Source organism: Bos mutus, chromosome 10 (genome assembly GCF_027580195.1).
Source record: "Bos mutus isolate GX-2022 chromosome 10, NWIPB_WYAK_1.1, whole genome shotgun sequence".
Classification (NCBI taxonomy): domain Eukaryota; kingdom Metazoa; phylum Chordata; class Mammalia; order Artiodactyla; family Bovidae; genus Bos; species Bos mutus.
Window position 1 is genome coordinate 97745102 of NC_091626.1, and position 142385 is coordinate 97887486.

Sequence of the window (142385 nt, forward strand, 5' to 3'; positions counted from 1 at the left end):
AGTCAATCCACAGAGTGGGGCAAGAGAGACAGTCTTTGGGGAGAGGGAACTGTAATTTTGATCGAAAACGAGTCAACAAGAAAGCCACCCAGAGCAAGGTATGGCCAAATACTAAGGGAAGGACTATTCTCTTCTTTATTGCCAATATTCATGTTACGATCTATTCGTTAGTGGGGATCATGGCGGAGGGACCCTTTACTATCCTATAACCATTTATACCACCCTTATAAATACTGGTAATGTTCTACGGTCCTTATATGTGTTTCAATTTTTCACTCAGTTGTGTCCGACTCTTTGTGACCCCATGAACTATACAGTCCATGGAATTCTCCAGGCCAGAATACTGGAGTGGGTAGCCTTTCCCTTCTCCAGGGGATCTTCCCAACCCAGGGATTGAACCCAGGTCTCCCACATTGCAGGCGGATTCTTTACCAGCTGAGCTATGAGGGAAGTCCCCTTACATGTACAAACACATTCAAATTCTCTAACAGCTATTATAAGATGCTATTTTTATTCCCATTTTATAGATGAGGAAACAGCACAGAGAGGTTAAGTTACTGGCTCAAGGTCACACAGCTAGAGCTGGGATATAAGTGAATTCAGTCTGGCTGCTGCCTCTCTACACTGACCCTCTTGCCGTTCCTTGAACAAGACAAGGTTGTCCCCCACTCAAGGCAGCTGCTGTTCATGGTTCAGAGGAGGGTCTGTGCTCAGGTTATGTATTTCAAGAGTTGGCAAATTAAAGTCTGAGGACCCAGTCTGGTCCATTGCTTGTTTTTGTAATAAAGTTCTGTTGAACACAGCTGTGATCACTCGCTTAGGTATTTCTGTGCCTGTTTTCATGCTACAATGGTGAAGTCATGCAGTTACTACAGAGATCCACGGCCGGCAAAACCAAAAACATTTTCTATCTGGTCCTTTAGGAAAAAGTTTGCTGTTGTGTTTGATGACCGTTAGTATGGGATAACTACCGAAGGTCCTAATATTCCGTAGGAAGGAGTGGAGAGCCAAGGGTCAAGGATAGCAGGCAGAAATCATGTAAGGAGGCGGGAGGAGGAAGCAGAAGCACAGAAAGAAACAGAGCCTTCATTATTAGGTGTAATAATATCCAGTTTTATGTAAGGGCTGGTTTTCTTTAAATGGCAACTGCAAATCAAATTGGATTTCAAGTATGTGGGAGACTCTGAAAGAAAGGCACTTTCAGAGTTATTTTTTAAAGCAAATAAACTTTTGCAAAATACATAGAAGTTCCCCATTATGTGTCTACTTCTGCAAGTTTGGGTTTTATTATGCTTGATTTCCTTAAGAACTGGAGCTCTTCAGAAAGAAGGATTTCTTATTAATTAATTATTAATGAATGAATGTGTTGAATATCTTGGTACTGAATATCTGTCTGTCTTCTTTGGAGAAATGTCTGTTTAGGTCTTTTTCCCATTTTTGGATTGGGTTGTCTGTTTTTCTCGTATTGAGTTGTGTAAGCTGCTCGTATATTTTGGAAATTAATCCTTTGTCAGCTGTTTCACTTGCTATTATTTTCTCCCATGCTGAGGGTTGTCTTTTTACCTTGTTTATGGTTTCCTTTGCTCTGCAGTCTTTTTGTTTGTTTTTACCATGTTATACTTTTAAAAAAAATTATTTCTTTTTAATTGAAGGATAATCGCTGGGCGATGGGGATAGAGTGGGGAACCTTGTGAAGGATACAGTATACTGAGAGGTACTGATGAGTGAGCAGACAGTGACAGTCTGGAACCCAGAGTAAGCGAGGATGTTTCAGAAACAAATAAGGAGGGCTGCAGTCCAGATGTGGGCAGTCATGAGTCTGTAGGCAGGTGGGTGTTAGAGACCTGGAAATGCTTTCTTGAGGAAGGAAGGTCTAGGCTGAAACTTGAAGGTCTGTTAGGCAGTAATTAGGTGAAGGCAGAGGGCAGGGTAGGCCCGGTAGGGAAGGAGAGGTATATATGGCTGAGAAAAAAGCATGTAAAAGTCTCTACAGCAAGTTACAGTCTCCAGCAAGGCTGGAGTGTGATTCTCCCTGCAGATGAATTGTGGTGGGAAGGAAGAGCTAAGAGGAGATGGGAGGTGAGTGGAGGGCAGTAATGAAGTGTCTTTAGTGCTATGCTATGGAGTTTGACTGTATTTTGAGGACAGTGAGGGTTTGCAAACAATTTTTGGTTTTGGCCGTGCTGGGTGGCATGTGACATCTTAGTTCCCAGACCAGGGGTTGAACTTGCACCCCCTGCACTGGAAGCACAGAGCCTTCACCACTGGATCACCAGAGAGATCCTCCAAAGAGGGTTTTTTAATTTATTTATTTGGCTGCGTCGGGTCTTAGCTGCAGCCATGAGACGTTTGCTGCTGCGCTCAGGTCCTTTCACTGCAGCGCACAGACTCCCTAGTTGTGGCCTGAGTGGTCCAGAGGGCACGGGTTCAGTAACTGCAGCACGTGGACTTCGTAGCTCCACGGCAGGTGGGATCCTAGCTCCCCAACCAGAGATCAAACCCAAGTCCCCAGTATTGGAATTGCGGAGTCTTTTTGTTTGTTTGTTTGTTTGACCATGTTAGACTTAAAAAAACTTATTTTTTAATTGAAGGATCATTGCTTTATAGAATTTTGTTGTTTTCTGTCAAACATCAGGATGAATCAGCCATAGGTATACATATGTCCCCTCCCTCTTGAACCTGCCTCCCATGTCCCTCCTCATTCCACCCCTCTAGGTTGATACAGAGACCCTGTTTAAGTTCCCTGAGACATACAGCAAATTCCCATTGGCTATCTATCTTACATATGGTAATGTACATTTCCATGTTACTCTTTCCATACATCTCTCCCGCTTCTCTCCTGTCCCTGTGTCCGTAAGTTTGTTCTCTATGTCTGTTTCTCCATTCAATTCAGTCAATCAGTCGTGTCCAACTCTTTGCGACCCCATGGACTGCAGCACACCAGGCTTCCCTGTCCTCACCAACTTCCAGAGCCTGCTCAAACTCAAGTCCATCGAGTCAGTGATGCCATCCCACCATCTCATCCTCTGTCATCCCCTTCTCCTCCTGGCTTCAATCTTTCCCAGCATCAGTGTCTTTTCCAGTGAGTCAATTCTTCACATCAAGTGGCCAAAGTATTGGAGCTACAGCTTCAGCATCAGTCCTTCCAATGAATATTCAGGACTGATTTTCTTTAGGATGGACTGGTTGGATCTCCTTGCAGTCCAAGGGATTCTCATGAGTCTTCTCCAACACCACAGTTCATCTGTTGATGGACATTAATCTGTCGATGGACATTAGGTTGCTTCCATGTTCTAGCTATTGTAAATAGTGCTGCAATGAACATTGGGGTGCATGTGTCTTTTTCAATTTTGGTTTCCTCAGGGTATATGCCTAGGAATGGGATTGCTGGGTCATAGGGTGGTTTTATTCCTAGTTTTTTAAGGAATCTCCATGTCATCTTCCACAGTGGCTGTATCAATTTACATTGCCACCAACAGGGCAAGAGAGTTCCCTTTTCTCCACACCCTCTCCAGGATTTATTATTTGTAGACTTTTTGATGATGGCCATTTTGACCAGTGTGAGGTGATATCTCATTGTAGTTTTGATTTGCATTTCTCTAACAATGAGTGATGTTGAGTATCTTTTCATGTGTTTGTTACCCATCTGTATGTCTTTTTTTTTTTTTGACTTTTTAAAAAATTTATTTTATTTTTTAACTTTACAATATTGTATTGGTTTTGCCATATATCAACATGAATCCACCACAAGTATACACGCATTCCCCATCCTGAACCCTCCTCCCCCATCTGTATGTCTTCTTTGGAGAAATGTCCGTTTAGGTCTTTTCCCCACTTTTTGATTGGGCTGTTTGTTTTTCAGGTATTGGGTTGTATGAGCTGCTTGTATATTTTGGAAATTAATCCTTTGTCAGCTGTTGCATTTGCTATTATTTTCTCCCATTCTGAGGGCTGTCTTTTCACCTTGTTTATAGTTTCCTTTGCTGCGCAGAAACTTTTAAGTTTAATCAGGTCCCACTTGTTTACTTTTGTTTTTATTTCCATTACTCTAGGATGTGGGTCATAGAGGATCTTTGCTTTGTGTCATTGAGTGTTCTGCCTATGTTTTCCTCTAAGAGTTTTATAGTTTCTGGTCTTACATTTAGATCTTTAATCCATTTTGAGTTTCTCTTTGTGTATGGTGTTAGGAAGTGTTCTAATTTCTTCTTTTACACGCAGCTGTCCAGTTTTCCCAGCACCACTTATTGAAGAGGCTATCTTTGCCTCCCTGTATATTCTTGCCTTCTTTGTCAAAAATACAGTACCCATAGGTGTGTGGGCTTATTTCTGGGTTTTCTATCTTGTTCCATTGGTCTATATTTCTGTTTTTGTGCCAGTACCATACTGTCTTGATGACTGTAGCTTTGTAGCATAATTTGAAGTCAGGAAGGTTGATTCCTCCAGCTCAATTCTTCTTTTTCAAGACTCCTTTGGGGAAGCTTGGAGTCTTACTCACCGGACTGCCAGGGAAGTCCTGCAAAGAGTTTTTTTTTTTTTTAATCAATTTATTTTTAAATTGAAGGATAACTGCTTTACAGAATTTTGCTGTTTCCTGTCAAACCTAGCAGGGTGACCTGACAAGATTTGCATGGGGAGAAAGATTGTTCCAGTCACAGTGTGGAAAGTGGACGGAGGGTAGGAGAAGGGCCCACAGCAGTTAGAAGTGACTGCAGGGACAGAGAAGACTAACTAAATAAATATAAAGAAGGCCAAACCACCTGGGCTTGGGGACAGAACAGATACAAGAGTAAAAGAGGGGAAGAAAAAGCAGGAGGCCAGGATAACTTGATAAATGTGCAGAGGACGGAAGAGGTAGGGCGGCAGAGCTGGGGGGTGGTGGGGAAGGCAGTGAGCGCAACTTTGCGTGCGGTGGGTCTTTGAGGTGCATCTGGGACTTCCATTGGAGGGGTCTACAGGAGAAGGATTTAGGAGTCTGTGGCCCAAGAAAAGGGTTACAATGTAGATATGTGGGTTATGTGATGCCATCTGAAGCTGCTGCAGTGATGAAAATTGCACAGAGGCATTTTAAAGAAGGAGAGGCCAAGGATAAAATCCTAGAAACACCCTCATTGAAAGGTGGGTGTTCAGAGGAACAGAAGGAAGAGGTGCTAGGACAAAACGCCCACAGAGTTGGAAGGAAAGTAAGAATGTTACAGAAACCCGAGGAAAGAGACTCTTGTAAGTAGGGGGAGTTATGCAAATTTATAGAGTTTTCAAGAAATAATGACGCACGAAGAGTGTCCTTTGAATTTATCCATGAGGAACGTATCGGGGACTTTGGTGGGGAGTCAGCAGAGTGCTGAGGGTGGAAGCTACAGCTCAGTGAAACCAAGATGAATGAGGGCTGAGGAAGGAGACTGGAGCAGGCAAGTTCTTTCAAGAAGCTTGGCTGTGACGGAGATGTGGGGAGATGGGGGAATGGCTGGAGGGACATGGGCTGAGGGAATGTCTCATAATACAGGAGTTATCTGAGCATGATTACATGTTGATGGGGCTTCCCTGGTGGCTCAGATGGTAACAAGTCTGCCTGCAGTGCGGGAGACCCAGGTTCGATCCCTAGGTCAGGAAGATCCCCTGAAGAAGGAAATGGCAACCCACTCCAGTATTCTTGCCTGGAAAATCCCATGGTTGGAGGAGCCTGGCAGGCTAGAGTCCATGGGGTCACAAAGAGTCGGACACAACTGAGCGACTTGACTTCACGTGTTGATGGGCAAGAGTTGGGGAAGGAAAGGAGAGGGATGAGCAGAAGGAGCACAGTCTCTGAGGAAGCAAGAGTTGGGGGGTGGGTGGGAGCCCAAGACGGTGGAGCGGTCAGCACTGTGCTAGGAGGGAAAGAGGAAAAGTTGGTGATTGATGCTGGCCGGCGTGTTGGTGCGGCAACCAGGAACAGAGTGTTCACTGAGTGGTTCTGTTTTTTCCTCTCAAGTTGGTAGGGAGATGATCTTCAAAGCAGGAAGGGAAGCAACAGAACAGCAAGTCTGAAAAGAATGGCCATTGTGGAAATAGGAGGGAGAGCCCTAGGGAAGAACACAGGATGGCTGCGGGGAGGTTACAGGCTAAAATGAGGCTGCAGACCAGCGCACCAACAGCTCTGCTTTGTGCCGTTGGTAATTATATTCCCTGGCACTCGGCAGCCCAGGTGTAAGAGCCAAGAAGGAGAATATGGTTTAACTTACCTAGGCAGGTGTTGTCAAAGAACAGAGGGTAAGACTGTGGATAGCAGGAAGTGACTTAAAATGGCTCACGGGTTCGATGGAGTTAAAGAACAGATGTTGCAGGGGTGAAAGTGAGAGAGGCAGAAAGCCGTGAGGTGATCCATGAAAGCGGGGGGTGTGAATTTATGATTTCAGAGGTGGAGCGGTATCCGATGATGGTACATCAAGGGTGTTTGGAGTATGGTGGAAATGAGGTCACCAGGAGGTGGTGACAGTGAGCTTTTCAGATTTGGGGTGGTTTACCCACATTGATGATAGGAGGACTTTGAGGTAGGGCAGACTGTGAGTCCGGGGCTAGAGTTTTTGGTGAAAGAGAAGTGGGCCTCCTGAGGTCAAGAAAAGACTGGGGTGAAGCTTTGATGAGTGCTTGGTACATTGCTGATGAATATATTGAGTGCACAAATCAGGGAAAGCATGAATGAATGAATGCATCAACTCAGACCAATCTGGCACATTCTTCCAGAACAATGTTACTAGGAGTATACGGTTACTAGGGACTTCGGTATCCTTGAACTATTCAGTGGGTGAGACAGATGTCTATCATTGCCTGCACTATAATCACAGTTGGGAATGAATTGTGGTCCCTTGTTCAGAATATTTCTGACATGAGGCTGCAAATGGTGTAGATGATACTTGTAATTTACCTTTGACTGGGGAGGTCTGAGGCTGCACTTTTCCCGATCAAGTCTCCTTGGATCTGCAATTATGGCTTGCTTAGCAATGCTACATTATAGTTTGGAAGACCCTCATTTCTGCCCAGAATTGTGGAAGATGACACTAACGTTAGCAGTAGCCATAGCTGTTTTTGGCCTAAGTTCAAAAGGATATATTTAATAATAAACACTGAGAACTTACCCTGTGTTGGGCAATGTGAGGAAACTGAGGCTTCAAGAAGTTAGGTAATTCCTCAAACAGAGTCAGAGCCATGATCTGAATTGAGGTGGTTGCACTCCGAAGCTTGTGATGCTTTCCAACACAGCTGACTATGGATCAGGAAAAAAATGAAGCCAGCCTCACTTAATTGACTTAAGGAAAAGTCTCTGAAAGAACCTGGCATCAGTTGGCCTGACACATTTTGCCCACATGTACATTGAATAGCCCAGCTGAGGGTAGGTCCTGTAGCAGAGAACATGTATTAGGATAACTTGGTGAGTGTTTAAGGGCCCTGTATCTGACCTGTTAAGTCACAGCCCTGGGATAAGAGCTTTAGGAAGTTGTATTTTAAAAATATTTGCAAGGGCTAAGGGAACCATAACTTAGTCTCCAGATATGGCTTCCCAGGTGGCTCAGTGGTAAAGAAACTGCCTGCAATGCAGGAGACCCAGGTTCCATCCGTGGGTCGGGAAGATCCCCTGGAGAAGAGAATGGCAACCCACTTCAGTATTCTTGCCTGGAGAATTCCATGGAGAGAGGAGCCTGGTGGGCTCTAGTCCATGGGGTTGCAAAAAGTTGGACACGGCTGAGCCACTAAATACACGCACACACACACAGAGTCTCCAGATAAGTGCCTTGATTTAGGATCTGATTTGGAACTTATTGGGACAAAATGGAAGGACATGCAAGGAAGGTTTATTTAAGCACATATTAAGGAAGTCAATCTGATTTGGGGGGCTCCTTAGGTAGTTATGTGCTAGTTCCTAAGAGGCTTCCCAATCTTCAGGTTACCCCAGTGGCCTCTGCTTCATCCCTGGAGAAGGTAAGAGTAGGATTGCAGGAAGGCACACGCCGCCTCTAGAGCTAAGGGGCCAGGGTGGGAAGGCCACTGGTACTGACTCCTCCTTCCTCCTTCCAGCCTTGCAGTGTTATGATGTACCCAGCTGGTCCTGGATCTGGTGACTCTCCAGAGGGCTTCCCGGAACAACCAAGGCGCCAGTCCCAAACCGGAAATCGCACGGCTCAGACACTGGGTACTGAAACTGGGGATACCGAAAGGTCGCTCCTTCTTTACAGTGTGGTCAGGCAGGCGATGGATGGAGAGTGGGAAAGGGGAAGACAGGATTAAAGAGGTCTGGGTAGCACAGAGCTGGTGGAAGAACTGGCCTTATTTTAGTGACACATATTTTGTTCTGTCAACAAGGTTTCGGGACTAGATAAACTATCTAGTCCCTACTATGTGCCTGGCATTGTCACAGACACCCGGAGGAAAATGAACCAACCAACCAGATTGGTCCGGTTGCCTTTGTGGAGGGTTCACCACCTCCCTTTTTGGCTCCCTTAACAGTGGGACACTCCCTTTCTTCCAAATTACGGGGGAAAGGGCCCCTTTGGAACAGGATGAGGCAGGAGACAAAATCGTATGTGCTGAAGCAAGGAATGGACTCCATGTGTGACCTAAATCTGAGCTGAGGAAGAGAGTTAAGAAGAGGAGAAAAATGAGCAAGAGTTTTCTGTCTCCAATGTAAGCAGAGAAGGGCAAGATCACAAAAGTCATGCTGGGTGAGACCTTAAAGAGACAAAGTCTAGCCCCTCATTTTACAGACGTGGTAACCGATGGAAGGAATGGTTAGGTGGCGCACCCAAGGTGGACACTCAGTCAGGTGGCAGAAGTGGAAATAAAACCGTGGACTAGTAATAACACTACGGGGGCTGCAAGGAGGGGTTTAATGTCAACTGCCGGAGCACCAGCTGCCGCCGCCTCCGGGAGCCAGGCCCTGCCGGCTCCGCTCGGTTGCCTTGGGAACTGGCTCCCAATCTTGGCCCTGCACGCCCAATAAAGTTGTTGTTGAGGCGCAGCGGGGTCACGTGAGCAAGGCCGGGGAGGCGGGGCGCGGAGCCGGAGAGGCGGGGTGGGCCCGGGGGCGGGGCGGATCCGGGGGCGGGGCTAGTGAAGGGAGACTGGCTCGCCGCGGCGGAAAGAAGGGGCGGCGGGCGCGGGCGGCCGGCCATGATTGCGTCGTGTCTGTGTTACCTGCTGCTGCCGGCCGCGCGCCTTTTCCGCGCCCTCTCAGGTACCGGCCCCGCGTCCTGAAGGGCGGGTGCCAAGCCTCCAGGCCTGCCTTGGCAGGGCCTCCGCGGGGTCTTGGGCGGCGTGCGTTGCGCGGCCGGCCTCACGACCGGCTTATCCTGGACTCCGTGAGGCCCAGGCCTGGCCGGCGACCCTCGTGGGCCGCACCCCCCACCGACCTTCTCACGCCGGTGGCCTGGAGGCGTCGGGCCACAGTTACAACGTGGAGGCGGCTGGGGGAGGGGCGGGAGCCCCCCTCTCCCCCACTTCTGGCCCCGCGGGCGCGGAGAGGCGCCGGGGCCCGCTGAGTCACTTCTCGGGGGGTCAGGGAGGGTTGGCCCCCTTGGGGGCCCAGGCGAGTGCCCGAATTCTCCGTGGACAGGCGCCCTTCGGCCTTTTAAGGGTCTGTGTACTGAAGACCTGGACTTGCCTTGCCTTCCCCTGGGTCGACTCCACAGTCGCCTTTCCCAGCTGCCTCTCTGCGGAGTCGTTGGTTGCAAAACAACAGAATCCAGAGACACGTTGAAACCTCATCTTTGAAGCCATTGTTCCGTGCGCTTAGACATGTCGTGGGTGGAGGCAGTGCTCAGCGGCGGCCTGGAGAAGAGTTACTGTTTAACTTTGCCAGGGTTTGCCCGCGCACCCCATCCCTGGCCTTTGACTTTTCCGAGGTTCTTAAGAGACCATCCGTTCCTCTCGGAGATCGCACAGAACTCCTGGACTTCTCTTTGGCATTTTAGGGGACAGGACAGACTAAGAAGGAGTTTTAGAATAGAGTAATTTCTATTTCTTAGAAATAGGTCCAGCTTTGTGCATTCTGTGCTTTTGTGTGTGTGTGTGATTTCTGTTCATATTTCATATAAAACACTTAAAGTATGTACATGCATGTTTGTATCTGCCCACTAGAATGCAAGCTCCAGGAAGGCAGGGCTGTCTGTTCTGCTCACTGTTATCTACTGCTAACATACTACCCAGACTATAGTAGGCACTCAATTCAGGAATCCGAGAATGTCTTGTGTACGCATACATACTCCTTAGAAATGAGGAACTCCACAGAAGCCATTGCTTTCAGAGGACCATCTCATATTCCTCTAACCATGTTGCTGCTGTTTCTTGAGCTTTGCTAGCGTTCATAATGGCAGCCTCAGTGACCTATACTTAGTGAGCTCTAGTCCAGAGGTTTCTTGACCAATAGCCAGAGTTTTGGCCCCCCTCCCACCCATAGGTGTGGGCCTCCCCCCATTCATAGGTACACACCTGTTAAAGTAGTCCCATTTGTATTTGTGCATTTGGCTTCTACAGATTTTCTATTTTTAATAAAAGAATTCTGCTGAAAGACACAAACCACCACCAATCAAAACCTGCTAAATTTGAAAACTAGTAACCTCACACATATAAATCAAAGAACTTCTGCCATTTGGTGTAAATAGAGGATGTTTCAAAGGGCAGTGAATTAGCGAGTCCCTGAGACTAAAGCCAGCAACCAGGCACGTGGGTGTAAAGCGGGGTCTCCCACTCTGAGTACTGTTGACATTTGATGGTTCCTGGGGAGCTGCCTCTCTCACTGCAGGATGCTCACAGTCTCTCTGTCCTATAACCACTAGATGCCAGCAGCGTCCCCACAGCTGGGGCGACCGCTGTTTCTCCAGACAACGTGGAAATGTTCTCTGAGGGCAGAATCACCCTCGGTTGAAAACCACTTTGAGGTTTGAGGGACCTATATCCACACAGGCCATAAATAAGAGTGTCTTTCAACATTTGAACCATTTTGAAGTTTTTCTTGCCTTAAAAAAAGGAACTTATGAAATGTGTCTCCAGTGATGGAGGGACATCATCCATGTCACTTGGATGATATAAACAAGTCACCTAGTGTGTGTTGGTTGGGGGACGTTTTGTTTGCACCACAGCACTGTGCTTGGATTTTTGGGGCTTCTAATTTTAGAGTTTTTCCCACCTACTTTCTTTTGCCTGTTGACTGTCATTGTGGCTGCTGTAGCAGAGAGGTGGCAGCTGTCTCTTGCTGTGAGTTGTTGGCACCTTCTGATTGCAGCCTCTAGAGCGCTATGGAATGGGAAAGCTGATAATGATATTTGTGAAGATTTATGAGTAGAGTAAATAGCTTTGGGAAGAGGACCCCAGGCCTTTGCTAAAAGGTAGATTGTCCAGATTTTGAGACACCCTTTTTGTCTACTTCCTATTGGAATGCATTCATAGACGGGGAAATTTATAGAACTAGAAATACTCTTGGGAATTATCCAATTCACAGTTCCCTCGTCCTCATTTTGCAGTCAAGAGTAAGTCCATCTCACTAGGGGCATTGTCTAAGGTCACACAGCTTTGTTCATTTCAGTGCTGGGCCACAACCCACAGTTATGATTATGGTCAAGTGCTGGTTCCAGGGAGAAGGCAATGGCAACCCACTCTAGTACTCTTGCCTGGAAAATCCCATGGACAGAGGAGCCTGGTAGGCTGCAGTCCATGGGGTTGCGAAGAGTCGGACATGACTTAGTGACTTCACTTTCACTTTTCTGCATTGGAGAAGGAAATGGCAACCCACTCCAGTGTTCTTGCCTGGAGAATCCCAGGGACGGGGGAGCCTGGTGGGCTGCCGTCTATGGGGTTGCACAGAGTCGGACACGACTGAAGCGACTTAGCAGCAGCAGTAGCAGCAGCTGCTTCCAGTGTCATGTGGCTCTTAGAACCAGAGAGTTGAAGTTAATAGGATTCTTAACCTCCAGACAAAAGGAGTGTGGTTATATGTGATCATCTCTGTTCTCGAGTATATGGGATAGCCATTCTTATCATTCACGCACAGAGTATTTATCAGATCCCTACCATGTAAATTACTTTTAAAGTACTTTTAAAATACTTTTAAAGTACTTAGAACAGTGCCTGACACATAGTAAGCACTTGGCTCTGGTGATGATTATGTTCCAGACCCTAAAACGGGCAGGTTCAGTGATGATACAACAATGAGCACGGTGGATATAATTCTTGTTTATATGGGACTTATTGGCTTTCCCGTGGCTCAGTGGTAAAGAATCTGCCCGCAGTGCAGGAGACCAAGGTTCAAGCCCTGGGTCGGGAAGATCCCCTGGAGGAGGGCGTGGCAACCCACCCCAGTATTCTGCCTGGAGAATCCCATGGACAGAGGAGCCTGGCAGGCTACGGTCCATAGGGTCACAAAGAGTCGGACACGACTGAAGCGACTGAGCACGCACGCACGTGAGACTTACGTCAGAAGTTGAGAGAGGAGTGTGAGTTGAATGATGCCATCATCTTGTAACATGGTATTTTGGCTTTCTTTTTAGATGCTTTCTTCACATGTCGGAAAAATGTCCTCCTGGCGAAGAGCTCGTCCTCCCAGGTAGAAGGCAACTTTGCCATGGCCCCTCGGGGCCCCGACCAGGAGGAGTGTGAGGGCCTGCTGCAGCAGTGGAGGGAAGAAGGGTCGAGCCAGGTGCTGTCAACTGTGAGTGACGGTCCCCTTGTAGATAAGGGACTCGCCGAGAGCAGCCTGGCCCTCCTGATGGATAATCCCGGAGAACAGGATGCTACTCCGGAGGACACGTGGTCCAGCAGGCAGCTGAGTGACCTGCGGGCAGCGGAGAACCTGGAGGAGCCTTTTCCCGAGGTGCTAGGAGAGGAGGAGCCGCTGCCGGAGGTCGAGGGCCCAATGTGGGCAGCAGTGCCTGTGCAGACCGGCCGCCAGTACACAGATTGTGCCGTCCTCCCTGTGGGTGCGCTGGCCACAGAGCAGTGGGACGAGGACCCCGCGGTGGTGGCCTGGAGCATCGCACCGGAGCCTGTGCCCCAGGAAGAGGCTCCCGTCTGGCCCTTTGAGGGTCTGGGGCAGCTGCAGCCTCCCCCAGTGGAAATCCCGTATCATGGTGAGTCTTGACAGCCGGTTGAGTGAGCTGGGGCAGCGGTCGTCTCGGAGGTGGGCAAAGCCGTTGCTAAAGAGAAGGCCCTTTTTTGTGGAGCTCTGCTGCCACATTTTGGTTTTCTGAGACTTGCAGCGGCAAATCCAGAGGGGCCTTAGAGGTCATTTCATCTAGCCCTGTGGCCTTTTGAGATGAAGTCATCAAGGCTCGGAGAGGTGGCAGGACATGCTGAAAGTCATGTAGCTAGGTAGTGGTAGAACTGAAAGCAGACCCCAGTTCTCATTCTCTGTGTTATTGATTCTCTGGAGGAACCTGGGGTAGGGGTGGAGAGCTCTCAGGGACTCCGCTCTGTGCCCCAAACAGGATAACTCCATTTTTATCTGTGTTACATATTGGGCTTCAGTTAAAATTTGGAGAATGAGGGCTGTGCCTCACATAGGTTTGCAATCCACTCTACAGCTAGCTCCCTGCTCCAGAGGATATAGGGGACACATTACAGTTTCTGGTTTTATAGGCCCTTCTAGGTGTAGAGGTCAGAAAACAGCCAAGGCTGAGATTACTCTAGAAATGTCTTTAATCTCAGATGACTGTTAAGCGCATTCATCTGAGTGATTCCCCGGAGACCCATGGCTTTATCAAAAGTGAGGAATTGCTGGCCATGTTTAGTGAACTTTCAGTTCAGTTCAGTTCAGTCGCTCAGTTGTATCCGACTCTTTGCAACCCCATGAATTGCAGCACACCAGGCCTCACTGTCCATCACCAACTCCCGGAGTTCATTCAGACTCACGTCCATCAAGTCAGTGATGCCATCCAGCCATCTCATTCTCTGTCGTCCCCTTCTCCTCCTGCCCCCAATCCCTCCCAGCATCAGAGTCTTTTCCAATGAGTCAACTCTTCGCATGAGGTGGCCAAAGTACTGGAGTTTCAGCTTTAGCATCATTCCTTCCAATGAACACCCAGTGCTGATCTTCAGAATGGACTGGTTGGATCTCCTTGTAGTCCAAGGGACTCTCAAGAGGCTTCTCCAACACCACAGTGCAAAAGCATCAATTCTTTGGCTCTCAGCTTTCTTCACAGTCCAACTCTCATATCCATACATGACCACTGGAAAAACCATAGCCTTGACTTTAGTGTACTAAATACCAGGTATTATGCCAGGTACTAGGGATACAGTGGTGAACAAGCCAAGATCATCTCTGGCTTTGTGGAGCTTACTCTGGTCTGAGGCTGTCCTTAGAGTGTTGTTCAGATCACCACAGAAAGGGATGGATTACAGGGAAAATGAGAAAGGGAACTTTGTCACAGTATCAGAGCGCCAGGAGTAGAGATGGTAGGCCCTGTGGATAGCATGGACTCAACCACGGACCTCTTCTTCCCAACCCCTTTGCAGAAATCTTGTGGCGAGACTGGGAGGATTTCTCCACTCAGCCAGATGTTCAGGGCCTGGAGGCAGGGGATGGCCCTCAGTTCCAGTTCACTCTGATGTCCTATAATATCCTGGCCCAGGACCTAATGCAGCAGAGCTCCGAGCTCTATCTGCATTGCCACCCAGACATCCTGAACTGGAGCTATCGCTTTGCGAATCTCATGCAGGAATTCCAGCACTGGGACCCGGACGTAAGCGAAGGCGGGCGGGGAGGGTGGGGTGGATGGGGGTGTGCCATCTTGCATTTGCTCCGGACCCTGGCTGTTTCCCTGTGCCCTTAGAAAAATGAGTTCACCCACAGTTGTTCATGTGATTGGAGCCCGGCTTAGGATGGGAGCTTGCTGCCCGGTGTAAATGAGTTTTGGACAGATACTAAGACGCCTCTCCATAGGTACACCCTCGCTAGTGCCTTTGTGCAGGGAGGAAGACTTGAGGGATTCAAGGAGCAGGAAAATCCACCTTCACTTGGGGCCTGTTCTTTGCTGCAGTGGCAATCGGGGAAGAGTCAGCCCCCAGAGGAAGTGTCAGTGTGGCCCAGCCTGAGACCCACGGCAGCTTCCCACGTGGCTTCAGCATCTGCTCATGGGGAGGGAGTCGCACTGCGGTGCCCTCCGTTACCGTGGAGTGACTGGTCTCTGTGTCGTTTCCCCAGATCTTGTGTCTCCAGGAAGTCCAGGAAGATCATTACTGGGAGCAGCTGGAGCCCTCTCTGAGAATGATGGGTAATGCCGCTCCCTGGCGCGTGTGCCAGTCTCTTTTCCTCCCACCCTGTCTGCCCTCTCTTGAATGCACCATCTCTTCTTTCTTCTCAGTAAACCCTCTCACCTGTGAGCTAGCTCCCTCGTGTGGAGTTAGAAGAAAAACAAGAGTCCTGAAGTTTTAAAGTAGTTCTGACGTCCATTGCCATTTATTTACATCTATTTACCAACTCTCTGAGGCTGAAATTATTATACCCATTTTATAGGGAGGAGACTGAGGTTCAGAAAATTTGAGTGGCTAGCTCAAAGGTCACAAAGCTATAAATAAAAAAGCTCACAGCTTGTGGAGCCTGGACTCCAACTTGTCTCACCCTGGAGTCCATGCGTTTCCTATCACACCCTTCTGTCCCTCCTTCGCCTTCTAGCTGCACAGCCATCTGGTTACCGCTGTAAGGGAACCTCTGCAGAACCCAGGGATGTGTCAGGGCACGGACTCCCCCGTGTTGAGCAGCAGGAGCGGTCACTGGGTGCACACACCTGGGCTACTGCCATCGGGTCAAGGGCCCTGACCCATCTCCTTGGCGGGGTGTTCCTTGCAGGCTTTACCTGTTTCTACAAGAGGAGGACCGGGTGTAAGACAGATGGCTGTGCTGTCTGCTACAAGCCCACGAGATTCCGTCTGCTCTGCGCCAGCCCCGTGGAGTACTTTCGGCCTGGCTTGGAGCTCCTCAATCGGGACAACGTGGGCTTAGTGTTGCTGCTGCAGCCACTGGTCCCAGAAGGCCTGGGGCAAGTCTCGGTGGCCCCCTTATGTGTGGCAAATACCCATGTCCTGTACAACCCACGGCGGGGCGACGTCAAGCTGGCCCAGATGGCCATTCTCCTGGCTGAAGTGGACAAGGTGGCCAGGCTGTCAGATGGCAGCCACTGCCCCATCGTCCTGTGTGGGGACCTGAACTCTGTCCCCGACTCGCCTCTCTACAACTTCATCAGGGACGGGGAGCTCCAGTACCACGGGATGCCAGCCTGGAAGGTGAGATGGGAGCAGCCACTGTGGGGTTGGCTTAGAGGGGGATTGGGTTGCAGCATGCAGGGCTGCTTGTGGGGCAGGGACCCAAGGGACACCTGTGCTGCCTCCCTCCGGCTTTCTCTTGTCCTGTTGTTAGCTCTGGTACCCACACCTGGAAGTTAGGAGCTCTTGAGTGCCTTTGGTATACTGGAATCCTTTCAGTTTTTATCATTAATTTATGTTTAGTTTACAAGTACATAAGTAAATGCACAGATGTACACAAGTACCTCTCTATAAGGATTCAAGGATTATTACATGACTCTAAGGGGAGACGTGGGAAAGGCTGGTAATAAAGCAGGCTTAAGACCAAAGCCTGCTTTATTACCGGCCTTTCCCACCTCTCCCCTTAGAGTCATGTAATAACTGTTCAGAGTTTGGTGGTGTTCTTCCAGGTCATTTTCTGTGCTTTTGCAGTGCTACCTAAACTGCTGTGGTGATGTAACTGTCATAGTCTCTATTTGTTAATCACTTACTCTGCCAGATGCTATTTTAAGCACTTTACCTACGTTAACTCATCAGTTTCCACAAGTTCTATCATTGCTTCTATTTTAGAAGTGAGAAACCTAAGGCAGAGAGAAAGTTAGGTCATTTACTCTCTCTAGTTTGTGCAGGTTGTTAGTGGTGGAGCTAGGATTTGTAATCAGGCGGTCTGGCCTCAGGGCTCTTGCCCTCCAATACTATGCTGAGACTGCTTCTAACAGCTGATATCTAATCTATTGTATGTGTTTATAAACGTGACATATTACTGTATATTTCATTTTCTAGCTTTTATTTTTTTTACTCAACAATGTACATACGTATCTATCTCATTCCTATTGACTGCTGAATCTTTGTAACATAGCTGTATTACAGTTTTATTGTGGTTCATTTAGCCCTGCTGAGGAGCATTCAGCTTGTGCTGATTCCTTTATATGTCACTTAATCTCCTTGTTTCTCTCTTTTGCCCCTGCTGATCCAATTTGTTCCTTAACTTTTGGCAAGGCGCAGTGGAGAAAGGACGTAAGATGACTGAATTATTGTCGAGTCCTTTGGGCTTTTATTTTAATGAGGTTACTTAAGTGCCAGCGATGTCCTGGTTGCCACATGCAAAGAGGAAGGCATTATCCTGCCAGGAGGCTGCTGCTGTTACCAAGGGGCTCAGGGAATGAGAAGTAGACTTGAAAAGGGCCTCCCACATGACAGCTGCCATTAAACAAAGTGATTCAGAGCACTCATTTGGAAGCCAGACAGTCCTGCATTCAGATCCCTGCTCTGCCACCTTGGGCAAGTTACTTCCCTTCCGTGAGCCCCATTGGCCTCATCAGACCCTGGGGAATATGATGAGACCTACTTCTGAGGGTCTTCTTTGGTGGATTCATTAAAATAATGCACATAGAGTGTTTTCCAGTTCCTGCTTCAAAGGGAGCAGTCAATAATTGGTAGTGGTTATTGTTGTCGAGATTCTTGGTTGTCTGTGGTATTATTATCCCATTCAATAGGAGAGGATATTGAACCCAAGAGGTGTTAACTGACTTGCCCAAAGTGACACGGCTAGTAAATGGCCGTTCAGTTGAAGGTGTGTTTTCTTCTGATGGCATACTGAAAATGTTTGTCCTTTGCGGGCAGAGAGATTATCTCCCCAGCACATGGCTAGTGTCTTGCACATAGTTGGCATTCAAATATTTGTTGTTTGTAAATGAAATAAAGGGGATTTTGCTACACGCATTGGAGATGTGCAGATGACTGATGCTGCCGAATGTTTCCCCTACTACGTTCGGTCCGCTCCCAGGCTGCTCATGGGCTTTGACCGAGGACGGTGGCGTAGATACGGTAAAGTGCTTTGGTGCATTTCCCGTTTGGTTTGACCCTGTGATTTCCCAGTAATGGGCTTTAGATGCTAGACTTCGATCCAGAAGATCCAAAGATCCAAATAAACCTTTTCCCATGGCAAATTAAAGCCCTTGAAAGCGGATACTCCCTGGCAGAGTAGTGTAAATTTTTCCAAGGTGAAATTCAGGGGACCCTGTGTTCACATGGTTCTCTTCTCTTTGTTTCACATTATTCTCTTTCCCCTTATCCCTGTCTCGTGGACATTGCAGTGTTTCTAATTAACAAAAAATAGCTTTAATTAGTTCCTTATGTTTAACTTTCCCCTGAGACTGACGTGTTTTGTATGTAGTGTGTGACTGTGTGTGTGTATGTCCGCATGTCCCCAAACACGGGCTTCTCTCTTTCTCCATCTCGGATTCCTCATTGCCGTCTGCTCTTTGCTCATAGGTATCTGGACAGGAAGACTTCTCCCATCAGCTTTATCAGAGGAAGCTGCAGGCCCCACTGTGGCCCAGCTCCCTGGGTATCACTGACTACTGTCAGTATGTCACCTCCTGTCACCCCACGAGCTCAGGTGAGCACGTGCCATCGTCTCGCTTGGTTGTCCCTCCCTGCCCATTCTGGGAGAAAGCTGGCACCTCATTGACAAGAGAAGGCGTAATTCCCTCAGTTTTCTGAGCACATTCCTTTATATTTTTCATCGTCCTCCTCGTGGTCCCCCAGTGAAATGGACAACTGTCCGTCATAGCTTTTGGAAAATCTCCTCGTCTTCAGGGCCAGACTCCCTCTGTGTCCCTGCACTGGAAGCTTCTTGGGATTGAGGAAGTCCCAGCACGTGACTCCTCTTCCTTTCTTTCACTGTATGGCTTTCCCTGGTCTACAGAGAGACGCAAGTATAGCCGAGACTTCCTGCTGCGTTTCCGCTTCTGCAGCATGGCCTGCCGGCGACCTGTGGGACTGGTTCTTCTGGAAGGAGTGACAGACACTAAGCCAGGTAACGGGGGCTCAGCTTGCTCCCTGACTTGTCCAACTAAGTGAGCTTGGTCTTCTTTCCTCTTCACTTCTGATGTTTGTCAGTTATGTGGGTTTTTAGTCTTCTATAGGTATAATTCTTAGATATCAGCTTCTGGTAAAAAATACACTTAAGGGGAAGGTCAGTGAGGTTCACTGGCCATGTGCAACGTGTTGAGAACATGGACTAGGAATCAAGAGACTTGGGTTCTAACCAGGTTTGAGTATGCCAGAAGCTTTGTAAGCTAAAGTTGCTAATACATACCTAGCATGTGTACAGCATACATGAGAGAGAAAACAGACGTGAAAATCGTAAGGTGACAGTACTCCTGGTTGGAATAAAAAGTTACTCCTACTGGGAACTTTCAGATGGTACATAGCAGAGTATATACTTGACATTGTCCACTTCTTGTCTTTGAAACTACTACTGCAAAGCAACAAGGAGAATGGAAAAGAAAAAAAATCAAACTCCATCTTTGAGAACGCCAGGAGACCTGAAGATATCTGAAATTGGGAAGCACAGCACAGGTGGAATGGCTGCAAGAAGCACTGGCAATCCAGCTGGAGGAGGTGTGGAGAGACTTGTCTGTGGGACTGTGTATGAATCTCAAAAAGGACCAGCAGGGTTCATTTCTCATGGTGAGGCGTGAACCTTGAGGCACAAAATCAGAATCCCTTGTTTCATCAACAGGAATAGGATCGCACAGGTTGTGAAATGAAATTGCATGAACCCTTTTGGTCCAGAGAGGCATTGGAGGAAAGACTGATCAAGGAATCAAGCCATCTTTGCATGAAACAGTCTGTTTAAGTGGCAGGGGGGAGATGAAATGCTTACGGAGCTGCACATTTCTTTTGGCTGGGAGACGTAAAGGTTAAAAGGACTCACACAACCCTGTGTCATAAGGAAAATGCCCATTACTTGGAATGCAGATCCAGAGGATGAAATGTAAGCTGCTGAGCTCAGGAAAGAAGTGGAATAAAAAGTGAAAAAAAATCACTTAAAATTAAGCCAAAATTAGATGCAGCACAAGAGAGAAGAGGCATTGTTGAAAACAAGAGGCAGAGGCCAGGAAAGATAGAAAGTGCTGGGGAGAATATGACGGGAGTGGGAGTTACAGAGATTGAACATATACATAATAGGCATTTACAAGGAAGAAAGCCAATAATATCATGGCACAAAAGGAACATTTGAAGGTAGGACATAAGGAAGATTTTCCCCAGATGAAGAGATCTGAATCTTTGGATTGAGACGGATGTACCACATCTCAGGGAAAACTGACATAGGAGAATTGACAGTAAGACCTCCTAATGAAGTTAACAGAAGTCAAAGATGAAAGAATCTTTTGGACAACTGAACCAAAAAGAGTGGGATACCTTTTTTTTTTTTTTTAAATCGGGCTACCTTTAAAGGTAAAAATAATTAGGTAGGTTTCAGATTTCTTAAAATTAACATTCGACTTTAGAACACTGGAGAGCAAAGTTTCCAGGAAAGAAGGTATGTCTCAAGAATTTTATACTCAACCCAAACTCATTCTTTTTTTTTTTCCAAACTCATTCTTGAAGAAAATGCTAGAAGAATAACTTAAGATGACCAAGCAGTGACTGAAAAAACTGTAGTATTAATAAAAGGACTGGTGGTAAGCAATGAACTCATTGTTTTCTTGAAGGAATTTAACTTGCACTGGCATTTTACACAAAGAAGTGAGCATTTCAATGGCTTGGGTTTTTTTTGTTTTTTTTTTTTAATTGCAAAGCTCTAATGTATTATTACAGCTGTGGTGGTAACAATAAAATTGTTCACAGAGCGACTGGCATGTGCCAGGAACTGGGGTAAGTGCTTGTATCAGTTGGACTTAGGCAGGGAAGCTGTGGATGAGTGTTTTAAGAATTCAGAATCCTCAAGTTAAACAGTAGTAGGATCCCACATAGGTAATTCCATGTTAAGAAGAGATTGTTTTTAAAAAATCAGTACTGTACTTGAAACATAAAATAAGCATTTTGATTTAATAACAAAATAAGAACTTTAAATACATACTGACAATCACTTTGTAAGTAGAATCATTATGTAGGGGGAAAATATCCAGTTCACTAACAGTGCCCAATAATAGCAGTATTTTCAAAATTGAGATTAAACACACCCATCCTCCACAAACTGTGAACATGCCTTTCTGTTTGTTCAGTAGCCCCATCCAGGGCTGAACAGGCTCCTGATGAATCTTTTTTGAAGACCCCAAGTCTAAAAAGCTACCATCAGTTTTAGACCATGGGTAGAAAGACGAGTTCAGTACGAGGACATCATAGTGAGTCATCTTTTTTTCTGGAGGATTTGTTTAGATGTGCTATCAAATAATATTTCCAATCTGCTGCCAGAGTCATCCAGCCCAACTGTGCACAGTAAAACTTGCCAACTTGACTGTGATACTGACTTTAATGGGAAGCATCTGAGTTGCAAGAGGAGCTCAGTGGTAGGTAGTGATGGTCTGACTTTCCCACAAGTTGACATTGGATGTGCTAGTGTGTTTTACATCACACAAATGAAAAAAAAGAAACACTGTGATTCTCACGCTCCCTCATTCTCTTTTTGAGGGAATACTTCATAAGATGGGAATCTAAATTTTAAGTCCCCCTGTTATAAATATTTTTAACTATTAGTGGTTTCTTCTTTCCAGTATGGTTCTTAAAGACACCGAAAGGGGTTACTGTGTTTTCTTTTTCGTGAGCACTTGCATATTTCCATTTATTTACAGAGCTTTGGGTCTTTTAACATGAAAGAATAAACCGTGAGCCTAGTTAAGTGCATTCTAGGAAAAAAAAACAGTTGCCAATAGATGACTTTTGTAAGACAGTGGACTAACTACTATTTACAGGAGAAGGCAGTGGCAGCCTACTCTAGTACTCTTGTCTGGAAAACCCCATGAACAGAGGAGGCTGGGAGGCTGCAGTCCATAGGGTCGCTAAGAGTCGGACATGACTGAACGACTTCACTTTCACCTTTCACTTTGATGCATTAGAGAAGGAAATGGCAACCCACTCAATGTTCTTGCCTGGAAAATCCCAGGGACGGGGGAGCCTGGTGGGCTGCCGTCTGTGGGGTCGCACAGAGTCAGACACGACTGAAGTGACTTAGCAGCAGCAACTACTATTTACAAACTGGCCAGATGGCCACAGAGCAAAGGCGACCTGATCAGGTTTTGAACCTGGAAAATTCAAAGTACAGTTTTCGCACTGGCCTATTTCTGCACAACTTACTATCCTTTTCCCAAGTATTTGCAGACCTTACTTTCTCTGCTGCTACCAGTGCTGAATGGTTCAGGAAGCTGTCTTAGCTCAGATGGGGGCAGCTGGGGCCAGTGTGCTCATGAGGCCTGGTGGGGCAGGCAGAGGCGTGGGTCCCTTGTAACTGCCAGAGAGGTGCTGTTCGTACACAGAGCTGCAGGAGGAGAACTTGCTGCTGAGGGAATCCGTTTTCTTTCTCTTTGGTTTTTCTTTTCATGTGCTAACAAAAACAAAAACACTTGATTTTTTTTTTTTTCTGTTTTTTGTTCTCACACTTGTATGAGGTTTTGGTAAGGGTAAAGGTCTAGTTTGGAAAGTAATTTAGTCCATTGTCTTGCAGGCTCCAACAGAGGATGAGATGGTTAGATAACATCGCTCACTCAATGGACATGAGTTTGAGCAAACTCTGGGAGAAGTCTGCTTCTATTTTGATTCTTGATCCTTTCTTTGTATGTCACATATTTTGCCTCCCTGAGACTGGTCATTCTCTCTAATCCCTTGATTTCTGAAATTTCATGATGGTTTGCTGGTAATATTTTTTCAATAATTTTCTACTTTCTGCTTCCTGTTTTTGGAATTCCTTTTAATTGGATATGGGCTTCCCTTGTGGCTGAGCTGGTAAAGAATCCTCCTGCATTGTGGGAGACCTGGGTTCGATCCCTGGATTGAGATGATTCCCTGGAGAAGGGAAAGGCTACCACTCCAGTATTCTGGCCTGGACACAACTGAGCAACTTTCACTTAATTGGATATGGTGGTTGTTTAGTCGCTAAGTTGTATCCAACTCTGCAACCCCATGGACTGCAGGATGCCAGGCTTTCCTGTCCTTTGTTATCTCCCAGAGTTTGCTCAAACTCATGTCCATTGAGTGAGTGATGTTATCTAACCATCTCATCCTCTGTTGGCCTCTTCTCCTCCTGCCCTAAGTCTTTTCCAGCATTAGGCTCTTTTCCAGCATTAGGCTCTTTTCCAGTGAGTCTACTCTTTGCATCAGATGGCCAAAATGTTGGAGCTTCAGATTCAGCATCTGTCCTTCCAATGAATATTCATGGTTGATTTCCTTTAGGATTGACTGGTTTGGTCTCCTTGCAGTCCAAAGGACTCTCAAGAGTCTTTTCTAGCACCACAATTCAAAAGCATAAATTCTTCAGTGCTCAGCCTTCTTTATGGTCCAACTTCACATCCATACATGGCTACTGGAAAAACCATAGCCTTGACTATAGGGACCTTTGTCGGTAAAGTGATGTCTCTGCTTTTTAATACAGTGTCTAGGTTTGTCATAGCTTTCCTTCCAAAGAGCAAGTGTCTTTTAAATTTCATTACTGCACTTAATGTCCACAGTGATTTTGGAGCCTAAGAAAATAAAATCTGTCACCGCTTCCATTTTTTCCTCTTCTATTTGTTATGAAACAGATGCCATGATTTTAGTTTTTTGAATGTTGAGTTTTAAATCAGTTTTTCGCTCTCCTCCTTTACCCTCATCAAGAGGCTTTTTAGTTGCTCTTTACTTTCTGCCATTAGAGTGGTATCATCTGCATATCTAAGGCTGTTGATATTTCTCCTGGCAGTCTTGATTCCAGCTTGTGATTCATCCAGCCTGGCATTTCACATGATGTACTCTGCATAGAAGTTAAATAAGCAGGGTGACAGTATACAGCCTTGTTGTACTCCTTTCCCAATTTTGAACCAGTCCATTGTTCCATGTCTGGTTCTAACTGTTGCTTTTTCACCCACATACAGGTTTCTCAGGAGGCAAGTAAGGTGGTCTGGCATTCCCATCTCTTTAAGAATTTTCCAGTTTGTTGTTATCCACACAGTCAAAGGTTTTCATGTAATCAGTGAAACAGGAGTAGATGTTTTTCTGGGATTCTGTAGCTTTTTCTATGATCCAACGAATGTTGGCAATTTGATGTCTGGTTCCTCTGCTTTTTCTAAATCAAACTTGTACATCTGGAAGTTCTCGCTTCACGTACTGTTGAAGCCTAACTTGGAGGATTTTGAGCATTACCTTGCTAGCATGTGAAATGAGTGCAGAAGCAGAAGATATTAAGAACAGGTGGCAAGAATACACAGAAGAACTATACAAAAAAAATCTTCATGACCCAGATAAACTGATGGTGTGATCACTCACCTGGAACCAGACATCCTGGAATGCGAAGTCAAGTGGGCCTTAGGAAGCATCGCTCTTGGCACAGGTTTCATTCCAATCCCAAGGAAAGGCAATGCCAAAGAACGCTCAAACTACCACACAGTTGCACTCATCTCACACGTTATTAGTGTAATGCTCAAAATTCTCCAAGCCAGGCTTCAGCAATACATGAACCGTGAACTTCCAGATGTTCAAGCTGGATTTAGAAAAAGGCAGAGGAACCAGAGATCAAATTGCCAACATCCGTTAAATAATTGAAAAAGCAAGAGTTCTCAAAAAACATCTGCTTTATAGACTACGCCAAAGCCTTTGACTGTGTGGATCACAGCAAACTGTAGAAAATTCTTCAAGAGATAGGACTACCAGACCACCTGACCTGCCTCCTGAGAAATCTGAATGCAGGTCAAGAAGCAACAGTTAGAACTGGACATGGAACAACAGACTGGTTCTAAATCCGGAAGGGAGTACGTCAAGGCTGTATATGTCACCCTGCTTATTTAACTTCTATGCAGAGTACATCATGTGAAATGCTGAGCTGGAAGAAGCACAAGCTGGAATCAAGATTGCTGGGAGAAATATCAATAACCTCAGATATACATATGACTCTTGCCTTATGGCAGAAAGTGAAGAAGAACTAAAGAGCCTCTTGATGAAAGTGAAAGAGGAGAGAGAAAATGCTGGCTTAAAATTCAACATTCATAAAACTAAGATCATGGCATCTGGTCCCATCACTTCATGGAAGACAGATGGGGAAACAATGGAAACAGTGAGAGATTTTATTTTCTTGGGCTCTAAAATCACTGCAGATGGTGACTGCAGCCATGAAAGTAAAAGACACTTGCTCCTTGGAAGAAAAGCTGTGACCAACCTAGATAGCATATTAAAAAGCAGAGACATTACTTTGCTGACAAAGGTCCATCTAGTCAAAGCTATGATTTTTCCAGTAGTCATGGATGGATATGAGAGTTGGACTATCAAGAAAGCTGAGCACTGAAGAATTGATGCTTTTGAGCTGTGGTGTTGGAGAAGACTCTTGAGAGTCCCTCAGACTGCAAGGAGATCCAACCAGTCCATCCTAAAGGAGATCAGTCCTGAGTGTTCACTGGAAGGACCAATGCTGAAGCTGAAGCTCCAATACTTTGGCCACCTGATGCGAAGAACTGACTCATTGAAGAAGACCCTGATGCTGGGAAAGATTGAAGGTGGGAGGGAAAGGGGACAACAGAAGATGAGATGGTTGGATGTCATCACCGACTTGATGGACATGAGTTTGGGTAAACTCCGGGAGTCGGCGATAGACAGGGAAGGCTGGCATGCTGCAGTCCGTGGGGTTGCAGAGAGTCAGACATGACTGAGCGACTGAACTGAAGTAACATGTTGTATGGTAAATCTCATTGATACATATTAAACTCTGAACTTCAAAGGCAGAGCAAAGACAAGTTTTTAAAATATCCACAGGAAATTCCTGAGACTTGGCCATATATCAAACTATCAATAGTTGTGACACGTGGGCTTAGTTGCTCCTTGGCATGCGGGACCCTCCCGGACCACGGATTGAACCCATGTCTCCTGCATTGGCAGGCAGACTCTTTACTACTTAGCCAGCCGGGAAGCCCCATTCCTAGTTTTTTTTAGTGTTGTGAGTTTTGTTTTGCTTTTAGTTTGGGTTTTTTATTTCATAAAGGAGTGTTGAATTATGTCAAAGGTTTTTTCTGTCTATTCAGATGATCATGGTTTTTGTTCTTCGATATTCTATTAATTGATTTTCAGTTGTTAAACCGTTACATTTCTAGGATAAAAATACTTGGTCATAATATATAACAATTGCTAATTCAGATTTTCTTCTTTTTCTTGAATGAGTTTATGTAGTTTTTGTCTTTTTAGGAATTTTTCCATTTTACCTAAGTCATCTAGATTGTTGGTATACCGTTTTTAACTGTATCCTTATAATTTTTAAATTTCTGTAAGATCGGTAGTGATGGTCCTCTCTTTTAATCCTGGTTTTAGTAATTTGAGTCTTCTCTTTTTTTCTTCGTCAGTCTGTCTTAAGTGTTTGTCAATTTTGTTGATCCTTGTTATTCTATTTTCTTAGTTTGGATTGTTAAACAAAATACCATAGATGAGTGGGTTATGAACAACAGAACTTTATTTTTCACTGTTCAGGAGTCTGGAAGTTCAGGGCCCAGGTGCCAGCGTGGTCTGGTTCTGGTGAGGACTCTGCTCTGTTTGCTAACTGCCAACTTGTTGCATCTGCACACAGCAGAGAGAGGGTGAGACAGCTCTCTGGGATCCCTTTTAAAAAGGCATCAATCCTATTCATGAAGGCTTCACCCTCAATGCCAGATTACCTCCTGAAGGCCCCACTTCCTAAATGCTGTCCCATTGAGGGTTAGCACTTAAACATATTTTGAAGAGACACAAATATTCAGTCCATAACACTTACTAATGTCAGTAGTTGTTGTTTCGTTGCTAAGTCATGTCTGATTCTTTATGACCCCAGGAACTGTAGCATGCCCAGTAGGACCTGTAATAATATTCGCTCTTTCTCTCCTGATAATGGTAACGTGTGTCTTTTTTTCTTTGAGTGTGTGTGTGTATATATATAGGTATGTGTAAGTACGGATGCATATATGTGTGTAAGGGTATACATACATATGTATGTGCATACATATGTAGATATGTGTAAATACACAATGGATTGTGTGGGATAAAAGATTCTAGAGGAATACACCAGGGATTTGGTAATGTTGGTTGCCCCTCGGGAGAGGAATTGAGTGGCAAGGGCCCCAGAGTAGGACGGAGACTTTTCACTGAGGTTTTTCTCTACATTTTGGTTTTTGTAACCATGTAACTGTTATTACCTATTCTAAAACTTAAAGTGTAAATTTTTTAAAAAGCTGCTGAACCAGGGAAGAGATGTCTGCGTCAGAGGCCCCTGTCTGTCTGCTCCCCGAGGTTCCTGACTCCGGTCCATTGTTTTCTTCCTCCTTTCATGTTTTTTCTTTCCCTTTTCCCTTCTGGAACAATCCAGTCAAGGATCTGACTGCCGTTTCAGGGTGCAAAGTTCTGACCCTCCTTCCCTGTCTTTGAGTGATAAAACTCCTCTCTCCGGTCTTCTACAGAGCGACCTGCTGGCTGGGCTGAGTCTGTCATTGAGGAAGATACATCTGAGTCTGAGCCGGATGTCCCCAGGTAATTTTCTTCCAGTTCCCTCTGCTTGCATCGCAGCTCCATTGAGGTGTATTAGAGATGCTCCTTTTGGCTTTCCTGGGCCTGATTTGGGGGAACACTTTGCTGAGTTTTCTCTTCCCCCTAATATGTGATAAGGTTATGGAGGAACATACAGGTGTGCAGAGGCCAGAGGCGATCCACCCAGGTTCTTACAGATGAAAACCCCGTGCACGTTTCCTTAGGGCGTAAGGCCTCACAGAAGAGCCTGCTGACCCACAGACAAGGGTACATGAGGTATACACTTCACCAGGTAGCAAGAGGAGGGTGGGGGATAAGGAACATCAACAGGGCTGAATATAAATGTGTCTGTTTCTAGGCTGATTTAGCGAAGACTCTCCATCTCTGGTTAGCATGGGAAGGAACTTGCTGAGGTTGAGTTATTTGGGGTCATCCATTAAAAAGCTTTATAAAATCCACAGAGAAGTGACCCTGGGAGAAGTTCAGTAGCGTTTGCTGACTGGTTATCGCCCCCTCCACCCCGTAGGACTGCAGGCACCATCCAGCACTGCCTACACCTGACCTCGGTGTATACTCATTTCCTGCCCCAGCACGGCCGCCCAGAGGTCACCACAATGCCCCTGGGTCTGGGAACGACAGTGGATTACATCTTCTTCTCAGCTGAGTCCTGCGAGAATGGGAACAGAACTGGTAAGCCTGGTGGATCCTGGATTCCCAGACGCCACCCCCAAGAGTCTCTGGGAGCTGATGGTAGGTCAGGCATCTGATCACATGACTTGGGCTGCTGCGACCTGCCTGGCAAAGGAGCAGATCTCAGACCTGCCTGACGCTGGTCATCCTCATCGTACTTCCCTTAGGCCCTTTGCCCGGCTTCTCTTTTTATCTTTGTAGCAGAACAAGCCATCCCTCCTTTCTCAAGATGAAAATAGAGCACTCGGAGGTGATTGGATTTGTTCAGTGCAGCTGGCTAGTGAGGGTCTGGTGAGGTTAGAAACCCAGCCAGTTTCTTGTCCTCTCGCCCCTCACTGTAGTCACAGTGTGGCAGTCTGCCAGCCCCACGCCTATTTTCTTTAAAGCATGTCTTTTACAGTGTTTGGGTTTTATGTTTAAAAATCAGATTTTACACAGAAACTCTCTGACTTCTCTCGGAAAATCGGAAGATCTTGTAATTCTGGGCTTGGAGGTGCATTCTCTAGTTTGGTACAGCCCCCGAACCCACTCACTCCATTCACTGACATATTATGGAGCGTCCAAGAGGCTGCAGGAGGTGAGAGGGAGGGTGGGTGGCTGAGAAGATGCAGCGTCTTGAAGGTGAAGCTCCCACAGGCCCCCTCCCGCCCCGGGACATGTGGTGGTGGCTGCATCGCCCACCGGCCTCCGCTCTGTGCTCCAGATCGCAGGCTGTATCAGGATGGAACCCTCAAGCTCCTGGGCCGGCTCTCGCTCCTCTCTGAAGAGATCCTCTGGGCTGCCAACGGCTTACCCAACCCCTTCTGCTCTTCAGACCACCTCTGCCTACTGGCTAGCTTCGGGATGGAAATCGCGGCCCCATGATGGGCTCCCAGGGGAAGAGCGCTTCTTCTCTTCCAGAAGAGCTCATCGGATGAGACTGTGGAAATATCCCACGCTTCTGGAAACTTAGATCCAAGAAACTTAACGTCCCCTCCCCACCCCCTCCTCATTCCCTTCTCCCCCACGGTTAGATTTTCTCCAGGCCTGTCCACATTCTCTGCCTGTGGTCCCTGCCCCGCCCCAGCCTCTTCCTAACCCTGTGCCACATGAGGGGGTGGCCTCGGGAGAGGCACAAGCGGGGGGTCCCCCCTTCCCTCCATGTATCCAGCGCTGCCCACTGATTTTTGATTACCAGGGTTGCGGGAGCTACTGATCTCCTTGGTTATTTGTTTTTAGGCCATTTCTTGGTGGTGCCTTCTGACCCGACCTTCTCCCTGCCTGAGACCCGAGGGCCCAACCCTCCTGCAGACATGCACAGACACGCACATGTTGAGACGCGCTCTTCTGTGTGGTCACGCCTGTCTCTGACCAGCCTGCTTGCCACGCTGGGGCCGTGGGTCACGGGCTCTGCTCTCCCTTTATCTTATGTTTCATTAGGCATTCATCTGGCCAGCCAGGGGGTCCTCTCCATTGGGGCTCTGGAACAAGTGGGCCCCGCAGACTTGGGTGCACTTCCGGGCTTTGCAGCCTCTGAGCCTCCTGCCCAGAGCGCCTCACCAGCCTGCGTGCTTTCCCCAGGGCTGGGCCCTTTCCCCAGGCTGCCCTGTGGCGGCGGGTGGAGGGTCAGTGGGCAGAGAGAGTGGTTCAAGGTTCAGAGCGCTTCAAGGCTGAGTAGAAAGAACTGTCAGAAAACTCTGGTCTCCCTGGAGGACCGGGGTGAGGGTGGGAGTCCTGGGGCAGGAGAACAGGCAGCGGACTCGAGACCTCAGGGACTTGCCCTCTTGCCTCACACACCTCAGCTGCAGCTCTCTGTTCCTCTCCTCCCACTGCTTTTTACTGTTTGCTGCCGACCACATTCCCTTCCCTTTTTTTGCCCATAGAAAAGCCCGAGATTGAGCCCAGGCCAAACCTTCTCAGTAGAAAGGCGGCCTTGGGCACAAGTGGCCCGAGACGCGGACATGGCAGTGCTTGAGGGTTTGCTCCAGCTGGCCCAGCCTCCGCTGCTGGTTGTCCCTGCTTTCCCCCTCTCTGGCCCATTCAGGGGGCTCCCTCGCCCACACGAGTCACTGCAGGCCTTATAGCCTTTCATTGCTGGGCATGGCGTGGGGTGTTCCTGGCCGGCTCCTCCTCACACCTCCCATCACTCAGAGTAGCTGCTGCTGGCCCTGCAGATGTGGCCCCCAGAGCGGGACTGGAGGATATAGCTGAGAGAGGCTAAAGTTAGGGACAGTTAGCTGAGGTTCACGTTTTTTTTTTTTTTTTTTTTTTTTTTGAGAGCCAAAGACCCAGCTTGGATTCTGCTGCTGCATTCAGGGTTATAAGCTTTCCATGCCTTGGTTCTGGGGGATTTATCTCTGCGTGTGTATTTTTAAACATTGTTTCCTGGGTACTGGGCATGTGCCTGTCTGAGCCCCAGGCCCATCTGTCCACACCCCACCATCCATTCTGTTTGTCTCTTCCTGGACATCTCCTGAGGTGGTCTCCTTGGTTCCTAGAACTAGGGCCCATCAGCTCTTCTCTTCTGCCAGGCAATGTAGTTTAAAAATGGCTAAAGATGGCAGAGGGCAGGAGCTTAATAGATAATCTTTTCCTTGTTTTCTTACTTGTTTCTGTTTTGGAAATGAAAGGGGGGTTTAAATGGTCATTTGAATTCTCTTTTCCAAATAAAGGTTTACCTTTTTCCCCCCAACTGTTGATTATTTTATTAGGATCCCCAAGAGCATGGGGGAAGGGAAGGCCTGGAGAATGAGCCGGGCAGAGAGCAAGAGATTGACCTGGGATGGGGCCTCTAACCCTACATCTAGACCACAGAAAAGGGTTGTCATCTCCCCTAGGTAACTGAGTGGATGCCCACTGCTCTGAGGAACAGGGCCTGCGTGCAGCCTCCTGCCCCGACCTTCAAAGGGTGCAGCTCTCTATCCTCTCCCAGCTCGAGGAGAGTGGTCCATTCAGCTGCTTTCATTCGTATTCTATCTGCTGCCCTTGTCTCTCCCCCTAGTCCGAGCAGAGGAGGGTCTGTGGCAAAAAGCAGGACGAGAGAAGCGTTTTCCCTGGTCAAAGCTGTGGCAGCTGCATGAGGCGTGATGCGCATGGCCGATGCCTCTCGCCGCGATTTCTATTTCTGATCATCATCTCTTCCCTATTCTGGAGCCAGGCCTGAGCTGCGGGCCATCTGTTGCTGGAAAGCTGTCCCTCCTTTACCAGGCCTCAGTCCGCTGGGAGTTCTGTCTTCCCCCGGCCTCCTCACGAAGCCCTTGTGCCTGTGGGGAGAAGCCCTGAGGCCAGGTGGGGTTTAACGCCTCACCTGAACTGAAGCCCAGGCTCCACACCTTTAAATCAGTACCTGAGAATCTGTGTTACTTAAAGCTCCCCGGGCACCAGTGGAAACACCTGGGTTACGATTCAGCAGAAAGAGAATTTAGCCAGGGATTAGGATCACCGCCTGTTGTCTTGGCCTGGTTGCTCAGTGGTTGTGGGTGAGTTAACCCCTCCCTGTGTTTCAGATATCTTGGTGAAATGGAAATTAAAGTAGTATTGTTTTCCACTCATCAGGAATTTTCAGATCTGAAGTTACATTGTTTGAAAGGATGCTAGGAATCCCAGAGTATTATTGGTAATTACAGTAATTGGCAATTATTGGTAACAGTTGGGAGTTAAGGATGTCTATGGCACCCCACTCCAGTACTCGTGCCTGGAAAATCCCATGGACGGAGGAGCCTGGTGGGCTGCAGTCCATGGGGTCGCTAAGAGTTGGTCACGACTGAGCGACTTCACTTTCACGCATTGGAGAAGGAAATGGCAACCCACTCCAGTGTTCTTGCCTGGAGAATCCCAGGGACGGGGGAGCCTGGTGGGCTGCCATCTATGGGGTTGCACAGAGTCGGACACGACTGAAGTGACTTAGCAGCAGCAGTTTCCCCTAGGCAGTCTGGACAGTTCTCGGCTCGGAATTCTTTTATAGCCCCTAAGCTCTGAGGCTGTCCCCAGGACTCCTTTCCTGGCCTGAAGGGCTTCCCCGCGGTGACCTGCATTTACACAGCATCTGCACGGGGCGTTGATTCAGGGCTGTCAGGGCGCTTCCCTTTCCACGATCAGTTCAGGTGCGCATGTCTTACCTTTACATCTGAGGAAGCAGAGATCGCAAAGAGGGAAACAGACTCTCCTTTGCTTGATTTCTTGCCACCCAGCTCCTCAGAACACAGCGTCTTCTGGGAGTAGGAGGGCCAGGTTGTCTTGTAAGGCAGACACGGGGCTGGGTCTTGGAGAAGGGAAGCAACCAACCAGTCCACTGCTGGCTTGTCTTAAGCCCTGTTTTTTTTTATCTCCTTCCCCATGTGTAGCTACTCACCGGGGGGTGGGGGGGTGGGGTGGGGTTGTTTCTTGATTGGTTACTTAAGGCAAAGCGTGGCTTACCTCCCCCTGGCGGGGAGCAGGCAGGGGCCTACCTCCTCTAGTTCCCTCCCCCCCGACTGCTCCCTATGTTTAGGGAGAGAGCTGCCCCGAGGCCCTACACTTCCACACTCTTCCCCCTGCACCTCTCCCATCATTTCTCTCCCCAACAAACCGGCCTGGTAGGGTGAGCTTTCCCGGGTTAGGAGGCTATGACCTTAAGGTACCTCAACTGGAAAATTGCCTTCTGCCCCACCCTCGTCAGTTACCATGCCCATAAGGCCGGAGTCCTCACACAGCTAGCGTGGAGGCTCCACACTTAACATCCTTCCAGGTCTTGTCTTTCCCACAACCAAGTCCTTTCTGGCTGGGGACTGGAAGGACCGCACATCCCCATGTGGGCTGCTCAGGGTGCGGTCCCCTCAGGCCAGCTGAGGTGGCCCGTCTCCACCACCTGCCAGGCCTCAGCGGGCCCCTCATCCCTTGGCAAACATGGTAAGTGTTACCAGGCGGCCCGCATGTGGGACGGTCGACTTGGGCTTTGGTGTGACCAGCACCCTGTCACCACTGCCCTCCGCAGTCGTGGTCAGGATCCTTGTCAGATCTTGGCAAACGGGGGTGCAGAGCTTCAATCTCTTCATGTCCAGGGCTCTGAGAAGTGCCACCTGCCTTCAGAGGTCCAACCCACGATAGTCATGTGCCTAAATTAGGCAGGCACGTGCTGCGAGCTTGAAGCAAAGGGAGCAGCAGGAAATGTGGCCATCCACCCAGTAGGCTGGCTTCTGGTCCTCTCGGGAGCCTGTGACGGCACTCAGCTCTGCGTCAGTTCCAAGAAAGTGGCCGTGCGGTATCCACGGTGAGCCTGGCTGACTTGTGACCAACTCAGCCCAGCACTTAACTCAGCCCCTTTATGTATGAGAGCAGTCCAGGGGCCCACGGTATATGAGCCCGCATCACTGAAACCCACCTACAAGGCCCTTTACCAGCTGGACTTGAATATGTACATTTCACACACTGCCTTTTGTGTGAAGGGGGTATAAGCCCAGTTATTTACAAACTCTGGTTACCTTTATTGAAAGGCTCGTTTTTTGGTATCATTTAAGCTGGATTTAAATGATCCTGTAAATAACTGCCTCTTTTTAATGGTGTACAGTCCAAGCCCTTCATGGATCCCAACAGACCACCTCTCCTCTTCCCAGTGGCCACGCCTCACCACAACGCTCCTGAAAGTGAGGGAGTCTTGCTGTGCTAGGGCTTTCTGGGGATTGGCTGGGATAAGAAGTAGGAAATACGCTCCCTTCTCCTAAGCCTAGGGTTTCCTTTCAAGCTGAACGAAAGGAGAGCAGAGAAGTAGGGAGCAAGGGTTACAGGGGAAAAGATGCCTCTGGGCAGGTCAGCTTGCAATTGTTTGGACTTGCCTTAAAGCCTGGGAAGAGGTCCAGGGCTGGACGGACAATGCAGAGGAAGAAGGGGTAACGGGTAGAACCAGGGGTGTTTTCCAAGCTGTGTCTTTAACCTCCATAGGTTCTGCACTGGCGACCGTGGTGAGAAGGGACTTGAGATCCCCGTTGCTATGGTTTTCTGAAATAGCCTCCTCTCCCAGGAGAACACCCAGCCTTCCTCCTCCTTCCTTCCTGGTGGATGGCTGGGGACTAGGAGAGGACAAGCTGGGCTCTGGAATGCGCCTGGGGCCTCCAGGGGGGCGGAACTGGCTGTTTGAAGGAGAAAGGGCTTCTTTTACAGTCAGCAGGAAAGATCTCCCAGACAAGTAAAAAGGGCCAAGTGGCTTCAGCAGGCTGAGGGGTGTGACAGTCTGGGACCCCAGAAGTTTATCATGACTGCCGGGGCTGCGAGGTGTCCTGATGACTGGTTTGGGGCTCCCCTCAACCTCTGATCAGGTTCTACCCCCAACCCCCACCCCATCCCCCCAGAGCTGCCGTGGCTGACAGTGGGAGGTGGGGCGGCTGCAGCCCCAGCTCCTGGAGGGAAGAAGACAAGGCTTACAGCCCACACAGCTGAGCTGGGGGGAGACTTTATTCTTTTCAAGGAAAAAGTGAGAACAGGAATGAGACGAAGTGTAAAAGGGGAAGGAGGGGGCAATACTGATACGAGAACAACAAGTCCAGTACAACACGGCAGCCAGCTGACACCATCACCAAGCCCCAGGCCAAGCACACCCGATCTCTCCTCTCATCAGACTTGGAAGAAAACGGGAAACTTGGGACTCTGGAGCACCAAGATGGGGTGGGGGTAGGGGGGTGGGGTCAATACCGACAGACTTGCAGCTAGCACCTGGCCAGCCCTGCCTGGTCTGGGTCAGACCTCCCCTCCTACCCCACGCACCCCTCTTTAGGGCACACCTCCCTGCCCTTCCCTGGTTTCTCAGTGGGACGAGGGAGGTGGGGAGTTCAGCACAGCGGGACTCTGGCACTCAGAACACAGTCCATAGGCTAGGCCCCCAGCTCACACTTTCCTTGTACTTCGAGGCCAGAGGGTGGGCCTGGGGGAAGCCAACAAAGCTAAGCTGAAAACCACCCAGGCAAGGGACCCAGGCACACAGGCCTCTGGGCACACTCCTGGTCAGAAGGAGACCCAGTCCTTGGGCCAGGAAGTCAAGTCCAAGTTGGAAGCGGCGGGGAGGGGAGGATGCTGTGAGATGACCCAGGGTCAGCAACCAGATGTGGCCAAACTCGGGCTCTCCCTGCAGCTAGGCTGGCCCTAGGCTTCGTCATGACACCTAGGGGTGGGAGGTGCAGCTCTCCGTACCTGGCCACGCTCAGGAAGGATGGGGTGGCTGCTGAGCGGGGCCAGGGGATGGTGACTCTGCTGAGGCCACGGGAGGGAGAGGACCCGCAGGTGTGAGTGGGTGGGACACGGCTAGAAACCCAGGTTCCCAGTGTTCTGACCTGGCAGGCCGCACAGGGTACAGGCAGCCCGGCCTTGGGGAGCAGTCACTATCCGGCTGAGCCAGCCCACCTTCATCACACAGCTTTCTCTGACCTCCCCTGACCCCTCCCCAGCCAGAAGCCCCGACCCCCAGGGACAGAGGAGCCCACACCGAGTGCTGGGAGGCAGCCCTGAGTCTGGAGGAGCCGGGCCTGGTCTCTCATGGGAAGTGAGATGAGGTGATGCTGACGATGGTGACTAAGGCCCCAAGTCCCTGCACCCTGCCTCCCCAGAAACTCTGCAGCCAGGCCGGCCCCGCGCGGAGCAGAGCCTGTGTAAACACGCCCAGGAGGGGAGGAGGGCTTGCTACATATATTTGAAATGTGTTAAAAAATAAATTAAAAAAGCACCGCTGTATCCCGTGGGTGTCCACAGGCCCGAGGTCTCAGCGAGGAAATGGGGAGGTGCTAGGGGCTTCTTGGTGGGGGCGTCGGCTCCCTCCCCCGGCAGACAGCAGCTGGGGCTGGGGCTGCATTCTGCTTCCTTCTCCCCAAGGGGCTCGGGAGGGAGACGGGGGACCAGAGCACCCCATTGGGTACCCGTGCCAGGAGCAGCTCTCCCCCACATCCCTGACCCCAGCACCCCCTCTCACGTCTCACCCTCAAGCTCTGTGGTTCACCTGCCTGGTGGACATCACAAGGCACCTGCCTCCACACCCACAAAAGGCCCTGTTTTCAGCCTCATGCCTCCCAAATGGATCCATCTCTGTCCCAGGTGAAGGTGTGAACGTGGGGCCCCCCCTCCTGAAAACTAGGATGGGATGGGAGGCTGAGTTGGGGTTCACAGTGGCCCCCAGACTGCTCTGGCCGTGATGTAGCCCAGCAGGCTGCTTAGGCACCTTGCCAAGGGTCCACTGAGCCAGGAGGAACCCAAGGGAGTGAGCAGCCGGCTTCTCTGCCTGGCCTGACTCTGGGCCAAGATCTGCTGGTCTGAAGAGCTGCCAGCTCGGTGCCTCTCCTGGTGGGCACCCGCGTCAGCAGACGCATCCTGTCTCCATCTCTCCCTTTCTTGGCTCCTCAGGCCTCATCCATCTCCCCAGCAGACTGAGAACAGCACTGTTTTTATTCCACTCCACCCCTCTTCCCTGGTGGCTCAGACGGTAAAGCGTCTGCCTACAATGCGGGAGACCTGGGTTTGATCCCTGGGTCGGGAAGATCTGGAGAAGGATAATGGCCTCCCACTCCAATATTCTTGCCTGGAAAATCCCACCCATGGAGGAGCCTGGCAGGCTACAGTCCATGGGGTTGCAATGAGTTGGACACGACTGAGTGTCTCTGGTCTGCAGGGAGAGTCGGGTGGGAAGGAGGCAGCTGCTCATCTGGGAGCAGCCGCTGTGGCGAGGATGCTGCCCTCGGATGTCCAGCCTGCTCTGGGACACCTAGAACTTCCATCCCTTCCATCTCCACGCCAACTCAGTGCATCCATCTCCCCAGCCCAAGCTCTTACTACTCTCTTTAAGATTACAGACAGTCATTCTTTTTCGGGTTGGGCTTTTAAATTTTCTGAGTTGATTGCCACCATTTAAAAATCTGCATATTTCACATAAAAATTCAGAATTCTGCAATGAAAAAACATCTGGTCATCTGGTATGCAGGGCCTGCCTTTAGATCCGCTGAGCACCAGCGGCTGAGGCTGGCCTTCTTTAGTTGGCCACAGTCCCCACCCAGCCCTGCAGCCCTCCTTCAATCAGCTGCTCGGCCCTGGGGGAATCTGAGTTCACAACTCTGGGCTTTTCCTCTTTCAGAGCTCAGTCAGGCCCTCAGTTCCTAGGCAACCTTATTGACAGTTGCGTCTCAGTATTAAGAAACCTTAATGGTCATCTCTTCCAGTTATCCTCCCGTAACCTAAATCCGGTCTATAGCTTTCTAGATGACAAGCAACCATCTAATCTTTGCTTGAATATCTCCAGCAAAGGGGAACTCACTACTCCCCGTGGTTCTAAACTCTCCCTCACCTTCTTTTCTCACTTACAACCCCCAGTTCTTGGGCTCTGCCTCTCCCCAGTGGCCACACTGCACCCTTTGCCTTCCACCTCTGCTGTTGCTTGAGCCTCCAGAACCTTCCTCCAGTTCCGCCAACTTGTCTCCACAACTTCTCCCTTGCCCTCCAGGCAGATGGTGCAGACTCCAGCAGCTCAGGCCCTTCCCTAAGGAGCTGCCTCATGCCCCAGGCCGGATCATCACTGGGCCCTCCACACCTAACCCAGGCTGCTAAACAGGGAGCGGGGGCTGGGATACAGGCCTCCGTGGCCAGGTCATCATTTCCCTAGCAAGGGCTGAGGTAACAGGAAGCGGGAGCAGTCCCTGGGGGCCTCCCGACCCAGGCCTGAGGGTCCCACCCCGTCCTCAGCCATGGTTTGTGGACCCACCAGGTCTGTTCAGATCCCCACAGGCACGCTGAGCCCAGTGCTTCTTCTCTGGGCCACCGGCCAAGCCCGGCCCCTCTGCAGGGAGGCCCCAGCTGCAGCAACAAGCAGAGCTGGGCTGAACAAGGGGGCCAAGGAGGGGTCTGGGAACTCTTTCCCCCAGCGGCTCTCTCCCGGGCTTTCGTCCAGCGCATCCCAGCACTAGGCGCTGCCACTGGGCAGTGTCCACCCACGTAGCATTGTCCATGGGGCTCCAAGGGCCCTCCTGGGTCACACACTCTGGCTCTTGGGGCACACGGGGCCTGTGCTAAGCTCCCGATATGGACCATGCAGACCTTTCTCGGGGTGCTTCCTACCCTGCTTTCCTTTCCCTGGGTCATGATGCTGCCAGGGCAGACAGGACTGGAGAAACATCGCTCCCCTGTCATGCCACGGCCCGAGCGGAGCTGGGAGGTTTCCCATGGGGAGGATGGACCCAAACCCCAGACACACGGGCAGGGGTACCAGCCAGAGCCGGCAACCCCTCCTCACCCAGCCCCACGACACTTAGAATCTTCTAAGCACTGGCTTTCCGGCCCCTGGCCAGATCCACTAGTTTTTAAGTTTTTTTTCCCCAATACTTTAAATTTCAGGTCATCAAGTTAAAACCTCAGAATTCAACTCTTCACTGCCTCTTGGTCCACAGGTAGAGGGCCTAGCCCAGCAGAGGGACAGCAGCTTGGGAAGCTGAGCTGGGACACACTCGCCCCGTCATCAGCCCCGCGTTCCCCAGGACCGAGGCTGGTCTGGCTGGAGGATGCTGGTCCCCAGGGAAGTGGGTGAGGCAGGGGGCGCTGCCACCCGCCTTATACCCGGATCTGGTACCCATTGAGGTCTGGCATGGCTTTGGGCTCTGAAGGCTTCTTCTCACCGGAAGGCCTGCAGGGAGGGGAGAAGAGAGGAAGGGGAAAGGGTGAGCAGCCTCTCCGGGAGGTGGGAGAGCAGGGAGCCAGGGTGGCTGCCCCCCAACTCCCACCTCCCCATTCTCCAAGGTGTCCCAAATGCAGCAGGAAGGGTCCCCGAGGAAGTGCGTTTCTGGAAACCCCCAACCCCCCTTGCGAGCCTGAGTGTGGGCCCCACACTCTCTCAGGAGCTACTGCTCTTCACTGAGGTCAGCGACTCTGGCTGCAGTTAAGTGATAAAGTAACAGTGAATCCCTGTGAGGGACCCTGTGTTCTCTCTGACAGCCTCCCAGGTCAAAGTGAAGGAGGCTGGCTATGGGAGGCAGCGAGGTGCCCCTGACACCAGAGAGGTGTCTCCAGAAAAGTGAAAAAGTAAAGTCGCTCAGTGGTGTCCAACTCTTTGCGACCCCATGGATTGTAGTGCACCAGGCTCCTCTGTCCATGGGATTCTCCAGGTAAGAATACTGGAGTGGGTTGCCATCTCCTTCTCCAGGGGATCTTCCCGACCCAGGGATCGAACCTGGGTCTCCTGCATTGCAGGCAGACGCTTTACCATCTGAGCCACCAGGGAACCCCATATAACCTGGAGGTGTCTCCAGAATGACCTTTAAAGCAAGAGCCACACTGACACAGAGGAGACAAATCTGACGAGGCCGCTGGGTGCTTTATCCGAATGCTTCTGCCGGCCGGTTACAGGCAAAACCCAGACTCTCATGGGGCAAAGGTTACGCTCAAAGCCACCAACTGGCTGCCATCTGAGGTTAAAACCTTTTCCAGCGATATTCCTGGAAGAGCTCACTGTTGGCTGGGCCCCACCCTTCTACCATCCCTCCCCCAGAGCCTATTCTGCAGCTCTGCAGTTGTGGCCTCGGACCTTCCCCCGTCGGCCTCCTGCTGGGCACCAGGGTGCCCACACAGGGTAACCAGTGGGCCAGAGATGTCCTTCTCCCTGGAGAAACGGGACTTCATTGTAGCTGTTTCAACATATGAACAAACCCACCCTTCCAGTGGGGGCGACAAAGAGAAGGGTGGGAATGCGAAGAGCTTGAGGGGAGGTCAGAGGGAGGGGAAGATGAGCGGAAAGGATGAAGCCTTTTTCTGCACCTTCCCCCCACCCCCAACTCCTCCAGGAAAGGGGAAACCCAGGGCTCACCGCCTTTCGCTGCGGCTGTTCCTGCGGTGGGGGCTGGACTGGCCCCGCTGTGGGGAGGACACATCCTTCTTCCGGTCCTTGGTGGGAGACGGAGGGCCGGTCCCTTTGCCGATCTGGGTGGGGAGGAAGACACACAGACTTGCTCCAGGACCGCCCCAGAGTCTGTCCTGTCCTGACAGAGCCACAAGCCCCAAAGCTGCTCTGGGCAGAGCCCAGGAAGCCTCAAGCCCTGCTCTGCCCTGTCTCGGGGTCTTCCTGAACCTGTTTCCCAGGCGCTAAAGTGGCCAGGGCCTTGGGGGTTCCACAGCAGGGCAGCCCAAACTCCATGAGCCCCTGAAACAGCATGGACGTGGACAGCAGTGACTGGGGAGGGTTCATGGTGGCCCCCGAGAAAAGGGGCATTTACTCAGGCCGGGCAGAGGGGCCAGCCGGAGAAGCAGCCCGTGTCTGAGCTTGGGGCTGGGAGCCTACAAGACCCACAGGTGACACTGGTTATCTCCAGTTAATCAGAAGCTCAGACTAGTGGCTATACCTCTGATGAAGGGGAATAAAGGAGGTGGGTGGAGCAAGTGAACTTAGGCGACACAGTCCCTTTGAGCTGAATTTTCAAAATGTGGGGTATACAGGACAGGTGCTGGAGAGGGGTGCAAATAACATGGGAAGTCTTAAGCACCAAACAGATTGGGAAACACAGCACTCGAAGTTAGGTAATGCTGGCTCCAGCTCTAGATCCAACCTGCTCCCCTGAAGGTGGGGTGACACTTGGGCAGCTGAGCACCCAGACTTCCACAGGGAGGGACAGGGGGGAGGACCAGCTCAGGAGGGGAGGAGGGCAGCCCCCGAAAGCAGCAGGGTCACCTGCAGCTGCCCTGGGGAAGGAAGGCACCGAAGCTGTCACCCCAAGGTCTTGGTCTGGGGACTGGCGGGGCAGGGCGGCCGGGACTCCTGAAAGCACCTGCGACGTGCCGGGGTTCCCCATCTGGAGACTGAGCCACAGGCCCATCTGCCGCCCACAGGCTGCAAGCAAGTCTCTGGGCTCCCTGCACCTCAGTGTCCCCCCCTGCCTGCTGCGGCCCTCCTGCAGTCTTGGGGAGCAGCAATGGGCGTGAAACTGCCACTGTCACGGCTATGGCCCCAGGCTGCCCGGAGAGGCAGAGCGCAGAGCTGCAGAGACTGGGCAAAGGGGAGGGGCCAGCAGGCCCCACGGAAGGCACCCCCAAGTACAGGGGGACAAACATCTCAGCAGCTCAGCCCACTATTTTGGGTCCAGCAGCTCCCCCTCATGACCCCTGCTCACTGTGGCTGGGCAAGAGGGAGAAGGAGCCGTCCCTCCTTGTCTCCCCAGAGTCTGACCCGCTTCTCTTTTCTGACTTTCCCCCTGGGGCTGGGGGTCAAGAGTCGGGATGACAGGGGTGATGGAAGCTACTGCCCAGCCCACACTATACCACTCCCTCCAGACAGGCCATGACTCCCCACCAGCCTTGACTCGCAGCCCTTCCACCTGGATGGCAGCACCCCTACCCAGGCCCAAGCCCAGCTCCCCTGCAGCCCAAACAGAGCCTCCCCAGGGCTGCCCACCTGAGGTGGCTGTCTCATCAGCAATGACCTTTGAGCGAAGCCCAGAAACTTCCTACCCTCACCTCCCCAACTCCTGGCTCCACCTCCTCCCAAGAAGATGGGGGTGGGGATGGTGGGTTGGGAAGATGGGGGAGGAAGGGGGGACTTCCCTGGAAGAGTGAGCCTCTAGGAAGCGGCATCTCCACCTCTGCCCTTCCTCCCCACCCCTGCCCTTCTACCCTCAGCCCTACATTTCCATTGACCCCCTACCCCTTCCATCCCCACGCCTGCCCTTCTGCCCTCACCCTTGCCCTTCCACCACCACCACCCCCCACCCCTGCCCTTCCACCTCCACCCCTGCCCAGGCCCTGGGTGCCCCGGGCAGGGCAGTGCGCACGCACCTTGAGCCGCATGTCGCGGGCATGCCGCTCCAGCTCCTTGCGGAAGTCCTCGCGGCCCAGCCTCTCCACGTCCAGGACCGAGTGCTTCCACTCGATCTGCTCCACGCTGTGCGGGTCGTGGGACACGCACTGGCCCAGCTTCACCTTCTTCAGCACGTGCCAGCAGCGGCCGTAGGCGGCCTCGTAGTCCAGCACGAGCTCGCTGAGCGTGCGAAAGGCCGGCGGCTTGTACATCAGGTCCTCGCGCCGGCTCATGCCCAGCGCCCCATAGCGACCCCCGAAGTTCACCCCCAGCACGATGTGGCGGAAGTAGTTCCCTGAGAAGTAGGTCTTGAAGCTGATGGGGAAGCGTTCCAGGGTGGGCATGCTGTTGGTGAGGTAACTGGCCGCGCCGCCGCAGCTAAGGAAACGGCTAGAAGCAGGAGCGGGGCTGGGCGACCCCATCCCACCTACCCCACCCGGGAGAGGCTGTGTGAGCCGCCCCAGAGCCCAGCTCTCCAGTGCGGACCCCAGCTCCCCAGCACGGACGGTGGGTGTTGCTCATCCACATCCTGTCATCAGACTTGGGCCCTGCATACAGTAGGCACTCAGTGAACTCAATCTCTATGGGTCAGGGTGCTCAGTGATTACCGGCTGCTGCCATGACGTCAAGCAGCCCTCACCAAGTAACAGTGAGTAGGGCACCTCGAAATGCCGGGCCTTCCAGAGTGGTGGGGTGAAGGAAGGGTGAGACAGGCCCTCCGTCCACCAGCCTGTCTGTCTCCCCCTCACCTCCCTCCTCCCCTCTGTCGCACACACAGCCCTCTTCACCCCTGCCCTCCCTCTCACACGTGCTGATACACACGTGTGCATCACAGATGCACAGACAACCCTGTTCTTTTCTCTCACCGCCCCTACCCCTCCATGCGTAGATACTGTGCCTGCTGCTCTTCTGATAAAACCAAGGCTGCCAGCAGCCTGGGGGGCCGTCAGCTGTCCACTCCAACCTCCACGGAGGACTGTCTACACCAGCTCTTTTCTCTGGCTGCTCCTCGGGCCCTGCTGGCTCCTTCTCAGGCTTGGCTGGGACCCCTGACCTCCCTTCCTAAAGCAAGTCTGCTCTAATATTCCCCATGGCACATCACCACAATCTGTGATTATTTTTCTTATTTCTTGGTTTACTTGCTTATTTTTTGTCTCCCTAGCTAGAACGTAAACTTTTGAGAATGGGGACCACCTTGTCTGTCATTTATTTTTATTTTTTGCTGTATCTCTGGGGCCCAGCACAGACATGGCACATGACAGGCACTCAAAACTCTTTTTTGAACAAACGGGGAGAATGAGATGAACAGGATAAAAGCTTGGTGTACAGACCAGGTCGACACTGTGTCCAGTGTCCAGTGTGCTCCTGGTCGTTTAACTGTATTAACAAATTTGTGGGATGGCATTGCCATTGTCCCCTCTGCAGAGGAGGACTCCGAGGCTCAGAGGTGCTAAGGAACTTGCTTGAGGCCACAGTGAGGATAGCAGAGCTAGGATTCAGGTCCAGGTTGGCCTGAGCCTGCAGTCTGCATGCAGTCACTGCCATGCTCACCAGGCCTGACTCCTTGCAAGCAAATGACTGGGAACACAGATGAGCCAGGTGCAGACTCTGAGTGCAGTGAGGATGAGACCAGGAACAGACTTAGTTCAGAGCGTCCCTTGTGTTCAGGAGGGGGCCGTGGCAGTTCTATGGGGACAGCAGGGTGGTGTCCTGTCCAGATGGGGGGCTACTCCTATTTTCCTCCTGCCCACAAGCCAGCAGATAACCCCTGGAAGGCCTCTGGGACCATGTGATCCCATCTGGACCAGCTTCTCTGTGTGCTCATGGGGAGGGGAGCAGGGTCTCCCTCCTACAAGGGGGTGGGAACCTCCACTTTGGAGCGTGGTCCTGAAGGAGAAGCAAATGTGGGGTGGTGAAGGAGGCGCTGGCAGCGGCTTGGAGTCCTTGGGCTGGCCTCACACTCATCCCAGCAGAGAACCCTTTGGACAGGGCAATGCTGGTGGGTCTCTCTGGGCAGCAAAGGACTGCCACAGAGGGATTAGCCCTCAGGGAGGAGGACTGGGGCCACCCCTGCACTCTCTTTGTACAGGTTAGGCAGGTATGTCTATGGGAGTGGGGAGTACCCCCTCTGATCCCCCACAGAGAAGCTGTGCTCCTGGCCTGTGAGCGTTGTCTTCTCCCTGACCCATCTGAGCAAACGATTCCTCCCTGTTCCATTAGGCACCTGCCCCCTCACCCTGCTGGGCACAGAGCCCAGTGCCTACTCCAGGAGTGGTAGATGGAATATTTACAAGCCTTGATAGGTACAGGGAAGAGTGTGGGGTGGGAAAAGATGAGTCAAGACTGGCCTTGAATTGGTAAAACTGAGTGATGGGCACATGGGCTGCACTATGTTAATTTATGCTTATATGAGGTTAAAATTTTCTGTAATTAAACAAGGTAGGATTCAGGCAGGAACCACTTACGACAGAGAAATGGCCACATGCCAGTCTCCTAACTTTGCTTTAACTGGGGATATTGGGTGCCCCCTCTAGGGGCCTCATCTGTCCTACCTAACTACTCTGGTGATCCAGCTATAGGTCCAGTTCTACCCTTTGGGTGGGGGAGAGACTGAGAAACCCTTTTTATTATTTTTTTAATATGCAGATTTACATTTAAAGATCAGGGGATGTCCACCATCTCCACAGATCCACATGTCTTGGAAATGCCAACAGTTGGGCATCCAACCTGCTTCTCCCGGATTCTTTGGTTCTTGGAAATAGCACAGCAGCCTTATGAGACCATGAGCCGTGATTTGTGGTTTGGAGAACAGGGTCACTGTGTCCACTGCTCAAAAAAAAAAAGCTGCCCAGTAAGCCTTGGAAGTTAGCAACTGAGGTGCAAGAGACTGAGCCCCCCTCAAACTCCTTCACTTTGGGGCCAAGTTCGTGACTTCTGGGAAAGGGAGCTGGGAGGGCCCTTCCAGAGGAGGAAGATGGCCCTGGAGGTGTGAGTAGCTGGCCACCCCCTCCCAGACCTCTCAGAGGAAGGATACATTCCCAGGATCACCGCTTCCAGGCATTTGATTGGCAGAGCCTCTTTGGTCATTTCCTTGGCCAGGTCCATCAGCCTGGGGGGTTGGAAGGCAGAGTCATTAGGACAGAGGCTCCAGTCCCCTCTGGTGAAGGAGCATTGGGAGGTAGACTAGATGGACAAAGACTCCCCTGCCTTCCAAGCTGCCGCAGCTCAAGCCCAGCACCTCCCCCTCACATCCTTCCTGAGCCTAAGGGGTCAGAGAAGAGACAACCACTGAAGATAAGGAAAGAGGCCCTTCCCCTTTCCCTTCTGTCCTTCCATTTCCTTCTTCCTTCAGAGTCCTGCTGCAGAGTCCTCTGGAGGGGAGGGTGGTTGGGGGTGGCGTGCAGTGGTAGGCAGGTCTTTGAAAGCCACTGGGCTGGGGGCCTCCTGTAAAGATGGTGTTTGGGGAGTGCATGGGATAGCATGCCAAAGAGGCCGGAGACCTTGGCACTGATCTTGTTTCTTCTGGAGCACAGTGGACACCCGATGGAACTGTGACTTCTCTGAAGAGCCTTTGATTGTTGTAACTGCTCCTCCATGGCTAGCCAGCTCCCTGGAGCCTGGACATGGGGTCTCAGGGAATTAGCTGCCCAGTGACTCCCCCATCTGCTCTTGAACTTGGAATTCAGGCCACTTTAAAACAGACTTATCTCTGAAGCCTGGTTCCTCCCTCCTCACCAAATGCTGCCCCCTGGCCCTGGGAATACAGCCTGGCCACTGGCTTTGCAGGGCAGGGTGTCAGACTCCTCCATCCCATGAGGCTGGAGCTGGGCCTGCACACTCAGCAGGCACAGGACAACAAGAGCAAAGCTTTGGGGTGAGGAAGGCTGCTCTCCCCCCGAGGGCTTAGAGAAGGGGTAATTAAGTAATTTAGCTAATAAACCATCTAAAGCATTTTTCATAAGGAAGTGATCATGGATTGATTATATGTGGGGCAAGATGTAAAATTCATATTCATCATAAAAGCACAGGGTTTTAAACCTGTAGACAGCTTTGGGCTGAGCCCCCAGGCCCACCTGTGGTATTCACTCTCCACTCCACTCTGCCCTAAGGGTTTCCATGGGGGTGAATCCAGCCAGGGGTCTACACCTGGGGGGCAGAATGGGAAGTGAGACATGCAGTGTTCTCCCCAGTAGGGTCCCTGCAGCTCAATCACTGGGCCTTGTACCAAATGCCCAGAATCAAGTCCAGAAGGTAACTGGGGGTGATGCCAGGGAACAGAGAGAAGGGGGAAGACCCTCTCCTGTGAGGCCGACCTCTCCTAAAAGGAAGATAAGGGTCACACACAGACATCCACTTGGGACCATCCTCTGTCATCACCAAGGCAAGCAGGTGGTCTGCCATCACCCTCTTGGCTCAGAATGGATACTGGGGTTCTCCCTCCTGGCTCAGCATGGATATTGGGGTTCCTTTTCCTCAAGGGAGCCCTGGCTGCCCATCTTGGCTAGAATCCCCTCTTTAGGACGTCCTAAGGGGAGTCCCACGGTGGTACCTGCTTTGCTGGTGGGCTCTCCTGGGAAGACTCTCTGCCTGCCTGATAAGCTTCCACCCACAGGTGACAGAGGGGCCCCAACCAGACCAGGGTCTGTGACCTGGTGCAGAGGGACCTGTGCTCCCCACACTTACCCTGTCAGAGGTCTGCTCTTCTTAATTTCAAAGAACTGTGTCCCTGTGTGATTGTACCTGCGGGTGCTGGTTAAGGGCTCTCTGGCTTGATCTGGAAGAGGCGTGTCCCTCTGCCCCCATCCGGACCCCGGGGGTCCAGCACTCCTCGGGGGTGCAGGCCGGGTAAAGACCCCACAGAGGATGCTCAGGGTGTGATCGTCTGAAGGGACAGGAGGGCACAGCACGCTGCTGGCTCCTTCCCCCACAGGGCCCCTCTCTGTCCTCACTCATCCTCTGTTCCCAGCTTTCCTCTCCAGGAAGGAAGCCAGGCAGAAGGCAGCCATTGGCCAGGGCCGGGAGACAAGCCTGAGCCCTGGACAGCTCTCAGCAGTACTTTATGTTCCAATTGGTGAGAAACAGCACACACGGACAGGAGAAGGCTGGGGTGGGATTCCTGTGCGGCTCTGTTGCTGGGTGCTGCTCCCAAGCTAACCGGCCCCTCTCCAGGCCACCAGTCCCCATCTCTGCCCCTTGCTCTCTCCCCCCAAATTGGGCTGGACCCAGTTTTCAGTAACCAGTCTGACTATTCTTCTGCTTAGGACCCATGCCTGGCCCTTAGGGGTCCTGCCATCTTGGACAGAATCAGCAGCGAGGAGGGTCAGAGGGAGCCAGGTGGAAGAGCTCCAGGCAGGGCCCAGGGCTGGAGAGGCCCAGCTCAGAGACACCGGGGAATCCCAGGCTTGGGGGCGTCCCAAGGCTCTTCCCCTGCTGGGCAGCTGGCCTTCTGCCAGGGAGGAAAAAGGCGCAGAACTAGGGGATACGTCCAAGATGTGGAAGCTGTCTCCTGGAGCATAAAAGTCCTTTTTCTCCTCCATCTACCTGCTGCTGCTAAGTCGCTTCAGTCACGTCCAACTGTGTGTGACCCCATAGACGGCAGCCCACCAGGCTCCCCCGTCCCTGGGATTCTCCAGTCAAGAACACTGGAGTGGGTTGCCATTGCCTTCTCCAACATCTACCTGCTACCTCCCCCCAACACACACCCTTTCCCCCAACACATACTTCTTTTAGACCAGTTTTTAAACAGCCCCAAGGGAGCTTCCCCCTTCTCTCTCTCTGCTGGCACCAGAGGGTCAGCAGAGGAGGTCTGGGCCAGTGGACCTGGACTAGGCTTCCACGAGCAGGTCACTCAGGACACCCTGACCCCATCACACGGAGGAGGACGCAGGAAGCAGGGAGGCCAGAGCAGGTGTGGCATTCATCAGACAAACCCGCTCCGATACCCGGGAGGACATGCGCTGTGCGCACGACTCCGGGGGTTCAGAGATGCCGTGTGAGTGGCACCCCCTGGAGTCGTGGGGTGCAGCTGCTTGGCCCAGTGCCCTCCGGCCCTGTCTGGAAACAAGCCCCAGCTGGCTCTGGACCAGCCGGATGGCGGCCGTGACTCTGACCACGGAGGATACTGCAGCTCCCTGATGTAGCGCTGCACTGCTTCCAGGCGCTCAGGGACGGGCGTGGAGGGCTGGAACGTAGGCACACTCGGTATGGGGATCTGGGCACGGAGAGAGAAAGCTCTGGTCACGGAGGGAGGCTTACCCTGGAGCTTCCAGCCCGCTGGACACCCAGATTAGCCCCCAGAGAAGCCACGTCCCAAGGAGGAGCTCCCCGCTCCCTCCTTCGCTGAGCTTCTCTCCCCCCCAACCCCCACCCTCCCATTGGCCACTCCTCACCCTCCTAGCCCTTGACGGCATTTCTGATCTGGAGTTTATGTCGATATTCCAATTTTATGCTTCTTTCATAATTTTAGAAAAAAACACAGGCTGACTGCTTAGAATTTTACATTTCATGAACTTCAAGGTGTCCCCAGGAATGTTGATCTTGAAGTTAAGTTCATTTGGGTTTGGGGTTCAACTCTGGTTCAAAGTCCAGTTGACCAGGTGTCCCTGTGCCTGGTGAGCACACCCTCAGCAGGTGGTGTCGCCCCACTGCATTTTGTATCAGAGCACAATGGCCAGGCCTTCCTGCTCCCCTGGGAGAAAGAAGGACGTGCAGGGGGAGAATGTGGTTTGGGACAGACTTGCCGGGGACTAGCCTCTTTGGAAGCGTTCCATGGAGGCAGCAGGAGCCCTGGCTCTCCTGTCTTGCCAGTGCCACACCTACAGCAGCATGGCTAACCGGGCATCTGGACAGTCCTCCTCACCGGATTAGACTCTCCAGAGTTTGGCCAGACATGGGGAGAAGGGGCTGTCACGGGGAGAGTGGGGGTGTGGTGGGGAGGGGTGGGTGAGGACTGGGAACCCTCAGCCTGGGCTGCCCAGGTGCTGGCAGTCAGGCTAGGCTCTGTGGCCTCCTGGAGTTGTCCCTCGGCAACCCTGCAGTTGTCAGAAAAGCAGCCACATCTGGGTGTGTGTCCCCAGGCCACCCGCTCCGGCCTGGGGAGCCTGAAGGCTGGCAGTTTGCTGCAACAAGTCAAGTGTGGCTCAGAAGCCAAGGGAAGCACCCACCAGGTCCTTGGGGTTACAGGTCGGGCTTTCCTGGGTAGAGAGGAACCAGCTTTCCAGGTCCATGGCCCAGCCCCCTGGGGTCCCCCTTGGCTCCCAGCACTGGCAGCTCTGAGGTGGCCTCAGGGCTCCTCACATGACGAGGCCCCACCCTGCCACCCTTAGGCCTCAGCCTACTCCCCAGCAGGTGGGGGCTGCTGAGCGCATCCATCTGTACAGGGAGGGAAGGGCCAGGTCCAGCGGGAGCCCATGGCGGGGCTGGGCTGAGGGATGCGCTCCCTATGGGGCGGTGCGGGCACAGCCTCTCAAGTAAGGTGGCCGGGGATCTGACACGAAGGAAGTGAAACACCAGTGATTCCTGATGGCACCACAGCCTCTGACAGGCACCTACTTGCCCCAAAGGGCCAAGGCGCAAGGGAGAAAGCCCTGCCCAGGAGACGACTCTGCATGAACTTCTTCCCCAGCCCTGCCGGCCCCCTCCTTCCGGTCTGGGCAGTCCCCAGCCGCTGACACCTCGGTCTGGAGGCAGCTACTTCCCCTTTCACACCCCCCTAGTTCAGTTCAGTTCAGTCGCTCAGTTGTGTCCAGCTCTTTCTGACCCCATGGACTGCAGAATGCTAGGCCTCCTTGCCCATCACCAACTCCCGGAGTTTACTCAAACTCATGTCTGTTGAGTCGGTGATGCCACCCAACCATCTCATACCTGCTGCCCCCTTCTCCTCCTGCCTTCAATCTTTCCTACCATCAGGGTCTTTTCAAATGAGTCAGTTCTTTGCATCAGGTGGCCAAAGTATTGACGTTTCAGCTTCTGCATCAGTCCTTCCAATGAATATTCAGGACTGATTTCCTTTAGGATGGACTGGTTGGATCTCCTTGCAGTCCAAGGGACTCTCAAGAATCTTCTCCAACACCACAGTTCAAAAGCATCAATTGTTCAGCGCTCAGCTTTCTTTATAGCCCAACTCTCACATCCATACATGACCACTGGAAAAACCATAGCCTTGACTAGACAGACCTTTGTTGGCAAAGGTCTGGCAAAGTAATGCTACTGCTGCCCAAACTGTGGCCACTGCTTAAAATCAGCAGGGGGATAACAGCCCCAGATGGGGAGTGCTCTGTCTTCCTGCCCGGCCACCATGTACAAGACAGGCTCCAGAACTCTCTGAGGGCCTGGCTGGACTCCTTGGGTCAAGGATACAGGGTGGGAGAGCTATCAGAGGAATGACGGAACCATTTACTATAAACGGCACAGCACCTGGCTTTTTCAGGTGGAAGGTCCCAGGCAAGTCATCTCCACTTCCCATGAGGGCATTTAGTGACTTCTAGGAGCTTGGGGTAGAGACTGTAAGTACACCCTCCCCCGAGACATTTCAAACAAGGAGGGCTCTGTAGTCCAAGAATCCTTTGAGCAAGCTTGCACAAGCCAACCCTGGGCCAGGGCCGGGTGGTACCATGAGGGTATCACCTGCCATCTAGACACAGGACCCAGGAACTAGAGGCTCTGTAAGAACTAAAGGGCTCCAGAAAAAAAGTGTAGAAAGACCCTGGATTCATGAGTAGGGCCTTAAAGGACACCACCACTGTGGCATAGCTGGAGGGAGCTGACGGCTGTGACATGTTAACTCATGTCAACCAACAGGCCAGCATCTTTCTTCTGAATGTTCACAAAAACAAAACAAACAGGTGAGAGTCTGTATATCCAAATAATCAGACCTACTGGAGGGCTGGCAATCCCTCAACCCCCACCCCAAACCAGGAACTCCAGAAATGCTCCCTTGCTGCAGAGCAGTGGGGTTAAGTGGGGTACAGTGGAGGAAAGTGATATTGGCCCAGATCCATCCAGGAATGACTCCTCCTCTACTACCAAGGCCCAGGGTTACCTTGGCTCCAGGAACCCCCTGAAATCCTGAGTCCTATTAAGGAACAGAAAGGAGTCTTGGGGGAGGTCAGGCAGCCTGCAGCTGAGTGTGTGGACAAGAAGCAAGAAATCCTAGAGGCTGACAGACCTGGGCCTAGAACCAGCCCATCGCTGTCTAAATCCCAGCCCTGCAGTTTACCGTCTGGAAGCAAGATCCTTACCGTCTCCATGCCGTGGACACCTCACCTGTAAAGTGGGTGCCAAAACAAAACCAACCTCAGAGCCTAGATGAGACACTGCATAGCCAGGTCTTGGGACAGGGACGGGCACACGGCAGGGACTTGGCTCCTGCCCACTGTCGCTGTTATTCCTGGGCATGTCAGACACTGGTCAGCCCATGAGGACGCTGGCAGTACTGCCTTTTTGAGGGGCGATGTCCAAATTCACCTTCTGCAGGAGCTCAATGTCTAGAGCCGCAGTCAGAAGAACCTGGGCAGCTGGGTCTGGATGCCTGACCACTGGGCTTTTAAAAAGGTGGTGGCAGGGGACTTCCCTGGTGGTCCAGTGGTTAAGAATCCACCTACCGATGCAGGGGATGTGGGTTTGATCCCTGCTCCGGGAACTAAGATCCCACGTGCCGTGGGACAACTAAGCCCACGTGCTGCAATTACTGAAGCCCCTGAGCACTTTAGAGCCCATGTTCTGAAACAAGAGAAGCACTGCAACGAGAAGCCATGCACCGCAACAGGGAGCAGCCCCCACGGGCCGCAACTAGGGAAAAGCCATGTGCCTCAACGAAGACCCAGCACGGCCAAAAATAAATAAATAATAATTAAAATAAAAAAGCTAGAGGCAGCTTGAAACATCAAGGAGACAGTCTTACAAAGGAACACAAATGGCTCCTGGATCTGCGATCCTTTTAGGAACTGTCGCCCGTTAACATACTGGTGTCACCCTTTTAGAGGACATCTCCTCAAAAGTGCCCGTGGGGTGGTCTCTCCAGACTCTATTTGCTGAGTACGTATGACAGCTCACCCACTTCACAGGCTTTATTTCATCAATTCCTCCCAGTGACCCCTCAGAAGTGGGTATTGCGCTTATGCCCATTTTATAGCTGAGGAAACTGAGGCACGAGGAGGTTGCGTTCCTTTCTGGAGACCCAGGATTTCAACACGGTGGATCCAATGTTTTATTACACTACACTGCAGGGACCTCAGACTCAACCACCTGCAGGGGCCGCACTGGTGACATAAACAGGGAAGGTGGACTGAGAGAGCAGGTGGGGGTCTGCGGCCACCTGGGGGAGGGGAACCAGCCCTCAGCCCCAGCTGCCTGCGCCATGTGGGGTCACAGATTCTCTGCTCTCAGATCTTCTCATTTCCTGAAAAAATCTGGATTCTGATGTGAAATCTCCCCATTTTGAATTCTGGCTCACCTGGTCTTTTTAAAACATTATTCTATCCCCCCAACTCTTGGCGGACTACCCAAGTGGTGCTAGTGGCAAAGAACCTGCCTGGAGGAGGGCCTGGCAACCCACCCAGTATTCTTGCCTGGAGAATCCCCATGGACAGAGGAGCCTGGTGGGCCACAGTCTAGAGGGTCACAAAGAGTTGGATACGACTGAAGTGGCTTAGCACAAACTCCTGGTCCCACTACGGTGTAACCTCTGCTGCCTCTGTGTTAGCTTCAGGGCAGGGCCCCTTGGGGTGGGGGTTGGGGCAACCCAGTGCTGGGTCCACGCTGCTGGCACTCTGGGATCAGACCCTGATGCCTCCTGGACATCTCCACTCTGCCCAGACTCTGGGGCCAAGACTCCTGCTCTGGGCCAAGATAGAGGAAACTGCCCCCCCACACTTTTCCTGTGGTTTGAGGAGGCGGATTTGATTTAGGTCATACCTGAATGATCTAGTGGTTTCCCCTACTTTCTTCAATTTAAGCCTGAATTTAGCAACAAGGGGTTCATGATCTGAGCCACAGTCAGCTCCCAGTCTTGTTTTTGCTGACTATATAGAGCTTCTCCAGATGACACCACCCTTCTGGCAGAAAAGCGAAGAAGAACTAAAGAGCCTCTTGATGAAAGTGAAAGAGGAGAGTGAAAAAGTTGGCTTAAAGCTCAACATTCAGAAAACTAAGATCATGGCATCTGGTCCTATCACTTCATGGTAAATAGATGGGGAAACAGTGGAATCAGTGGCTGACTTTATTTTTCAGGGCTCCAAAATCACTGCAGATGGTGACTGCAGCCATGAAATTAAAAGACGCTTGCTCCTTGGAAAAAAGCTATGATGGAACATATTAAAAAGCAGAGACATTACTTTGCCAACAAAGGTCCATCTAGTCAAAGGTATGGTTTTTCCAGTGGTCATGTATGGATGTGAGAGCTGGACTATAAAGAAAGCTGAGCACCAAAGAATTGATGTTTCTGAACTGTGGTGTTGGAGAAGACTCTTGAGAGTCCCTTAGACTGCAAGGAGATCCAACCAGTCCATTCCGAAGGAGATCAGTCCTGAATATTCATTGGAAGGACTGATGCTGAAGCTGAAACTCCAATACTTTGGCCACCTGATTCAAAGAACGGACTCATTGGAAAAGACTCTGATGCTGGGAAAGACTGAAGGCGGGAGAAGGGGATGACAGAGGATGAGATGGTTAGATGGCATCACTGGCTCAATGGACATGAGTTTGAGAAGGCTCTGGGAGTTGGTGATGGACAGGGAGGCCTGGTGTGCTGCAGTCCGTGGGGTCACAAAGAGTCAGACATGACTGAGTGACTGAACTGAACTGACTGAGGAGGGAGAGTTTCAATTCTCTCAATCCTCTCACAAAATCCCTTCCACACTCCTGTCAGTCATGACACCCCCCACAGACAATAGCGTTATTCCCTCATCAGTTTCCTTTCTATGTGTGAAGGTTGAAGATGACGAGATGACATTACAAGACCAGTGGCTAATAAGCTCGTCAATTTTGTTTTTAGTCCCTTGAAGTGGTGACAGTTCTACAGAGGACCATTCACACTCTCCCAGAGCCTGATTTAGACATCAGCAGGATGGCTAGAGAGCCATCTGCTAATCCCTGACTTGCTCATGTGGGAGAAGCATGTGGCTCTGGCTTCACTGGGACAAATGCTGAGTGAGACCTAGCTGCCCCTCCTGATGAAGGGTATGGACAGAGGGAATGAACACCCAGTAATCAGTACCAGTCTGAGGCATTACAGTTTCTTAAATGCTTTAATATAGGGATTCCCTGGTGGTTCAGTGGTTAAGACTCTCCACTCAAAGTGCAAGGGGCCTGGGTTTGATGCCTGGTCAGGGAACTAGATCTCACATGCAGGAATTCAGAGTTTGTATGCCACATTAAGATCCTGCATGTGCAACTGAGACCTGGAACAAATTTTTTTTTTTAATATATTAAAAAAATGCTTTAACACATTTTGTCTCATTTAACTTCACTACAATCAACACCACTCTCAACCTCAGATGAGAAAACTGTGGCTCAAACAGGGGTCTGCTTGAGTTTATAACTAGGCGGGTGATTGGAACAGATGTCCTTATCCTCTGATGCCATACTTCCTTTTCCAGGAATTTATCTCAAGGAAATAATCAGAGCTGCTGCTGCTGCTAAGTCGCTTCAGTCGTGTTCGACTCTTTGCGACCCCATGGACAGCAGCCCACCAGGCTCTTCTGTCCGTGGGATTCTCTAGGCAAGAATACTGGAGTGGGTTGCCATTTCCTTCTCCAATAATCAGAGGTGAGTCCCCAAATTTATGTTGTAGAATGGGCACCACAGTGTTCATTTTAAGAAAAAATTATTGGAAACAATGGCCAACCACAGGGAATTAGTTAATTCTGAATTAGCTCAGAAGGTGATTATGTAGCCATTCAAAATCAAATCATATTCAATTTCCCTTGAAAATATAAGGCAGTAGCTCAACTCTCAACCTGGGGATTGTCTGAATTCAGCTTGTCCCAGAAGATAGTCTCTGATGGTTCTACCAATAACTTAGTAAAAAGAGAACAAAACAGGCCACCTGTTTCCATGTCTAATCCACCTTAACTGCCACTCTCTGGTCCCTTCCTTCTCACCTGGGCAAGTACGCATAAGCATGGGCTCCGACCTCTGTCCAACTGACTTTTCTTAGGGAATTTCAGGTCTCTGCATTTGAGAGAGTATTTCCTTAGTCTTGAACCATAACTTTGGGGGGAAAAAAATCAGGCGTGTTTTTCCACCAAGTACTATAGGGCACAGAATGTTTCAAATACTCTTTCATTCAGCAAATGCTTACAAGTGCCGGTTCTGTGCCAGGCACACAGGAGGCCTTGGGAAGACAAAGATGAATGAGACTGCCTTGGCCCTCATGGTGACACAGCTGAAGGCCAGTCGTCGTGAAAAGTGACTGCACTTCGTTTTTGCCATGCACAGAAAAATGCCTGAACTTTGCCCCTCTCCACGGCCCTCTTCTAACTGCCCTGGAACCTCATGTCCTACGGAGCAGAGGCCCTGGAAACGGAAGACCTGTGGGGAGAGACTCAGCCCTGTCAGTTACTGGCTATGGAGCCCTGAGTTCCTACTTGAGTTTTCAGCTTCCTTGTCTGTAAAAATGGGTCCTCAAACTGCACTTCATGCACAACGCTCTTGGAGAATTCAGCGAAACACATGAAAATATTTACTCAATATCTGAAATCCTGGACCGTCCTCAGTCATTCATTCTCTGCCCACTGCTCTCTGGCTTAGCGAATAAGATGTCAAGGCACCCGTTAGTGTTATTAAGTTTATCTGCTGCTCTGCCCACAACACATGGGCATTTTAAGAGACGGAGGAGGACACTCCTAGAAACAGGGCATGTGGACCTCACAAAACAGCCTCAATGGCAATTAAGTAAAAGTTCTTCTGGACAGGTTCAACCTATCTATATTTTTAACACTTTACCAGTAACTCCCTACCCCAACAGAAAAAGTGGCACTTTGCTCTGGAAGCCCCCAAGTCACTAAAACCTTAGCTCCCCCCCACCCTTTGCCCCCCGCCAAGCCCCAAACAAAGCCCTCACCTTGGGCAGGTCCGTGGCCCCGCGGATCCGCTGAGCCACCTTCTCTCCATCGGGGTGGATCTTGGCCACGTGTTTCCACATCCTTTCCCAGGTGGGCTCGTCCACAGGCAGCCCACCCCGGTTAACAAAGAAGGGGATGCCTCCATCTCGTAGGTCCTCTTCCCCTTCTTCTTCTGGCTCATCATCTCTCTGGGCAGAGGCTCCTTCGCTGGTCTCCAAACGCCGGACCCCAGAGGGGACAGCCGCGGCAGTGGGGGCAGCGCCGGTACTGCCGCCCCCGACAACCTTCTTCCCCCCTGGCATCCCCAAATCCTTGACTGGTGGGTGGGAGGACGTAGCAGCAGGCAGGGGTAAAGAAAAAAAAAGGTGGCTCACAGGAGGCCTCCCACACACCAGCTGCAGAGATAACACATGGCCAAACAGAGCGCAGGGCACCTTTAAGAAACCAGGGCGTGGCTCCGTACAATAAAACACTACTTGATGCGGAGGGGGTAAAAATCAGTGCCTCAAAGTGAAGTGCTGGGCAGAGGGGCTTGGTTGTCCAGGGTGAGCCTTAGAAGCCTGGTTCTTTTTGAAAAACGGGATGTAGAGAATACATCTCAACTTGGCAGCTTTCACCAAAGCACCCCCCACCCCCTTTGAGAGCGAGAACAATACCGGACAGCAGTCTGGGCTGCCCGAGGAGAAAAGCCGGAGGGAAACTGAGGCCAGGCAGCTCAGATCTGCGGCCACGAAAGGGTCGAGGCACGAGTGCCCACGCCGACCGGGCGCCCCAGGTCCCAGTTTTTTGAAGAGCAACAAATTCCTCTACAAAATACCGCACGCTCACACCTGTGCGTGCTCAGAGGTGGGGGGCCGAGGCGACTCCAGGCCGGGAGTCGGCTCCGAGGTCGCGACCCCCCGGATCGCAGGGCGGCGATGGGACGCGATTTCTCGGATGCGACGAGTCTGGGAGCCGAGACTCGCAGCTGGCAGGGGCGCGGGGAGGGGGCGCGCGCCAACGCGCACATTCCACGCCCGCCGCCAACTCCCCGCACAAAGTGGGCTTTGTCTTGGTTTCCTGTCCTCTCGCACCCCCGCCCCGGGCAGGAGCAGTGGAGCCCCCCGGGAAGGGCGCGGCGGGGAGGCGAAGCGGGGAGCGCCCAGGCCCCGCCGGTCCCCAGCCCGGCGCGTATCAGCGGGCGGATGCCGGGCACCCGGCGCCGCGCTGCGCCAGCCGAGCCATCGCGGGGCGCGGGTCCCGGTCCCGGGCCTCAGCTGGGAACGCTCGGGCGGTGCGTAGGGTCACCGAGCGGCGGGTTGCGGCCACAGGGTCGCCGCCCTGGATCGGCTGCAGCATGGGCGGTGGCGCGGCCGCGACGGGCAAAGGATGCTCCGCGGCTGTTCGCTCGGCCTCCCGCGGAACCCCCGCCTCCCCTGGCTAAGGGCTGGAGGCAGGACCGCGGGGCGGGGAGAGCAAGCCTGGAGGCTCGCGCAGCCACGTCCGCGGAGGAAGCCGGAGCCGAGGGGCAAAGCCTCTGGGAGGGCCGGCTACGCTAGTCCCCCGAGAGCAGTTTGCTGCGCGCGCGCGCGGGTCCCCGCGCAGGTCTCGGCTCCGGCGAAGCTTAGGCCAACCGAGCGGGCAGGCGGCGGGGTACTCTGCCGGCCTGCCGCCCACCCGGCTCGACTCTGGCCCGCGCCGCGCATGCGCTCCGTCCCCCCCTTAAAGGGCCAGCGCGTCCCCGCCGGGGCCTCCGCCTCCCGCAGCCATTCTTCACCCCCAAGTCATGACCGGGACGCCGGTGGGCGTGTGCTCCCTTCTTATCCCCTCTCTGGGAGCCGCGAAGCCGGAGCAGAGCTCCTGGAGGGTGGGGGCGTGAGAAGTGTTCGCAACGTGCCAAAGCGAGCGCAAACTCCACGGAGATTCCGGGCTTGGAAGGCTAGCTGTTGGATACTTCCTAGGGAGACTGCCTGTCTGGGGCGCTCAGGGTCTAGAAACTAGACTATGGCCTGGAAGTCCAGGGTCCTAGACCGGATTCAGTGGTTGATTTCGCGTGGGGACGTCCAACAGATCACTGCCCTCTGTGGACCTCGGTTTCCCCCATCTGTCAGCCGAGGTCTTCCCACTGGGTGAGCAGAGACCTCCCAGCGCGCGTGTTCCTGAGAGGAGGCTATCCAAAGGTCAGGATCACGACCTCTGCAAGTGAAGGCTTAAAAACCCATCCGCTTCCACCCCGTGACCTGCACCGGCGATAGCGGGGTGCGCCGGCTTCTCCCCTTGTGGGCCTCCCTGGACTCTGGGAACCCTGACGCACACGACGGTGGCGGGGTGGGGGTTGGGCGCGGTGAGGGTGCTGCGCCTGGGTCTTAGGACCGTGACCCATGGGAGGCGATGGCTAGGGAGGATCAGCCGGCCCAGAAAAATGGCGAAAGTACGGGTCACCTGTTGTGTGCAGGGCGTGGCGGGGTGGGGGGTGGGCAGGACTGCGGAGACCCAAGACACCCTCCCTGCTCCTCCCCATTCCACAAAGTGGTGGCCTGAACCAGGAGCAAAATCAAGGAACTTGACCAAAATACCAAAATGAGACAGCTGGGGTGACGGTACATGCTTTGAGACTCTTCCCTTTGCCCCTCCACCAGCAGTTAGAGTGAAAAAGTAAATGCAGCTTCCTGGGCCCCCTGGCAGACAGATTCAGCTTCCTTAGGCTGTGATTGCTGCTTGTTGTTTCTCAATGTCCCCAGGGCTGGGACTGAAAAGGCCTTGGAGAATCCCGAGGTACTCAGTGGTTTATCATCTGTTCCTTAGAGTTGCCCCTGGTGTCTGAATCCTGGGGCCCCTAGATCCAGGAGCAACCTCTTGCTGCCTCCAGTGTCAGAAACCGGGGGTGATCAGAAATGGGAAGGGTCAATGGACTTCAAGAAAGCTGGTTAAAGGACTTGTCTGGTGGTCCAGTGAATAAGACCCTTCCCTTCCGATACAGGGAACATGGTTCAATCCCTGGTCAGGAAATTAAGATCCCACATGCCATGTGATCCTGCCAAAATAAATAAAGGCTAGTTAAGAGGGAATGCTTTTAAGATCTTGAGGCAAGAAGTATTGAATGCAGGAGGAGAAAGGGACGACAGAGGATGAGATGGTTGGATGGCATCACTGACTCAATGGATATGAGTTTGAGTAAACTCCCGGAGCTGGTGATGGACAAGAAGGCCTGGCGTGCTGCAGTCCATGGGGTTGCAATGAGTGAGACACGACTGAGAGACTGGACTGAACTGAACTGAGGCAAGAAGACTCTAAGCTGGTGGATAACACCAGGGACCAATAATTGCAATCTATTCATTGTTTTGGTGGGGAAACCCAGCCTCAGAGAATCATTTCCTCAAGTCACACAGCTAATAATTTGAACTGAATTCTTGCTTCTCCAGACACTTAGCTTTCATCAGGCATCTTGCCTCTTGTGCTAACGAAGTGGTTGTGGTTGTTTTAAAGTAGATGTGCAAGTTCTTTACCACTTTTCTCAGAAGACAGAGTCTAATTACCTTCTCATTAATGTGGGCAGGACGTAGTGACAGGCTTTTCATGGATAGAAGGTGGTGGAAGTGATGGGATGACGCCTGAAGCCTAGGTCATTAAAAGGTGACATATCCTCTGTCTCTCTCCTTAAAGGAGGCTGTCTCCTACTCTCTGAGGACGCCCACCCTGGGAGCCGAGCCGCCACGTTGTGAGGAAGCACAAGCCGCATGGCGGAGGTGACACGAGGTGACCTGGCGATACCTTCAGCTCAGCTCAGCTTGGCTCTCGGGCAACAGCTGGCCTCAGCCACTGGACGGGTGGTGAACTGAGCTGATTCTGGCCCCAGCATTTGAGTCTTCCAACCAAGGTCCCAGATGTGGAGCAGAGACAAGCCAACCTCACTGCGCCCTGTCTGAATTTCTCTCCCACAAAAACTTGGAGATAAGAAGTGATCATTAATGTTTTAAGCCAGTAAGTTTTGAGAAACTCTTGAGATTTTATTATTTATTACATTGAGATTTATTATTGAGATACTTTATTATTATACAGCATTAAGTAACAAATACTGTGGGTTTCCTGAAACGATAAATAGTAAAATAGATTGGGGGTATTTATTCAAACAGTAATACCTATCGAGCACCTTCTATGTGCCTGATTCTGTACTAGGGACTGGGGATACAGTGGTGAATAAGAGGGACATGGTCTTTGTCCTGGCAGGCCTGTGGTCTACCAGTGGAGGAGATGTTTAGGCACGATTCCAGTAGAGTGCTTTGCTAGATGCTTTAATGCATGGTACAGGAGTGCTTACCCCAAACAACTTTCTGGTCAGGTGGGTTGTTGGGGAAAGAAGAAATGAGTTGGCCACAAGGCCAGCATGGTCTTGGCCAGAGACTTTTCTGTAGTGTATTCTTAGAAGTTGTGAGGGATGGGTGTCAGGCAAGGAGGGTGGGGCATGCAAGTAAGTTAGAAAATGGCCAAACTGGAAAAAGATGTATCTAACGCTCTCTCATTTTAGCTGAAAGCCCAGAAAGGACTAGTGTCTTGCCTGGTGTCACACAGCTTGTGAACTGGGCCCAGATAATGTGTCTTGCCTCAAATCCTCTCATGATTCCCCTATACCAATGCCCAGAGAGCAATACTACTAACCAACACTTGAGTAACTCATTATTTGGCTCAAAGCTCTATGAACGTTGTCTGTCTTCACAAAAATGCTGGAAGAGGTTCAGTTCAGTTCAGTTCAGTCGCTCAGTCGTGTCCAGCTCTTTCCAGGTGAATCACAGCACACCAGGCCTCCCTGTCCATCACCAACTCCCAGAGTTCACCCAAACTCATGTGCATCGAGTTGGTGATGCCAGCCAGCCATCTCATCCTCTGTCATCCTCTTCTCCTCCTGCCCTCAATCTTTCCCAGCATCAGGGTCTTTTCCAATGAGTCAGCTCTTCACATCAGGTGGCCAAAGTATTGGAGTTTCAGCCTCAGCATCAGTCCTTCCAATGAACACCCAGGACTGATCTCCTTTAGGATGGACTGGTTGGATCTCCTTGCAATCCAAGGGACTCTCAAGAGTCTTCTCCAACACCACAGCTCAAAAGCATCAATTCTTCGGCACTCAGCTTTGTTCACAGTCCAACTCTCACATCCATACATGACTATGGAAAAACCATAGCCTTGACTAGACGAACCTTTGTTGGCAAAGTAATGTCTCTGCTTTTTAATGTACAATCTAGGTTGGTCATAACTTTCCTTCCAAGGAGTAAGAGTCTTAATTTCATGGCTGCAATCACCATCTGCAGTGATTTTGGAGCCCCCCAAAATAAGTCTGATGCTGTTTCCACTGTTTCCCCATCTATTTGCCATGAAGTGATGGGACTGGATGCCATGATCTTAGTTTGCTGAATGTTGAGCTTTAAGCCAACTTTTTCACTCTCTTCTTTCACTTTCATCAAGAGGCTTTTTAGTTCCTCTTCACTTTCTGCTATAAGGGTGGTGTCATCTGCATATCTGAGGTTATTGATATTTCTCCCGGCAATCTTTATTCCAGCTTGTGCTTCCTCCAGCCCAGTGTTTCTTATGATGTACTCTGCATATAAGTTAAACAAGCAGGGTGGCAATATACAGCCTTGACGTACTCATTTTCCTATTTGGAACCAGTCTGTTGTTCCATGTCCAGTTCTAACTGTTGCTTCCTGACCTGCATATAGGTTTTTCAAGAGGCAGGTCAAGTGGTCTGGTATTCCCATCTCTTTCAGAATTTTCCAGTTTATTGTGATCCACACAGTCAACGGCTTTGGCATAGTCAATAAAGCAGAAATAGAAGAGGTTAGGACAAGTTAATTCCCATTTTACGGATGAAGAAAGGATGCACGGTGAAGCTAGGCAACCTAAGTACTTAGTTCAGGAGCTGGCACATCAGTGACTTTGATGATGACAAGGATGATGGTGATAATGATGCCTAGCTCACATCATGTATCACTGTTGTGATCATCACACTCCAGACTAATGTTCTGAAAACTAATACACAGATGCCTAGCTCACATCATATATCACTGTGGTGAAACTCTGGACTAATGTTTTGGAAACCGATACACAGTGTCTTTATAGCAACACCAAAACTGATATTAATTTGCTCCAACTCATTTTCTGTTCTTGTGACACTGAAGCTAGAGTAAAATTGCTGGAGAGGAGAATCTGGTTGACGTAGCTTGTGTCTTGGGCTCACCCCTTGGTGGGAGGAGGCCAGGGCAACTTCATTAGCTGTCCCCAAAAGACTGCAGATGGTGGTGGAAGAGGGGCTGCCTTAAATAAAAATGGGATCCTGTCAGTAAAAGAAGGACATGGAAGTACACCATTGTAGATGTGTTTATTAAGGATACTCTATGTTTGCACTGTCCAATATGGTAGCCAGAGTCATGTGACTATTTGAATTTAATTAACATTAGATAAAATTTAAAACTCAATTCTTCAGTCACACTGACCGCATTTCAAGGACTCAGTAGCCACCTCCCATTTACAGTTACTGTTCTGAGCAGCACAGATTATAGAACATTTCCACCATTGCTGAAATTTCTATTAGACAGTACTGCTTTGGGATTATTACTTGGAATCCAGCTCTTTCTGCTCTTCTTTTATTCCATACATTGTGAATATGGAAATAGCCAAAAAGGCGAGTCAGACTCTTCATTCATTTATTCAGCAAACGCATACTAAGTGTCCACTCTGAATCATACATTATTTTAGGCTCCAGGATGCCTGGAAGGGATCATGGAGATATTTGGTCTAATGGATCTCACATGAGAATCATCTGGGGAGTTCTTTAGAGTACTGATACCCTGCCCTTCCCTGGTGGCTCAGGTGGTAAATAATCTGCATGCAATTCAGGAGAACTGGGTTTGACCTCTGAGTTACGAAGATCCCCTGGAGAAGGGAATGGCAACCCACTCCAGTATTCTTGCCTGGAGAATTTCATGGACAGTGGAACCAGGTAGGCTATGGTCCATAGGGTCGCAAAGACATGACTGAGACACACACACACACACACACACACACACACACACACACACACACATGCACACCACACCCTTCCCAGCAGAGATTCTGGTGAAATTGGGATGGGGCATGCACACCCATAGGTTGGAACAGCTCCCTGACTGATTCTAATGTGTAACTGGGCTTGAGAACCACTGCAATCTGGTCTGACTGGTGACGTGAGTTGCTTTAGATAACCTGAAAACCTGAGTCAGCGTGGGTCTGACCTCCATCCTGGGCTTCTTACAACAGAATCAGAGTTCTCCCTGCATTTGGCATCTGTCTGAATCAAATGCACAGTTCTCAGAGAAGAATGAGTCTGCTCTTCTTTAGTCCAAAAGGAATCCAGTTCACTTCCGATAGAGTGCCAACAGAACTCTGGTTTTAAAATGCTTCTGTTTTAAGTTGTTTGAGTAGTTTTTTTGCCTGGAGCTGTGTTACTCAGCCAAGTTGGTGAAAAACCTATATAAAGATAGCACCCTTTCCTGAGCCTCTACTATAGGTCTGCTCATTAATCCCCAGGACGTTCGGAAGGTAGGTTTGCTAATATCAGTTTATAGATGAGCAAACAAAGATGCAAAAAGATTGAGAATTATAACTCATCTGACTTGGTACAGTTGGGATTCCAATCCCAGAGTTGGTACTCTTTCTCCTTCGCCACCTGAGACTACCCCGTAGTTGAGAGTGCAGGGTGACTGGCAGACAGTGGTGCCCTGCTCTGGATCTGCGTGGAAAAGGAAGCTTTGTGCAGGTGAGATGCAGTCCTTTGTGGGTCAGGGGAAGCGCCAAAGCTGATGTGACCCAGACAGTGAGCTCAGAGAGGGTCCTGGGAGCCTGGAAGGAAGAAAATTCAGAGATAAAACAGGGGAGGGGATTTGGATTGGAGTTCTCCTTTTCGCGGATGGTTGTGCCTGGATTCCTTTTATTAAGGAAATTAAAGGGATTTGGAGAAAGCAGCTAAGAGCAGTGTTGTACCTGGAGCAGTTAGTGCTTAAACACCTAGAAATTATGGTGTATGTTTGGTGTGGTGGTTGGTTTAGTCACTAAGTCATGTCCAACTCTTGTGACCCCATGAACTGTTGCCTGCCAGCCTCCTCTGTCCATGGAATTCTCCAGGCAAGAATACTGGAGTGGGTTGCCATTTCCTTCTCCAGGAGATCTTCCTGATCCAAGAATCGAACCCAGGTCTCCTGCATTGCAGGCAGATTTTTTTTTCCGGACAGAGCTAAGAGAGAAGCCCATGTTTGGTGCGAGCATTAGCTATTCTTGGCCTGGATTCCTGGGGGCTGGCAGAGTGTCTGTGTCACCGTGTATCTTTGCAGTCTGAGACCCTGCCTGATACTTCCTGGGCAGCCTGGCCTGGCCTCGGGGGGCTGCGAAGGGGCAGGACTATTGTGCTTATTCCAGAGAACTTTAACAGTGAGGGAGGGAGATCGCGTGCCCCTGCCATTCTCTGGGGCCACCTATTTAAGATCCAGACCGTGGAGAGTAGCAAGGGCTGGACTCAGAATGGATCGAGGTTCGTGTGCATGGCATTCAGCAGGTCTACGTGGGAGTGAAGCCACGACTGGCCATAGAAAGAGCAAAGGATATCACAGCCAGAAGGACCCTGCTCGTCCAGGTTTCATTTCAGAGTTGGGAAACTGAGGCTCAGAGAGGTGACGAGACTTGCTGAAAACTGCACAGCCTGTTATTGGCAGGGACCACAGTGGCATCGTCTCCCTTCTCGTCCAATATGCCTTCCCTGATGTCTTTTTTTAAAAATTATTTTTGGCTGTGCTGGGTCTTTGTTGCTGCCCGGGCTTTTCTCTGTCTGTGGTGAGGGAGAGAGACTCTCTGGTTGCAGTGCATGGGCTTCTCATTGCAGTGGCTTCTCCTGTTGTTGGGCACGGGTTCTAGGGTGCATGGGCTCAGTAGCCATGGCATGTGGGCTCAGAAGCTGAGGCTCTCGAGCACAGGCTCAGCAGTTGTGGCACATGGACTTAGTTGCTCTGAGGCATATGGGATCTTCCCGGACCAGGAATTGAACCTGTGTCTCCTGCATTGGCAGGTGGATTCTGTACTGCTGAGCCACCAGGGAAGCCTCTCTTGATGTCTTCGGTATCAGGGAAGAAGCCAGCAGTAGATGAGCCCTTGACAGCTTTACAGTGCAAAGGGATAGAGTTGGGCTTCTCACACTTGTTCCACAATGTGGCCGAGCTGGGTGTATCTGTAGGTAGATGTGGACGAGTGTGTGTTTAGGAAGGCTCTGTTCAATCTGGAGGACGGAGTGGTGGCCTCTCCCACTTTCCAAGCAAATCATACTTATCCAGACTTGCTTCCCTCCTTTGTTAGGAAATTGGCGTTTCCTTTGACTTTGTTCTCCTCGTCCTGTGGCCTGGAGGTGTTTGGCTACTGGCAGGTTATCGAGTTGGTCAGCTGGGTGGGAATGGCTGGATGGTGGCAGCTGCTCCCAAGCACTAGCCAAGGCTCTGGCTGTAACAGAAAGAATCAAAGTTCAACCTCCCTGCTCACTGGAAGGACCCAAGACTTGGTGGCAACAAGAAGCAGATCCTGTTCTGAAATAGTGGTGCATCCTAAGGACTAAGCAAAACCATTTATGGGTTGTCGGACTATAGGTCCATGAGGAGGGTTAGGCTTATTTCTTGAGCCCTGGCTTTCAGGCAAGATTTCACTTTAGTCCAACCATTTCTGAGCACCTGCTTTGTGCATGGCATAGCCTAAGATGCTATAGGTGATGTAAAGATATGTAAGACATTACTGTGGCCCTCTGGGTTGTGTCTAGGAAGACGAGACCCTATAACTTGCTGAGCACTTACCACGTGCCAGGTGCTGTCTACAGAGTTCTATATCATCTTTACCATGACCTTGCAAATTAGGATTCCAAGTTCCATTGTCAGATGAGGAGATGGCCTCAGAGAAGCTAAAGGACTGTTTCTGGGGCCTCGCCAGCAGGTGACTGAGAGCCAGGTTTCAGAGGCTGTGTCCTTTCTACTATCCCAGGAGGCCACCAGCTAACCACAACACCTGGCAGAGTCAGGCCAGTGCCCCGACACAGGCTCAAACGAGGTGTTTGGAGAGCATTGAGGAGGGAGAGATGCTCTCTAATCCAGGCAGTGTTGCTTGGTTTTAGGCACTGCTGGTGGTCGGGGCTGCACGGTTCTTGATTGTGATGAGCTGTCCCTGTGCGTTGTGAGATGTTCACAACATCCAAGGCCTCTACCCGCTAGAAGCCAGAAGCAAGTCCCCACTTGTGACAGTCACTCCCATTGGCAACCTCTGGTTTTAGGTAAGCAGAGCCCTTCTAGCTGGGCCTAGGAGAATCTCATTGATAAGACAAGGGTTTGGGTGATAAATAAAGGATGGGAAAAGAATCATTTGATTAGTGTGTTCCTGCTTGACAAAGAACGTCCACTCAGATTTTCCAGTTTGGCCTTCCCACTGGCCCTGTGACTCGCTCTTGTCACATACAAAGCAAAGGACAGTCACATGAGTTGCCCCAGGACCTCAGTGCCAGCTGTGGGCTTCTCCTGGATGGAGCAGGTCCTCTATAGCCAGCTCCTTCCTGGCCTCAGTTAGTTCAGCCTGCACTTATTGCCCAGTTTTTAACCTATGGCCCCTACTCTCCTTCCAGGGAACTTTTAGGAAATTTATTTCATCATCAACCCCCCACCCCATACCCAGCTAATGCCACCACCGAGTACAAACACCTGCACTTATTGTGTTAAGGGCTTTGTAGTCATCACCGGCACCCCTTGAGGAAAGTGTTCTTATCATCAGCATTCTGAGGCTAGAAGAGGCGAAGCAGCATGTCCGAGTTCACACCTCTGCTAAGCGGCAGGACTTGGGCCGTGGTCGTGAGAAGTAGCCGGAATGCCCTTCCCACCCCATCCATCGTGCAGAGGAAGAGGAGGCCGTGTTTCTGGTGGATCTCCCCCCCGCCTGCCCCGTGAAGGGCAGTTATCAGGCTTGTGTGGCATTCGGCTGTCAGGGAGGGCTTCCTATGAACAGGGCAGAGCGCCTAGTTGGGCTGCAAGACAAATGGGTGGCATATGTGCCCCAGATCAGCAGCGCACAATGGGCTTGTTATCTCGCCTCTGCCAGCAATGAAATAACAGTCTATTATTATTGCAGGAGGCAGAGAATAAATAAACACATTTGGGGCTGGGTTCTGAGATCATTTTTCCCTTCATGCTGATCCCTTCTCTTTGGGATCGTGACCCCTTTGGGACCATTAGATCCAAAACTTGAGGGTTTTAGTCCCACAGAGTCAGACCAGCAGGTGCTGGTAGGTCCAAAATTATTCCTCGCAAGGAATCTTGAATTTTATGTTATGTCCAGCTCCATCTCTTCTTGGTGCTGCAGGGAGACAGAAGGTGAGTGATGGGACAGTTGAGGCATCCCTGGAGATGCGAGAAAAGAGTATCCTGGCCTGTTCTCACAGGCAGAGCTATGTTTGAGACCACATAGACTGTCAAGTTCCAAGGTTTCATGGCCTCTTGCCCCTCTCTGCCTGATACCAGGAAGTGAAGATCCTAGGAGTGGGCCTTTCCTGGTGGCCCAAAGGTTAAAACTGTGCTGCTAATGCAGGGGTTCGATCCCTGGACAGGGAACTAAGATCTCATATGCTGCTCGTCCAAAAGATTAAGAGAGTGACCCTTGACCTTCTCAAGGGTGAGAGTTGGTTACTAAGCCCCTGAGCCTCCTTGCTCCACAGGGGGGTAATTTTAGGCACATTTTATATAATCTCCACAAGGGGCCCCCAGGACTGAGCCTCAGCTGCTCACAGTTTTACCCCTCTCATTAACAAACCACGACTTTTCTCCTTTCCTGTCACTTCCCCATTTGCTCACCAATGCCTCAAGCGATCACTTCCTCAATAAGCAACCTGATTGGACTAAAGGAGCATCTTGGTAGCATTTGGTAGAAGTGCAAAAGCAGTGTCAGAGTGTGCATCAGAATCTGGGGACTCCTAATGGAATGAATGGCTGGGCCCCACCCGCAGAATTTCTGCTTTAGCAGGTCTGGACGAGATCTGAGAACCTGCATCGTTAACAAGTTCCCAGGTGCTGCTGTGGCTGGTCCAGAGCTTCACTTTGAGAATCATGTGCTAAAGCATACTTTTCAAAAAGATAAAAACAGCTGTCATACATGTATAAAATGACTATGTGTTAAAGATTTATTTGTTATATAATGAGAGAACTAGGAAGTTGTTAAAACCAGTTAGAGGGAAAATTTGAACAGAATTATATAAACAGTCGGAGAAGGCGATGGCACCCCACTCCAGTACTCTTGCCTGGAAAATCCCATGGACGGAGGAGCCACGTAGTGAGCAACTTCACTTTCACTTTTCACTTTCACGTATTGGAGAAGGAAAGGGCAACCCACTCCAGTGTTCTTGCCTGGAGAATCCCAAGGACCAGGGAGCCTGGTGGGCTGCCGTCTATGGGGTCACACAGAGTCGGACACGACTGAAGTGACTTAGCAGCAGCAGCAGCATATAATCAGTAATATTGAGATGAATTTGCCAATGGATGTAAAACTACTTAATATAGAGCAATGAACTGGAATGGGGTTCAGTTCAGTCAGTTCTGTCACTCAGTCGTGTTCGACTCTTTGCGACCCCACGAATTACAGCATGTCAGGCCTCCCTGTCCATCACTAACTCCCGGAGTTCACCCAAACTCTTGTCCATCGAGTTGGTGATGCCATCCAGCCATCTCATCCTCTGTCGTCCCCTTCTCCTCCTGCCCCCAATCCCTCCCAGCATCAGAATCTTTTCCAATGAGTCAACTCTTCGCATAGGTGGCCAAAGTATTGGAGTTTCAGCTTTAGCATCATTCCTTCCAAAGAAATCCCAGGGCTGATCTCCTTTAGAATGGGGTTAGTTTTTCTAAAAACTAGTGTGTCTCTATAGGAGAAATTAATTTTCACTTTCATGGCTAAGAAACATTTGCATTACTTTCAGTTTTTCTACAACTAAACGTCTATCCTTACAGGGTTGTAAACTAGCTAAGACCATAGAAGGACAACCATAAGCCTGCATCTTTGTGGAATCTGACAATCTCCAGAGAGCCCCTGGATCATTTGGAGGGCTTGTGGAAACACAGCTTGCCGGGGCCACCCCCAGAGTTTCTGCCAGGGTTGAGGAGATTTGGAGCTCTGACTTCTTAAAAAGACTTCCAGCCGATCTTCCCGTTCTTTGCCCCACCTTCACCCTCACTTCCAGAGATTTCTGGCGCCTGATGTTTGGGGCAGGCTATGATCCTTCTTTCCCTAGCACTATGTAAGTATTTAACTTTCTCTACTGGCTAAGCTGTCAGCTCTTTGGCCATTTGCTTTCCGGTGTCCAACGTTTTGTTGCTGTCACTTCCTCTCCTGTTGCTCTGTCATCGTGAGTTTCTGATTCCCTCCTTTAAAAATCCACATCCCTTTGTTGCCATTTTTGTAGAGTTTCAGAAGGAAGTGGCACCCACGGAATCCATCGTCTTGCCTCATGAGCCCCGTCACAGCACTCTGAAACGTGCTGTGGCCTGATTATCACTGTGCCTGTTTTAAAAGTGAGGGAAGAGACACAGAATTTACTTGACCATGAATCGACTTTTTCAGATCCCATTCCATTCCAGGCTTTTTCCACAAGAAAGATCATTCTAGCATGTTCTGGTGTTCCAAGGTCCTTTCACAGCGTGTCTCTCATTGGCTCCTCATTACAGTCCAGTGAGACAAGCAAAGCAGATATGAGAGTCTCCTTTTTATGACTGTGAAGACTGAGCTCTGAAAGCGGAAGGACTTGCCCAAGATCATACAGCTTAATGTGCTTTAAGCCTACTATTTCCAAGTTCAAGTTCCCAAGGTCAGTGTCCTTCCTCCTGATGACTCTCAGTTCAGTTCAGTTGCTCAGTCATGTCTGACTCTTTGCAACCTTATGGACTACAGCACGCCAGGCTTCTCTGTCCATCACCAACTTCCGGAGCTTACTCAAACTCATGTCCATTGAGTCGGTAATGCCATCCAACCATCTCATCCTCTGTCATCCCCTTCTCCTCCCGCCTTCAATCTTTTCCAGCATCAGGGTCTTTTCCAGTGAGTCAGTTCTTTGCATCAGGTGGCCAAAGTATTGGAGTTTCAGCTTCAACATCAATCCTTCCAATGAATATTCAGGACTGATATCCTTTAGGATGGACTGGTTGGATCTCCTTGCAGTCCATGGGACTGTCAACAGCCTTCTCCAACACCACAGTTCAAAAGTATCAATTCTTCGGCACTCAGCCTGATGACTCTAGGGCCGCTTTAAAGAGATTTTTATATAATAAAACATCTGTGTGTGTGTGTGTGTGTGTTGTGTGTGTGTGTTTGTCTGTGTTAGTCGCTCAGTTGTATTAGACTCTTTGCAACCCCATGGACTATAACCCACCAGGCTCCTCTATCCATGGGATTCTCCAGGCAAGAGTACTGGAGCAGGTAGCCATTGCCTTCTCCAGGAGATCTTCCAGGAATCAACCTGGCACTCCACACTGCAGGCAAACTCTTTACCATCTGAGCCACCCGAGAAGCCCTATCCAGTTACTCTACATATATTTGCTGAATGCCTGCTGTGCACCTGCCGCTCTGGGTGCTGGGCTTCTAAGGAAACGAGATGACCGGGAGTAGCAGATACTGCTGGTGCTACCCACACCCATGTCTCTCATCTCAGAGGTCACCTGCAGACAGCTCCTGCATGTGCTCATGGCCTCCTGCCTCTCTGCCTGAGCTATCAGGGAGTGAGGATCTTAGGAGTGACCCTCGAATGATCAAGGGTGGGAGTCGGTGGATAAGCCTCTGAGCTTCCTTGCTCCACATGGGATACTTTTAGGCACATTTTATACAGTCTCTATGAGGGACCTCTAGGACTGAGCCTCAGTTGCCCACAGTTTTATTACACTCCCCCCAGCCCATTAACACACCATGGCTTCCTCTTTTCCTATCACTTCCCCATTTGCTCATATATGCCTTCTGGGATCACTTCCTCAATAAGTGACCTGCTCTCAAATCCTTATCTTAGGGTCTGCTTTTGGGTGGTGAGGGGTGGGGGAGCCACACGAAGATCCTGGGCTTCTAAAATCCAATTCCCTGCCCTTTTCCTCCCACCCTGAGGACACAGTCACCTCTCCCCTCAATGGTATAAGCTGCAGGAAGGAACGGACAGTGCTATTCATTCTGTATCTCGGGTGCTTAAAAAACTGCTTGGTACACGGCGCATGCTCAAAAAAATATTTGTTGATTCCATGAATAATGAGTATTGTTACACTGATCATAAGAGAGAGGAGTCCGAGAGACTCTCATGGAATGATGTAGGAGTAAAAAAGCAACAACGTCTGCCTCGTTTTTGTGTTTTAGAAGTACTGTTAATATCCTGAAGATTTCATTTTTGGCCATTGTCTCCCCCAGACCAGCGGAAAGAGGAAGGAGGTGGGAACCTGAGCTGTGGTCTGTGGCAGGCAGTGCTTGCCAGGAGAGGGAGGGTGCCTGTGAGGCTGGCCTTGGAGAAGCGGCTGTGAGTCACTAGCTCAGACTCAGAGGCAGCTGAAAGTGAGGCCATTAGCACCGCCGGGGACTGTTCCCGGGAAGAAGCCAGCTCTGACCTTAGTGTGTTCTGTGCAGGGGAATTCTTGTGACACTGGAGCGGGGAAGAGAAGCTGAAGCAGAGCCTCAGCTCGCACTGAGCGCTAGTCTACACTAACTCTCAGCAGTAGTTTCAGGAGCTTGTAGGTTGGATGACATCTTGTATTAAGTGTCTTAAGTCCCTGAGTTTTGATCGAAGGATGTGCTTTTTGAGTTCTTTTTCCTTCTGAGGCCATCTGGTGGCTATTGGGGAAAATTCAATCTCAGACTGAGAAGCTGGTTTTTTTTTTCAATGAGAGTTTATTCCAGACCAGTAATTCTCTTCTTGGCCTCTGATGTCCGCCCCCCCCCTTTTTTTTTTTGGCTGTTCTTGATTCTATAGTCTCAGCATCTTGGTTAATCAATAGCTACTGGGAAAGATGCCTTACGGGCGTGTAGAATCCTGGCTTTCCAAAATGATGTGTCCTGTAGTGTTGGTGAGAAAGAATATCTCAGATTTGCTTTAAGTTTCGTATTTTGCAAACTTTCCCCAGACATTATTTCCTTTAATTAGTATCTCTAATATTTGCCCACTACAATTGCCTAAAACATCACCTATTGCCTCTGTCACTTGACAAAACATACCTAAGACCTGTTCACTAGAAGCAGCATATCATTGAAACAAATTCAAGAAAACCTAAACAAATCAAAAACTAGATCATTTTCATAGCTTGGAAGACATAATACCATGAAGATGTCAGTTCTATCCAAATTCATCTTTAGATTTAGTGCAATCCCAATCAAAATACTGGCAGATTTTATTTTGTGGAAATGGACAGGCTGATTGTAAAAGTCATATGGAAATTCAAACAGCTGAGAAGAGTTAAGATCATTTGGAAGAAGAAAAAGAAAGCTGGGAGACGTATGCCAGCAAGATCAAGATGTATTAATATTATAAATCTGGAGTACTCAGGACAGTGGGGTATTCCCACTTCTACTCCATTTTGTTTTAAGGTTTCCTTGTTTGTGTGATTCTGAAGCCTGGGATGGAGAGTGTAGGAGGCATAGAGGTCCCAGTGTACATCTCTGCTTTCTTTCAGTTGTCTAAACCAGGCTAGGGCAAACCTTACTATAGGGTTTATGCAAGAACCATTACTGGTGACTCAGGGCTCTACTGGAGATTCAGGCAATCCATATTTCCCCCTGGAGTAAAGCACCCCTTTGTTTAAAACTCTGTGATGATTTCCCATTGGATTAAGGACAGTCTCAGCTCCTTAACTGGAGTTAAATAATCCTTCTGGCCCCTGCCTGCCTTTCCAGCCTGACTTTTTTCTACCCTCACCAACCCTTTTGGACGCCTTCAGTTCCTTAGCGACTCACAGACTCCAGTCCTGGGTTCTGGCATTAGTAAGTACATCTTTTGCTTGGTGTGTTCCTCTTTCTCCTGATCCTCTGCCTCCCTGTTTGGCCCACCCTTACTGGCCTCCCATGCTTAGGTTTAGACTTTCATTCCTTGGGGAGGGTGGATCCTGGCCTCCTTAGATTGGGCACAGTCCCCTTGTCACATGCACAAGGCACCCATTGCTTCTCCCTCTTTAAAGCACTCTGCACCCTGGTTCAGTGTCTCTCCTTCCAGCAATGTGACAACAGGAATGTATCAGTCTTGTTCACCACCTGTTCACATGTTTCCGGTTTCTAGAACAGTGCCTGGCACAGAGGAGATGCTTAATCAATATCTGTCAAACACAGGAATGAATACATGGATGCATAAATTAAAAAAACAAGTGAAGCTGCCTGCAATGCGGGAGACAGGGGTTTGATCCCTGTGTTGAAAAGATCCCCTGGAGAAAGGAATGGCTGCCCACTCCAGTATCCTTGCCCGGAGAATTCCATGGACGGAGGAGGCTTGCGGGCTACAGTCCATGGGGTAACAAAGAGTCAGACACTGACTGAGTGACTTAACACTGTCACTTCTTTCATAAATTAAAACCTCATACTTGAAAGGCTGACTTTGTACAATCAAACCTCTTAAGTCTCGACAAACTTCACAGTTGGGCAAAGACCAGCAGCTGACGACACACTGGTGCCACGAATGAAACCAGAAGTGCTGCTTCGGGCCTTTCCCCCGTTGCCAGAGTCTGCCCTCTCGTCTAAATGCTTGTCGGACCGGGCCAGAGAGTGGCTGGAACATAGCTGAGCATCTCCACCCCTGGAGCAGTAAAGCCAGTGTGGGCTCGCTGTGTCATCTTTGTGTGTGGAGTACAGAGTGTGGACCCGTTCACTCTGGTAGGCAGGAGAGAGACTTTGTTCTGAGAATCAGAGGTTTTGTCTTGTGGTGAGTTATAGCAGGAAGCCATGTGATGGGCGAGACCAGGCCATGTGCATCACGTAATGTCCCTGGAAGGCACTGCCTCTCGGGCTGCGTTTGCTGTTTTATGTGTTGGCATTGCATAAAATAAGCCACGTGTTTATGTTTACCAATTTATTTGTTCACATAGTTCTTCATTATGATGAAAGAATAAGTCTTCAGTATGACAAATTTAGAAAATGCATTCAGACAAAAAGAAGGAAATAAAAATCAAGTAATTCCATATCGAATAGTTCTGGGAAGCATACAGCCTAGGGCCTGAAAATGTTTTCATTTCAATTTCTCTTAAAATAAGAAGAAAAAAATGAACATATAACAATGAATCTAGCATGGATTCTATTCATCTTTATACTGGTGCCATCAAAAATATAATTTTCAGGGCTTCCCTGGTAGTCCAGTGGTTAAGAATCCGCCTGCGAATGCAAGGGACACAGGTTCCATCCCCAGTCTGGGGGGATCCCACATGATGAGTCTGAGACACCAAAGCTTCAAGTCTGCTCAAGAGTCCTTTGCCCCAGATGTGGCATAGACACAGTGGAGATCTAAAGGAACATGCAACAGAGACATTGGGGCAACCAAGCCGGTGCCCACAACTCCTGAAGCCCTCACTCTAGCGCCCATGAGTCGCTACTGAAGCCTTTTCTCTCGAGACCTTGAGAGAAGCCGCCTCAATGAGAAGCCCACGCACTGCAACTAGAGAGCAGCCCTCGCTCGCTGCAACTAGACAAAGCCCATCTGTAGCAAAAAAGACCCAGCACAGCCAAAAGTAAATAAATAGCTAAATAAAGTAACATTATCATTAACAAATACATATAATTTTCAACATTTTTTTGGTGAAGGAAGACATCCATGAAAGCAAGATTTCCTAAGGCCCACAAATGTCATGAGGTGATGCTGGTAGAAATAATCACTTTTAATATTTTGTTGTTAGCTCCCAGTGCACCCGTATCCTGTTTATGCAACACATGTTTACACAGATGTATATTTATATTGATTTTACAAAAATTTTAAAAAATACATTTACTCAGATTTATATATATTAACAACAATGTATTGTTGTTTAACATGCCTTTCCACATTATCAAATGCTCTTCTAAATTGTTTTTCTTAAATTCAAATAAGTATTTAACTATAGAAATAACACTTTGAACATCCTTCTTCATGCCTGCATAGTATTCCAATGAGTGGAACCTATTTTTGTTGTTCCCAGGCTTTTGCTATCATAAATGACAGTAAGATAATCATTCTCACAGCAAAATCATTGAATCTATCCATGATTATTTCCTTGGAGCGAATTCCTACATGTATCATTTTGAACTTCATACACTATATATATATTAACAATGGATAAATCCGAGTGCAACTTGGATCTTCTTTGACAACTGCTGTAAGACACCCCAGGGCTTTGTCTTCCCTGTGGTGATGCTGCAGCAGCCTCTCCTTGCTTTAGGATGGACATGTGTGAGTATGTGATCATGGGAGCCTGGGGAACCCCTGTGTCCTGAGGTCCCCTCTCAGTGTGCGATGGTAACTCAGCAACTATTAGTCAAATGAACCAGTGGATGAATGTATACTTGGTGTGAATGTCAGTTCACAAACTCAGATAGTCAAGAACATTAAATTCTTTGTATTAAGTCAACTTGGGTTTATCCCATGTGTTGAACTGCTGAGAAGTTAAATTTCAGTGATTACTGAGTCTCCCCCGCAGCACCTGTCTTTTCCAGTTAGATCTTGAAACCTTAAGCTCCAAAACCTCATCTGAAATACTCTGCTTGTCCTGTGTCCCACTGGCTACTCTGAGACCCCGGTGTCTGTCTTGTATGTTCCTTTAGATCCTCGCTGTGTCTATGCCACATTTGGGGCAAAGGACTCTTGAGGAGACTTGAAGCTTTGGTGTCTGGGGCTCAGCACCCCTAGGTATACCAGTTAGCCGTCCATCCCTTCAGGTCTTGCTGGAAAGAGATGCAAGGCTCTACACTGCAAACTGGAAGATTCTCTCTTGGTACTCTTACTATGAGGACATACCTCTTCACTACATTTTCTTAGTTCTTATCTCTCTCTTCTTCAACCTTTCCACCCCCCAAAAAGCAAAGGAGGCATTGATTTACAGCTCTCTTGCTTTCTGTGCTGCAAAATCCAGAAGGTAAGCAATTTCAAAGGGCCTGACTTCTGGCTTGAAATCAGAGGAAAGACAAATACAGTGGAGAGCAAACCCAAGCTAGAATCTGCTGTAGATGGAATCATGAAATGTTGATGTTAACAGCGATACCTTAAAAAAAGAGACTCCTTGTTATAGTCATGCAGTTGCCTTTGGGACAGGCTCAGAAGTGCTCATCTCAGCACTGGAGAAGTGGGAACTCTGATGTCATTTAAGTAACTTCTGCATTTTGATAGTAAGAACAAATCCCACAGATGCATACTTGAGCAAAAAAAGGTGTTTTTTCTTGTTCACATTTTTTGATCCCCCCCTCACCCCCATTTTGGGATTGATGTTCTCCTATGCAAAGCAGACCTGTATTCTTGCAGAGTTCCCTTGGCATTGAGTTATGTGGGAGTGAGACGGTGGGAAACTGTATGATTTTGAGAGGAAGTTGGCTTTTGTGAAGGCTTTGTTTGGAGTGTGCCATAACTGCACCTGCATTTCTTGGAGTGTCTTACAAAGAAACTTCCTTTTGAGAGTCAAAATGTTTCAACTGAAGTTGTTTTCAACCAGAGGGAAATGTTTGAGAGCTCAGCCTTTGTTAGCTCAAGAGCATTGTTTTATCTGTGGTGACTGAAACAGTAATTTCCTATGGGAAGCCTTTGCCATTGAAACAGACTTTGATTTTAGAAGCAAATGTTTTGACTTTAAAGGTGGCATCCAAGAGTTACAGCTTCTTCTAATAGCTCCCAGCCATTTATTGTAGTGCTGTTGTAGTAAGATTCTTGGGCTTGAACAAGGAAACCTGCTCGGCTAATGTTGAGAGTGTTGAGAGGTGGTGTGGTTCAGCAGTGGGGAGCAGACCCCTTACAGCCTGGCTGGGGGGTTTTCAGTCCTCACTGTGCCGCTTCCAAGCTGGAATCTTGGGCAAGTGATGTAATTGTTCTGGATCTCAGTTTTTGCATCTATAAAAGGGGGGTGATGATAGTATGCACTTCCCAAGATTGGTGTAATTACTAAAGAATTAATGTAATAAAAAGCCCTTCAGTCAGTTCAGTCAGTTTAGTCGCTCAGTCGTGTCTGACTCTGCGACCCCATGAATCACAGCACGCCAGGCCTCCCTGTCCATCACCAACTCCCGGAGTTCACTCAGACTCATGTCTATCGAGTCAGTGATGCCATCCGGCCATCTCATCCTCTGTCCTCCCCTCCTCCTCCTGCCCCCAATCTCTCCCAGCATCAGGGTCTTTTCAAATGAGTCAGCTCTTCGCATCAGGTGGCCAAAGTATTGGAGTTTCAGCTTCAGCATCAGTCCTTCCAATGAACACCCAGGACTGATCTCCTTTAGGATGGACTGGTCGGATCTCCTTGCAGTCCAAGGGACTCTCAAGAGTCTTCTCCAACACCACAGTTCAAAAGCATCAATTCTTCGGTGCTCAGCTTTCTTCACAGTCCAACTTTCACATCCATACATGACCACTGGAAAAACCATAGCCTTGACTAGACGAACCTTTGTTGGCAAAGTAATGTCTCTGCTTTTGAATATGCTATCTAGGTTGGTCATAACTTTCCTTCCAAGGAGTAAGCCTCTTTTAATTTCATGGCTGCAGTCACCATCTGCAGTGATTTTGGAGCCCAGAAAAATAAAGTCTGACACTGTTTCCACTGTTTCCCCATCTATTTCCCATGAAGTGATGGGACCGGATGCCATGATCTTCGTTTTCTGAATGTTGAGATTTAAGCCAACTTTTTCACTCTCTTCTTTCACTTTCATCAAGAGGCTTTTTAGTTCCTCTTCACTTTCTGCCATAAGGGTGGTGTCATCTAGAGAAATCTAATAAGGGCCATAGCTTTAGTATTGTATCCATATTAATTTCCTGGTTTTGATTGTACTGTGACTACATAGGGTACTATTATTGAAGCAAGCTGAGCACAGGGTACACAGGAAGTCTTTAGTATTTCTATGTGAATCTAAATCTATTTCAGAGTAAGAAGAAAGAGCACCTGGAGGGGGCCTTCCCAGGTGGTCCAGGAGTTAAGACTTCGCCGTCCAATGCAGGGGGTGCGGGTTCAGTCCCTTGTTGGGGAACCAAGATCCCACTTGCCTGGAGGCCAAAAAAGCAAAATATGAAACAGAAGCAATATTGTAACAGATTCAATAACAACTTTAAAAAATGGTCCACATAAAAATATCTTTTCAAAAAAAGCACTTAGAGGCACTATATTTGATTGTGTGATTCTTTGAATAAGGTTTGTCTTTGACATGAGGCTGTAAGTTCTCTGAAGTTACGGCCCATGACTGCCCATCCCCCAGCACCTAGCCCAGTGCCTGGCCCATAGAAGGCCTTCAGTAAATATTTGAATGAATACAGAAGTTGAGATGCTGAAGGGGCTGGCCAGTAAGTGCCTAAACAACCAAAGAGAGACAAACCACTTCCTGTATCTGGGGAGTGGGAGGAAAGAGGCAAGAGGGCCATGCACTGATTTTTAGCGGAGCCTTCAACACACACTCATGCTCATACACATACACACTGCAAATTGGAAAAGTAGTTTGAGCCCATGGGGAAGGGGATATTTCCCCCCCTACTCTTCTTGAGTTCTTTGGGCTGGTCAAATAATTAAATTGACACAAAGCAGATGAGCAGGAGAAAGGAAAAAAAGGCAACTTAATTTGTATGCGTGGAGGTTTCATAGAAATAGGGCCCCTGGAATGACTAAAGCAGACTGTGTTTATATCATTTTTCGACAAGGAAATAATTTTTTTGTGAAGATTAAACAAGGGGCCTTGTGCTTGGGATAGCAGACCAATGAAGAAGTGACAAAAATTGTTTATACTGTTTTCTTAGCCTTGAATTCCTTAACTCTGGTGATAAGGAAACTTTCTATGCTCCTGGCATAGGGAGGATACTTTCCCATGGGAGATTTATTTCCTCCTTTCAGGGGGGAAAGAGAGGGTGTTGTAGTGTTTCTTTTTATATTATTTTTCCCCCCACTGGCTGTTTCCTAGGTAACTTTAATTCAAAATAATCACTGCGTCATAGCTTGAGGCAGACTGCTCTGAGTCCCAGCAAGTCCAATGCCAGAATTGATAGTACGCAGGGCAATGGCATACCATCAGGACCGCCAGGTGATTCCTACAGTCAAGTAATGCAGCGGGCGTTCCTCAGAGCTGCAGGTGACCACAGGAACGTGGGATGGACCAATATTATCCAAATCCTGGGTGGCTCGGTTTGGCAAATAAATGTAGATATTGTAGGGGAGGCATAACTTTATCTCTACCCTTTTAGGGTCTCTGCTGGCCCCGAGAATTAAACTGACATAAGACAGAAGCACAAGCTGGAATCAAGATTGCAGGAGAAATATCAGTAACCTCAGATATGCAAGTGACACCACCCTTATGGCAGAAAGTGAAGAACTAAAGAGCCTCTCGATGAAAGTGAAATAGGAGAGTGAAAAAGCTGGCTTAAAGCTCAACATTCAGAAAACTAAGATCATGGCATCCAGTCCCATCACTTCATGTCAGATAGATGGGGAAACAATGGAAACAGTGAGAGATTTTATTTTTTTGGGCTCCAAAATCACTGCAGATGGTGATTGCAGCCATGAAATTAAAAGACGTTTGCTCCTTGAAAGAAAAGCTATGACTAACATAGACAGTATTAAAAAGCAGAGACATTACTTTGCCGACAAAGGTCCATCTAGTCAAAGCCATGGTTTTTTCAGTAGTCATGTATGGATGTGAGAGTTGGACTATAAAGAAAGCTGAGTGCCGAAGAATTGATGCTTTTGAACTGTGGTGTTGAAGAAGACTCTTGAGAGTCCCTTGGACTGCAAGGAGATCCAGCCAGTCCATCCTAAAGGAAATCAGTCCTGAATATTCATTGGAAGGACTGATGCTAAAGCTGAAGCTCCAATCCTTTGGCCACCTGATGCGAAGAACTGATTCACTGGAAAAGACCCTGATGGTGGGAAAGATTGAAGGCGGAAGGAGAAGGGGATGACAGAGGATGAGATGGTTGGATGGCATCACCGACTCAATGGACATGAGTTTGGGTAAATTCTGGGAGTTGGTGATGGACAGGGAGGCCTGGTGTGCTGCAGTCCATGCGGTCACAAAGAGTTGGACATGACTGAGCAACTGAACTGAACTGACCGAAGACAGATTGATAGGAGAAAAGTATACAGATTTTCCAGAGGACAAAGACGACCCCCCAAGAAACCAATAGGCCACAGTGCTCATACGCTAGGTTGAACAAAGAATAGCAATTGTGGAAAAATTGCTAAAGTTCAGTCACTCAGTCGTGTCCGACTCTTTGCGATCCCATGAATTGCAGCACTAGTGAGACTAAAGGGAGATGAGAGTAATCTTAACAAGGTCTGTTTTTGTACAGATTTCTCTCTGCCTTGACTTCCCATCTCTGGTGGTTCTTTCCTCCTGTTATCAGGAGCGTTAACTGAGTCAAGTCATATGGCTTGCAGCACAACAGGCCAATAAATCAAGAGACGAGCTGTTGGGGCAAGGAGTAGTGACTTTATTTGGAAAGCCAGCAAGACTGAGAAGATGGAGGACGAGGGTCCCAAAGAACTTGTCTTACCTGAGTTAGAATTCAGGCTTCTTTTATAAGAAGAAAGTGGAGGGAAGGGGGAGGTGGCTGATCGTTGCAAACTTTTGGTTCCGGAATCCTTTGTTCTTGCAATGTCCATGTAGGTCTGGTCACAAAGTTCCTATAAACCTCCAATGAGACAAATGTTATTCTCTGTTCTGCAACATTTTTTTTTTTTTAAATCTCTATGTGAATGGAAAAGTGTTACACCTTTAAAGGTCAGAGCCTTGAGAATGGGCCATCCTGTGTATTTCAGGCTACAGACAACATTCTTTTGCAAAAGGTGTAGAGCCAGCATGACTCAGCACAGACAACAGAGCACACAGGTGAGAGCTAAAGGGGTAGAACCGGTGTGGAGGCAAGGTCACTCTTCTCTGTTACAGGAGGGGTCTTTCACACGGGAGTATTAATTCCTGCCTTCAGCGGGGAAAGGAAAGGTCAGAATGACATTCTTGCATCTGCTATTCTTTAGCTAAAAATAGCCCTTATGCCAACGTGTCATTTCAAAAAAATTTTTTTTTGGCCATGCCACTTGGCCCATGGGACCTTAGTTCCCTTCAGTTCAGTTCAGTCGCTCAGTCGTGTCTGACTCTTTGTGACCCCATGAATCGCAGCACGCCAGGCCTCCCTATGCATCACAAACTCCTGGAGTTTGCTCAAACTCACGTCCATCAAGTTGGTGATGCCATCCAGCCGGTGATGCCATCCAGCCATCTCATCCTCTGTCGTCCCCTTCTCCTCCTGCCCCCAATCCCTCCCAGCATCAGAGTCTTTTCCAATGAGTCAACTCTTCGCATGAGGTGGCCAAAGTATTGGAGTTTCAGCTTTAGCATCGGTCCTTCCAATGAATATTCAGGACTGATTTCCTTTAGGATGGACTTGCTGGATCTCCTTGCAGTCCAAGGGACTCTCAAGAGTCTTCTCCAACACCACAGTTCAAAAGCATCAATTCTCCGGCGCTCAGCTTTCTTCACAGTCCAACTCTCACATCCATACATGACCACTGGAAAAACCATAGCCTTGACTAGACGGACCTTTGTTGGCAAAGTAATGTCTCTGCTTTTGAATATGCTATCTAGGTTGGTCATAACTTTCCTTCCAAGGAGTAAGCGTCTTTTAATTTCATGGCTGCAATCACCATCTGCAGTGATTTTGGAGCCCCCCAAAATAAAGTCTGACACTGTTTCCACTGTTTCCCCATCTATTTCCCATGAAGTGATGGGACCAGATGCCATGATCTTACCAGGGATGAACCCCATCCCCCCTGCAGTGGAAGTGCAGAGCCTGAACCACTGGACCGCCAAGGAAGTCCCCAAAGTGGCATGTTTTGAGATGACACATTCTGCCACCTTCATCATCTTTTCCTGTATTCAAATGCTAAATGCAATCACAGTTACTTTAATGCTGTTCTAGTCTAAGGAGTGATGGAATGCTATTTTGCTAGAATATCCTGGGAATCAGGGAAAGAGGGTCAAGCTCAAGAATTACGCTCTGCCACTGGCAGCATCAGAGTCACACCAAGTGAGTGATAAGCCCACCAGGATATCACAGAGTTCAAACTGATAGCACTATTTATGATTTGAAAGTATGTTAGAAATTGAAATCTCCTTTGATGTATTTGTGCCTCTAAGAAATACAAAGGGTTTTGGTGAGAATTAGGTTTCTATATTACAGAGTGTTAAATCAGACTTTTCAAACAATTCCTAGGCAAAACTTACAGAATCCAAAAGCATTTCCTAGATGTTATTCACAATGCCTGAATTACAAAGAGTTTTATTTAGGGTTATTTCCCATAATTCCAAATACTTGCAATCTAGTGTTTTCCTTTGATATACACCCTACCACTGGGGAGGGTAAGATATGTAACGAATACTCTATAGTTCATAGAACTGGACAGAACCACTTCAGAACCTGTCTATGAAACCAAATATAATCCCTTGTCCCTGTTTTGTAAATTAAAAGACTTCAGTCTCCCAGGCCTCCCATGAGTCTCAAAAGGTTGGTTCAAGAGTTAATGACTAGGAAATGTGAAGATGTAGAAACAAAGAATAACTCTTGGGCTGGGAAACTTGTAACACTTTAGACTATAAATCTGTCACACAGCAGAATCACCGAATACCCAGTTCCCTGGAAGATAAAGGCTTGACATACATTCCTAAGTTGTTTTTACAGTAAGCAGATTCCCTACCACGTGAAAACTGGTGACCACAAGCACATGGACCCTAGGCCAGTTGAAACCAAAAGGTTGATGATACTTGAAACCACTTCCGTGCCAACCAAGCCGAGAACTGTTCATGAGCTGATTGCGAGCCTGCGACCCCTCCCTCACATTGCCTTTAAAATACCTCCCCTGAAAGTCATTGGGAAGTTAAGGTCCTTTGAGCATGACCTGCTCCTTCTTATTTGGAGCCCTGCAATAAATACTCTTGAACACTAGTTTACTTAGGGCTTCCCTGGTGGCTCAGATGGTAAAGAATCAGCCTGCAATGCAGGAGACCTGGGTTCGATCCCTGGGTTGGGAAGATCCCCTGGGGGAGGGCATGGCAACCCACTCCAGTATTCTTGCCTAGAGAATCCCGTGGATAGAGGAGCCTGGCAGTCTACAGTCCATGGGGCCGCAAAGAGTCGGACACGAGTGCACAACTAAACATAACAAACATAATAAATGCTCTGGACTTCCCAGGCGGCTCAGTGATAAAGAAACCAGCTGCAAAATGGGAAACACAGATTCAATCCCTGGGTGGAGAAGATTCCCTGGAGAAGCAAATGGCAACCCACTCCAGTATTCTTGCCTGGGAAACCCCATGGACAGAGAAGCCTGGTGGGCTACAATCCATGGGGTCGCAAAAGAGTTGGACACGACTTAGTGACTGAACAACAATGACGACAGTAGATTCTCCGCTTTTCTTTACCACTACCTGGTGTCAGTAGATTGGCTTTCCTGCACGTGAGTGAGAGGACCCAAGGTCGGATCCAGAGTGCCCCCAAGTAGGCACCTGGTTCTTAAAGCCATGAACTGTGTCTGTGACTGTGGATCATCTTTGGTGTTCTCCACCACCCTCCTCATATACCATATTGTTCTGCAAATTGTTGGTAGTTTATATTGGCCACGCTGCACAGCATGTGGCATCTTAGTTCTCTGACTAGGGATTGAACCTGTGCCCCCTGCAATGGAAGCGTGGCATCTTAACCACTGGACCACCAGGGAAGTCTCATTGACAGATTTTGTAAAGCTCTCCACTGAGTTCTATTACCATATATAGACTTAATATATATTTATTATATTACTATTACTAGTAGTAATATTACTATTACTAATAGACTTACTGGAGAAGGGAAAGGCTACCCACTCCAGTATTCTGGCCTAGAGAATTCCATGGACTGTATCATCCATAGGGTCACAAAGAGTTGAACACTACTGAGCGACTTTCACTTCCCTTCACTTCCACTTCCTTCACAATTATCTTGCTATTATATAATCAGTTGCATTTCTAAAAATTCTTAATGGTGTTATTATAAAATAATTATGTGTTTCTTGAAACAAATGCAAAAGGTACAGAAAGGTGTAAAGAAAATAAAATCAATCATAATTGTACCATATAACAACAAGCATGGTTCACAGCTTCACATTTAACCTGGACTCAGAGATATTTTTCTGCACAAGAGTGGATTTACTAGTGCACAGTTAATAACTTGGTTTTTTTCACCCAATTATTATCTAGAGATTTCATGTCATTAAGTATAGATCAACGTCATCATCTTTAATGATATTATGTATGGGCTGTAATTTCAACCCCTATTGTTGAACATTTAGGGTATGGCCATATTTTCTTTATTATATGTTAAAGTTTAGTGGATATCTTTGCATATACTTTTAGGGAAAGATCGCTGGGAGTGGAATTATTGTGACTACAGTTTAAACCCTGATTATATCCTAAATTGTTAAAAGACATTGAACACATGGACATATGTCTAGTTTCCCCACCTTGACCATAACTTCTAGAATAGAAGGCTTGTATGCCTAGGTGTCCTTTACAAATCCTAGCACAGCCCTGGGGACTGGCAGTGGTTTTGGCTGCAAGTTATGGAAACCAGCATAAGAGTAGTTTACATCAAAAAGCTGCTTAGTTAGCTCACATAATTAAGAAGTCTGGGTGTAGACAGCTAGGGGTTGCTGTAGCAGGTGGGTAGTGTCACCAGGGACCTGGGCTTCTTTCCCCCTCCATTTCAGCACACCCCAAGGACGCTATGTCCTTGGGCTTGCATCTGACCATGGAGGATGCCTGCCTCATCACCAGGCGTGCTATCTTCCCACACTCTCATCCAGAGAGGAAAATATTTCCCAAAAGCCGCTCATGGAGAATTCCCCTTCTCCCTTTTGGCCCAGAACTGGTTACAAGGTTTCTTCCAGCTGCCAAGGAGACTGGAGAGGTGAGTCTTTGGTGTTTCCAGCTCCTCCTGTGAGAGGAGGAAGTCAGGAAAAGGCTGTTGGGTGGGTCACCAACAAACAGAGCCCAGTGCCAGGGCTCACATCTGCCCTGAGCTGGTATCTAGATCATCTCCTTTCTCCCTTCCTCTTAGTCTCCTGTGAAGAACTAATTCGTGTGGTGTCACAGTAGCTGTGGCACCCTCTGGGACAGTGTTCTTGGGACTGCCTGGGACTGACAAAGACTCTTGAGTCAGGCTCCTCTGAGCCCACTTCATGACTATGCCCTAACCTCAGCCTGTCCTTGCTGGGCTTGCATCAGCCCAGTTGCAGTAGCAAGAATCCTGCTAAGTAGGTTTAGGGAGATTCCCCCACCCTTGATAGCTGATCACTCTGGCTGTCTTGAGCAAGAATCCTGTTGATTTAGCAAGAATGCCCCACTCATGATGTCTCCTCTTAATGATTTCCCATCCACTGATATCCCGTCCCTCTCCTGGCTCCTTGGCTATAAATCCTCACTTGTTCTTGTGTTGGGAGTTGGGCCTGATCTCTCTACCCTACTGCAATAGTCTTGACACCTACTATGATGGTCCTAAATAAAACCTTCCTTCTCATTTCAATAAGTGTCAGAATTATTTTTTTCTATAACAGTTATGCTACCCTGACTTCTTCCCACCTGAGCATTTGATGGGGCTTTTTACTTGTTCTTGTGGGGGTCCTCCAAGAGAAACTCAGGCCCCATAATGGCCTGGGGCTGTGGAAGGTGGCACCACGGATTCTCAGGGATTGAGAAAGACTTGGATCGCTTCCAGTTTTAAAGGCTCCCTGTGAATTAAAATACAAAGAGCAGAACCCTAACAACATTATAAAATTTGATTTATTTTAAATGTTTGCCTTCAACAGATTAGTCCATTAATACAAAGGAAACACCGCAGTGGAACTGGCTGGGATGATCATTGAATTGGTGAACAATATTGACTCTTGGCGCACTGCATCTGGGGTGATCAGAATGAAGGCAAGCTTCAGGTTGAAGGTTGAGCATCATCTCCTTAAAATGCAGGTCTGTGCTTCTCAGTATTTCATTTGGAGGTCTTTGTGAATCTAAATTTGAGTGACTACATGCATGAGAGACCCCAGAAACAGCCCTCCAGAGAGCCCTGTGATCCCCTCAAAGGACGCAAGGCCTCAGATGCCACAATTTCACAATTAGCCCCTTGTTTCATTTCTTCCTGTCTGATTTCTCCTTCCTCTCCAGTCCCTGCGTCCCTCCTCTCCCAAACCCTCCATTCTCTTTTGATCCTTTCTTCCCCTCCCCTTCCTTCCTCCTTTTGAAAGTTTGGTCCTCTTGGGCTTTGGGAAGGACTGGAATCTGGGATCTGACTGGGAGGCTGGCAAGGAAGAGGGGAGCGTGCACCTGTGGGGTCACACAGGGGTCGCATCCGCTCCTGCCTGGGAAGGCGGAACTGAGGCTGGTGTGTGCTTCCCTGCCCTGGGGGGTGGGGGGTGGGGGTGGGGCAGACCTCCCCCCATCCCCTCTGCTTCAAGTTCCTGGATGTGGTTGTTGTTGTTTAATCGCTAAGTCTTGTCCGACTCTTCGCGACCCCATGGACTGCAGCATGACAGGCTCCTCTGTCCTTCGCTCTCTCCTGGAGTTTGCTCAGATTCATGTCCGTTGAGTCAGTGATGCTGCTCTAGCGGGATGTGGTGACACCCAGCAGACACTGACATGATAAAAGGATCAACAGCGTCCACCACCCCAGCATCATTTCTCCAGGATTGCTCTTTGTCGAGGAGTTCCTTAACCACCTCCAGGCGGGAAGCATCTTTTTCTTTTTCCTATGACCAGAGTGTATTGGAGGGTGGGTGGCCTCTATTTCTGCAGTGGCCACTACCCCTAGTGCTGATCAGGAGTTTGATTAGTTGAGGCCGAGAGCAAAGAGACACGGTCCTCGTGTCCTCGATTTGGGGTGAAATCCTGGAACTCCTTGGCTCTGAGTGTCTGTCCTTCTGCAGCACCAACTTCCCTACCCCATTTTTTAAAAAATCTCAGAGTCTTAATGGAGGCAAGACCCTAATAGTGTGGGGCATCTGGTCCTCGTTATTGGCCCCCCAGGTCACTCCGGAGCTGCCTGTCAGTCTCATCCACATGGCCCTGGGGAGGAGGGGGATTCTCTGCTGCTTTGCCTCCCAGAAACTCGGAGCCCCCCGGGGCCCTGTCTACACAGGCACTCCCTCCCGGGGCTCTGCTGTGGGCATCCTGGGGGGCTGTGCCCCAGACCAGGGCGCAGACACCCCCTTGCTTTCTCCTCCGACACCAACCCAGGCAGAGCCTTTCCTGGACTTTTCAGTCATTGCCTACAGTCTTCTCTGTTCTTCCCAAGTGTTTAGACTTCGGGGGTTGGAAGTGGAAGTGCTCACAGGCAGGTCTTAGCTTCTTCCCCTGTCACTCCTTTCTTGAAAAGAAAAGAACAAAGAATTCAGGATTTGCCTAAAAGAGGAGGGAATAAATATCTCAAAAATGTGACCCCGCTTCTGAGCACTCGCCACACACGACAGATCCCGGCCTGCAGGAGGTGGTTGTTGAAAAACGAATGAGTGAGAGAACGAATGGAAGCTGGGCGCCTGGCCTAGAGCTGCAGCTTGGAATGCACATCCCAGCCCCTGGCTGACCTGTTCCTGTGTGTCCCAGTGACCTCATCCATAAAGGAAGGATGCGATTAAATCATCTCCTGGATTCCTTCCAGCCCCCTAAACTCTAGATTTGGTGTCCACACAGGAAAAAAAAATGCCATCATTCCCCTGACCTTGACCAGGGCAGAAAGTTTCCTGAGTAATTCAGGCTCATGCACACAATTGCCTCCAAATATTTTTCCCTTCTCTCAAATGCCATCTCCTCGAAATCATCAAAACAAGCTGTTGAGAGGGCAACATTGTAAGTTTGTTGCTTACAGTGATGTGGAGAACCACACCCAGAGCAGGAGGACCAAGCTGGGGGATTTACTGAGACTTTGAAGACTGGCTTTAGGTGACTCTTTCAATGTAGAGGGCCCATGTTTGATCAGGATTGCTAAGAACTGTGATTTAATATTTGTGCCGACTAAAAAAGATGCACAACGTGAGAGTTGCGGGTTAAGTTTTATTTGGAGTGATTTCTCAGAGCTGTCACTATGGTAATTTTCAAACCAAGCTAAAAACCAATACAAATATAAATGAATATATGTTACTAATAATAAATATAAATGAATATATGAATATATGTCTTTAGCTCATTATTAATGAGAGCTGGTGAAATGTCACAACTTGTTCAAATGAGAAGTCAAACGCAAACATGTATGGAGTAAAGGAATGTTGAAATATGTTTACAAATAGATGGAAATTAGCTTTTTTCTTCTGGGGAATTGAGAGGGAAGTCAATTGAACTTCCATAGGGCAGATTTTATTTATATGTCCATAAACAAGAGTTATTTGCATTGCTATCACTTATCTCCAATTTACAGAGTTGTAAAATAGCTCAGAGGCCATGAAAGAGTCCCCATAGCATCACAGTCAGGTCACCTGGAAGAGTGTGCTCTAAACGATACATAGTTTTCCCCTGAAGCACGTTTTTTTTTTTTTTTTTTTTTTTCCTACACAATATTTATAAAGCACTTAATACTTGCAAGAAGTGGTTGAATACACTGGAATGGATAGTCTGCTTGGGGACTCAAGGCACAAAAACCTGAGCTATTTCTTTCCATCATTCTGATCTGTGACGTGTTGACTATAGTTCCTCCAAGTGCCACACAATATTTACAAATTGGGCTCCATCATAAGGTTTCCCCTGGGGAAGAACAAAAGGTTCCACTGCTCTAAAAAAAAAAGTTTGAAAACATGGACCCTTGTCCAATGACTGCACTTTTATCAAAGAGAAAGTTAAGGTTTGGAGAGCGGAAGTGACCTGCTCTAGGGCACAGAACTTGTTAACAGACCTTCGGTTGGAAGATGGGGTTTGAGGATCAAGAAGTGTTCCTTTTGGCATTAGTCGGTGACACAAAGAACTCTCCTGGAAGGAAGGACTTAGGGAACAGGCTGTGACAGATGGTTTTCATCTCCTGTGCCCTTGGATGCTGGGAGCTTCAAGCAAACTTGCAACCTGTGTTAAATATCATTGTTTCGAATCCCTAATTAGACCTTGGAATTTGGCTTAAATGCTGCTTAGAGGATGTTCATTAACAGTGTTGACAGGGACACTCAGCATTTGTAAAATTCTTTACAGTAATCTAAGTCCTAACATTGTTCTGGTGCGTTAAGGAAGCATGTTCGCTCCCAGCTGAAAGATGACTTAAGTTCAGAGGATGGAGACTGGCTGATTCTGAGTTGTTTTTCTAACGTTCCCACTTTGAATTCAGAGCTTTACAATCCTTGCTTTCATCAGCCCAAGGAAGCTCCTTGCTGAATTACATCCAGGCCTTAATTCGCCAAAGTTGGAGTCATCTGCTCTTGGCATTTCCTAACCAATCTCAGTTTCCTCTCTCTTGGCCATCGTGTTGTCAAAAACCCTCATATTCTTGTTTGCATGACCAGTTTATAGAGGAGCTTTGTCTCCACAGACAGACCGTGGTTCCATCTGGCCCTGCCACCGAGAGCCTTGTGATTCCAGATGGAAAAATCCCATCCATCCCCCAGTTTCCAAAGCAGCCCCCCTCCCTGGGTTGTTTTATCTACAGCCAGCAGCACAGAGCCTCCACAAACAGTCCCTGCAGGGGTGGAAAGAGCCACTAATGAGGGAAACAGCTCTCTTCCATCCTCAAACCCTGTGAATGGAAAAATTCACACAGCTGGCTACACTGGTTGACACGAAGTGCTTTAGGACAAAGAAGCTGGGGAGGACTTGCCTTTATCACAGTTGTTAGGAAAAGGTCTACTGGTAAGAATAACAGTAATGCCAAGGAAAATTATAACTTTTCATCGTGACTGTAGCTATTCAACCATGTGAACTCTTTTTTTTTTCTCTCTCTCCAAAAGATATCTTTAAGGAGCCCTAAGCATTTAGCTGGAATCTTTTGCTCCTGACCAGTTTTATCCATGTGTGTGTGTTTGGGAGAATAAAAAAGAAATGACCTGATTTTCTTTTGACATTCTTCTCTCTCATCCACCAACCAAAAAAGAAAGAGGAAGAGAGGAGGAGGAGGGCAGAGGAGACGCGATCTGAATTTGAGGACCAAAATCCCAGCCACCCGGAGAATGTCTGGGTTCTCCCCTTCTCCCTTCTTCCTTCTCTGTCTCACCGCCTCCCCTGGAGGCATCTGGGGCCTCACTCTCACCACTTATTTCTTCCCCTCTCTGCTGCAAGGGAGTCCAGATCTTTGGTTATCTGTTGATCACGTTGCAGTTTATCTGAGCCCTGTGCTTTCAGAAAGCTTGAGAGCTAAGACAGTAGAGAAATTGCCAAGGATAACCCTGCCTTCACAGATTCAGCTTATTCCCATCCCACCCTTCAGATAGGACCCACCCCGCTCCTGATGAGATCCATCCCGCCCTTCAGATGAGACCTGTTGTCCACTGTCCTCCCCACTCTCTCGCCTTTATAAAACCCCAGGCCCCCCTGCCTTTTCTCTGCGATGTCCTTCTGCCTTAATGAATGACCTCCCTCTTGTAAGAGCCTGAATAAGATCACCTCCTTAATTATCCGCTGCTGCCCATCCTGGGAGTCTAAAATAGAACCATAAGCACATTTGGAGTTAAGAAGGGGAATCACCCTAGCTGGTCTCGGGAAAGACATGAACATCACCCAGTTAATGGACTGGAGGTAAGGGTTCCCTGAAGCATGCATCCTCCTTCTGGCCGTGTTTTTCGCTTCAACATCTCAGAAGCAGTTGCCTTAAGAGGGAGTTTATAAATATACCTATGAAACAAAACAAATTCACACTGTGAGGTGGAGTGGTACAGGAGAGGAGGTGTCCTGGAGACTCTGTAGGTGCGGGGCAGGGGCAGTTTTGTTTCCTTTACAAAGATCGGGGGTTGCTCGATGACCCACTGACTGCCGGACTCTTTCCCATTCAGTACTTGTTCTCTTATATGTTGCTACTGCCGGGGGGTTGTGTGTTTGTACAGGGTTGCCATTTGTCAGAGATTGTTCCCAGAGGCCTGTGAGACAGAGACTTTTATTGGGGTCTGCTGGAGGAAGTTGGCTTTTCAAAATCAGGAAGCTTTTGGCTTGTTAAATAGAAAAAGGCAATGGCTTCTTTGGCCCTAGTGTGAGAGAGGCTTGGGAAAGCCAGGTCTTAAAATGAGCTGCTGCTCCTGCTAAGTCACTTCAGTCGTGTCCGACTCTGTGTGACCCCATAGACGTCAGTCCACCAGGCTCTCCTGCCCCTGGGATTCTCCAGGCAAGAACACTGGAGTGGGTTGCCATTTCCTTCTCCAGTGCATGAAAGTGAAAAAGTGAAAGTGAAGTCGCTCAGTCGTGTCGAACTCTTAGCGACTCCATGGACTGCAGCCTATCAGGCTCCTCCATCCATGGGATTTTCCAGGCAAGACTACTGGAGTGGGGTGCCATTGCCTTCTCCCTTAAAATGCACACTTACTGCTAATATCTGGTAGTTTAATTAAAGAAAAATAGTGCCCATAGTCTCAGTATCCAAACATAATAGGTGTTTAGTGTTTTCATTTTATGTATTAGATTTCAATCTCACATTTTTACAGTTAATGGCAGAACCAATTTGTGTCTTTACACTCTTAACATTATGTCATACAATAATTGTATTATTATGTAATACTATATGATATAATTCCATTGGGTTAATGCAGCATATTTTATCATTATTAAACCTTTCTCCTGATATTAGACTTTCAGCTTGTCTTTTTTTTCCTAATGTTGATAATACTGCAATTAACATTGTTATATATATATAACTTTCTTCTTTTGAAGAATGAAAGATAAATAACAGAGCTGATAAAAGGATTAATTAAGCTCCTATAATAGTGGTTCTCAAAACTTTTGGTCTCAGGACCTTTTTATGTTCTTAAAAGCAATTGAGAACCCCCCAAAACTTTTGTTTATATATTTGATATTTCCCATATTATCAAGTATAACAGAAAAATCTAAATACTTATCAATATATTTAAAAAACAATAAAACTCCATTGCATGTTAACATAAATTACGTATTTTTATGAACTATAACTAATACTTTTTCAAGTAAAGAAATTTATGAAAATGCCGTTGTTTTTTCAAATCTCTTTAATATTTAGTTTATCCATTCTCATATGTGCTTATGCATTGAATCTCTTGTGATATATTGTTTTGATGGAAGTATGCAAAGAAAACTGCCTTCCCACGGATATGGGATTGGAAAAGGGAAGGGGACTCCTTAGGAGTCCCTGGACCATACTTTGAAAAACATTGTACTACCATTGTACTACCAGCAGCATTGTACTACCAGCAGCACTCTGCTGGATATTTTTCTGATATATTTGCACTCAGAGATTAGCTGATACTGTAGTTCAATATTGCATTTTTTGAAATAGAGGTTCTGAGGAGCAAGCCCCATGGCTAAAGTCACCCAGCTGGTTGCAGTCACTTTAGTTTGCTCCAATTGACTTGGAGGCCTCAGCTGTCCTTTCGTCCGTTGCTGCAGAGGGCTTCTGGGAGCAGAGAGCGTAAAGGATCCCAGACTCCAAGTGCTCAGCAGCCAAGGGCTCGCCAAGTTCACAAATAAACAAGACGAATCTAGGCAAACATCCCGCTCCGTCTGTGGAAGAGTAATTCCTAGCTCTCCCTCTCTCTCTGTCAGTATTCAGTTCAGTCGCTCAGTCACGTCCGACTCTTTGCGACCCCATGAATTGCAGCAGGCCAGGCCTCCCTGTGCATCACCAACTCCCAGAGTTTACCCAAACTCGTGTCCATCGAGTCGGTGATGCCATCCAGCCATCTCATCCTCTGTCGTCCCCTTCTCCTCCTGCCCCCAATCCCTCCCAGCATCAGAGTCTTTTCCAATGAGTCAACTCTTCATATGAGGAGGCCAAAGTACTGGAGTTTCAGCTTTAGCATCATTCCTTCCAAAGAACACCCAGGACTGATCTCCTTTAGGATGGACTGGTTGGATCTCCTTGCAGTCCAAGACTCTCAAGAGTCTTCTCCAACACAACAGTTCAAAAGCATCAATTCTTCAGGGCTCAGCTTTCTTCACAGTCCAACTCTCACATCCATACATGACCACTGGAAAAACCATAGCCTTGACTAGACGGACCTTTGTTGGCAAAGTAATGTCTCTGGTATTTAAATGCTATCTGTCAGTATTACATACCCACAAAAAAGTGCACACATCATTACATGGCTCTACACATTTTTCAGAAACTGAGGACACCCATATTGTTATCTCTTTTTAAGTCGATTTTTGGATGACTTCTGTCAAGAGGCAGGGTGGGATAATACAAAAGTAAGTTGACCTGGGAGAATTTGTAAACCTGAGGTCTACCGATCTCTTGGGCTCTTTCTTCTTCTGTAAAGGTTTGGCCAAAAATATCTCACCAAATTTTTGTCTACCCTTAACCTTCTATGAGTCTGCATGGGGATATTTCGCAGGACTGGTTTGTGGGAGGGCCGCTCGGGGATCGTTTCTGTACTTCAGATTGGACTAGCTGGGGGAATAAAGCAGGAAGCCTTCCATCTAGTGGTGAAAATGTGTATTGCTGTTTTGTTCAACTTCAAGGCTGAGCTTTCGGAAGCAAAGTCCTTTTCTTCTCATCCTCACCTGCCTTAATTACATAAGTTTTAATTGTGCTACAGTCACAATACTTAATTGTCTCAGCTACAATATAATGAGTGAAGGGAATACACTTGTGATTTGGCTGACCACATGAGAAGGGGTGCCCGTTGCGTTCATAGTTAATCGTTCTGAAACACTGGCTGCAGGCTCTGCTATGCCCTCATGCGCACTTTGGGCAGACCAGCAGGAAGGCTGAAATTATAAGTGTCCAAGGGATCCTATGTCTGCCTTAAGACTTCAGCCTCCAAGGAGGGGCACTAGCTGGAGTTCTTTTCTAGAGCATATCTTTAAAAGGGGGATTGTTGGGACTGTCCCGTATTCCAACTGATTCTGGTGTTTACCCATGAGATGGGCTATTATAAAGAACAAAACTCTGGGCAGAGGCAGGGAAGAAGTCTGAGTTGGGTAGCAGTTGGCTGGGTTTCGGTGGAAGAAGCAGCCAGGTGCTGGAGGTGATTAAGAATTATACCTCCTTCGCTTGGCCCCACTCAGAGCCTTGTTGTAGTGAATCAGGCAGGGATGAAATCTCAACAGATAATCCATTTCTAGCTGGTAAAGAAACTTCATGACATGACCAAGGTCTGGCAGGGGAAACAACAGTTGTGACACCCAGCCTTGAGACTACGAAGAAACCAGCCTACAGTACCATCATGTGCCCGGCCAAACTGAATTTCAAAAATAAGAATAAAAGACGTTTTTATGTCTGTCTACCTCTTCGGGGGACAAAAGAGGAGTTGGCGGGTTAGACTGATCCCCACTAGTTTACTCATTTTAAATAGTTATTGGACATTTCCTAGGAAGCCAGGCTCTGTATTGGGTGCTGGAGTTCAGAGTGGCAGAAATGCACAGTCTGTATCCTGGTGGAATGTATAGCCTAGAGATGAAAAGTGAATGAATAATTATATAGTGTACACCTGGGGAGTCGTTGACTGGCGATACGTGTGAGTTAGGGAGGGTGTGTGTGAGGCAGTAATAAAAGCAGGTGCAAGATGGTGAGACAGGAAGGGACAGGGTGCTTTCGGGGAAATGAAAGACAGTGGGTTCTGAGAGAATGGGGAAGTGGAGGAGATGAAGCTGGAGAGTGGGGATGGGAGGACACCTCATGGGTTTGTACCAGCTTTATCCCCAGAAGAGTGGGATAAGGAAGAGGGGCGTGGTCAGAGTTGCATTTTTAAAAAGAAAATGTATTTATTTGGCTGAGCTGGACCTTGGTTGCAGCATCTGGGATCTTTCTCGTGATGTGCAGGATCTTTTCAGTTGTACCACGTGGGATCTAGTTCCCTGACCAGGGATCAAACCTAGGCCCCCTGCCTTGGGAGCACAGAGCCTTAGCCAGTGGGCTACCAAGGAAGCCCCCGATTTGTACTTTTGAAAGCTCACACCGTCTTCCCTGTGCTGTACGGATGGCATGAGCACACAGGAGGGGATGGGAGGAGGAGAGAAGCCAGTTGGGAGGCCACTGTAATAGCTCAGGAGCGAGGTGATGGGGGTCCGAGCTAGGGACGTAGAAGCGAAGGGTGTGAAGAGAGGACTGGGATTGCCAGGCTTCCCCAGGGGCCACAGCTAAAGGCTATTGTAGGCTCCTGGAGTGAAGGGTTGTGATGGTTAGTGGTACCAAGTCCAAGCTGGTACTTCTCAGTGTACAACAGGCCAATAAATGGAGAGATGTTGGGGCAAGGAATGGTGAATTTATTTGGAAAGCTAGCAGACTGAGAAGATGGCAGACTAGGGTCCCAAAGAATAGTCTTCCCTGAGTTAAGAATTCAGTCTTCGTTTATGCTTAAAAGGAGAGGGAGTATGGTTGGTTGCTGCACACTTCTTGGTGCTGGAAAATATTGCTTCTGCTGCTCTCCACATATGTCTGGTCACAGTGTTTTATAAACCTCCAAGACAAATATTATTCTCTGTTCTGTAACTTTTTATCTCTATGTGCATGGAAAAGTGTTATCCTTTTGAAGTTCAGAGAATGGGCTATCCTGTGTATTTCAGGTTATAGGCAACGTTCTTAACTTGAATCAAGAGTAGTAGAATACAAAGGTTAAAGCAAAAGAAACAGATACAATATAGAGTCAGATTTGTATTGTATTCCCTATTGTATCAGGACCTTGGTAACCTCCTGGGTAGGGATAGGCTACCCACGCCAGAATTCTTGGGCTTCCCTCGTGGCTCAGCTGGTAAAGAATCTGCCTGCAATGCAGGAGACCTGGGTTCGATCTCTGGCTTGGGAACATCCCCTGGAGAAGGGAAAGGCTACCCACTCCAGTATTCTGGCCTGGAGAATTCTATGGACTGAATAGTCCATGGGGTTGCAAAGAGGTGGACACCACTGAGCGACTTTCACTTTCACTTTGAACACTGTATCAGGACCTTGGTAACCTCCTGGGTATGCGGCTATAGGACACAGGCTCCTTTTGATTCTGAGCAGCGCCTGAGAGAGTGAGTCGTCCATGCAATATCAGTAACAGGACAAGGTTGTCTTATCATTGTTAATGAGGAATAATTTTAGAGATTTTCATTAATGAAATAAGAAAATAAATGAAATAGTCCGTATGAATGTTATTAAATTATCTTTCTGTCAGGCCGGATTGCAAACTTAGTCTCTAACAAATGATTAAAATTAATAACTATTTCTAAAGACTATTATTTAATTAATTTAATTTGTCTGCACTGGGTCTTAACTGCAGCACGTGGGATCTTCCATCTTTAATGCGGTGTGTGGGATCATGAGTGACAGCACGTGAAGCCTTAGTTGTGGCATGTAGCATCTAGCTCCCTGACCAGGGTTTGAATCCGGGCTCCCTGTGTTGGGAGCATGAAGTCTCAGCCACTGGACCACAGGAAAGTCCCCTAAAATTAATGACTATTAAAATTACTAGTAGAATTTTGAAAAGCAGTGGTGTCCAAGATAAAGATACAAAAATTAATAGCTTTTCTCTTTATTAACAAATGGAGAGATTTACTTCATACTCTTAGATGAAACAACTTATAAAATATAACTTCTTGCAAAATTAATATATAAGTTCAGTGCCCTTCTAATCAGAATCCAAATATGTGTGTGCATGTGTGTGTGTGCACTTAAATCAGGATTAAGTGATTTTAAAGGCTTACCTTGTTGATTCGGTTGTCTAAATTTCTATGTCTTTGCTCAATTTTTGCCATTTGATCTTATACTGAGAATGGTGTGTTAAATTTTCCCTGTAGTGTATTTCTTTCTGTTTTTCTTTGCTTTTCTGTTTTATATAGGAGGAACATTCACTATCCCCACCCAAGAATAACCACTATCTTTGTTCTGACACGATGCATGTGTGTGTGTGTGTGTGTGTGTGAAGTCGCTTCAGTCGTGTCCAGATTCTTTGCAACCCCACGGACTGTAGCCCACCAGGCTCCTCTGTTCATGGGATTCTCCAGGCAAGAATACTGGAGTGCATTGCCATGCCCTCCTCCAGGGCATCTTCCAGACCCAAGGATCAACCCTGCATCTCTTATGTCTCCTGCATTAGCAGGTAGGTTCTTTACCACTGTTGCCACCTGGGAAGCCCCAGTAAGGCCAGTCACTTATAAATTACTGTTGTGTCATATATTACTGACTGTATATGTGTGTGTAACTGTTCATATTTTAAATTAGTATTATCCTTGAGAACAATTTAACAATATTTAGCACATGCTCTAAGACTGTTAACAGACTGTGATCTATATTTTATTTTTTTGTAAAACTGTGTGGCTTTAGAGGAACAAACAAGCAAAAGCAAAAATACAGTTTAATAGCTGTCTCTCTTACCAACGCTGAGTCTCTCAGTCCTGGGTGTGGGGGTAGGGATGGGGGGGCATTCTTCCAGTTTCTGTTGCAGTTGAGTTTGTTCATTTTGGAGCTCCAAGACAGGCTTGCTGTCAGAGGATTCTGGTGCTTCTTGCCTCTGAATGAAGGACAGCTCTGGAATCTGAGGGTCTGGGCAGAGGAAGCCAGAACCCTCTCTGTGCTATTCCATTTCATATCATTCTAAGAAGTCCTGGTTTTGATGCACTAAATTGATCTCAACTGATTTGAGAGTGCTGCACCACGTGAGGAAGTCACTGTACTGTTCCATTCAGAGGCCAAGAGTCTGGTAATAAATTGTTCAGAGTCACATACTCACAAATGGCAGAGCTGGGTCTAGAACCCTAGTCACCAGGATTAAAGGCCAGGCTGCCTTCCCTGCATCATCCCGGGAGGCCCGTGGGTGCATCTTGTGGGTGTGACATAACCTCTTCCTGGGAGGTCACTGGGTCAGAGTGCACAGGGCAGAGGTCAAGTCTCTGCGGACACAAGCAGTGTACAAAGGGCCCCCACTACCACACTGGAGGCCTCATAGAGCCACCTACTCCCTGCCCCGCTGCGCTTTGCTCAGGGTCAGACTCAGGTGCTACAGCACCAACAGCTCTGCTCTGCAGCCTGGAGTTCACAGCAGGGAGGGTGTCTGGCTTCATTTCAAGCTCATTCACATGCTTAGTTAGGCTAGCGATATTTTGCACATATTGAACAATTATTTTCTCATCACTTTCCAGCTGTTAGAGAAACGTGCATCAGACCCATTGTTTGACTAAGGTGCCTGAGTCAGCGGAGCCTAATCCCAGGCCATTGCCTGGGGGCTATGAACCTCATGGATTTATGTGCTTAGTTGCTCAGTCGTGTCTGACTCTGTGACCCCATGGACTGTAGTCCGCCAGGCTCCTCTCTCCCAGGCAAGAATATTAGAGTGGCTTGCCATTTCCTTCTCCAGCGGATCTTCCTGACCCAGGGATCAAACTAGCGTCTCCTGCATTGCAGGCGGATTCTTTACGTGCTGAGCCATCAAGGAAGCCCTGATGGATTCATACACTGTCATTTTTGCCATCCTTCTCCTCTTCTCCATCCTTCAAAGTTCAGCTGAAGCCCCACTTTTGCCATAATGTCTTCCCTGTCCATTCTGACCTCACAACTCCTTCCCTTCTCTGAAGAACTCATCGTTCTCATTTTGTAAAGTTTATACTTTAGAAACTGTCTTGTTTCATATTGCATTTTATTTCATGAAGGTTGAGACTCAGGCTTATATACTGGATCCACCACTGTTTATCTCAACAAGTCACTTAACCTCTCCCCATCATAAATTGCCACATTTTAGGGCTTTTATGAGAAGTGCAGGAACTGGTATCTGTAAGGGCCCAACATGTTGTATGATCTTTATTATTTATCTAACATACATTTGTCAAGTCCTTGCCATGTGCAGATACTGTGCTTTCCTAATTAAGAGAACTAAAGTGCTAGGGTTGCATTAAGGACCGTGGGAATACAGTAACAGAAATCCTGGTCTCTGTTCCCTTGCGGCTTATAATCGAGTTGATGTTACTGAGCTTTGTACTGCTTGTTTCACAATAGACAGGCTGACCAATCGAGAGGTGAGTTGTTGGGGGCAAGGAGTAGCAACTTTATTCGGAAAGGCAGCAAACCAAGAAGACGGTGGACTCATGCCCCAAAGGACCATCTTGCCTGAGTTGGAATCCAGGCTTCTTCTATACTAAAAGGAAAGGGAGTAAAGTCAGACATTTCCTGATTTCGGTCAGCCTCCAGAGGACATGTGTTAATTTCTTCTTCTGTGTAGTCATTCACAGGGGGGTCTGGTCAGGATATTTTCTATGAGCTAAACAAAGGTATTGCAGCTTAATGCTCATTACCTGAAAGTCAGGGTTCTCAGAGATGGATCATTATGTATAATTTAAGCGACATCCCTTTAGTGATTAACTGGTAATAGAATGCAAAAGATTCTCCCCTATTACGTTGGTCAAACTCACATGACAGGCAGTGTGTGATTATGTGCAGAAAGGAGCCCTGTCTGTGACAGATGCTAGAGAAGGTCAGAGCTCTATATGTGTGGGAAGAAGAGGAAATGCCAAGAAAACTGGGATTTTTCTTCATTCAATGCTGTCCCCAGTGCCTGGAGCCATGCCTGTGGGTGCTCAATAAGTAAAAGTGAATACATGAATAGCTTGGAGAGATCTTCAATATGTCTGGGCTGTGCTTGTCAAATTACAGGTCAGGAAACTCAGTCCTGAGGTCAGCCCCCTATAAGGTCCCGGGGAATCCAGACAACTGGGCTGGGAGCCTCCTGGTCATTTTCTTCAGGACCCTCTCCCTTTTGCCTCAGGCCAGGGTGGTTGGGTCAAGCCAGATGTGCCCTGGAATCTTAATACTACAGATGTACCCTGTAGTATTAATACATGGGTTCTATGAATTTGTGATGACTTAGGTAAGGGTTAAGCTGCTTTTCCTTTTAAACTATCCAAGGAGTTCCCCAAATGATAAGAAATATGAACAGAGTTATATGGAGAATGTTTAGTCCATTTGAAAGTAGTTCAAGAATTTTAGAAGCACTCTTTTCAAAACAATCAACTTGCTATTTTACCACCATTAATTAATTGGCAGCTACAATAGCCCAGAAAGTTCCACATGGCTTTCTCTATAAACACATTGAATACTCACCTTCAAGACTTTAAAAATAGTCTGTGCTCACACTGGTATTTTCCTGAACTGGGAATTTGAGAAGGACACCTTCTGTTCAATCCTCTCCACCCAGCACACACAGAGAAAAATTTAGAAAATGTAAAAAAAACATAAAAAACAGCCCAAATTCCGCATCCCCACATTCTCCACAATCTCATTTTCCTGCAACTACTATTGTTAACTTCTTGGCTTAATCCCTTGTAGTCTTTCCTTTTTCTTATGCTTTCCCCCACTAGTTTAGTTGAGTTCACTCTGCATATTTAATTTTGTTGCCTGTTTCTTTTACTAACATCAAAGCATAAGGTTTTCTCCTTTCATGTTAAGCTCTTTCTAAGTCTCATGCTAAATAGCGGCACAATACATCACACGCAGCCCATCTAGGGATTTCAAAGCCTTGTGAAGACGTTCTCCTCTTTGCTAGAGAGCTGGCTTCTCTTATGTTGTGGATGGGGGCCCAGAAGAATTTGGAGGATGCTTCCCTTGGTCTGTGGGGGCAACTGGTCCTGGGAGGTGGCTCTCCAGAATCCCTTTTGTAGGGCTGGCTGGCTCTTCACCTCCCAAAGCCTGGCAGGAAAATGCAGCAAGTAGCATGAAGCCAACAGGGCTAGCTTGGGAACGGAGAAGAGCCAGCGGAGAATAAACCCAAGCCCTCAAAATATACTTGAATGAGGACACAGCTGCCCATTAGAATCAGTACTCAGAAAGCCCAAGAAACCAGCACTTCCTGTTTCTATGACAACTTGGATGGGCTTGGGAAAATCACTTCATCCTGTCTCTTTGGGCTTCCGTCCGTCTCCTCTGCCAAGTGATGGGCATTTCTCAAGCTGGGGAGCCTGGTGGTATGCCAAGGGAGCCATAAGGTCATAGCACATACATGGCCAACCTCTTGGAGCATTCATTTTATTCAATTATTTCCGAATATCAGTTAAAACATAAAAACAAAGATGGCTACCTCAGGGAATAGAATGCAAAATGTGCTTTTGTTGTAAAGATGAAGCACAAGTCTTCAAAAAGATTTAGTGCCAGACAAACCAAGATGATTGGTCACCCCGCTCTGAAGCCTGACTGAGCACCTATACCACCTGGATGGCTCTATAAAAATGACAGAGACACTCTGATTCAGTGGGCTAGGAATAGTTTATCCTGAGGATAGACACACAGTTAAAATACAAGGTGGGGAGTGCTTCGAGAAGACACATGACGTGACGGTTAAGAGGCCAGGGCTTAGATGTCAGATCTGCTCATGCTCACCAGCTGTATGCCCTTAGGCAAGACAGGTAACCTCTCTGAACAGGTTACCTGAACAGGTAACCATCCATGTCCTCGTCCATGAATGAGCTAACAGTAGGACTGAGCTCGCAGGGTTGCAGGCTTTGGGAGTTAATACAGTAAAGTACTTAGCAGAAGTCCTGGTGTGTCATAGGTTACCAGAGATTTAACTTGGTTTTGCAAGAGCCCATGTAAGTTTAGGTGCTTCCCTGGTGGCTCTGATGGTAAAGCAACTGCCTGCAATGCGGGAGACCCGGATTCAAGCCCTGGGTCAGAAAGATCCCCTGGAGAAGGAAATGGCAACCCACTCCAGTACACTTGCCTGGAAAATTCCATGGATGGAGGAGTCTTGTGGGCCACAGTCCATGGGGTCGCAAAGAGTCAGACATGACTGAGTGAGTTCACTTTCACTATGTAAAGTTTAATGTGCTTTAGGAGCACAGAGAAAGGAGCCCATGAGTCTGTTGGGGAGACCTGGGAGTCGGGATGGCATTCCAGGTGGGGAAGGGCATGTGTCAGAATGCAGAGATTGGAGCATGGGTGCCTGATGAGGCAGTGGCTCTGCATTCAGGGCAGAAGGGACGAAGATGGGAACTTGGATGGGGCCGTGTCTCCAGCCTTTGTGTGCACAGGAGAGGACTGACAAGTGGGAGCCATCAAAGGTTATAATCCAGGAGAAATGCTCCAGGCTTGTGACTTAGACCATACCGGTTGCTGAGGGTGAGAGGCTGCTGGGAAGTTCCAGGTGAGAAGTGATGAAGGCATGAGTTTACTCTGGTCAGGGTAGCTGAAAGGCACACAGAGTGCCATCCTGTTAACCCAGCCCAGTGTGGGCCGCTGAGCCAGAGCGCTGCCTTCCCCTCGGTCATCATCGGAGTGACCTTCCCTCTGCCAGCAAGGGCCCCAGGCCTCTGTCATCTGGGCTTGGCTGGCTCTCTCCTTCCAGCATGCAACTCCAGACTGTTCTCACCATTTCATTTCTTATCTGATGGCTCCATTCCATGTACACCTGTGGAGCATGTATATTTCCCTGAAGTTTTCATCAGGAGGTGAAAAAGAAAGCTTGCATCACATTCCTTGTTATAAAACTCATGAAATTCTCCTTTAAACATCTCCACTCCTTCCTTAGTTTCTTTCCAGCTGCCAGACACCTGGTTCCTCTATTTCTGCTTTGATGGCCTCTAAAACTGCCCTTCTCCAGTGGCTCAGTGGTAAAGAATCTGCCTGCGATATAGGAGACCTAGGCTCAATCTCTGGATCGGGAAGATCCCCTGGAAAAGGGAATGGTAACCCACTCCAGTATTCTTGCCTGGAGAAATCCATGGACAGAGGAGCCTGGTGGGCTGCAGCTATTTGCTGTGGACATTGCCAATTCATAGGGAAAAAAGCTAATGATTTAATGGCAAAAATGGCAAGGGACATAAAAAATTCATAGAAGAAAGAAAGTTGATCGCTGAGATTAAAAAAAGATTCATTCTTTCTGACAATCAGAAAATACATATTGAAAAAAAGATATAATTTTTAACCCATCCGCTTGACAGAAGTTTGAAACAAAATGTAGAGAGAGGCACTGTGAAACAGTTTTGTAGGGATGCGAACTAGTGTTCTTTCTGGATAGACTCCTGGTGGTGTTCATCCAGAATCATTCAAAAAAAGAGTTTCTAACCTAGTAACTCTCTCTACTTCTCAGAACTTTTCTGTGGAAGCAATTAGCCACTCAAGTGAAGATGTTCATTCTACTGTTTGTGATAGAAAAAGGAAATTTAAACAGCATTAGAGAATGACTAAACACACCATGGGTTTTCCTGGTGGCTCCGTGATAAAGAATCCGCTGCCAATGTAGAAGATGCAGGTTCGATCCTTGGGTTGGGAAGATCCCCTGAAGAAGGAAATGACAATGTACTCCAGAATTCTTGCCTGGGAAATCCCATGGACCGAGGAGCCTGGCGAGCTACAGTCCATGGGGTCACAAAAGAGTTGGACACAACTGAGCCACTCAACAACAACAAAGCATGACATAGCTTGTCCAGATAAAGGAATATTTGCAATATAAAAATATTGCTTTAGAAGAACTTTTAATGGCATGGGCAATGCTAGTTATATAAAACCAGGTGAAGAAAGTGAGATAATAAAACTGCATATATCAATAGCGAAAATGTGCATAAAAATAATGGAAGCCAATAAAGCATTAGCCTAGTTTCCCTCAAAGCAGTTTGTATGTGCTTGTTTACTTTTTTTTTTTTCTTTCATCAGACTATGTGACTCCAGCGGCTAGAAATTAGGTCAGTTTTGTTCTGGATTCTTAATCAGCTTCTTGTTCTATGTTAGGCATTCTTTAAGTTGAATGATCGGATGTGGTGGGAGTCTATTAATATTTTCTTCTTTATATCTGGTATTTCCCTAATTTTCACAATAAATATTATGTTACAACTCTTTCTGCAGCAAATAATAGAAATGGAATTCAAGCTGGTTTACAATTTGTAATGGGCAGAATAATGGCCCCTCAAAGATGTCAGGTCCTAATTCCTGGAACCTGTGAGCATTACTTATTTGGGAAAAGGACCTTTGTAGATGTGATTATCCTGGATTATCCAAGTGAGCCCTAAATGCCATCACAAGTGTCCTTCTAAGAGGAGGGCAGGGGAAGATTGGATGCAGCCTGAAGAGGGGCAGTGTGGACACAGAGGCTGAGGTGGGAGTGATGTCACCACTAGCCAAGGAATGCAGGCAGCCACCAGGAGCTAGAAGCAGCATGGAACAGATTCTCCTCTGGAGCGAGCACTGCCCTACTGGCAGCCTGATTTTGGTCCAGCGATACTGATTTCGGGCTCAGGATTTCAGAATTAGAATAAATTTCTGTTATCTTATATTGAATTTCTTATATCTTATATTTAATTTCTTATATCTTATAACTTGGTGACTTATGTCATCAAGTTTGTAGTGATTTGTTATAGCAACCACAGGAAGCTAATACCCCCAAATGTGTAGAATTTGGGGCTTCCCATGCTAAGAAGCTTTGAGTGGAGCTGACTCTGAGGTCCTCAAACAATGTGGTTCCAACCCCAGGACTGAGTTCATTTTTTTCTCCCTGTATCCACACATAAACATTCAGGGAAAGATTCTGATTGGTCATCTTGAGTCATGTGCCCAACTGCTGGACCAATCACTTAGGCCACGGGTAGGGTCAATACTGTGATTGGTGGCCCTGTCAGAATCCCATGGAATGTGGGAAGGATAGTGCATCAAAGGAAAGACAGGGAGGTGGGAGTAGGATGCTAAGCTCAGGATGCAAGGGGTATTGGGCAAAGCAACAGAAATCCAGAGAAACATATATGTGCTCTGAAAATGAAAAACGATAGTCTTTCTCAGGCTTCATGAACTTTCCTAGAAGCCCTTTATTAATTTCTGAAACCTAGCCAAGCTCATAGACTTTGAATATGAAGCGATGGCAAAGATCATCTGGACCCATTTCCTCATTTCACTGGGAAGCTGAGGCCTAGAGCTGGAGATTAACTTTCTCATGGTCACACAGCTAGTAGGCTGCAGAGCTGAGGCAGGACCTGGAGCTGATTCCCAGTGCAACTGCGGCTTCTCTGTCTCTGCCAGCAGTTGGCACACCTCCTACCTCTAGCACCTGCTACCCTGAATCTGGCCTAGAGTCTAGGCCCTGGTACTTCTAGGGTCTTTGTCTCTCTCCTCACTCCCCACCTAGGAAGGTAGCTCTGAGAAAGACGCAGTAGGACCATGCCATTCCTGTCACGTGACTTTTGGACCCAGTTTATTCACCTGCAGATTATAACGGATAACAATTCTTACTGGAAAACATTGTGAATGAATATGTCTGTAATTACCAGCACTGCAAACATAATAATAATAATAATTGACACATTTGTTGAGCTTGCACTTGTGGGCAATAACTTCCCTTAGTTTCCTAATATGCATCTACAGGACCTCAGCTCATTCAAATGAATTTTCTTCGCTTCTGACCTGGTTTCAAGCTGTCTGCAACTTTGTCCTTTCTTTCTCCAAGACCCTGTGTTAACTAGACTTTTCTGCACCTTATCATTTTTTTTTTTTGATATGGATCAAGCCCGAACCAGATCAAAATGTATTTTTTCCTATCATCTGCTACTCATTCCTCTCTGTTCCCATCTAATTAAGCAGCAAAATATTTTCCTTTATTCTCTTTTGTGCAGTATCTTTAAAGACTGTTTTTCTATGCCTTTTATGTGCTCAAGTTCATATATCATGTGTCATCTTTTACTTGTTTTTTTTTGGATTTTGTCTTCCTAAACCATCACCCATGTATCTTTTCTTTTCTTCTGAAAAAGGTTACACTTAAAAAAATTATTTCTAGGGTAATGCATTGCCTACAACAATGTGCGGTTCGTGAAAAACAACCATTAATTGGTGTTGATGAGAGTTCATTTAGAGTTTTTGGCTCTCACGAATTCACTCACTTAGCTTTGAATTTACATTGAGGTTTGGTTGTTACATTTAGGGAAAGAATGTATTCTCAGCTGAGGTTTTAGTTGAAAGCTACAAAAGTGACTCTTTTGGAAGGGATGTTGGGAAGCCCCTGGCTGTCTGGGAAGGCTGAGCAGTCGGTTGGGGCAGATATGGGGAACGGGCACCCGGAAGTGCAGAGATAGCACCATGGACCAGCCCAATGATGACAGAGCTGTCACCACCACTGTTCAACACTGGACATCCCATTTGCCCGGCCTTACTGCCAGACACGGGTGTGGGGCTGTGGGCACAGCCACCTCCTGGGCCTGGAAACCGGATGTTGCCATGAAGGCAGGATCTCCATGGTTCTCACTTCTCTGTGTCTTCATGGGTCCTGAGATTAGGTCACTTGTCCTCGTTCCAGCTTCCATGGTGGGAGGAGAGCCCGGTTTCATCCAAGAATAATTCTCAGATAACCACGCCAGATGGAGAAGGGCATGGCAACCCATTCCAGTGTTCTTTCCTAGAGAATTCCATGGACAGATGAGCCTGGCGGGCTACAGTCCATAGAGCTGCATACAGTTGGACATGTCTGTAGCAACTTAGCAAGCACCCACGGCAGAAGCCCCATTATTCAGTGGTGAGCGGTGCATCACGTGTTACCGCGGTGTGTCTGTGTATTAGGTCAAGGAGCAGTGGATGTGTAAATTGGCCATCTCTCAAAAATGTGTTAGTCGCTCAGTCATGTCCGACTCTTTGTGGCCCCATGGACTGCAGCCCGCTAGACTCCTCTGTCCATAGGATTTCCCAGGCAAGAACACTGGAGTGGATTGCCGTTCCCTTCTCCAGGGGATCTTCCTGAGCCAGGGATCGAACTCAAGTCTCCTGCATTGTAAGCAGATTCTTAACCATCTGAGCTACCAGGGAAGCCCACTTTTCTCAGAAGTGCCAGTTAAAACTTTATGCTCCAGGGACTTTCCTGGTAGTCCAGCGGTTGAGAATCCACCTGCCAATGTAGGGGACATGGGTTCGATCCCTGATCCAGGAAGATCCCCCATGCCATGGAGCAGCTAATCCCACACACCACTACAACTGAGCCCTCCCTGTAGAGCCTGCCTGCATGCAGCAGAGAAGACTCAGCATGGCCATAAATACAAATAAACTTTCTGCTCTGTTGTGGAGGGGGTGGCTCAATGGAAACATTATCACAAATGTCACTTAGTTAGAAACACTTCTTCCAAAATTTTTTTTAGGTTTTGAAATTGGAAAGTTGACCTCTAAAATTTGCTAGCAGTCTCCTGTTGCTGGAAGGCAGCTGTCAGTTCAGCCTGGGATTTTTTTCCAGTTAGGTTATTCTGGAAAAAATCTTATTTAAACTCTTAGGGTATGCAAATGGCACGACTAATGAGTCTGTGTGCCGCAGCTAAGACCCAATGTAGCCAAAGAAATAAAAGTGAAAGAAAAACCTTGTTTAAAAGTTAAAAAAAAAAACAAGCTACAGACTGGGGAAAAATAGTTGCAAACTGCATGTCTGACAAAGGACAGTATGTTTCATGTATATATGAAACATTTATATAATGCATGTATATATACATATATATATATGTTTTACTCAACAGTAAAAAAGCCAACAATTCAATTAGAAAATGTAAAAAGACATAAAGAGACATTTCACTGAAAATTATATACACATGGAAAATAAGTACATGAAAAGATATTCAATGGCTAAGCACAACGAACTGTAAATTAAAACTATAGTAAGAAGCTTCTGCACATATATCAGAGCAGCTAAGATACAAATTAGTGACAATATCAAATGTTAGTGATGATGCAGAGAAACTGGACTTTGATAAACTGATTTTCAGGCAGAATGTGGAAAGTGTCAGCTAGTTTCTTTTGGCTGCCTGTGATAAGGTATGGGGAGAGAGGGATGAGCTAAAAAAGAATTATTCAGTTTGCAAGAAGAATTCAGAGTGACTTCTAGAAAAGCCAGGATTTTATGGGCTGGAAACCAAAACTACATCTTAATTCCATTCCCTCAAGCCAATAGATTATTTTCAAAGTAATGGCTTCAGAGTAAAGATTGAGTCAAGAGTGTGGCTATCAGACCCTTAGATAAGACTTCTGAAGTTTATAGTGATTTTATTAGATCTGCTCAGCTAGACAAAAGGGTTCTCATTTTCTAAATGCAGGGAAAGCCCTATCTAAAAAAGAATTGTGAGTGTGGCTGTATGGCATAAAGCAAATCAGAATCAGATAAATTGGAAACCCACAAGATCTCTGTGAAAATTGTATTGGCAAAAATACTGCCAGCTAGGACTAAAAGGCATTAAGTTCAAAATACTTTGTTCAGTCACTCAGTTATGTCCAACTCTTTGTGACGCTGTGGACCACAGCACGCCAGGCTTCCCTGTCCTTCACTATCTCCTGGAGTTGCTCAAACCCATGTCCACTGGGTCAGTGATGCTATCCAGCCATCCAACCTCTGTCGCTCCTCTTTTCCTGCCTTCAGTCTTCCCCAGGATCAGGGTCTTTTCCAATGAGTTTACTCTTCGCATCAGGTGGGCAAGGATTAAGCTTCAGCTTCAGTCCTCCCAATGAATATTCAGGGTTGAGTTCCTTTAGGAGTGACTGGTTTGACCTCCTTCCTGTCCAAGGGACTCTCAAGAGTCTTTTCCAGTACCACAGCATCAATTCAAAAGCATCAATTCTTCAGCCCTCAGGCTTCTTTATAGTCCAACTCTCATATGCATACATGACTACTGGGAAATCCATAGCTTTGACTGTTTGGACCTTTGTCGGCAAAGTGATGTCTTTACATTAATAAAAACTAATTAATTGTAGCTACATACATTAACATAGATAATGTGTTATCTGTGTTATCTAATATTGGGTTTTTCTTATGAATACAAGATTGGTTAAATGTTAGACAATGAATAAGGTAATTCACCATATTAACAGATTCAAGGTGAAAAAATCATACAACTTTTTTTTAAGCAGAAGAACTTTGGCAAAATTAAAAATTCAATTATGATTAAAAAATCTTAGCAAATTTTGAATAGAAGGAATCTTCTTTAACCTAATAAAGGAATGTTAATAATATATTAACAATGTCAAAATTAACTGTAAAATGTTGAAAGCATTCTCTTTAAAATCAGGAGCTAGACATAGATGTCAGCTTGCATCACTTCCATACATCATATTGGAGGTCTTAACAAGTGTAGTAATATAAGAAAAAAAAATATATGTAAGGATTTGAAAGAAAGAAACAAGCTTACCATTTTTCAGATGATATGGTTGTCTATAAAAAATACCAAACAAATTACAGGTAAAATTTTTGAACTAATGAGACAATTTAGCAAAGTTTCGGGATACAAAATAAATGTTTAAGCCAACTGCAGTCCTGGATACCCGTGACAACCCTATAGTTCCTCTTGTAGGGGACATATATACCAAGAAACTTATAAAAGAATGTTCAGTGTCCCTGTTTATAAAAGCAAAAAACTGGAAACAACTAAATAATTATCAGTGGTGAAATGGATCAATAAATTAGGGTGTGTTCATACAGCAGATTATTATACATCAATTAACACTGATTAACTGTAGTTACATATATGAATATAGATAATTCTCAACAAACCTCACAAAATGTTGAGGGAAAAAAAAACACACCTCAGAAGAATAATACTGCATTAAATAATTTACATAAAATTCAAAACGAAGCAAACCAAAAATACGTATAGTTTAGTGAGATATAAATGTAGTAAAATTTTAAGTAAAAACAAAGGACTGATTAATTACATGTAAAGATATTATCAGAAAGGGACACTCAGAGGGATTTGAGAGATATGGAAGCTGAGTCACGGGTTCAGCTGAGTCATGGGTTCACAGATGCTCATTTGTTATTTTTAAATGGTACATGTGCATCATTTATACTCTTCCATGAAGCATTGCACAATAAAAAACCAAAGCTTTAAGAACTATTTATTTTATGGGACAACTCCCATTATGAGGCTTTCCCCAAACCAACTTCACCAGCAGAACGAGTGGTACCCTTCTCATCCACGCCCCATAGATTTACCTCTATCAAAGTGTGTGGCAATTTTTCTATCATGATGTGCTTATTGCTATTGGTGGTGGTGCTCAGTCATGTCTGACTCTTTGTGACCCCTTGGACTCTAACCCACCAGAGTCTTCTGTTCATGGGATTTCCCAGGCAAGAATACTGAAGTCATTTGCCATTTCCTCCTCCAGGGCATCTTCCCAACCCAGGGATCGAACCTTCGTCTCCTGTGGCTCCCGAATTGGCAGCCAGATTCTTTACCACTGAGCCACCGGGAAAGCCGTGCTTGTTGGTGTTGCCACCTAAATGGTGAGCTCCTTGAAGACAAGGTTTATTATTATTCTTATTTGCCTTAGTATCTTTGACACTCAGTGTGAGATGCAGTTCACAGTATGGGCTAATAGAATTTTGTTTTTGGAGAATGACAGGGTTAGTTGTTGCTGAAAACTGCAAACAATATACAGCACATATGCACAAGCACACACAATGGTTTTCCTCTCAGTTTTGCCCTACATTAGAATCTAGTGGGTTTCTTTCTTTTTTTTCTGTTTAAATATTGATTTATTTGGCTGCGTCAGGTCCTAGTTGCGACCCTCAGGATCTTCGCTGTGGCTCCTCTAGGTGGGGCGTGAGGGGTCAGTCGCTGCCGGGCAGGCTTAGTTGCCCTGCCGCATGTGAGATCTTAGTTCCCAGATCAGGGATCGAACCCTCATCCCCTGCATTAGAAGGCAGATTCTTAACCACTGGACCACCAGGGCGAGTCCCTGGTTTTCTGAACCTTGTTTTCATCCCAACTCTTTCTTCTTCTTTTTTTTTTTTAATTCAAAACTCTAGAAGCTTTGAGGTGTATGTGTGTGTGTTTGTTTTAGGGGGAGGAGATTGGACAAGGTTGGGAAGTGAGAAGAGGCAGGGAGGAAAAAGAGAAGGTGTAGATATTCAAAAGTCGACCAGCCCCTCATTGAGACTAAGGGCCAATTTCAGCAAAGCTAGGTGTGCCTAATGCCAACCAGACTCTCAGGATCCCTGACTTTGTCTTTTAGCCCTGCCCTTCCCTTCCCTTACTCTATCCTTGCTCCCAACTGCCCACCCCCGCCCCCAGGCTTCGATCTCACTCTCAAAATCCTGACTTGAAAATCTCTTTCTAGATGTTGGTTGAGACCAAATGCACTCACGAACATTTGTTTTTCATTAGGGGACCACTTATGGCAAACCCCCTGCAAGAACCCTCAAAAGGCACCTCCAAAGTGCTCTTTTAGGCACCGTAACAGACAGATGCAGGATTAAAACTTGGAACGATGTTTTAATCCATGGGCATCTTCCTTTCTGATCTGCCCACCTTCCTGAAGTGCATCCAGGGAGCTTTAAGCCCTGCGAGAAATTCTTATTGTCTCTTAAGGGGACTTTAGTTTTGTCTGTTTCTAATCTTCAGTGATTCCATAGTTGCTGTAGACTGTGTTGGAAGCGATGGTAACATATTGCTTATTGAAGTGATGGTGAGGGTAAGGGTGTTGATGACGATGAGAGTTCTATCCAGTGCTGGGCTCTGGGATGGGCACTTAAGATTTATTTATTTTAAAGATTTATTTATTTATATTTATTACTTTTTTTTTTTGGCTGCACGGGGTCTTCTTGGCTGCATGCAGCCTTCTCCAGTTGCAGCGAGTAGAGGCTACTCTGTTGCAGTGCTCGGCCTTCTCATGGTGGTGGCTTCTCTTCTGGAGCACAGGCTCTAGGTGTGCAGGCTTCGGCAGTTGCAGTGCGTGGGATCAGTATTGCAGCTTACAGGCTCTAGAGCACTGGCTCAGCAGTTGTGGCACATTGGCTAAGTCGCATGTGGGATCTTCCCGGACCAGGGATTGAACCGGTATCCCTTGCATTGCAAGGAGGATTCTTAACCACTGGATCACCAAGGAAGCCTTGGGCTGGGCGCTTTAAATGCTTGATTTCTAATCTTTAGAACAACTTACAAGATAGTTGGAATTGTTACCATTTTACAGATGAGAAAACTGAGGATTCAGGAGTTTAAGGACTTGCCAAGAGTCCCACCCTTGGGTGGTCTCCAGGCACTTATGGTTGCACACCCTCTCAGTAGGAATGTTTTTGAATTTGCATGCACCTCTGTTAATGTCTATTTATTTATCCACAATGCATAAATTAATCCCATTATGGAACTAATTAGTTGCTATCTCAAGGCACCGAATGTGCCTAGGGCAAAGTTTACTGTGAATAATAGTGGATGTAAATCCACATTTCAAATACTGTTCTTGATAATTTTTCATACTTTTTTTTTTCCTGGTCAATTGCTTGTCAGATGTAATTAGAGTAACATTATTTTTGCCTCCTAATATGGTTGACAAAGAGCTTGTCCCAGGACCCAGAGAAGTTTCAGCTCTGCCATTTTTCATGTCATCTTGCGGTTTTAAGCTTCAGTCTCTAATTGTGGTTTTTGTGAGAGTAATTCAGTTAAACCTGGATAATATTACCCATAAATTCACTTAACAAGGCAAAGACAAATGGAGCAGGACAACACCTAGAGAGCCAAGTGGACGCTGCCGCAGACTTGCTCCCTCACCCTTGACCCTGAGTCACGGGGGCCCTGGGCATGCAGGCTGAGGCAGAGAGAAGGCGTGAGACCCTTCATTACACAGTAGCAAAGCTTAATTTACTCTTTTTTCTTTGTTTGTTTAGACTTGAGAAGTGTGTAAATAATTGTAAAAGCTTTCAATACTTCTGCGCTTCATCCTGTGTGCCCCACAGCAAACGCTGGCTAAGCAGGGGTGCCTGGACATACGCAGGGCTCTCTCTCTCTCTCACCCGTTCTCCGTCCTTGGAAGAACCACCTGGTGTCACTTCTCCATCTGATTGGAGAGCAAAACTTTGCAACCCGCCGCCAAGGCCCATCTGAGATATCGGTCTCTCTCTTCCCTCCTGTATTTTGTTTCCTGCCCAAACAGAAATGATGGGCTTGAACTTGAGAGGAAAGCCCCTCGGTGGGAGGGAGAATGAAAAGTGTTTAAGCCTTTTTTATTTATATTTTTTAGAAAGTATCTGTGTCTCCCTTGATTTCATAACAAACTATTTCCCTGATTCGGAGGGGCTCAGGAACTGTTGAATAAATGAAGGGAGGAAGGAAGAAATGAATGATGGTTTGGGGGTGTCTGAGATGGTTGGAGGAAGGGGGCCAGTTGGGAAACGATTGGCTGGCAGGACTTGGGGACCTCAGAAGTCCTCGGGCACCTGCCTTTGAGAATTAAATGACATCTAACCTTGGTCAGCATTTGGAAGGACACTTTTTGTTCAAAAAAGAAAAACGTTACCGTACACTGTGATAAGACCATTTCCTTTCTCACAGCGTCTCCTTTAATGTCAGGTCTGAAATATGAAGTCATTAGGGGATATTAAAACAGTGCTGACAAACTAATTAACAAAAGACATTACGCCGGATGGGCTCAATTTATCCTTTTTAATGGTTCTTATAAATGGGTGCCGCCAATTAAAATTAATAAAGATTTACCAGCGATCGCCCGGTGTACATTGCTAAGAAGCGCCGCTGAAGGTCGGCTTAAAGTCAGCTTTGTTGGAGCTGCAAGTTTGGCTCTGGAGCGGCCAGTCCCATGGAGTCTCCCTGCTTTTTTGTTTCTCCCTGGTTGTTCCTCCTCTGGCCTTTCTTCCTTTGGCTCCGAGCCTGTGAGTCCATCTCCAGCTCCAGCTGATCCAGCACTGCCCAAGATGCCCCAAAATTAAATACATAAAGGGAAGAATAATACGCTGTGCCCAGTCTTACGCTCGCTGGTCTGAGTTTTCACGATTTGCATTGTGGCATTTCTGCCACCACTTTGGGAAAGTGCCTTCTAGGTTTGTTTAGCAGACCTTGTGTCTTGAAATCCAGCCAGGCTGGTTTGCCCTGAAACCTCCTGGGAGTCTTTGAATTCCTGGGAGGTGTGGGTGCGCCAATACCATAGGTGTGGACTTGGAGACAAGGCCAAGGGAACTGACCCCAAACTTGAGTTTGGTTTCTCTGGAAGCAGGTCTGGAAAGAGTGGGGGTGGTTGCTACTCAGAGAAACCCTATGGTTACTCTTTCTTCTTTTTTAAAATTTTCTTTTATCAAGGGTAGTTTCCTTTCGTGATGCACACGATGGCCCCTAATTGATCTCGCTGAAAGCGAGAGATACCTGCGATGTCCAGGGGACCTTGCCTCCCTTGTGAAGCCCCATCACCTCCTCTGACCACTTCTCCAGCCCCGGGCCTGAGCAGCTGCTCAGCTGGAGCTCTTTACTCCCAGATCCAAGCCTCTGTTATCTGGCAAGTGGACTGGACTTGGCTCCACTCAATGTTGGCCCTCCTCAGGAATGGGCTCCCTTTGCAACGATGGGTTCCATTCCTAAGCGTTCAGTGATGGGGGCCAGATGAGCTCCTTGAGACCTTCAAAGAGACCTTCCTTGGCTGGGAGGATAGGAGATGGGCAGGGCCAAGTCTGCACCCTTCCCTCCGGGTCTAGATGTAGTTGGGAGTAGCAACGGCTGGGGACGAGAGAGAAGGGACGTCCAAAGATGTGGTAGCATCTTGGAGGTGACTGCCCCCGCACCCTGCAGAGCTGTCGCTGGCTGTCAGAGGAGGGGGTGACCTCAGCACCCTGTTCGGTCAGGGGAGCCTGAGTCGGAGGCCTAGAGACTCGAAGGAAGTTCCTTAGGGCATAAGCTGATGGGTGGGAGTCACAGGAGCCCGAAACGGGGTTCCTTGAGCTGCTGGAATGTGACGTGACGGGTGCCAAACAGCCCCTTCTCCTTACTGTCCAGGCTGGTCTCCATCCTGCTTGGCTTGAAGTTCCCAGGCTTGGAGTCAGTGAAAGGGTGCCTGCTAGCTGTTAATCTCAGCTCCAGAAGATCCCAGTTAACGCTGCTTCCCTGGCTCACCTCCTGACATCCAGGAATGCAGGTAAGTTTATCAGATGGACTGGGTGGTGTTCTGAAGATCAGGACAGGTACATCAACAGGGTACAGGTGAGGCAGGAGGGAGCCTGAAACAAACCAGGCTCGAGAGAGCAAAGGAGCTCATAACCATCTTTCTTTACTTCACACTTAACTCAGTACCTGTTTTTTCCTTATGTGCCCTTGATACATAAGGGATTCTGTGCTTGGACTCCTCCAAGAGCGAGGTCAAGGATACCCTGGCAGGTACTTGGATGCAGCTTCTTGAGTAAGATCTAGATTTCTGATGACTGTCCCAGCAAGACTGTGTCACCTCCTCCTACTGCCCATGGCACTGTTGGGCTTTCTCTTTATGGGTCTCCTGAGAAAAGGCCACATTTAGGATCATTTCAGGGCAGGTACCGTGGGAAGAAAACCGCCTTAGAGTCACCTAGACGAGGGCTCCACCACCTCTGGCTGGGTGAGGTTGGAGGTAGGCTTGTAAACGCCCAGCACTTGATTATATGGTTCCCTTCTTTGTAGCTTTTTCCTGAGTTCCTGCCACTCCCATCTGTTGACAGAAGGATGGGTTAACAGCTGGTAAAGAATGCGCCTGCAATGAGGGAGACCTGGGTTCAATCCCTGGGTTGGGAAGATCCCTCGGAGAAGGGAAAGGCGACTCCAGTATTCTGGCCTGGAAAATAACTATAGTCCATGGGGTCGCAAAGAGGTGGACACGACTGAGAGACTTTATAAAAAATAGTGCTTAAAAAAAAAAATAGTGCTTTAATATCTGGGACTGTGTGGTTGGAGGAAGAGACATGCTTGTCAAGTCAGCTATGTTTGTTCAAAGAGTCCAAGGAAGACCCGAATCCTTTAGTCTCTCCAAAAAGGAAAGAACCAGGAAGACTTAGAAAATCAGAGGAATAATACTGCAGTGGGATCTGTTTATTCTGGGTCATCTGAGTCAAAAAAGCCGGAGCTAGACAGGCTCTTGAAAGCAAGGGTTGAACGCAAGAATGAGGAGCGACAACCCCACGGAAAGGGTGAGGCGGGTCCATTCTCACCTTGGAGGGTCAGTGGGTGGAGAGGGCTCTGCTACCTTCTCTGCTGCCCCCTCCCCACTTTCCACCCAACCCTCAGCTCCACAGGGAAAAGAGGAGAAAGGGCAAGAGAGGGACCCCACCGCAGAGCCCCTCTGAAGGCCGTGGGGAAACCGTCATGGACGATGAATTCACGGGGAGATGTGACCTCCAGAGAGCCTGACTCCCTGGGAGGCATTAGCCACGCTCCTAATCGTGCGTTTTATTGTTTCTAGCGTCGCACAGCAAGTCACCATGTGACAGTACATTAGAGGCAACAGAGCGAGTTAGGATAAATAGACTCTGTCCCCTCACAGAGCCTCCTCTCTCGGAAACCCTGACGCAAATGCCTTCTGAAGGCCAGAGGGGTGAAGAGTCCACGAAACAGCCTTGAAGAGAAGATTCCCAGAGAGTTTCCAGGAATGCCTTCAGCCAAGTCAGTCTTAAACAGCAGGATATAAATAGGAGTTGAAAATTCGAATGCTCCAGTTATAATTTAGTAACAAATTATAACTGGATTATAACAAATTATAATCGGATTATTTACCGGTTGAGCCATCTGGGAAGCCTGGAACAAATGTGAAGAACCAACTTAATTTTAGCTGTAACCCCTCTCTACTCCCAAATTATGGCAAAGGCGATTTTAGGGTTTAATGTGACAGCGCCCTCTGCTGGGAAAGGCGGTGGAGAGTAGTTAAAAGGCCACTGGACTTGGAGCCCTAAGTGAAGTGCAGTGAAAGTTGCTCAATCATGTCTGACTCTTTGCGACCCCGTGGATTATATAGTCCCATGGAATTCTGCAGGCCAGTACACTGGAGTGGATAGCTATTCTCTTCTTCAGGGGATCTTCCCAACCCAGGGATCGAACCCAGGTCTCCTACGTTGCAGGCATATTCTTTACCAGCTGAGTCACAGGGGAAGCCCTTGGAGCCCAAAAATGCTCTTGAAATCTGTGGCTCTTTGCTTGTTGCCAGGGTGACCTTGAATAAGTGACTTAACTTCTCTACGTTCTGATTGCCTCAACTATCTGTCAATTGGGAATTATAACCCCCAACCTTACAAGAGTCACAAACTGTTGTGGGACTCAGATAAGACCACGTACCTGAAAGTGCTGTGTTCATAAATGCGAGAGGTAATTAGATCCCCCCTAAGGATTTCATGGGCTTCCTAAGTGGCCCTAGTGGTAAAGAACCCACCTGCTAATGCAGGAGGCATAAGAGACCTGGGTTCAATCCCTAGGTTGGAAAGATCCTCTGGAGGAGGGCATGGCAACTTACTCCAATATTCTTGCCTGGAGAATCCCATGGACAGAGGAACCTGGTGGGCTACAGTTCCTTGGGGTGCAGAGAGTCAGATACGACTGAAGCGATTTAGCACACAGGGGAGGATTTCAGATCAAGTAGGAAGTAGGGCCTGGAGGTTGTGTCCCTAATGGAGACATTAACTAGCATTTATTATACTTGAGTAGTTAACACTCTTGTGGGTTGGACACTTATATCCTCTTTTAATAAATGAGAAAAGGTTCAGTAAAAGTTTGTCCTGTGTGGTCATACAACCAGGGACTACCAGCACTTAGACTCGAACACATGTATTCTATTAATAACTCTCTAGCTCACACCATTTCTGTTATATAAAGCTGGCTTTGATCTGTGTTCCAGAATCCTCTGGCCAGGACTCCAGGGCTCAGTGATTCTTCCTAAGAACCATGGTAAGGACACAGTGGCAATGGACAAAGTTAGACCCCAGTTTCTGTTATCCATCCAGAGTTTTGTGGCCTTGTATGGGGGAGACTGTCATTCACTTGGTCCATCTTTGTTCACTTGGATGGATCCATCCATCCATCCATCCATCCATGTGCCTATCCATCCTTCCAGGAGACTTAAGGGTGATAAAAAAGGACAGAATTTAGAGTCAGAAGAAGTGGGTTCCAATTTCTAAGGCAGAGTTTCTTTCACTTGCTAATCTATATTTAATGAACTCTCTGTGTGACTGATGCACATGTAGGTTTGGGAACTGCTGCTCTACAGGGTTCGATCCCTGGGTCGGGAAGATCCTCTGGAGAAGGAAATGGCAACCCTCTCCAGTTTTCTTGCCTGGGAAATACCATGGACAGAGGAACCTGGTGGGCTACAGTCCATGGGGTCGCAAAGAGTTGGACACAACTGAGTATACACACACACAAACTGCATTATCTTAACTTCCAGTACATTCCAAGCTGCTCAAAGAGTAAAAAAGTCAAACGTTACTCTGGTTTAGGGTAGGGGACTACCCTGCGGACTCTGTCTTGGACGGCAGATTATCTCTGACTTCCTGTGAAGTGGGGGTGCTCTGGTATACCCTCCTTTTTCATCCCTGTTCCCCCAGTCATTTCTTTTCCCCTCAGCAAAGGGACAGTCTTCTCTGATTTATGACACTCAGAGTTGCTCCTGCTCTGGGTTCCTCTTCTCTCCCTCCTTACACTGTAAGCGGGCACTTTCTGGAATCCTAATGGAGGAGGAGGAGCCTTGGGAATACAAACCTGACTCTTCTGACAGTAGAGTCTACGCTCTTTCTGCCACACAAAGCTTCCTTGCGTACCATTGGGGCTTAATAACCAGTCATTTACTGAATGTTTCTCCTAAGGTATTCTTGACCAAAAGATTTGCCTCAGACAAGCTCCTCATGGTCATTGGGAAACCAGACCTCTGTAATGGGCATTATAATAATTCTTACTGGTTATAACAGTAACTACTGCATCCAGCAAAATTTATTGAGCACATAAGTGCCAGGCGCTCTCTTAGATCGTTTACATACATGATCTCAAAAACAGTCTGGGAAAGTCTGTGTTGTTATTTCCATTGTAAAAATGGAAGAAACTGAGGCTCAGAGAAAGTGAGCTGGCTTGTTCAAGGTCACAGCTAGGAAGTGGAGAATCAGGGTTTAAAGCCGTGTCTGTTAGTCTCAGAAGCCCATATTCTTTGCAATATTCCCTCTTTATGACTTAATAAATGTTAATCGGGCAGATCTCCCAGGAATGGTGTGAACAGCTTGACTTCCACTCACATTGAGGCTGCCTGGTCTTAGCAGTCCACATGGGACCCTGAGAAACAGTGGCCAGGACCATGTCCAAGGAGTAGCCGCTATGGACGCAGCCGCCATCGTTTCGGTGGGACTGAGCTCCATCCTCACGAGAGAAGGGAGACGGATTGAAGTCCTCTTGGCCCATAGAGCATTGCAGTTACTTGAAAAAATGCACGCAGTGGAAAGAAATGGAATGTTACGTTTATCTAGAACCTCATGGCTCAGTGGTAAAGAATTGCCTACCAGTGCAGGAGACTCAGGAGATGTGGGTTCGGTCCCTGGGTCGTGAAGATCCCCTGAAGAAGGAAATGGCAACCCACTCCAGTATTCTTGCCTAGAGAATCCCGTGAACAGAGGACTCTGTGGGCCTGGTTGCCATAGGGCTGCTAAGAGTCAGACACAACTGAGTGACTGAAATGCACAGCACATGATATGTTACAAATCACTTCAATATTCAGTATATGCTCCAATAATCCTCACAGGAGATGGAGAGGGGTGTTATAATTGTTTCTAGTTCTTTAGATGAAGATGCTGAAGCTCAGATATGATAAGTAAATTTTCCAAGGTGATGCAGCTAGGAAGTGGCTGGATGGGATGCAGCTGGCATGCAAATCCAGTTGTTCAGACCTCAACCCCACCACTCTATCTATTAGAGCCAAGCTTCTCAAAATTTTCAATTGTGAATGAATCACCTGGGCATCTTATTAAAACTGTAGGTTCTGGGACTTCCCCAGTGGTACAGTGGGTAAGAACGTGCCTGCCGATGCAGGGGGTATGGGTTTTATCCCTGGTCTGGGAAGATTCCACATGTGGTGGAGCAACTAAGCCCAAGCACCACAATCACTGAAGCCTGTGCTCTAGAGCCCGGGAGCCACAACTACTGAGCCCGTGTGCTGCAACTACTGAAGCCCAGGTGTCTAGAGCCGGGGCTCCACAACAAGAGAAGCCACTACAATGAGAACCCTGTGCACTGCATCCAAGAGTAGCCGCCGCTCGCTGCAACTAGAGAAAACTTGCACAGCAGTAAGAACCCAGCACAGCCAAAAGAATAAGCAGATTCTGATTCAGTAGATTTGGAGTGGGGTCTGAAATTTTGCATTTCTAGTGATCTTTCAAATGATGCCCATGCTGCTGGGAATGGGGTCTCCATGGCCTCGGGACACGGTGGGTTGTGGAGGAGACCACCACATGGTCTTCACGTAGCCTTGGGGATGTGAGAGCGTCACTCTATACATGGCCAGCTGGGCAGGTCCACGTCTTTGGGAGCTACAGACCCTAGAACTTGGGCTTGAAGATTTTCATCTGAGCCTGGTGGACCAGCAGGAAGCATGAAACCTTGGCCCTGGGGCATTTCTTGTGCTGAATGGCCCCTGGCCACATGTGGAGGCTCAGTGCTCTATTTCTGCCAAGAGGCTGTGATGTCTTCCTAGTGCCAGGGCTGGTGGGCGAGAGAGGGCGTGGAGGTGGGGCCTGAGCAGCCCTGCCTAGCACAGCCACCTCGATGACCTCAGGAAACGGGGCGGTAGGGAATCTGGTGGGGCAGGAGCTAAAGCAAATATTTGTAATTTAGGAATCCAGAATCTCAAGGTGAAATTCATTTTAACGATGTATTTTATTTACCTTAATATGTAAAAATACTATTCAACTTAAAATTATTAATGAGATCATTTCCTGTTTTTCATCCTAAGTCTTTGAAAGTCAGTATGCATTTTATACGTCGTGTTTTGCATGCTGTATCACTCAGTCGTGTCCTCCTCTTTGCAACCCTGTGGACTGTAGTCTTCCAGGCTCCTTAGTCCATGGGAGTTTTTTCTGGACAAGGATACTGGATTGGGTTGCCCTTTCCTCCTCCAGGTGATCTTCATATACTTTGGTGTACCTCAATCCCAACTAGCCACATTTCAAGGGCTCCGTGTCCATGTGGGGCTTGTGCCCACCATCTTGGATGATGCAGCTCTAGAACATTCATGGATAAGCTTTAGGGAGGTTGTGAATCCCTTGAAATTGGTTGCACATGTTTGTTTCTGCATGCTGCTGCTGCTAAGTCACTTCAGTCGTGTCCAACTCTGTGCGAGCCCAGAGATGGCAGCCTACCAGTCTCCCCCGTCCCTGGGATTCTCCAGGCAAGAACACTGGACTGGGTTGCCATTTCCGTCTCCAATGCATGAAAGTGGAAAGTGAAAGTGAAGTCGCTCAGTCCTGCCCGACTCTTAGTGATCCCATGGACTGCAGCCCACCAGGCTCCTCCATCCATAGGATTTTCCAGGCAAGAGCACTGGAGTGGGGTGCCATTGCCTTCTCCGTTGTTTCTACATACATTGTGTATTTTTTATGAGGGGGTGTGTAGCTTCATCAGATTTTCAGGAGCATTAGTGACCACCACAGGATGAAGATCCACCAATCCAATAGAAAAACGTAAAAATTTCTCAATCTTGTGATATCCGAAACTTGGCATTGCAGTGCTGGGTGGGGTGCCCTGCCTGCCCTGCTCAGGGACTTCCAACACCTCTGGCTGCCTCTGATTTCAGATAGTTTACCCAAGTGTATGTGGGTCAGAAAATGTGGTTGCCAGATGGATGGGAGGGTCAACCCAGGGCTTGCTGAAAAGCAAGGAAAACTGTCATGGGAGAGGGGACATTTCTTGCTGTTTGCACACCAATATTGTTCCAGGATTTTTGTTTTAGGATGAACTTCCAAATCACCAAGAAAATGGAAATACTGTTAGATTCTCCAGCTCACAAGACAGAAGTAAAGAAAATGAAGTAGCTGGCTGAGAACTGTATGTAGGTGTATTTCAAAGGTCACCCTCCAACTCTCTCGCAGATCCCTTTCTTTGAAACAAACATCAGCTTTTGAATCACAGGAGATGATTTGAAAATACAGGGACTTCTGGGTGGCCTTGACCCTTTCCTGATTTATTCCTGGAGCAAATCCAATCAGAGGATTCATCCTCTGTACCATCCTTAGCCTGCTGACAATGGATGGGCTTTATAACATGTAAGCTATCTACACAGCCCTGAGAATTTTTCTAGGGAGATCATTATAAGATTTAATCAAATCGTCAAAGAGGTCCCTGACCCTCCATAAGGTTCAAACCACTGTTCCATACTCTCCAAACAGTGAAGATTAGAGCTGAGAATCTGGGTCTCCCTCTGGTCCTGGGATGCCTCATGACATTCTCTCTGGTTTACCCCCGTGGAGAGCCAGGTCGAGAAGCCATCTGCCCATCACTGCAGTTCATAGAGAGACCATAAGGGCTTCTGTGTCTTCAGAACCCAGGCTGGACTCACGTGAATAGCCTGAAAGGTCCTCTCCAAACCCTTTAGTTCAGTGTCCTGGGCCATTGCCTGTGTGACAGCTAACTCACGATGTAGTTCTTTTGTTTTTAGTTTATTTGATTGAAGTATGGCTGATTTCAATTCAGTTCAGTTGCTCAGTCGTGTCCAACTCTTTGCGACCCCATGGACTGCGGCACGCCAGGCTTCCCTGTCCATCACCAACTCCCGGAGTTTACTCAAACTCATGTCCATTGAGTCAGTGAGGCCATCCAACCATCTCATCCTCAGTGATTCAGCCATGCATACCTTGTGCATTCTTTCTCATATTCCTTTCCATTATGAATTATCACGGGATACTGAATATAGTTCCCTGTACTATATAGCAGGACTTTGCTGCCAGGCCCCTCTACTCATGGGGATTCTTCAGGCAAGAATACTAAAGTGGGTTGCCATGCCCTCCTCCAGGGCATCTTCCCAATCCAGGGATCAAACCCAGGTCTCCCGCATTGCAGGCCAACTCTTTACCAGCTGAGCTACCAGGGAAGCCCCGTTACTTATCCATCCTATATGTAATAGCTTGCATCTGTTAATCCCAAACTCCCGATTTTCCCTCCCCTGCCTCCCCCTTGGCAGCCATAAGTCTGTTTTCTGCGTCTGAGTCTGTTTCGGTTTCACAGATAAGTTCATTTGTGTCTCATTTTGGTTTCCATAAATAAGTGACTTGTCTTTCTTTCTTTCTTCACTTAGTATGAGAATCTCTAGGTCCATCTTGTTGCTGCCAATGGCACTATTTCATTCTTTTTTATGGTAGAGTAGTATATTGTTGAATATATGTACTGTATCATGATGCAGTTCAGGATTCTGTGACCCACTGTCTCCACTGCTTTCAGCTGGTAAAGGATCACTGGTACCAGGTGAGCCTCCAGCCCAAGCAAAAGTGTGAGCTTAATGGGGTTTTTATTTCAGTCCTTCATTCTGGATGTAGAAGATATAAGAGTTAGATGGGGACGTTGATTTCATCTGGGCCCATCCATTCATGTGACAGATGAAGAAACTGAGAGGATGGAGTGATAAAGTGACTTAAGAACACACAGGCTGTAAGCTGAGCAACGAGGATGAGAACACAGCTCTTCCCCGGATCGATACCTCCTTCTCTCTCTTTCAGTGCCCACAGCCTAATGTGGTTAGTGTCCTCAGATGACTCAAGGTGTTCTAATTTCGGCTCAGCCACGTGCTAGTGGTGAGACCCTTGACAAACCACTTTAACTCTGAGCCTGTCTTCTCAGTCTGTAAAGTGGGGGTAATCAGATCTACATCCTGGGTTTATTGTAAGGACTAGATTTTGAACTGTTGTGTTGGAGAAGACTCTTGAGAATCCCTTGGACTGCAAGCCGATCCAACCAGTCCATCCTAAAGGAGATCAGTCCTGAATATTCATTGGAAGGACTGATGCTAAAGCTGAAACTCCAATACTTTGGTTACCTGATGTGAAGAACCAACTCATTGGAAAAAACTCTGATGCAGGGAAAGGTTGAAGGCAGGAGGAGAAGGGTACGACAGAGGATGATATGGTTGGATGGGATCACTGACTCGATGGACATGAGTTTGAGTAAACTCCAGGAGTTTGTGATGGACAGGGAAGCCTGGCGTGCTTCAGTTCATGGGGTTGCAAAGAGTCAGACATGACTGAGTGACTGAACTGAACTGAGATTAGATAATGTGTTAAACATTTGGCACAGGGTCCAATTCACAAGTGCTGAGTAAGTTGTTATTACTGGGGTTTCCCTTCTTCCTTCCCCCAAATCCCTAAGGCATCAGTCCTCCTGACCCATCAAAAATCCCTGTCCTGGGTTCTATTCAGGCAGGAGCAAGGTGACTGACTAGCTGATTAGCACTGAGGGTCAATGGACTTACTTGTTGTGCTGTATCTTTCAGTAGGGTGTGAGTTCAAGGAGGACAACAGTCAGCTTCGCTCATCACTGTCTCTTCCCAGAGACCAGCTCAACTCTGTGTCCTCTATATTGACAAAAGCAGAAGCTGGGGGTGGGGAGGCATGCTGATTAACGAAAGCAAGTTGAGCTTGATGAATTCATTCATGCATTCAACAGATACTCACTGAGGGCCTGCTCTGTGTCAGGAGCTGTTCTAGGTACTGAAGATGCAGCAGAGGAAAAAAACAAGAATAGTAGTAATAATAATAAAACCCCTGGCTATTGTGGGGCTTACATCTTAGCTGGGGGAGACAGGTACGTATAAACAGAACGAATGCCCATCTCTGATGCTGGTGCTCGGGGGCAGGGGGAGCAATGTGGGCAGCAGGAGTCCTCCCTTTGACATTTCCTTCTGACTCCACGAGCTTTGCCCACTGATGGTCAGTGGTCTCTCCGAACGGCTGTTTCTCAGCACCCTGCTTGCCCCACCGGGACTCTGAAGACATCCTCTTATAGAGAAACAGCCCAGCTCTCCCTCCTTTCCCCTCCCCTCTCGTCTCATCTTCTCTTCTTTTCTCTTTCTCTCTCTCTGTCTTTTCCCCTGCCTGATTAAAATTGTTGTTTGTAATCTTGCTTCGGAAATCTCTGGTGGAGTGAGGGGAAACTGAAGCAAAGTGAACAGAGCCTAACTTCTCTTAGGATCCCTCATAAAGTGAGAGAAGAGAAGACTTTTAGGTTTCAAATATTTCTTTCCCGACAGGCATTTCAGAGTTTGAGACGTGTTTCGTATGTTTGAAGCTGTCACAAATGGCATCCAGAAACAGGGGCTCTGGTTTTGTGCTTCTGGAAACTGATCTGGAAAATGTGAAGGGATGTGTATGGGAGAGGATGCGTGTGTGCACGCTCGGTCCCTCAGGCTGTCCGACTCTTTGCGACCCCGTGGACGGTAGCCCGCCAGCCTCCTCTGTCCATGGGATTCTCAAGGCAAGAATACTGGGGTGGGTTGCCATGCCCTTCTCCAGGGGATCTTTCCAACCCAGGGATCGAACCTACATCTCTTATGTCTCCGGCATTGGCAGGTGGGTTCTTTACAACTAGTGCCTCCTGGGAAGCCCATGGGAGTGGGTGCTCAATGTTAGAACTGAGACCGAGAAGGTTCACTGAGCCCAGTTCACTGAGAAGGCACTTTCTGGTTGTCGGAGCAGTCCAGTAGTGGAGTGGGCTTTCTGGGCAGGGGGAGAGGACATGCTCCCCAACACTGGGACAGTTCAGATGTGGCTAAATGGACACTTGGGGGGAATGTTAGAAAGGGAAGTCAAGCTTCTAAAGGAAGAATGAACCAAATGAACTTCAAGGTCTCTCCTAAACCTGAGAGTCCATGGCTTCTAAAGCATCCTGGAAAACAAGAATATACTTCTTAAACTGAACGCAATATACTTGAAATTCTATGTGCCAAATAATGGAGCATTAAAATATAGTAAAAAATGGACAGAAACAGTATCAGCAGGAAACTTTACCACATCTTTCATTCTATAAAAGTAAGTAAGAAAAAAGCCATAACTGAAGAAATCTAGATAAATTCCTAAAGGCAGAAAATAAGGTAGAGTGCATTTTCTGTCCACAGTGTAATAAACCCAGAAATAAATAAGGAAATAGGGAATTCCCTGGTGGTCCAGTGGTTAGGTCTCTGTGCTTTCCCGCCACTGCCAAGGGTGTGAGTCGGGAAACTAAGATCCCATAAGCCATGCTGTATGGCCAAAAAAAGAGAAGAGAAAGAAAAATAAACAGTAGTGAAAATCTTTTTGTGTGTTCATTCCGGTCACAACTGTTCCTCCCCCGTCCCCCAAAACTGTATCTTCTGGCTTTGGACTTCCAACAACCATTTATTACAGTTTCACCCCACCTCACAGGCCTTGATCAATTGATTTATGATTGGACACCAGACGGGCCAGGGTTTCCAGGAACTTGGAGTTGAGGCACAGAGAGAGGCATATTATCTCCCAGGTGGCTGGAGCTGTAATAAACAAACCTGAGAATTGTCCATGACCATGAGGTGTCATGTGAATTTAAGACACAAGAAATAAGTTGGCAAAAAAAAAGAGAGTGAAATAGATGCATAAGAAAGAGTAGAGATTAGACACGGAGAAAGGCTCCTGATGACTTCCCAGTCACTGAGGTGTGTCTGTTAAAAATTTCACCTGTGTTCTTGCCCTTGGAGTACACAAAGCCTTATATCCTTATCAACAATTCTCCTCTTTTACTTAAGTCAGCTGGAGGTTTTCCCTTGGAGTAGGATACTTTTAACTCACAGGAGGGCTTCCCTGATAGCTCAGTTGGTGAAGACCTGGGTTCGGTCCCTGGGTTCAAACTATTTGAAAAACTTAAAACTCTTAGCAACTCTTAGGTCAATAGTAAAGTCAAAACTGAATTTTTATAACATTTAGAAAATTATTTCAATGAAAAATGTACAAACTGTAGGTGAAGGATACAGTTAAAGCTGAACTAAGAAGAAAACTCATAGCCTTAAAAAACTTGGAGTTGGGGATACAGAACCAGATGGCCTATTGAAAAATCCTTTTCCTACCACTCAGTAGCTGCATAATCTTGTGAAAATTAATCATTTTGTGCCTCAATTTTCACACCTGAAAATGGATGTAATACTGCTACTTATGTCATAGGGCCTTGTGACAATAAAATTAATACAAATAATATTCTTAAAACAGTGCCTAGCATATAATATTATTAATGCTAACCATTGATTAAAGTAATAATAATATGTAATAAAACATGAATAGTGAAGCCATTTTTTATTAAGGCATAGGCATCAGTCCTGAATATTCATTGGAAGGACTGATGCTGAAGCTGAAACTTGAATACTCTGGCCACCTGATGTGAAGAACTGACTCACTGGAAAAGACCCTGATGCTGGGAAAGATAGAAGGCAGAAGGAGAAGGGGATGACAGAGGATGAGATGATTGGATGGCATCACCGACTTGATGGACATGAGTTTGAGTAAGCTCCAGGAGTTGGTGATGGACAGGGAAGGCTGGCGTGCTGCAGTCCATGGGGTTGCAAAGAGTCGGACATGATTGAGTCACTGAACTGAACTGAGGTGGCACTGGTCAGCCTCAAGGACATTTTAGGGTGCCCAGGCCACCCTGTAGAGTAAGTCAGTCCAAGGCTGGCTTGTCCTCTCTTCACAGAGCTGTTCCTGGCTTGAGCCAAGGGCAGGAAAAGAACTGGGCTGCCACTGAGCTTCTCAGTGCAAGCATTAGAAAGGAACACGGGGGCCACGTTGGTGCGATGACCCCCTCCTCACTTGACATGAGGGGTCATGAGATGGGAGAAAGATTTCTGTGGCTCCCAGTGGTTCATGATGTTACAGGTCACAGAAGGGACCACTGGGCCTGAAGATAACTCCCTGCCCCCTCTTACCACTGATATCCTGAATTCCATGATCAGAGGCAGATGGCTCTTCTCTGCTGAATCCTGGGTTAACCACGCTCCTCACCTAAGGCTGCCAGTTACCTTCTTATCTTTGCAGATGGAAGACAGAGTGACCATCAATGCTATGCATTTCTTTTTTAAATGCATTTAAAATTTTCATTTATTCGTGTCTGTGCTGGGTCTTTGTTGCTGCATGGACGTTTCTCTAGTTGCGGTGGGCGGGGGGACGACTCTCTATTTGCGGTGCACAGACTTTTCATTGCGGTGGCTTCTCTTGTTGCACCGATAGGCTCTGGGGTAGGAAGGCTTCAGCAGTTGCGGCTCTCAGGCTCTGGAGCACAGGCTCAGTAGTTGTGGTACACGGGTTTAGTTGCTCCACAGCATGTGGGATCTTCCTGGATCAGAGATTGAACCTGTGTCTCCTGCATTGGCAGGCGGATTCTTTACCACTGAGCCACCAGGGGAGCCCCTAGAATATGCATTTGTAAGGGCGGCCATGTGGTCTGGTGGGTTGGGGTGGGGGGCCCTAGTGAGGGGTGGAGTCCCAGGCCATGGCCATCTCATCATGGAGAGAATCTGTTATCTATCTGATAAAAACAGGATGCAGGAATGAGTACCATTAATCCTGCTTAATCCTGCCTGGGCTGCTTGAAGTTCTGCCCAGGTCCTTGTGTTTTAGCCCACTGACTTGGCTTCGGAGGAGATGTGGCCCCACTCTGTGGGGCTTCCTCCTCCCCCAGGAACCAGATGTGCTGTGCTCTGCAGAGTGTGTGAATCTAGGCACACTCAAGACAGCGCTGCCGTGCTCCTGGGTCTCAGGGCAGCCACCTGATTGCCTGCCACCCTATACTTTGGTTCTATCAATTCAGTTCACTTCAGTCACTCAGTTGTGTCCGACTCTTTGCCACCCCATGGACTGCAGCATGCCAGGCTTCCCTGTCCATCACCAGGAGCTTGCTCAAACTCATGTCTATTGAGTTGGTGATGCCACCCAACCGTCTCATCCTCTGTCATCCCCTTCTCCTCTTGGTTCTATATTTGGGCTATATTTTGGTTCTAAAGACCACTGATCCTTAATACATTAATAACAGGCAAATTCATTATCTGTTGCTCCTCTACTGAGTGCCATATGCTAGGGATACAGCACTGAGCAAGGCAAAGTCCCTATTTTCACGGAGTTCACATTTCTTTTCTGACAAAAACAAGAGAACAAGCACAGATGACATTTCCGGAAGTAATCAATCAGTGCTTTAAAAAACAGAAAGCAGGCTGGGAGGCACAGGAAGTGATAGAGAAGAAGGGACAAGTCTAGGTAAGATGGGACAGTTGTTCAGAAACCTGAGAGATCCGAGGAGCTATGCAAAGCGCTTTGGGAGAGTGTTCTGTCTGAGGGGACTGACCATCAAGTCCTGGGGAACTGACTTTGCACAATAGTAAGAAAAAAGTGAGCCCAAAAAGTGGGGCAGAGAGGCAGGAGCGGGGGGTCTGACCCTGATGGACAGATCCAACAGAACTGGGCTTTCAGTACAGTGGGGAATGGGAGGTGACTGCTTCGTTTAGTTTTGCCATCCTCAGGCCCATGATGGATTTAATGCAATGACATCCTGGGATGAGCCCTGGATGGTGAATTGAGAGCCTGAGAGTCTGGCTCATCTCAGCTACTTGTTCGATGTGTGACTGTAGGCAAGTCCTTTAACTTCTCTGTGGCTTAATTCCTCAACTGTAATATTAGGGAACTAGAGCATGCTTAGTCGCTAAGTCATGTCCAACTCTTTGTGATCCCATAGACTGTAGCCTGCTAGGCTCCTCTGTCCTTGGGGTTCTCCAGGCAAGAACACTGGAGTGGGTAGCCACGCCCTTCTCCAGGGGGTCTTCCTGAGCAAGGACTGAACCTGCATTGCAGGTGGATTCTTTACTGTCTGGGTCACCAGGGAAGCCCATGCAAATTTAAATGTAGGGGCCTCTTCAGTTCCAAGAACTTGGAGCTTACAGCCAGGCACTATTTTTCAGGTGCAGGAAACTAGGCTGTTATTTGAGAAAGAAGAGGAGGGAAAGAGGAAGAAGCAGAGTCCCTTCCAGACTCTCACCTCCTTGCCTCTAGAGACACCCAGCAGAAAGGGGGCCATCCTGCACCACAGGAGGGACTGCGCTGGAAAGAGATGGAGGCATGTTTCGTCCTGACCACAGTGCCACACAGCAGTGCCAAGTCATTTGGAAAATGAATGGGATCTGAAATTCCAGTCATCATGAGAGCATCCAGGGAGAAATGAAGGAAACAGGGAAAGAGCCAACCAGGAGAAACAGACTCGCTCACGGAGGACTGCCTTGGAAATCTGTGTCCTTGAGGGCTTGGCACACTTTTACCCAATGATGAAAAAGTGGAGAGAAGCAAACATAAAGTTGGGCAAAGCCCCTGAGAGTGAGACTGAAGCTGCAGGCAAGGCTCAGCCAGTGGGCGCAGCAAACAGACACGGCTGTTGGCAAAGCCTCCTGACCGTGGGCAGTTCTGGGTCAGAGTCCTCTTCCCTCTCTTCTCATGAGACTGAAAGTCCGTTTTTCTGCTCGTGAAGGGAGGCACAGAAACGTTCCACTGTGGGTTACAGCGCAGGCAAGAGTCATTCTTTGGAGTCAAAACCACTTGAGTTAGAATCCTAGCTCATCTAGATGTATGACCTTGGACAAGTGACTTAAGCCTTCTAAAAAAAAAAAAAAAAGGTGGGTAGGGATGGGGTATGTGCAGGGGTCGTGTTAATGTTGAATGGGGACTCTCCACCTGAGTCTGAACCAACTCCTCAGTAAAACAAGAGTCCTCATAGGGAGATTCCAAATCACCCTTATTGCTGATAAAGGCCAGGTAACATGCAGCTTGTATCTGCAAGGCCAGAGGATTTCCTGACACTGAGTCCCAGAACCGACAGATTTATCTGGCCACCGGCATCCCTGGACCCATATAGCCCCAGTTAAACTTAAAGGATGGGAGAGCAAAGGGGTGGGCCCTCCAGAAAGGGCAGAGAGGCTGGTGGGAGGATGCTGTTTGGCACATACCCAGTTTCTCCTTCTGTGAAACTTCTATCTTCTGTGAAGATGAGCTGCTCCCTAAAGGAGTAAGGGGTTGGAGAAAGCCTGAGTGTTTGAGTGGGTGGCGTTGGCTCCACAGGGAAGGGAACTCAAGCAGGAATAATCTCAACAGGTAAAATGAGAAAATCTGTATGATGCGCTTAGCACAGGGACTGGTATCTGGTAAGTGCGCAGTAAATAGCAGCTTTCAACAATATCTTCAGCCTGACTTGGTTCACTGGTTATTTCATGCAAATATTTATTGAGCATATGTTACGTGAAGAGCTTTGTGCAGCCACTAGGGAAGATGTAAGACAGCGTTGAGCCCCAACTCTTCACCACTCCCACTGTTCTCCTGCTATAACCACTGTTTCCGACTCCTCTGTTGTTGTTTTACAGTCGTTAAGTCAAGTCTGACTCTTTGCGACCCCATGGACTGCAGCACGCCAGGCTTCCCTGTCCTCCACTATCTCCTGGAGTTTGCTCAAATTCATGTCCATTGAGTCGGTGATGCCATCCAACCATTTCATCCTCTGGCCCCTCCTTCTCTTTTGCCTTCTATTTTTCCCAGCATCAGGGTCTTTTCCAATGAGGCAACTCTTCGCATCAGACTCCTACCTGATAGTTATTAATTGGATACCAGGAGCTCACGTCAGTTCCTTATATGCACGCTCTCATTTAATCCTCAAATCTCAGCTCTGAAGTGGTTATTGTTATAGCTACTTGGCAGTTATGTGAGACAAACAGTAACAAGTGCTATACTCTCGGACACACAGAGGGAAAGCTCAGGGCAAGACTAAAGCCCATGATGGTTAAATAGCAACATACGTCAATGCAGGATGCCAGCCGTGTCCCTCGGCAACCACCTTCCATGGCCCATCACACAGGCAACGAGGACCAAGAGGTCCCCGGGGGTGGCATTGGAGTGGTGTGGCCTTGCCATCAGCAGGAGGGAAATGCCGGTGAGGTGGCAGATAAGTACTTCTTTACGACACTTTCCAAGCCATTTGGATGTGACTTTGGATGTGGCTTCCCCTTAAGGGACATCAACTCGGAAGAAATAGAATTGCCCCAGGGAGTGAATGAAAGCAAAGTAGGCGTAAATTCAGGGGGCAAAGGACCAGCTTCACAGCCAGCCATTCCTTAGTGCTGTTTGTGCTGGCCTTTTGGAACTCACATGAACTGGTGGGTTTGGGATCGCATCGTTGCTTGGGGTCCCTTTGGCCAGAGCTTTGTCTCCTTTTTTGACGGCAGGGTCACTCACCCTCCTTCTGGGGTTCCCTCTGCCAGTCTCTAGCACTGCCGCCTTCAGGAGGGACTGTTGGGCCAACACAGTCAGTCTTGAATGTGGGGGGCAGGGGACATCTCCCCAGGAACAGCCCTCGCAGCTGCCCGGGGCCTCGTTTTGTCCCACAAGGGCCCGCTCTTCTCACTGGTTGCGGGGCGGATGGGGGGGTGGGGGAGTGCTCAGTCCTCAAGCAGAAATTAGTCCCAAAGCAGCGCTCATCCTGTCTGGGAAAGAGTTATTTTCAGCGTGTGGGGTTTAATGGGCCACCCTCCCCACCCGATTTTTAATAATGTTGCTAACGAGCCAGAGCGAAAAACTAACATAATTCACAGGACAGAATTATTAGAATGAGCGGGACCCACGCAGGAAGACAGGCACCTACTCACGGAGGGAGCTTTCAGCGGAAAAAACAGGCAAACCAACAAGGGCACAGAGGAATGGAACTCACATGCAATCATTTGGTGTGTGTCCTAGGCTGGGTTTCCCGAGGAGCAAGGAGAGGCAAGGATTTAGCTGGGAGGTGATTTCGGGAAGCCCGAGGGTGGGGCGGCGGGTGGAGGGGACAGAGGGGAAGGGAAGCCTTCACTGCTGCAGGGAACTGGAGGTTTCTCCTGGAGAATCTGGAACCAGGGTAGAGCTGAAGCCTCAGTGCTCCCTCTGAGGAGCGAGGTACCTGGGGTATTTAAACAACAGCTCCCGCCAGTCCTTGGGCTGAAGATGTGCTATGGCTCAAGTTTGCCTTGTCGTGGGACGGTAGAGTGTGCTTTCACTGCCAGAGATGTTCTCCTAAATAGAGATGCAGATGCTGGCTGATTCATTGGAAAAGACCCTGATGCTGGGAAAGACTGAAGGTGGGAGGAGAAGGGGACGACAGGGGATGAGATGGTTGGATGGTATATCCAATTCGATGGACATAAGTTTGAGCAAGCTCCCGGAGTTGGTGATGGACAGGGAGGCCTGGCATGCTGCATTCCATGGGGTTGCAAAGATCAGACATGACTGAGCGACTGAGCTGAACTGAACTGGTGCTGGCGGGTGGAGGTGAGGCCAGCCAGCTCAGAAATGGTACGGAGCCCCAGCCTGTGGTTGGGGCTCTGACACTGTCTGCTGCAAGGAGGGAGCTGGTGCCTTCTGGATGTCATGGTCCCCGAATCCTCCCGGTAACATGATAATGCAGGTGATATTGTCTACACAGGTAGGGAGCCCAGGGTCAGAAAGCTCCAGTGTTTCTCAATCAGAAGGTTGTCTTTCCAATGTAGTGTGTTTAGCATTTTTGACTTGCCCATTAAATGCCAGAGGCATTCCCCATCCCGGGTCATCCAAGTGGAAGAAAATATATTGCCCCCCCCCACACCACATGCACACAAGTGCCTGGAGGGGAGGATTTCCTATAAGGCAGGTCTTCCTTTGAAACCACTTCACATTCTACCCCAAGGGCATATTTATTGATGAGACTGAGATTGAGTTGATCTTGGGCACTGTAATTCTTGGAGGACACTTTACTGGACTTCTGTAAAGTGGGTATCCTTAAACTGAGCTCACAGGAGCACTGGAGGATTGAATAGTGAACATGAACACAGAGCCTGATATAAAGTAAGTGCTCAGGCAATGGTGGTTGTTGCTCAGTCACTAAGTCATGTCCAACTCTTTTGTGACCCTCCCATGGACTGTAGCCCACCAGGCTGCTCTGTCCATGGGATTTCCCAGGCAAGAATACTGGAGTGGGTTGCCATTTTCTCCTCCATGGGATCTTCCCAACCCAGGGATGGAACCTGCATCTCCTGCATTGGCAGGTGGGTTCTTTAACACTTAGCCACCAAGGCAATGGTAGCTATTGTTATCCATTGAGGAACTCTATTTTTTCTTGGCAGTCCTATTAATAGCAGTGTAGAATCAGACACTCAGTTGTGTCCGACTCTTTGCGACCCCATGGACCGTAGCCCGCCAGGCTCCTCTGTCCATGGGATTCTCCAGGCAAGAATACTGGAGTGGATTGCCATTCCCTTCTCCAGGGGATCTTCCTGACCTAGGGATTGAAACTGGACCTCCTGCATTGCAGATGGATTCTTTACTGACTGAACTACAGGCAATCCTATTACCTAATTCATATTTTCTTTTTCTCTCATTTTCTTCTTACCTACTCCTAATTTCTTCCCCATTCTTTCTCTTTCAATATATCCTGTCCAAACTGCTATCCCCTCTCCTACCCACTTCCATCCTTCATGAGATCTTTAGGGCAGAGGAAAGAATGGATGCTTCAGTCTCTGTCCTAAGGTGAGGTTGGTCTGGCCAGAGTCACCTGTAAACTTGGAGGAGCAGGCAGAGAAAGGGCAGCCAGGCCCTGGACCCCAAGCGTTAGGAAGATTATGTGGGTGTGTTTAGAGAAGCGGGAAGGTCTATGTATGTTGTGTACGCAATGCGCACACCAGACCAGCCACCCACACACTCACTAGAAGCAAGTAAGTGCAGCCTTCCCAAGAATTTACACAGATTTCTTTTTTTTTCCTTTTTTTTACTGTGCAGACAGGTCTTTCACGTTTTCAGTCAAGTTTGGCAACTTCTATGATATTCAAGTTATGCCCCTTCCAGAAGCTACTCCATGGGGAATTCAGTCTGGCTAACTTTTGTCTGGATCAGGCCTGGGTCAAGGTTACCAGCTGGTTATGAGCTGACTGTACAGAGAGGAGCCCCCGCTTGTTTCCAGGCTGGCGGCAGGTCCGGGCTCACTCAGGCTCCGTGCTTCCTTGCCCTCTGCAGATGGAGGGAGGAGTCAGACCCGTGTGAGCACCACTGCTCCGTGTGTAGGATGGTGGGGGCTCTGGGTGGGTGAACTTGACCCCTTCAAAGTGACCCGGATCAAGCTCTTGTAGGCAGGATTCAGCCGCGGTTGTTCACCCGAGAGGAGCCTTTATCTGTGTGAAGCACCCCTTTGCATGAGAGTCATTATTAATCACTCGATAGATCCAGCACAACCCTGCCCTGTGCCAGGGGTGTCGAACACACGGTTCCGTTCCTCACCACTACTCTCAGTTGGTAATAAGGTTCCCATTTTACAGATAAGGAAGCGAATTCAGAGAAATCAAGGATTCGATTGGTAAGGCCACAGGGAAGCTAGTGAGAAGCACAGCTGGGGTCAGGATCTTTTGGTCTCCTACATCTAGCCGAGGGTTTCTCAGCCTCCGCATTTGCTGACCTTTGGGGACAGGTCACTCTTCCTTGTGGGGCTGGCCCCTACGTTGCAGAACGTTTAGCAGCATCCTGAACCTGTACCCACTGGACGCCAGTCACACTTTCCCCACTCCCACCAGTTTCAAAAACAACAACAACAAAAAAAGTCTCCTTCCAGACATTATCCCTTTTGAGAACCACTAACCTAGCCCTTTCTAGGGGAAAACCTCCATGGTATACTTCTACAAAGAACTTGGTAAGAGGGTGGCCTTCAGCCCTAACTCCGGACAACACCTGTGCCCTGGTTTCCCTTTCAACCTCTCCCTCAAACAGCTCCTCTGTTTGTCAGGCCTGTGGCAATTATTTTTTTAATTAAAAAACAATTTTATCTATTTATTTTGGCTGTACTGGGTCTTTGTTGCTGCACTGGCTTTTCCCTACCTGCTGTGCGCGGGCTCCTCAAGGCAGCGGCTTCTTTTTTTATGGAGTACAGGCTCTGGGATGCACAACCTTCAGCAGTTGCAGCACACAGGCTCAGGAGTTGTGGCTCCCAGGCTCTAGAGCACAGGCTTAGTAACTGTGGCACCTGGGCTTCGTTGCTCTGCGGCATATGGGATCTTCCAGGACCAGGGATCGAACCTGTTGTCTCCTGCATTGGCAGGCAGATTCTTTACCGTTGAGCCACCAGGGGCCCTGTGGCAATTATTTTATCCATCCATTCACTCACTCATCTATTCAGTGACTACTGAATGCCTGATCCACAGCAGGAGGCAGAAATAAATGAAAACTCTTGCCCTCATGGAGGTAATATTCCAGGGAACAGAAAGCACTGAATAAATGGCATAGCCTAGGTACCTGCATGAACCCTTTGCATTCTCACAGCAGCCACTGTTATTTTCATTCAGAGGTGCCCAGTCTGAGACACCGAGGGGTTAGAGAGCCCGCTGGGATGGCAGCTTGGAAGCGGAACAGTTGAAAGTTAAACCTGCGACGTTGGCCCCGACCTGTGTGCCTGACCCCTCCCTTCTCCGGCCTTTCCCAGTCTGCCTCTCCTTCCGACTGCATTGGCTGTTGCCCATAGTGGCCTAGTGGTTTTTCAGGCTCCGGGGATTCTAAAGCTTTCATCTGCTCCCCACACTCGGCTGTCCGCTTCTCTCTCTCTTCCGTTGCTGTCCCCGCTGGGAACCAGGCTCAGATCCTGGCTCCATCATGAAATCATGAGCTCCTCTGTTCCTGTAAGATTTCCATTCTCAAGTCCTTTTGGCTTTTCAGACAAATCTCTCATCTTCATCTGAGTGATCCAGAAAGGCAACCATTTTTATCCTCTTTTTATAGATGAGAACACTAAGGACTCAAGAGGTCAAATGCCTTGCTTAAGGACACTCGACTAATAGAGATTAAAATTTAGCCTTATCTTCCGATCAGACTTTATATGATGAACAAATTGTTTCAGATAGAAAGTTAATCTCTGCCTCAAGAGGTCCTAGAAGGTAAGGACCACAGCTTGAGGCATGTCTGGATCTCCTACACAGAGTCTAGCACTTGCGTTGACTCAAAGAACTGGAGCTATGAAGCCCAAATTGCAAGGATGTAACCCAAACTTGTGTGCATGCGTGCTCAGTCCCTCAGTCATGTCTGACTCTGTGACCCCATGGACTGTGGCCCTCCAGGCTCCTCTGTCCACGGAATTTTCCAAGCAAGGGTACTGAAGTGAGTTGCCATTTCCTTCTCCAGGGAACCTTCCTGTTCCAGGGATTGAACCTGTGTCTCTTGTGTCTCCTGCATTGGCAGGTGGATTCTGTACCACGGCACCATCTGGGAAGCCCCCACTTATGTGTCCTAAAAATTAATGCTCTGAAAGTCCACCAGATGGCAGTGTTTTCCCCGTGAAAGAGAACATTTCTAAGCCAAAGTGGTGCGTGACTCAGAGGCTAGGTTGAAATGATCAAAGAATTTGAATTTGAAGTGGTTTGCGCACACACACACACAATGTTTAGAATCTTGCTGAGCTTTCAAATGTTGATGAAATCTTAAGGAATATTACTAGGCTGTAAGTAAGTGTTAGTCGCTCAGTCGTGCCCGACTCTTTGCGACCCCATGATCTACCAGGCTGTGGTAGAGCATAAACATGATTTGTGCTCTTGTCTGACCTTTGCCATTTTCTAGCTATATGACCCTGAGGAAGTCACTTCATGTCTCTCAGCTTTTATTTTTCTCATCTGCAAAATGGGTGTAAGAATTTCTGCTTGGTCTCTGTCACAGACAGGGCTACTGTGAGGCTGAATTTGGACATGTGGAGCTATAGATGACTTTATGGATATATGCTATTCTATTTATGGATGTCACGGAATTAATTTAACTGTTAGTTCAGTAGTTCATTTTGTAATGAAATGCTTTTCCTGAAATCTTGCTACTCAAAGTGTGGTACACAGACCAGGAAAACTGGCATCATCTGAGAGTTGATTAGAACTGTGTAACTCACCCTAGGGGATTCCCTTGTGGCTCAGTGGTAAAGAATCTGTCTGCCAGTGCAGGAGACACGGGTTTGATCCCTGGGTCAGGAAGGTCCCTTGGAGAAGGAAATGGCAACCCACTCCAGTATTCTTGCCTGGAGAATCCCATGGACAGAGAAGCCTGGTGGGCTATAGTCCATGGGGTAGCAAAAGAGTCAGACACGACTTAGCTACTAAAACAACAATAAGAACTCATCCCAGACAACTGAATTTTAATAATGTAAAATTTTAACAAGATCCTGAGGTGACTCAAATGCATAGTTGGATAGGGAATAGAAAATTCCTCATTTTTGTGAGTTAAGAAAATAGCTAGAAAAGTTCTGGAGTTTGTTTGGGAGTTAATACTGAATTAGTTCAGTTCAGCATCCCCTATAATACGAGAAATATTCCCTAAGATGAGCCTGAGGCATGTTAAGCAAATTGTTTGCAAAGCTCAAAAGACGTATCTGTACCCAAATTATGCCTTAGGGAGAGTGACTTGAAGTTGAGATTAAATATTCCCATGTTAAAATTGATCAGGACAGGCTAGAGTATGTTGCAATGACAAACAGCCTGCCATTTCAGTGGCTTGTTTCTGGAGAACAGCAGCAAGAATAACCCCAAGAGGTACGATGCCATTGCATGTAGGCAGGGGGCTCTGCTCAGACACTCAGGGACCCTGCCAATGGAGCTGTCACCATCCCACATTCTTCGGGAAAAGAGTCCAGAGGGTCTTGGGCGGCCAGTACAATAAAATGTTCAGCCTGAAAGTGACCCCTGGGGGCAGGGTGGTGGGGGAGGAGGTGCAGTCCTATCCGGTGTTTGGAAAGTACAGAGCTAGAACTACCGAGCGAGCAGTGCTGATCACAACCACAAAGGTTATCCCGGATTTGTTCGGAGCAGTGGCTCCCAGAACAGGTTGTGCAGGAGAATTGGCTAGGGACAGCTTGTTAAATGTACAGATCCCAGAGGCTCCATCTCAAGGATCTAACCGGCACCAGGAATCTGCTTTAACAAGAGCCCTGGGGATTCTGATGCCCTCCCTCCAAAGACCAGCATCTGGAAACCTCTGACTTTGAGCACTCAACCCCATCTTGAACATAAAAGACGCTGTGTTCATGTTCTAGGGGTGCGGTAACACGTGACAACCAAAGTGGTTGTTTCAGACAGAAAACATTTATTCTCTCACAGTTCTGGAAGCCGAAAGGCTCAAACGAAGGTCGGCTCTTTCTAGAAACTCTGAGGGAGGCTCTGTTCCCCCCTCTCTCCTGGCTTCTGGTGGCTGCTGGCGATCCTCGGTGCTCCTTGGCTCGTAGCTGCAGAGTCCAGTTCCCAACTTCTGCCTCCGTCTTCACAGGGCCATCTCCTCTGTGTGTCTGGGTCTTCTGTCTGTTATAAGGACACTTGTCATTGGATTTAGGGTGCAATCCAGGCGGCTCAGACAGTGAAGGGTCTGACTGCAATGCAGGAAACCCAGGTTCAATCCCTGGGTCAGGAAGATCCCCGGGAGGAGGGCATGGCAACCCACTCCAGTACTCTGGCCTGGAGAATTCCATGGACAGAGGAGCATGGTGGGCTACAGTACATGGGGTTGCAAAGAGTCAGACATGACTGAGTGACTAACACTTGCCAGGTAATCCAAGATAATCCCATCTTAAAATCTCTCATCCATCTGAAAAGACCCTTTTTCCAAATACGGTCACCCTGGGGGAACATACTGGAGATGTGTGTGGGGGTGTCCACTCTTCAATCCACTACAGACTGGCATCGGCATAGAATCTAGTCTCCCGTCCTCTCTGGACAGCTAAGACAGGGCTCTGAGAGCCACACACCACAAGGGGTCAGGCAAACCTTATTTTTCTGCTGTTTCCTGAGGCACCCTCGGTTTCCTTTAAATTTGGGGAAACGGTCCACACGCTGCTGAAGAGCGTCACCCAGGACAAGCTGCCGGCTGGGATCCTGGACCCAGCAGTCAATTTTCTCCTCATCGTCCCATGCAGAATAGAGGGATTGCATGGCATGAGTGCAATCATGAGTGCAAGCTTGCTGTGCCAGCCCCCTGGAGGTTACCTGACGTTTCAGTAGCCTCAGACCATCCCAGGACCCGGATGTTAACTCCTCAGCCTGAGGGCTATGTTCTTGAAAACTCCAAAGGTTGGAGAATTCCAGGAGGGTGGTTGTGAGAGATTACCAGGGAAATAGGTGCGGGCCTCCAGGTCATCAGATGAACTCTTATTTTTATACTCTCTAAGAGATGAGAGTAATGACAGAACATTAAACAGAACACCTCAATGTCATTTGACACATCTTGAATTAGTAATAATGGTCTTGCAACAATTATTTTCTATTTAAGTAATTCCTTTGCTCTCCAGAAGCGTTTAAGCGCATTCGGGGAGGAAATAGATATTCATCTTGGCTGGGTTTTGGAGATCATGCCTGGGAGGGGGCACATCCTTTCTGTGTGTGGTTTTCCATCGAGGACCAAAGGTTTTGGAATGTGGCCACACTGATCCCTCAACTCACTCTCCTTAAGTCACAGTCTGGAGAGAGACTCCTGTGGTTCCTCACTTGGGGGATTGCTGAAGGGGCACTTGGAAATATGTCAGGTGGTGATTTAGTCGCTAAATCGTGTCTGACTCTTATGACCCCATGGACTGTTGCCCGCCAGGCTCCTCTGTCCATGGGGATTCTCCAGGCGAGAATACTAGAGTGGGTTGCCATTTCCTTTTCCAGGGGATCTTCCTGACTCAGGAATCGAACCCAGGTCTCCTGCATTGCAGGCAGATTCTTTACTGCCTGAACTACCAGAGAAGCCTTAAAAAAAAAAAAATGCATCAGGGGCGCTAGACTTGGCCTCAAGTGGATTTATAGCAAAAGGACAGGGTTACTAGGAGTTTGGGAGCATTGACCCTGGCCTTCCTGTCAAACTGGCCCCAGTGCCTCAAGCTGTCAGCTCTGTGCTCACCTCCTCAGAGATCCCTCCGGCAGTCAACCGATCCTGCTCTTCACTGCACTTACTGAGACTTCAGTCTGTGGTCAAGGATGGTTTTATTGTTTAATTGGCTTTGTGCTTGGCGTCTCCCCTCCTAGAAGGGAAGCTCCCTGCAGGCAGGGGCCTTGCTTGTCTCTCCCCCTCCATAGTTGCCCTGGAGCCAGGGAGAAGGAGGAGGGAGAGGAGCACAGAGGAGGAGAGGGCCACAGAGGGGACTGGACTTCATCCTGAGAGCGGTGGGAAGCCGTGGGTGTGTCTGCAGCCTGTGCGTGCGTGTGTGAATAGCACAGACGACAGACGATCAAGCTCTGCATTTTGAGAAGACTCTGCACTGGGGGACGCACTGAAGATGGACCGGGAGTGGTCAGCGGTGGGCCTGCCAGGAGGCTCGTGTGGTCATTCAGAAGGGAGATGGTGGTCAGGGAGCTCCAGTCCGTGAATGGTTTCTCAGCACCTAGTATGTGCCAGGTACTTTTCAGGAAACAAAACAGGCAAAGGTCCCTATCCTCGAGAGTTGACCTTTCAGTGAGGAAGAGACAGAGGGTAAACATAATATACATAGACGAGTATGTTGGGAAATATTTATCATGTGCAATGGGAAAAGAAAAGCAAATCGAACAGAGTTGGTGAGATTGAGGCTGAGGGTATTTGATGGAAGAGATTTTGGGGAGATAAAATTGGTAGTGTTCTGGGACCTCCCTGGTGTTCCAGTGGTTAAGACTCTGTGTAGATAATGCAGGCAGCCGGGGTTCAATCCCTGGCCAGGGGACTAGATCCCACATGCCACAACTTAAAGCCCAAATGTTGCAATTAAAAAAAGAAAAAGAAAGAAAGATCTTGCATGCTGCAAGTAAGACCTGGTGCAGCAAAAAGAAAAAAAAGGTGATGTTCTATGATGGAGGATCAAGTTGCAGATTAAGGGAGAGAGAGGTGTCAACTCCTAAATTTCTGGTTCGTGCAACTGAAGAATGGCTTAAAAAGAGTGTTTAGCCAAATGCTACTCAAGTCTTTCTGATTCTGTAGCCCTGTGGGCTCTAAGACAGGGTCTGGTCACCTGTAATCTGGTCTCTGCATGCCCGGAGGTCACCCTGCTGTGAGAAGCCCCTGTCCTGGATTTGCCACATAAGGACATGCCACATTGCTCTCTGTGCATGGCAGGTCACGCTGTGGGCACCTGGGGCTCCTGTGGCGTCTCCATCAAACCTTGTCCCTGAGGCTGGCAGCATCTGCCCTTGCTTGTGTCTGCTCATTGACGAGGCTCAACAAACGTGCAGCGCGGCCCGCTGC

General features: G+C 48.2%; 2 protein-coding genes, 1 long non-coding RNA gene and 1 other non-coding gene across 5 annotated transcripts; 2 read left to right on the top strand and 2 right to left on the bottom strand.

The window, feature by feature from the left end:
- Positions 1-9079: 9079 nt before the first annotated feature.
- Positions 9080-31819, top strand: ANGEL1 (angel homolog 1). The gene is made up of 10 exons (XM_005889623.3): positions 9080-9202; positions 12510-13088; positions 14473-14699; positions 15161-15230; positions 15806-16239; positions 18532-18658; positions 18968-19078; positions 27642-27711; positions 28235-28398; positions 29102-31819. The coding sequence occupies exons 1-10, from the start codon at positions 9139-9141 to the stop codon at positions 29260-29262; spliced, it is 2007 nt and encodes a 668-aa protein (XP_005889685.3). The 5' UTR covers positions 9080-9138; the 3' UTR covers positions 29263-31819.
- A 2966-nt stretch (positions 31820-34785) lies between these two features.
- On the bottom strand, positions 34786-57833 carry VASH1 (vasohibin 1). Its single transcript, XM_005889624.2, has 7 exons — positions 56217-57833; positions 48277-48365; positions 46838-46894; positions 45189-45263; positions 42133-42514; positions 40175-40287; positions 34786-38998 (listed from the first exon to the last, which is right to left on the bottom strand). Exons 1-7 carry the CDS (start codon positions 56517-56519, stop codon positions 38926-38928), a joined length of 1092 nt encoding a protein of 363 aa, XP_005889686.1. The 5' UTR covers positions 56520-57833; the 3' UTR covers positions 34786-38925.
- TRNAC-GCA (transfer RNA cysteine (anticodon GCA)) lies at positions 39521-39592 on the bottom strand. The gene has a single exon. It is a non-coding gene; the product is annotated as a tRNA-Cys (tRNA).
- A 196-nt stretch (positions 57834-58029) lies between the features above and the next one.
- On the top strand, positions 58030-88538 carry LOC138989454 (uncharacterized). Of its 2 annotated transcripts, none has more exons than XR_011465757.1 (3): positions 58030-58376; positions 59860-60177; positions 86253-88538. It is a non-coding gene; the product is annotated as an uncharacterized lncRNA (long non-coding RNA). The 2 variants fall into 2 exon arrangements; XR_011465758.1 differs by having other exon boundaries at positions 58030-58325.
- Positions 88539-142385: the final 53847 nt, after the last annotated feature.

Excerpts from the sequence above, each read along its gene's own strand:
- ANGEL1 (XM_005889623.3), top strand. The coding sequence starts at position 9,139 with ATGATTGCGTCGTGTCTGTGTTACCTGCTGCTGCCGGCCGCGCGCCTT. Across the intron at positions 9,203-12,509 it reads CCTTTTCCGCGCCCTCTCAG|ATGCTTTCTTCACATGTCGG; the intron begins GTACCGGCCCCG and ends CTTTCTTTTTAG. Across the intron at positions 16,240-18,531 it reads ACGGGATGCCAGCCTGGAAG|GTATCTGGACAGGAAGACTT; the intron begins GTGAGATGGGAG and ends CTTTGCTCATAG.
- VASH1 (XM_005889624.2), bottom strand. The coding sequence starts at position 56,519 with ATGCCAGGGGGGAAGAAGGTTGTCGGGGGCGGCAGTACCGGCGCTGCC. Across the intron at positions 40,288-42,132 it reads CCCGCGACATGCGGCTCAAG|ATCGGCAAAGGGACCGGCCC; the intron begins GTGCGTGCGCAC and ends CTCCCCACCCAG. Across the intron at positions 38,999-40,174 it reads AACAGCCGCAGCGAAAGGCG|GCCTTCCGGTGAGAAGAAGC; the intron begins GTGAGCCCTGGG and ends CCCTCCCTGCAG.